At 43.7% G+C, this 132,224-nt stretch overlaps 1 protein-coding gene across 2 annotated transcripts; it reads right to left on the bottom strand.

The window, feature by feature from the left end:
• Positions 1–33,997: 33,997 nt before the first annotated feature.
• NIPAL2 (NIPA like domain containing 2) lies at positions 33,998–125,153 on the bottom strand. Of its 2 annotated transcripts, XM_002692793.7 has the most exons (11): positions 124,979–125,153; positions 97,632–97,700; positions 96,410–96,581; positions 79,873–79,932; positions 68,968–69,089; positions 53,519–53,615; positions 46,609–46,744; positions 44,596–44,684; positions 37,762–37,825; positions 36,540–36,634; positions 33,998–34,686 (listed from the first exon to the last, which is right to left on the bottom strand). In XM_002692793.7, exons 1-11 carry the CDS (start codon positions 125,111–125,113, stop codon positions 34,574–34,576), a joined length of 1,152 nt encoding a protein of 383 aa, XP_002692839.1. In that variant the 5' UTR covers positions 125,114–125,153; the 3' UTR covers positions 33,998–34,573. The 2 variants fall into 2 exon arrangements, with proteins under 2 accessions (XP_002692839.1, XP_024857646.1); XM_025001878.2 differs by lacking the exon at positions 37,762–37,825.
• Positions 125,154–132,224: the final 7,071 nt, after the last annotated feature.

Raw genomic sequence — 132,224 nt, 5'->3', positions numbered from 1 at the left:
TTAAAAAGCAGAGACATTACTTTGCCAACAAAGGTCCGTCTAGTCAAGGCTATGGTTTTTCCACTAGTCATGTATGGATGTGAGAGTTGGACTGTGAAGAAAGCTGAGCGCCGAAGAATTGATGCTTTTGAACTGTGGTGTTGGAGAAGACTCTTGAGAGTCCCTTGGACTGTAAGGAGATCCAACCAGCCATCCTAAAGGAGACCAGTCCTGGGTGTTCTTTGGAAGGACTGAATGCTGAGGCTGAAACTCCAATACTTTGGCTACCTCGTGCGAAGAGTTGACTCATTGGAAAAGACTCTGATGCTGGGAGGGATTGGGGGCAGGAGGAGAAGGGGACGACAGAGGATGAGATGGCTGGATGGCATCACCAACTCGATGGACATGAGTTTGAGTAAACTCCGGGAGTTGGTGATGGACAGGGAGGCCTGGCGTGCTGTGATTCATGGGGTCACAAAGGGTCGGACATGACTGAGCGACTGAACTGAACTGAAGGGCTGTCAAGGCTATTTGAAAAATCTTGTAGTCATGTGATAAGCGACGATGACAGTTGTTTAATGATTTGATTGTTACCAAAGAGGAAAAGAGGGCTTCCTGGGTAGGTCACATGGTAAAGAATCTGCCTGCAATGTGGGAGACCTGAGTTCAGTCCCTGGGTTGGGAAGATCCCCTGGAGGAGGGCATGGCAACCCATTCCAGCATTCTTGTCTGGAGAATCCCATGGACAGAGGAGCCTGGCGGGCTACAGTGCGTGAAGTCACAAGAGTCAGACACAACTTAGCTACTTTCACTTTCACTTTCAAAGAGGAAAAGACTAAATGTCTGGTCTCTGTACCTGACCGGTGGATCCCCCGTGGGCCACATTCACTTCTGTGCTGTAATCAGCAGTCCCGCCACTTCACACCATAAAGAAGGACATCGTGGAAAACGCATTGCTGCTTCGGCGGTTTGGTTTACGGCAAGTGCTGAGATGGAATGAGAGTGGGGTCTGTGGTTTCATGGCTCTTCATCCTCTGTGTTGTTGACCAGCACATGTTTCCAGAAGTTACTTAATATTTCTGTGCTCTTTGTTTTTGCAAAGAGTGTTTCACAGCCATTTCTCAAAACATGCTCTATGAAATATACGACCTAAGGAAAAGAGTCCAAGGACTGAGTGATTTTGAAAACTCTGGGTTAAATACAGTTCAGCACTTCTTTTTAAAGGAATTCTAGAACCTTCCATATGATAGGTACATTGTGATTCTCTAAGGAGTGGATACTGTAGCTGATGATGAAACATCTGTTGTTTCCCCTCTCACCCTGCCTCTGAATGTATTTGTGCCCCATCCAAATGAGACTGAAAAAAACAGTATTGCTTAGTGGTGGCTGTAAGCAGAATACGTTAGAATGTCACCTGATGCTCAGTTATTAGTATTTATTGAGCTAGTGCTCATTTGTTCTCTAGGCTCTAAGCCACTCCTTTTGTGGCTTCACTCGCTTGATGACAAGTCTGAGTGAGCTGTGTCACCGAGTCTCTATACAGCACGTCTCGTGGGGGCTGCTGCCCTGCCCTCATCACAAGGGAAAATTAATTGCTCTGCTTGCTGATGGCAAAGAACTATGCGTTGAGAGGACAGACTAGCATTTCCCAAAATATACTCCTGGGAGCACTGGTCCCTGGAGATGTTTCCTGGGAAAAAAGTGTTTCCTGGCTACATAAAGTTAGGGAAAGACAGGCTGTGTGGCTTTCCAGGTGACACCACTGGGAAAGAGTCTGCCTCCCAATACAGGAGGCCTAAGAGACCCTGTTCGATCCCTGGGTTGGAAAGATCCCTTGGAGGAGGGCATGGCAACCCACTCCAGTATTCTTGCCTGAAAAATCCTATGGGCAAAAGAATCTGGAGTGCTGCAGTCCATGGGGTTGCAAAGAGTTAGACATGACTGAGTGACTGAGCATGCAAGTTCACTTCTAAGCTTTGAGATGTGTGTCTGTAGTTCTCCTTTAAGGAAAGTATCGTCAGCAACATATAATACATAGAAACCCATGCAGTGTGTGTGCCCCTTAAGTGGATGTAGCAATCATTTCCTTCCCTTGTTGTGTTCGACTCTTTGAGACCCCATGGACCCCCCTGTCCTTCACCATCTCTCGGAGTTTGCTCAAACTCATGTCCATTGAGTTGGTGATGCCCTCCAACCATCTCATCCTCTGTCGCCCCCTTCTCCTCTTGCCCTTAATCTTTCCTAGCATCAGGGTCTTTTCCAATGAATGGGTTCTTCGCATCAGGTGGCCAAAGTATTGGAGCTTCAGCTTCAGCATCAGTCCTTCCAATGAATATTCAGGGTTGATCTCCTTTAGGATGGACTGGTTGGATCTCCTTGCTGTCCAAGGGATTCTCTCAAGAGGCTTCTCCAGCACCACAATTAGAAGCCATTTCCTTATGGGGCTTAATGATCGTGAACTCTGAAATTCATCCTCCTTTTACCGGAAGTTCGTAGGAGCTGGCCATCGTGGCCTCAGTGTCACGTTGCTGTCTTGGCTGCCACGTGCCCACGTTGAGTTCTTTCTTCCTGGCCAGTGGGAAGTGAGGCAGGCAGCGGATGGCCGGATGGACTCCAGGGTCGTCTTACCCCTTCTGAAGCCTGTGGTAGCCAGTCTGAGGCTGGGGGTGCGCTGCTTGGCCCCTGATAGGAGGGAACAGAGGCAGCCACTGGGGTTGTCCAGTGTAGCTCCAGCTCCCCAGTCACACAGTGAAGCTGGTGGCCCCAGGACACGGAGGCCCGGGCCCTGTCTCCCCTTTGACAACAGTGGCTTTGATTCCCGGCAGCGTGTCTGAACCGCCTGATAACCCAAACCTCGCCTGGAAAGCAGTCGTGGGTTGGGCCCGAGCCTCAGCGTTTCTCACTATTGTAGCCACGCGTTCCGGGAAACAAACTGACTCAGAAGGACGATGCAGATAGTCGAGTGCAGTTTATTACACCCGCGGGCCCAAGGCAGAGTCTCCTCTTAGCCAAGGACCCCGGCCAGTTTTTGTGAAAACCTTATATACCCTAAGTGTACATGTTCAAACCCACCTCCCCAACTTCTCTGAAACTAGTCTGAACAAAGGAAAAGAAAGATACAAAGTTAACTCGTGATTCATAAGCCTTAAGCCCATGATTCGTATGCCTTAAGCCTAGGTAGTTAACAGTGGACAATTATCAATAGGCCTGTGGTCATACCCCAAAAAGTGTAATAGAATTTATGATTCTATTTGGTTACACAGATAATCAGTGTATTCTTTTAGGCGATGGAGAGTCTAGATACGAGCCCTGGGGCTCTTTCATAGGGGGCGGGAGGGGTCTGGTTTTCCAATTGGTATGTCATTTCCATAAATACTGGGCACATAGCTCAAAGTCCACAGTCCAGCCCAACATGGAGTCCTGCTTTCAAGATGGAGCCTGTTCTGTCTGTTTCCTCCTTCATTACGAGCTCCCAGGCCATTTTGATATGTGACTTGGGTTGAGTCTTTGGCTTCAGGGAGTCTGGAGCCCCTGCTCCTTGAGAAAGCAACGGGTCTGTGGGCTGGGTAACCGGGCTATGGCAATGGGGCAACCTAAAACCCAGTTCCCTTACCAAGTGTGTGGTTAATCTCCTTTCCCTAGACTTTGTTCCGTTGCTTGTCTCTTCTGACTTCAATCTCTCTTTTTTTTGTTTTTTTGGCTACACTGGGTCTTTCATTCAGCATGGGAATGTGGGATCGTCTCAGACCAGGGACCGAACCCTTGTCCCCTGCATTGGAAGGCGGATTCTTAAACACTGGACCACCAGAGAAGTCCCCTCAATCCCCTTTCTTGACCCTTCTGACCTCAGTCCTGAACACTAAGCAACCAGTCAGATGACTGAGGTTGTTATGACTACAATTGCTGCTTCGATAACATAACGGATAACGTCATTAACATACAAACTCTTGGGTCAAGATGAGCTCACAGGCCTCCTAGCCATGGACCACCTGGTTAGAGAATGTAAACCAGAAACATCCTGAGCCCTGAGGCTGCAGTTGAGAAACACTGCAAGAAATGACTAATCCCAGCCTCTTTGTTCTTCCCCTTTGAAAACAGCCCTAACGCAGAGCCCGCGTGGGAGTGGGTCTGAGGCTGACTTCCACCCCCTTGCTTGGCTGCCCTGCAAATAAAACTCTTCAGTTCAGTTCAGTTGCTCAGTCGTGTCCGACTCTTTGTGACCCCATGAATCGCAGCATGCCAGGCCTCCCTGTCCATCACCAACTCCCGGAGTTCATTCACACTCACGTCCATCGAGTCGGTGATGCCATCCAGCCATCTCATCCTCTGTCGTCCCCTTTTCCACCTGCCCCCAATCCCTCCCAGCATCAGAGTCTTTTCCAATGAGTCAACTCTTCACGTGAGGTGGCTAAAGTACTGGAGTTTCAGCTTTAGCATCAGTCCTTCCAAAGAACACCCAGGGCTGATCTCCTTCAGAATGGACTGGTTGGATCTCCTTACAGTCCAAGGGACTCTCAAGAGTCTTCTCCAACACCACAGTTCAAAAGCATCAATTCTTCGGCGCTCAGCTTTCTTCACAGTCCAACTCTCACATCCATACATGACCACTGGAAAAACCATAGCCTTGACTAGACGGACCTTTGTTGGCAAAGTAATGTCTCTGCTTCAACTTTTACTTGGCAGCAAACTACCACCGCCCCGGATTTCAGCTTTCTGCGCCTCACACACACCAGCCTTTGCTCAGTTAACCAAACCTTACAACTCTCCTGCCTGCAACTGGCCCAGCTCATAGGTCTGCCTGCCTGTGAAACAGCCAGGTGGGAGCTGAAACTGAGCAGATTGGCGAGGGCTGGGGGCCCAGAGAGGGGGCTTCTGCCTGGGGAGGAGGCTTCCTTTCAAAGAAGAAAACAGCCTGCTTGCTTGAATCAATATAACCTTCACTACTTGGGGAGCTTCCCTGGGAGTTCTGTTGGTAAAGAATCTGCCTGCAGTGCAGGAAACCCCAGTTCAAATCCTGGCTTGGGAAGATCTCCTGGAGAAGGGATAGGCTACCTACTCCAGCATTCTTGGCTTTCCTGATGGCTCAGCTGGTAAGGAATCCACCTGCAATGCGGGAGAGCTGGGTTTGATCCCTGGGTCAGGAAGATCCCCTGGAGAAGGGAATAGCTACCCACTCCAGTATTCTGGCCTGGAGAAATCCATGGACAGAGGATCCTGGCAGGCTAAGAGTTGCAGAGTCGAACACAACTGAGTGACTTCCACTTTTACTACTTGGGAGTCATTCTTCTTTGTTTTTTTTTTTTTTCTTGGGAAGATCAGATCAGCTGTCCTCAATCTTGGCTGAGCATTGAAATCACTCAGGGGCTTTTGAAACCCCTGTGCCCACACCCACCTGCAGGCCTGCCAACTTCCCGAGTTGGGGTGCGGTCTTTGGGATTCTCAGAAGCTCCAGGTGACTTGCAGCAGAGTTGAGACCCGTGCCCTAGACTTTAATATGAGGTTCAGTGCAATTATCCCAGGACTCAGAAGCTTATCAGCTTGTCACGCAGGGTCGGAGCAGATAGACGTAGGCTGTCTTGAGCAGGGTGTGCACCTGTTCCTAATGTCCCTGGAAGCTGTCCTGCTGCACGGGAGCAAGTGGCCAAGTTCACATGGTGGCATTTCCTTTCTTCTTTTATTTTTTGGGGCTGTGCTGGGTCTCCGATGAGGCGCACAGACTTCTCTTGTTGAGGCAAGGGGGCTTAGCTGACTCGGAGCATAAATCTTAAGTCCCCGACCAGGGATCGGACCGCGATCAAACTGGACCACCAGGGAAGTCCTTCTTTTTTAAGAATTAAAATTCAACCAGGTACTGTTCTGGAAAAACCCATCCTAAGCACCTGTGTGCTTACGCGGAGGAAGCGTTTATACACGGAGACCGCTCCTGGGTCCTTTCCCAAGCCTCATCGCACCCAGCTTCGTCCTCCTCACTTCGCAGTGAAGACACTGACCTGTGGGATCCTTGAGGAGCCGGGCTTGCGATGCCACCAGGCATGCGCTGTGCTCTGTCCTTGGGATGTTCTCACCCCTCCCCCACGCTCCCTGAACCCCGAACCCGCTCGCCCCATCCCGCCAAGCTCGACGGAAGGTTTCTCAGGGAGGCCTCCTCCTGCCTGGGTGATTTTTGATCACGCAATGGATTTATTTTCCGATGACATCACAATGTACAACGATGCGTTTTGCTGTTTACTCGTTTGCTGTCTATGCCATTAGGCTGTGAGCCTCATGAAGAGGAGCCCACGTCTTCTTCGCTAACTGTTGCACCTCAGATTCTAGCACAGTCCCTCATCCACATCTTGTATTTAATATATTTTTATTGAATTGATGCCTGAATCAAAGAGGGTTCAGCTACAATACATTTTATCTCCAATGTATGTCGTAGTGGACGAATGAGCCACTAGGTGGCGCCAAGACCTCAGGAGAAAAAGGTCTGCTCTGGGAAAACACCGGAACTAAAACACAATTCAGTCGTGTGTGTGTGTGTGTTGTCGGCCTGGGGGAGTTTATGACGTGACAGATCAATTAGTATTCCCTCATTTGGGGTAGGGGTAGACCCCCTATTCCCAAGGTCATAGTTTGAAAAGGTTCCGTGCTTTTTAAAGAGGGGACTAGAGAAGAAACGGGGCTTCCCTGGTGGCTCAGGTGGTAAAGAATCCTCCTGCAATGCAGGAGACCCCTGTTCAATTCCTGGGTTGGGACGATCCCCTGGAGAAGGGATAGGCTACCCACTCCAGTATTCTTGCCCTTCCCTGGTGGCTCAGATGGTAAAGAATCCGCCCACAGTGCGGGAGACCTGGGTTCGATCCCTGGGTTGGGAAGATCCCCTGGAGGAAGGCGTGGCAACCCACTCCAGTATTCTTTCCTGGAGAATCCCCATGGACTGAAGAGCGTGGCAGGCTGTAGTCCATGGCGTCACAAAGAGTGGGACACAACTAAGCGACTAAGCACAACACAGCACAGAGAAGAAACAACTTTAAAAGCTCTCATCTAAAGAATAAGTCCCATCCATATTATCCTCCATAGGTTTGTCCTCTACCATGAACTGAATGCCTTCAATGACGGGCAGTTCATTGCTTCACCCGGAGATGCCGCTTCTCCACTGGCCACGTGCTGATGGGTGGACTGCCCCCTAAGCCCCCGTTTCAGCCTGTCTTCCCTCCTCTTTGCTTTTGTCACCTAAAACTGGGAGTATGTATGTTAGCCTCTCAGTCGTGTCCAACTCTGTGTGATCCCATGGACTGTAGCTCTCCAGGCTCCTCTGTCCATGGAATTCTTTAGGCAAGAATACTGGAGTGGGTAGCCATTTCCTTCTCCAGGGGATACTCCCCACCCAGGGATTGAACCTGGGTCTCACACACTGCAGGCAGATTCTTTACCATCTGAGCCACCAAGAAAGCCAGCCCTTAATTTTTAGGAAGTCAGCTATTTGCTTTCTCTTCTCCAGGCTAAACAAGCCTCATTTCTTTCAGCTTCTTTGCTCTTGTTCACCATATCTCACAGAGGACTTTGTTTTTTGAACAAGACATAATTTGTTCTCAGAACACCCCTGCACAGCTGCATGAGCCTCAGGCAGGGGTGCCGGCTTCAGGGAGCACCTCGAACGTTCTGGGTCACTCTGGGCCCTCTCTGAAGCCTCCAGCCTTCTACTCCCTTGTCCCACAGGATTTAGTTTATACTGCTGGAGACATGTGTGAGCGTGGTTTTCCTCAAAAGCATAGCCTGGATGGCTTCCATGCAGGTAGTTTATTTTAGGAAGTGACCTAAGGGAACAGGAACACAGAGATGGGGGACAGGGAAGGAGTGAGAGCCCATGGAAGCTTGCATTATTCAGCTGGTCACACGGTGGAGGGGGGGCAAGTGAGGGTGCCCTGTGCTGCCCACGGGAGCCCCGGGAGAGGGCAATTTCTTTACCAGCTCTCATTCCTCCTGGGCAAGGGATGCCCCAGGCCAGGGAGTCTTGATTTGCTTGCACCTCCAGGTTTGCACAAAGGCTAGAAGAGCTGAGTCTGTGGGCCCTCCAGGAAGGCCAGCGTGAAGCCTGGAGGCAGAAGAGGTGCAGAGAAGTCAGGGCTGCAACCAGCACTGAACAGAAGCTGAGCCCAGGGGTAGAGCCCTCAGGACAGGGGACTCACTTGTGCTGCCACTTTTGCGAAGCCCAGTTGTGTGTGTGTGTACACACACACACACACACTCGTATGCTTGTATGGGGGGAGGTGTGGGTGCTGGATGAGCTTTCTGGAATGAGTGAAGCTGATCTTGCCAAGGTGGGGACAGCTGCAGTCCAGCCCTGCTAGCTCTCAGCCGTCGGGAAGGGTGTCCCTGCAAAGAGCCTTTCTCCTTGAGCTCCACCTGGCGCGGTTCTGAATATTCTCCGTCGTATGCCTGCAACCATCATTAGGCAACAAGTCCCAAGAGTGTTGTCTGGTAAGAAAATCTCCCAGCAGAGGTGTTCTGCTGGCTCAAGGGCCACTCTCCCATCATTTTTGCCCAACGAGCGTCCAGCCTCCCTCTGGTTCATCCGTACCCACTTCATTTTTTCTCTCCTATCTCAGTGGTCCCCCTCTCAGCCTCCCCCTATGGCTGGAGCTCAGTTTTTCTGGGACAGAGAAAAGGGCCAAAGTAGGTGGTTAAATAGTTCATCCTGCTAGGGAATGGTAAGTAGACAGCCAAATATGGGAGACCCTGTAAGTGAATGATCACTCAAGAAAGCAGGCTTGCTTAGCAACCAAACCAAGCAGGCTTGTTTGGCAACAAAACAAGCAACAGAAGCATGAAACAGGCACCAAAGCACCAAAACAACAGTAAAGTGAGACCCACGTCCTGCCCGGCGAGACCAGTAAGCCCAGGATTCCTACGACAAGCTCCTCTGTGCACACAAAAAAAGAAAATACAAGGAAAGGTGCCTTGTACTGAAGTGAAAATCACTCAGTCGTGTCCAAATCTTTGTGACCCCACAGACTATACAGTCCATGGACTTCTCCAGGCTAGAATACTGCAGTGGGTAGCCCTTCCCTTCTCCAGGGGATCTTCCCAACCCAGGGATCGGGCCCAGGTCTCCCACATTGCAGGCAGATGCTTTACCAGCTGAGCCACAAGGGAAGCCCAAGAATACTGGAGTGGGTAGCCTATCCCTTCTCCAGCGGATCTTCCCCACCCAGGAACCGGGGTCTCCTGCATTGCAGGCGGATTCTTTACCAGCTGAGCTCTGAGGGAAGCCTGAAATGATTTGAGGTCTTCGTATATGTTACTGCCTTTCAGCTCATTTCCACTGCATCACGAGAGTCCCGTTTTGACCGTGTGGGGACAAGAAAACTCCCCCGTCCGACATGGAGGAGGAACTGATGATGGGAGTGTGGCATTTACACAGGAATGAGGCAGAAGGTGGTCTTCTTCTCACTCCCACTTTCCCTCTGATTATAAAACTGCAGCCCGGGACTTCCCTGGTGGTCCAGTGGTTAAGAATCTGCCTTCCAATGCAGGGGACGTGGGTTCCATCCAGGGACGCAGGTTCGCTCTCCCATCAAGAAATTAAGATTCCACACGCCTGGGGCGGCTAAGCCCCATGCCAAAACTACTGAGCCTGTGAGCCACAACTAGAGAAGCCCGTGTGCCACAGTGAAGAGCCAGGGCAGCCAAAAACTAAAAAGCAAAGCTGTAGCACACGACGCTCTTGGGGCGGAACTCTTGCCTGCCGGCTTGTCCTATACTAATAAACTCTTTCCTCACCTGTCACTCCGCCTCTCACTGAATTCTTTCTGTACCAAGACGGAAGAACCTGTGTTCTAGCCCCCAGATGTATTCCACCATTTCAGTAGAGGGGAGGTTGCAAAGAGACCTCTTACTACTTAGAACATGGTCATAAGACCGACGGCATCAACATTAGAAATTCAGGCCACACCCCAGACCTCCTGAAACAAGTCTGCGTGTGAACAAGGTCACTAGGGGATTCGTGTCCACAGGAAAGTTGCAAAAGCGGTAGATCAAAGTGGTTTCTAAACCTGGTTGTCATCAGAAGCATCTGGGCACTTTGATAAAAGCACACATTTCTGAGCATCAGTGATCCTAAAATGAGTCATTTTTGCTAAGCTCCCTTTGTGATTCCAACACAGGCTGTTTGTGGGATCACGTCGGGGAATCACCAGAATAGGCATCTTTTGGGTCTTTTCCACTCCAGGATTCTGTTTTTGCCACTCACTGACTTATCACAGATTTGAACGTCACTCTTTTCGGGTGTTACGAATTAATGGGGCCTAAGGTTTTTTGGTTTGTGTGTGTATGTTTTCAACAGGCCTGGTTTCTAATTTCTGAATATTCTGGTCAGGAACTTGTTTTTCTTCCAACATCTAATAGAGGTCCCTTCACGGGTACTTTGCCAGGCCCTGCAAGCTCCCACTGGGGACACTCCGGTGGTGCCTGGGATGGCATTTTGCCCTAGCTCCCCAGACGTTAAGTGCTGGATGCTGTGTCTGAGATGCCAAGTGATGAACTCCCTGGTGATGTTGAGAGATGGAGCCTGGAGCGGCTACGGAGAGAAGTCAGAGTGTCTGTTTGCATTTGGGCTCGTCTCGAATGCCCTGAGTTTGTCCTGTCCACCCACATCATGCCCTCGCAAGCCTGAGCGGCCTTGAGAGGCAGCAATCCCTCTCCCTGGGCGCCCTGGCGGGGGCATCTGAGTAGCACCGCCCATGGAGAGGGACTTGGCACTAGCTGGCTGCCCCCAGGGCACAGAGCACTGAGGCGAGAGGAGAAGGCTGAAGACCTCGGGGCACCCCAGCCAGGCTGAGATGCTACAAGGTGGCAGGAGACGCCAAACCCCAAGGAAGATTTCCTTCGAAGGTCCTCCTGGAACTCGGGCTCTCGCGCGAAGCCCGAATATCTCATCCCATTACATTTCCTTTCTGCGTCATTCATGGTTTTCTGCCTCTCTGGGGCAGGCAGAGCTAACTCTTTGGAACAGAAAGAAGGTAGAATTTTTTTTTTTCCTAAGGGCAGAGGCTGGTTCCCCCCAAAACTTGCCATTTGTTCAGCTGAGCACACTGGGGGGTGGGGTACCCTGACAGGGGAGTGGGTGGCTGTTAATGGGGAGCTGGCCTTTTAGCCTGGAGTCAGTGAGGGTTGGGGTCTCAGGTTTGCTTCTCCCGGGCCAGCATCTTCAGAGAGTGCTCTGCCCAGCCTGCCCTCCCAGAGGCTGGAGGAAAGGGTGGCAAGGGCTACATGTCTGCCAGTTCACAGCCTGAATCAGGGGACACCTCCCCAAGCGTGAGGGCGAGTGGAGAGAGGAGAGAGGAGAGGAGGGATGGCCAGGAAACACCCAACCCTAGCCTGATGCCTCCTTCATCGCCGTCACCCCTGTTTCCTCAGCCTGCGTCTCCCTGCAGAGGGAAAAAAATTAATCCCACCAGCGTGGCATGTGGGATGGATTTTCAGGTTCTGGTTACCTCCTTCAGTCGTTAGTAGCCACAAACAGGGGCACCGACAGGCTGTGCACTAGATTCTGTGTGCACTATTCCAGTCACAACTCACAAGCACACCCTTAGCGCGTGGCCGACTCTTTGTGACCCCAAGGACCGTCGCCTGCCAGGCTCCTCTGTCCGTGGGATTCTCCAGGCAAGAACACTGGAGTGGGTTTGCCATGCTCGTCTCCACATACTCTTAGTACTGTCTCCATCTTACAGATCAGGAAACTGAGGTTTAGATAAGGTCAGAATGTTGCTGGAAAGACACAGATTTGGGTTAGCTAACTCACAGCCACACTCCAGGCTGGGCAGACCCCAGTCCCACACTCATTCAGACCATCAGGGGTCTGAATTTTGTGGGAGGCACCGGAGGGGTCAAATGCAAGCGTGGATCAAAAGTGGATCAGATGAAGCCATTTGAGGTCAAAGAATTGCTCCTTTGGTGCCACGTGAGGAGTGTTCAGAATTTTGGCCCTCGGTCTGGCACAAGAATCAAGCCTTCTCCTCCTGATGTTTTCCTAGGAAGGGTGGCCCCGGAGTCCCAATAGATTTATTTCACTTGCTTTCCTCTCTTTCATTTTGCCCTGTACGCCACTATTATTTACGATTCGAGCACCACCCAGACCATTCATCTTGCCATTGATAGACATGTATGAAAGGGCTGTGATTACGTCTCCCAGTTGGCCTGCTTGTATTTGAAACATCAGCCAAAGGCAAAGCAATAAATAAAAGAAAAAACACACAGCCACCCCTCTACCCACAAAGGAGTGGGTACCTGGCATAGCATTGTCTTCTGAACCCAGGGGACGGGGGGCGGGGGTGGTTCTCCAAGTGCTGGCCTCTCCTCCCACTCGGCCCAATGTGGGTCTTCGAAGCCTCAGTGCATTTAATTCTTTTCATCTTGCCTCAGAGTCGCTGAACCCGGCTCCCCTGACCCGCCTCCCTCATAGCCTCCTGCTCCCCTGGCTGCTTGGGTGGGCCTCCTTGGGCCCAGCGCTGCGGGCCTGGTGAAGATTAATGTTAATCTCCTGTTCACGAGAGTGACTTGAGTTATTCTTTCCATCTGTCACCCCCCGAGGGCCCGAGTGCTGTGTCCTTTCTTCCTTCCACCCAAGGTCTCTGAGGGCCATTGGTGATGAGCTCCGCATCCTGGACACGTGCAGGGCCTGAGGCCTCAGGACAGGCTGGGGGCTGAGAGGCTCTGAGGGGCGTCTTGGCCGATCCCCCTGGCTCATCTTGCCCAGGAGGAGAATTCGCAACCGTGGCCCAGTCACAGCTGCTGGGTAACGGCCGAGACCAGAGCCCAGGTCTCCTGACGTGGCCAGGTGCTTCTCAGGACCGGCTTTGAAACAAAAACTTCTCCTGGCCAGACTGGCATCCAGAAGGAGATGGAGCAGGGCCACGCTCCAGTTCTGAGTATCTGCTTTCTTCCTCTCCTGCCATCTCCTGACTTGTCTTCAGCAGCTCTGCTCTACTCATCTCTTCTTTCGAGGAGCTGCCTGGGATGCTGCTGGGAGAACAAGGAGGCTTGGGTTCAAGTCCTGACTTCCCGCCCAGAAAGGCCCCAGGCAGGTCCCCTGGGCCAGCAGTCCCCAACCTTTTTTTGGCATCTGGGACCGGTTTTGTGGAAGACGATTTTTCCACCCACTGGGGTAGGGTTGGGAGTGGTTTTCAGGATGATTCACGTGTATTGCACTTATTGTGCACTTTATTTCTATTTTTATTACATCAGCTCCCCTGCAGATCATCAGGGGACTTAGATCCAGGAGCCCGGGGACCCCCAGCCTAAGTGATCGGACCCTCAGTGCTCCTGTCAACAAAAGAAAGAATACGAACGTCCACCTCACCGCCTCGAAGCGAGACTCAGGTACAGTAATAGAAATGCGGTGCTTTGTGTTAGTATTTGTCGAGCCCACGCCCATCGTAGAGCCTTAGCTTACTTTTTATGGCTTATGGTCTTCAGTCCTTGCAGCCAGCCGTTCTGTGAGCTGTATAATCTGCATTTGATAGAGAGGTAAGCTGAGGCTCGGTGAGGTGAGGCAGTGCCCAGAGTCACACAGCTAGTTGGGATTAAAACCACTTCTGCTGGCATCCTTAACAGGATTGTCATGGCCACCTCTTAGTGAACAGGGACTTTGGGTATCAAGGGTCAAAATAACCCAGGTCAACACTGCCTGTCCGTAATCAGAGACTTCATAGGGGGAAGGAAGTGGGGCGGAGGATGACCAGCTCAGAAACCCTATTTCCCTCAAAACTGGGGCGGGAGTCGAGGGGCGTGTGGGATGAAGATGACCCTACCAATAAGAGAGAGCGGGGCACCTGTGGTCCGAGACGAGGCAGTTCCCAGGCCTGGCCGCAGGGTGGCGCCATGGACCGACACAGATTCCCCCAGGTCCCCAGGAGAGGAACCTTAGCTCAGTCCTGACACCACCTCTTGAGAGTCCCTTGGACTGCAAGGAGATCCAACCAGTCCATCCTAAAGGAAATCAGTCCTGAATATTCATCGGAAGGACTGATGCTGAAGCTGAAACTCCAATACTTTGGCCACCTGATGCAAAGAACTGACTCATTGGAAAAGACCCTGATGCTGGGAAAGATTGAAGGCTGGAGGAGAAGGGGACGACGGAGGATGAGATGGTTGAATGGCATCACCGACTCAATGGACATGAGTTTGAATAAACTCCAGGAGTTGGCGATGGACAGGGAGGCCTGGCGTGCTGTGATTCATGGGGTCGCAAAGAGTCGGACACGACTGAGCAACTGAACTGAACTGAACTGACATCACTGATACCACCCTGTATGGAGATTCAGGAAAGCGGACCCTGGAGGGGCATTCCATTTTGCTGTTGAGCGCTGCGGTTCCTTTGGATTCAACAGGCCTTTGAGGAGCTCTGGCTGCAGACCAGGCCCTGGGCTTTGGGGACCCAGAAGCATGTGCGACCAGGCCTGTAGGGAGTTCATAATCTACCTGTGGAGGCAGATGCAGATGCCACGGGTCCCTTCAATACGAACACAAAGAAAACGGGACAGTTTTCACGGCCTTAAATTTTCTTTCCCACAAACGAATGGCAACTTCACGTGTCCCAGACCCCCCACCAGCCCTGCCTGCTCACTGGGAGTGACCCATCCCCATAGGAAGTGGAATCTGGGTGTCCTGGGGCTTAGATGACTCTTCTAGAGGCCCGTCAATGGCCCTCCTGTCTAAGCATGTCCTGATCAGTCCCCATCTCACCTGGGCGGGGCCTCTGTCTCCTCTCTCCTGGCGAGCTCTGGTTCTTCCTCAAATCTTTACCCATCTGTCCTTTTGGTGTAATTTTTCCTGAATCCTCCAGAATTAAGCACTGTTTCCTGGGCACTGCGTACCCTCCAATAATTGGACATTTGCCATGTGACAGCAGACAGAGGAGCCTGGCAGACTGCAATCCATGGGGTCGCACAGAGTCGGACAAGGCTGAAGTGACTGAGTCTGTCTGTTCACTTGCTGGACTAACATGTCCCTGAGAACTGGGTCCCTGGGCTTGCATTCCTTACACCCAACGCAGCGCCAGGCAGGTAGAATGTGCTCCTTAGGCACTTGCTGAATTTAATTGAGTTCCCCGAGAGAGAATGCAGGCAGGATTTTTTTAACAGCGACTACCTGTTCAGGCCTAATAACACCCTGTGAACTTGCTTTTTTCTGCATTATTTTATAAATGAGGTGATTCTACTTGCTGCAACAAGTCAGCCCTGAAATCTCAAGGCCTAACACACCAGAAGTATCACATCACAGCTATAGCCTTCTTCAACCTCAAAGCTACTTAGTCTAGACTATATCTCCCCAAGACTGCTGCTCGGGCTGCTGTAACAAAATATCATAGACTGAGTGGCTTTTACCATAAACATTTATATTTTCAGTTCTGGAGGATCTGGAGGATCAAGGTGCCAGGAGATTTGGTTCCTGGTGAGGACTCTTTCTGACTTGCAGACGGCCACCTTCTTGCTTGTGTCTTCCTATGGCAGAGAGAGATATTAATGAGAGTGCTCTGGTCTCTCTTCCTCTTCTTAGAAGAACACTAACCCCATAGTGGGGGCCCTATTCTCATGACTTCATCTAACCCTAATCACCTCCCAAAGGCCCCACCTCCAAATACCATCGCACTCGGGATTAGGGCTTCAACTAGGAGTCTGGGGAATGCAAACATTTGATTAGTAACAGCTTCCACTACATGGACACATGGCCTGCCTTGGCCGAGAAGTCACTTCTCTTCACAATTCATTGGTCAAAACTAGCATGTGGTGCCAAAATACAGCCAGGGGAGCTGAGAAATGTGAGGAGCACTTGTGTATCTGGTGAGGCTATCAAATTGCTACAAGATCACGCTGTGTAGCTGGGTATGTGCTCACAGACCGGACTACACACGTACCCACATACAGATGCGCATATAGGAGCGTACACACCTCTGAATCGTGCCGTGGCTCAAGTCCTGGCAGAGCACCTCTACAGACACAGAGAGCCTGCAGAACACCATGCATTTTCCAAAGAAAGGATTTAAAAGAATCTGCAAGCTGGAAAACCAAAAGGGCTGCATTTCTTAAAGAAGCCAGCTTTCTCACTATTATTTGTGGGCTCAGTCGCTTCCGTCGTGTCAGACTCTTTGCCACCCTCTGGAGTGTAGCCCTCCTCTGCCCATGGGATTCTCCCGGCAAGAATCCCCGAGTGGGTTGCCATGACCTTCTCCAGGGGATCTTCCCAACCCTGCGATGGAACCCGCGTCACCATTATTTAGCAAAGTGTCACATTTACAGTGCAGCAGACGAGCGGATGAAAGCAAGGAGGACACAGAGAGACGAGGTGGTCTCTGTGTTTTGAGGATGACAGAGCTCTGGAGACAAGCCTTCCTGCGTGGCTTAAGGAGGGAGCAGAAGGGCATCATCTTTGCAAGATTTAGCTTGAGCACCAGAGACAGTGGTCTTATTTTTGATAACTGTTTCATGTATATATAGAAACAGGAGAGGCAGGAAGACAGGCTAACCACATTGCCCCTCCCCGTGGCTTTGTGCTGTGCCTGTCCCGCAGGTGTTGATGGCTGACGCCAAGGTTACGAGTGACTTGGGTAGATTACCCGATGACATTTTGACATTATAGAGACTGGAGGTGACATGTCTTTGTGGGAATTAAGATTTTGGAGCCGATTATAAAAATAAACATGCCTTAAGGGGAAAATTTTAAAAAGCCAAGGTTTTAAGCCTACAGTGCTGATTTATCTCTCCTTTCCACTCTCCGGGGAGGCCTGGAGTGAGTGTTTGGGACACAGAGACCTTCCTTCGCCGGGCGTTTCTGGCCCTGCTCAGGCGATAATGAGATTCCCTGAGAGCTTTGGATTTCACTCCAACAGCTCAATCCAGTTTGATAAACATACCTGGAGCAAATGCCAGGGGAGCCTGGCACATCCCTGGATGCTCAGAATATGATGTTCTCTTGGATTCTGCCTGCAGGGTGCTTGCAATTTGGTGAGAGAAAGAACACACGTACTCTGGTGACTGGTAGACAAAGAGGAAGGTGGAGACCCCGTGGAGGAGGTGGTGGTGGATGTGTAGGGGGGAACCGGGTGATTTGGGGATCTTCACACCAGCTCTTGGAATGAGGTTCCACTTAGCTCTGACGGGAAGGAGCACAGACTCAGGCACATGGGAGCTTGCTCAGCACCACCCGAGCAGCCGACCCCTGATGGGAAGTGCATGGAAAGGGTGGGGAGGAGGCTGGAGCCACGGCCAAGGCTACTCTACATGCCAGAGCCCTGACTTCCTTGGGCGGCCTGAAGTCCCCACGTCAGCACCAGTGGAAGAAGCTTTGTCTTGCAATTGGGCTGCGACTGATGGGAGTGAGGGAAGGTGGAAGGTGACACCACAGTTTGCAGGGGTGGGCATGGCTCAGGGACAGGGGCTTGTCCCTGGGGGGTGTCCCTCAGTGCCTTTGAAACAGCAGCTGGGTGGCTGCCTGAGAAGGAAACCGTGGTCCCCAGCACTGGCGGCGCTTCACTTGGGTGTCCTGTTCTGTGTCTCTGCTTCGTGCCGGGAGTCACACCAAGGGCTCTCCACGTGGACTCCGGACGGATGGCCCAGCTCACCTCTTGGGCAAGTTTCTTGTCTTCTTTCCTTTCAATTACCTTATCCATAAATCCCGTGGACGGAGGAGCCTGGTAGGCTACAGTCCATGGGGTCTCAAAGAGTCAGACACTGAGCAACTTCACATTATCCATAAAGTAGAGCAAGTGATGGCAAAACCTGGCTGGCCTGTTCTGCATGTCAGGCAGGTAGTTTCTGAGCGGGGCTGTTAGCCAGGAAGCTGGGCTGTAAGGAGAGTCGAGGGAGGTCACGCGGGTCACGGATTAGCGCTTGGCTCTTAGGGACTCCTCAGTGTATGTTACTGCTTTGGACTGAAAGCTTTTTTCCTGCCCCCAGCTCTCTCGTTAGTATGTTGAAGCCCTAACCCCCCAAATGTGATGGTATTTGGAGATGAGGCCTTTGGGCATTAATTAGGGTTAGATGCGGTCACAAGGGTGGGGCCCTTATGATGGGATTGGTGCGCCTCCAAGGAGAGACACCAGAGAGCTTGCTTGACACTCTCTCGCCATGCTCACACAAAGAGCACCAGCAAGATGATGCTACCTACACACCAAGAGAAGCCTTAGAATACAACCCACCCCATGACATCCGGATCTCAGACTTCCCCACCTCTAGAACTACAGGAAATAAGCACTCTCTCGCCATGCTCACACAAAGAGCACCAGCAAGATGACGCTACCTACACACCAAGAGAAGCCTTAGAATACAACCCACCCCATGACATCCGGATCTCAGACTTCTCCACCTCTAGAACTACGGGAAATAAGTATTTGTTGTTTAAGTCACCCAGTCCATGGTATTTTGTGATGGCAGCCCAAGCCAACAAAGACAGTTGCCTAACCGAATCCTCGAATCCCCACAACAGCATCATTAGACCCACATTCCAGATGAAAAATGGAGGCAGAGGAAATTTAAGTAATGACCTGTGGGCTACACAGCTCCAATTCTAACTCAGTCTTGAAACCAGAGGCCCATTTACTTCAACTCAGGGAGATGACTTGATGTCACAAAAGACAGTGTGCTCACTGGCTTCCGAGAAAGCTCCCAATGACCTTCGCCTTCAGGTATCCACAACTTGTGTAGCCCCTCTACACTGGATCAGGGCTGGCCTGTGAGGACTGGTCCATGGTAGAAATGATGATGGGTGACTTTCAAGGCTATGTCAGAAAGGCATTGCAGCTTCTGCTCTGCTCCTTGGATAGCTTGCTCTGGAGCAAGCCGGTCTCTGTGCCAGGAGGAGACTCCTGTGGTCCTGTGGAGAGGCCCACACGGGCAGGAACAGAGGCCCTAGGCCAACAGCCCAGCACCAGTTTGCCATGTGTGTGAACTACTTTGGAAGTGGATCCTCCATTCCCAGCCAAGCCTGTAGGTAGCCGCCGCCTCAATGGGAACCTAACTGTAACTTCATGAGAGACTCTGAGACAGAACGGTCCAGCCAAGCTGCTCCTAGATTCCTGATGCACAGAAATGATGAGAGATAACTGATGGATATTGGTATTTTTTAAAATAAAAATTTAATTAAATTTTTGGCTACCCTATGCTAGGTCTTCATTGCTGTGCTCAGGCCTTCTCTAGTTGCAGCGAGCGGGGGCTGCTCTTGGTTGTGGCGCTGGAGCTTCTTATTGCAGGGGCTTCTCTTGTCGCAGAGCTCTAGGGTGTGTGGGTTCAGTTGTGACACAGGGGCTTAGTTGCTCAGCAGCATGCGGAATCTTCTCGGACCAGGGACTGAATGTGTTTCCCCTGCACTGGCAGGCTGATTCTTGTCCACTGCGCCACCAGGGAAGTCCTACTGGTGTTTGCCTAAGTCTTAGAGTGATTTGTTACATAGCATTAACTACCCAATACAGACAGGACTGGGCTTCCATTGTGGCTCGGCTGGTAAATAATCCGCCTGCAATGCAGGAGACCTGGGTTCAATCCCCGGGTTGGGAAGATCCCCCTGGAGTAAGGGAAAGGCAACCCACTCCAGTATTCTGGCCTGGAGAATTCCATGGATGGTATAGTTCATGGGGTCGCGAAGGGTTGGACATAACTGAGCAACTTCACTTTCACAGACAGCACTCAAAGGGTAGGATTTCAGACATGAAGACCCTTTCTAGAACTGAGCTGCCTACTCTTGGAGCGAGGCTGTTGCCACGTGGCCTGGAAGCATTTTAAAATCGCACGGTGGCCACATGTGCTCCACGTTGTCGCCCCGCCAGCCCTCCTCTTCACAGCCTCGGTGTTGCTCTGTGGTCCCCAGGCCTGGGTGTCGCCAACATTCCTCAGTGGCTGCCCCAGTGCTCAGCACCACCAGCGCGTCGGCTCTGCTTGCTGTCAGCCTTCTACCCCGGCCCCAGGCTGGCTGGTTTGGGCAAAAAACACGAGACAGCAGATGACTTTCCTCCTGAGTCCTTCAGCGTTTCCATCATGGGCCACAGCTGTTTTGGAATAAAGGGCTGAGATCAATGGGATTTTCTGCTTGGAATCTGGAGGCCAGGGCTGCAAATGCCGACACATTTTTAAACATCTTACGCCAGAAATGAGCTTATGTTGCTCTTGGAAGGTGGCTCCGGGGTCCTGCTCTCCCCTGTAGGTCCTTCTTGTTTCTCAGCTCCTACCAGCGGACTTGGTGGATCTTCAATTTAACGTTTAATTTAATGTTTAATCTCGGAGTCACATATTAGGTGCTTGGTCGCTTTTGGCATAGCCCGAGACAAATTTGTCAGATCATCATGTACACACTGGGTGTTCTCTTTGTGTGTTTGTGGTTTGCACGTTTTATCCACAGATCCCAGTGACAACCCTTTCCTGAGCAATTTTCAGGCTGAGCTGTTATCTTTGTGGCTCTGGTCTTGTTGCCATTGTTTTCTTCTTTATTCCTCGGCCCTCATCTGAGATAAATCTTCAAGCTTTCCACCCCTCCCTGAGCTGGTTTATGACTCACCAAGTCCCATCCTTGGGAACAAACAGCCTGTCCCCACTCGCCCGCCCCCGCCCTCCGTGACCCAGCAGCTCTCTCCAGCGATCATGGACCTTTACTGGAGCGATGGGTCAGGGTTTGGTCCTGGGTTGGCGACGTTATTAAAAACAGATTTAGTAATGTTCCAAGCAGTGAGTCCCCCTGTCCAGTAATGGTTCATCATAGTCATAAAGCTAAATGGGACGATTAGGGGTCAACTAATTTCTGCTTTTAAAAGGCATGACCACACCTACATCATTCCAGAGAGAAGGCATTATCTTTTATTTGTTGTTAGTTTTTAAAGACCTCCAGAGAGAGCTCAGCCTCCTTCGGAAACCACTCGGGTGATCCAATGTTCCCTAGGCCACGTGGAACCGAGTGTGTGTGCAATGTGCCCGCACTAGGGTTTTGGCGACTCCTCCTCTGCCCCCTTCTGCAGGCACAGGGTCTGAGACGAGGCGGCCATGGAGCGCAGAGGACAGAGAAGGTGTGAGCAGCTGGGTGTGTGAAAAGTCTGCAGAGTTTGGTGCCTGGATTCAATTCCACCTACCTCTGATTTGCTCTGTGACCTAAGTAAGGCGAGGCTGCTTAGAATCCCTGAGCTTCAGTCCTGCCATCTGTGATGGGAGAAGAATCACAGGTCCTTTGCAAAGCTGTGAGGCTTGGAAGTAATATATACATCAAGTACCTCATCCATAGTAGCTGCTCCATAAATGCCTGCTGGTATCAGGGATAGAGACAAACGATGCCTGGGGAAGGCAGTGGGGACATCTGGAATGTGTGGTCTGTGTGGGCACACCTTAGGCAGGGGTGAGTCCTCCCCGGAGTCTCCACTGCTCACAGCATGGGGCTCCCCTCAACCCCCCAGGGGAAATCCCGAGGCCACCTGCTGAGCAGGGTAGGGTGCTGGTCCCAGGGGCCATCCTGGGTGCCTCCAGCTGACCGGCCACAGCAGCCAAGCCCCTGGTTGTGGAGGGCATGGGCACACATCTGTGGGTTCTCTGGGGGGTGATACACGTTGCCTGACTTGATGAGAAGCAACCTGTCCCTGGGCTGTTGGTTTCCATGGCAGCACAGGGAAGAGCAGCCAAGCAACCAGGCAGTTATGCTTAAAAAAAAAAAAAAGGTAGCACGATTTGGGATCCTAGTGACTGTCATAGCTCTGTGTGTGCAAAATACAGAGATTCGTTTACAAAACAAATATTTATTCAGCATCTACCACATACCAGGCACATGGGGTGTATCGGTGAGCATAACAGAGATCCTGTTCCCGAGGCACTCACGACGTGGCAGGTGGGGTGGAGAGGCAGGCAATGAAGATGAAGTGTGATCAACACATACATTATACAGTGTTTTAGGAGGCGAGCCATGGTATGAAGAGAAAGAGGTAATGGGAACTATGAGAGCTGGGTGGAGGTGGGGTGGGTTACAACTGAAATCATGTGGTCAGAGGAGGCTTCCTTGTGGAGGGAACATTTGAGCCAGACTTAGAGAAGTTTCTGGAACTAGCCTGGCAGAGAGAGAACAGCATGTGCAAGGGCCCTGAGGCAAGAGTGTGCATGGTGTGTTCGAGGAGCAGGGAGGAGGCTGTGAGGCTGGGGAGATGAGAGAAGAAGGCAGGAGGGGCCCTCGGGACATCAGACCACATCCAGTCATCTGATGGGCTTTCCTATGGGCTTCCCTGGTAGCTCAGTTGGTAAAGAATCCACCTGCAATGTAGGAGATGAGGGTTCGATCCCTGGGTGGGGAAGATTGCCTGGAGAAGGAAATGGCAAGCCACTCCAATATCTTTGCCTGGGAAATCCCATGGACAGAGGAGCCCAGTGGGCTGCAGTCCATGGGGTCACATGATTCCCACATGACTTAGTGACTAAACCACCACCACTCCGTGACCAGTTACCAGTCTGCGGCGCTCATCCAGTGGGAGATGATGGTGGTGGCATTGGAGACGAGTCCAGGGCAAGCCACTTTCCACAAAAAGCTGACATTGCATACCAGAAGTCAGATGAGCACAAAGATGACTGTGACTCAAAGTGGAACAACCCAAGTTGCACACACACAAAAATAAAAAAAAATAATAAAATAAAATGTAGAAGGGAGGGAAGGAACACATCTGGCTGATGAAATCACGGAAGTCTTCAAGTGTTCAGGACGGGCTTTGGAGGATGGATAGATTCCAACCAGGAGTAGGGCTGGGAGGGCAGTGAGGGCAGGTGTGGCATCCAGGCAAAGCGTGAAGGTGGGAGAAGTAGGGACAGAACCAGGCCTTCTCCATCTATCCTTTGTCTCAGGCTTCCCCCAGCCCACAGTGGGCACCAAGCATGTGGGGCAGCAGAAAAAGTGGAGACAGCTGGGCCAGGCTGACTAGTGGGGAAGCTGGAGGGCTGGTACTTCAGGTGGGAGGTCAGGAGGACGTGGAACAAAGTCTGAAGCTGGGGGGCCTGGGGAGATGGGGAAGGTAGGATGCTGGCTGTTGGCCAAGGTTGGAGTTGGAGACCGCCCTGAGGCCCAGCCAGGGGTACCACTAAAATGGGTAGTTGGCAGAAAACAGGAGAGGAGAGAGGCAAAGGCTTTGCCTTTGAACACACTGAGAGCAAGATGTCAGGAGGCAGCGGTCAGGCAGGAATCGAAACACCGGTCAAGGAGTTGTGCCCACACTTGGCTCTTGGTTGCTTTGCACTAATCTGTTGGGGGCTCCCAGGGTCAGTGGAGAGCCTGCAGAGTCAGGGGATGGGAAAAAGACAGAATCCAAATGAAACCAAGTGGCCAAGGTCAGGCCTCCGGCAAATGCTGGGTAGCGTCGCTGGCACCTTCACAGCTGGACGTTGGATGCCACCCCTGCTGGTGGCAAAAAAAGACATTTTTAACGGGCCTTTGCTTTAGACTCAATGTTCTGGAGGAAGTGTCAACTGCCAGAGCTGGGGGACTGGGGGTCTTGCCTTTCGGCTTCCATGGTGGAAGGGTGGGAGGTGTCTGCTCCACAGCAAGGTTCTCTCCATGGTCAATTCCCCAGTCACAGGGCACAGGGCACGTGCTGGAAGCTGAAGGAGATGAAAGTCCCTGTGTTGGTTCACCAGGGCTGCTGTAATGAAGGACTGTGGGCCTGGGGCATACAACCAGAAATGTATCATCTCATAGTCCTGGGGTCTAGGAGTCTGAGGTCAGGGTGTGGGGAGAGTTGGCTGCTTCTGAGGGCCCCAAGGAAGGCTCTGATCTTCACATCTCTCCCAGCTTCTGGTGGCTCCAGGCTTTCACTCCTAGGCATGTAGATGGCTATCTTCTCCCATCTGTGTTTTCACAGTCTTCCTCTGTGTGTCTTCCCTCTTTGTATTTAAATTCCCTGTTTTTCTAAGGACACTGGTCATATCAGATCAGTGAAAGAAACATGAAAGTTTGGTCGCTCAGTCGTTTCCGACTCTTCGTGACCCCATGGACTGTAGCCCACCAGGCTCCTCTGTCCATGGGATTTTCCAGGCAAGAGTACTGAAGTGGGTTGCCATTTCCTTCTTCAGGGGATCTTCCCCTCGTAGGGATCAAACCTGGATCTCCCACATTGTAGGCAGACACTTTACCATCTGGGCCACCAGCGAAGTCTATATCAGATCAGGGCCCACCCTAATGACCTCATTTTTAACTTGACTGCCTCTGTCAAGACCCTAATTCTGGGACTTCCCTGCTAGTCCAGAGGTTAAGAGTCTGTGCTCCCAATGCAGGGGACCTGGTTTCAATCCCTGGTCAGGGAACTAGATCCCTTATGCTACATCTAATAAATTTGGCACCACCAAATAAATTAAAAAATAGACCCTATTTCTAAATACAGTTCCATTCTGAGACAGTGGGGTGTAAGACTTGAGTGTATTTTCCAGGGGTGACTAGTGTTAGTTACTCAGTCCTGTCCAACTCTTGGCCACCCCATGGACTGTAGCCCGCCAGGCTCCTCTGTCCATGGGGATTCTCCAGGCAAGAATACTAGAGTGGGTTTCCATGACTCCTCCAGGGCATCTTCCCAACCCAGGGATCGAACTCAGGTCTCCCGCATTGCAGGTAGATTCTTTCCCATCTGAGCCACCAGGGAATCCCTGGTGGGGCAGTAGGGGGACACAATTCAGCCCACGGCGATAGCATGTTGGTTTAGCTTTTTGTAACTTCAGTTCACTTCTCCAGAAGTGGATGATTTTCATCCTGATGGTTTTAGGAAGATAAATGTGTAATTGTCAATTTTTAAATTATGGAAATGAAATAAATCTGCTCTGCTGTTTCAATCATTCACGGAAGTCAGTTAGCCAGCTCGGGTTTGCCCGCAGCAATTTCTGTTCATAAGTTGGAGCGCCAAGGCCCTGCTTGTGGAGCGTCTCTGGCCGTGGGACAGATATTTTCCCGTGATTTTTACTGTGGTGATGCATAAATGAAGGAAGTGGAGGCGTTCCGTTGCTTTTGGACTGAGAAAACATGTTCAGCATTTGGGCTGTGTCTAGGGGCCAAACACCAGTCTGCAGCAGAGACCCATCACCCTGGCCCACCTGGGGTGGCCGCCTCGCCAGTCAGACCTTCTCCCCACACATACTTGACGTCCTGTGGTTTCCAGAAAGAACTCAAGTCGCACATGTGTTAGACCCGACGTCTGGGCGCTTCTGCTCAGTCCGTCTGGAAGAGCTTCTCCCATCTTGTCACCCGAGGCTTTGCCATTCCGCTCCACTCTCTCTCAGGAGCATTTTCCTGAAGGAAGCTATGAGGCCTTGGTGATAGCAGGCGTCAAGTCCCCTCTTTCTGCCATCCCTTTAGCGTCCCTGCTGGTTAAGACAGTAAAGAATCCACCTGCAATTCAGGAGACTCGGGTTCGATCCCTGGAGAAGGGAAGACCCCCTGGAGAAGGGAACGGAGGCCCACTCTTGCCAGGAGAATCCCATGAATAGAGGCGCCTGGTGGGCTACAGTCCATGGGGTTGCAAAGAATCAGACATGATTGAGTGACTAACATTTTCACTTTCTCTGCTATCCGTTTATGTGTCACCTGCCTTTTCTCCCACATCTTCCTTCTAGGCCCAGCAGCGAGGGAATACGAGCTCTGCTATATAAACAGGAAAATGGGGTGTCAGAGGCAGGCAAACACCCAACAGCTTGTTGTTCAGTCGCTCAGTCGTGTCCTATTCTTTGCGACCCCGTGGACTGCAGCATGCCAGGCTCCCCTGTCCTTCACCACCTCTGAGTTTGCTCAAATGCATTTCCACTGAGTCGGTGATGCCCTCCCACCGTCTCGTCCCAGCAACCGGCATGCTTCTAAACAGGGAGAGAAATGGGAGGTTTGAGACTTAAGCCAGCGGACACCACACCCCCCTCCACAAACGAACCCACCTGCCACCAGAGGAAGGCGAATAGAAATACGGGAGGAAAGTTCTCCTCTTTCCAGGGCTTCCTTGAGGGGGGCGCCGGGCCCATCGGTCCTAGCGGGCCTCCTGGCCTGGGGCCCAGAGCAGCGGTGCTGAGTAAACAGGAAACACCAGGAATCTGTTTTATTTGGGGCAGTCTTTGCTTTCCCTCCTTTCAGTGGAAAATGAGTCTGCATTCCACAGACTCCTGAGTGAACAGCAAACAGACGGGGAGGCAGCGCCAAGGCTGTGGTTCCTCCATGGTGGTTTTGGAGCCGGTTCTCCTGTGTGGGGAGACCTTGGCCGGGCGGGCGGGAAGCAGGTGGCTTGCTTTAGAGGAGACTGAGCGGGGCAGACGTTGCTGCTCTGCAGCCGCCTGCTTCCTGTCAGTCAGCCGCTGACGGGGGGTCAGCTCTGCTCCTGGTCCCACACCAGGCAACTGAGCGGGGGGCGAGGTGGGGGCCGCCGTGGGGAAAGGATGGCCGTGGCCGCCTGGTCTGTAAGGACACCCAAGCCTTCCTGGAGGCTGCGAACTTGGCCTAAGGATGCGGCCAGAGGTTGGGCTGGGGTGTGTGTGATGCATGGCCGGTTTTGCCCTAGGGCCCACCTGCTCAGATCCGCATGCCCTGGTGAAAGAGTTGAGGAATGAGATAGTTAAAGGGCTCTTTTGTGGTCAAGCTCCTCAGTTTTTATCCTGTCTATGTGACTTCTCTCTACATTGAGAAGCCTCCACCTACGTCTCCCCTCAGCACTTCTTTTCTTCTTCCCCTCTCTCACTCAGTAGATGCCTTGGCCATCCTTCAGTCACCATCTTTCAGGATTACTACACATTTGAAAAAAGAACAAGGTTATGATGGAGAAGACTCTTGAGAGTCCTTTGGACTGTAAGGAGATCCAACCAGTCCATCCTAAAGGAAATCAGTCCTGAATACTAATTGGAAGGACTGATGTTGAAGCTGAAACTCCAATACTTTGGCCACCTGATGAAGAACTGACTCATTGGAAAAGATCCTGACGCTGGGAAAGATTGAAGGCGGGAGGAGAAGGGGACGGCAGAGGATGAGATGGTTGGATGGCATCACCGATGCAATGGACATGAGTTTGAGCAAACTCCGGGAGTAGGTAATGAACGGGGAGGCCTGGCATGCTGCGGTTCATGGGGTCACAGAATCGGACATGACTGAGCAACTGAACCGAACTGAAGATGTCATCAAGCCTGGTCGTTTTCTTGGGCCCACCTTCTTCCGCCTCCTGTTTGAAGACTGTACCCTGCCTGCTATGGACTCCTGGTGAACAGGTCAGCATTATCATTTGAATACTTGAAAGAACGTCCTCTTGCTTTTAGTGAAGTGTTTCTCCAGTGGGCTCACATTTTCCCTTTCTGTGCTGCAGCCACATCCAGTGCATGTCCAGAAGGAAACCCAACGAGCCCTGGGGAAATCAGGCTCTGGGAGCGGCCGGCACACGTGTTCTCGGAGGCCAGCTGTGAAGGGCTTGGCTGGTGTTGTAAGTGTGCCCATGAGCGCAGGTGGTGAGCCTCACACACCCGGGCCTTCCTGACACAGGTCTGGGCCTTGGCTCTCTCCTGGTCAGCTTCTCAGCCTCTGAGTCTTTGCTTCTCTTGTCAGACCTGCTTGATTGCCCTTCCTCTGCTAACAGATTTGGCTCTTAGCTCTTTTACTCTCACAATCCCTTCTCTGCTATAATTTTAATTTGCTAACAAGCATGGCTTACTCATGGCCCTTTGCTGTCTTTTTACCTTTATACCTTTCGAGGAAGTCTTTCTTTTTTTTTTAAAAATGTATTTATTTTTCACTGAAGGATAATTGCTTTACAGTATTGTGTTGGTTTCTGCCATAGTCTAGGAAGCCTTCCAACTTTAGCTCCCACTCCTGACTCCTCAGCTGTCTCCAGGACTTCCAGTTCAGCTTCTGGAGTGCCTGGCTCTGGTTGGCCCAGTTCACCCTCCTCTGGGCACAGCTTTCTGTGCCCCCAGACCCTCTCAGTGGTCGCTGTCCAGCCTACAGCCCTGCTTCACTTGGTCATTTCTCATAAGACCTGAGTGAGAGACTCAGTGAAAGTTGCTCAGTTGTGTCCAACTCTTTGCAACCCCATGGACTATACAGTCCATGGAATTCTCCAGGCCAGAATACTGGAGTGGGCAGCCTTTTCCTTCTCCAGGGGATCTTCCCAACCCAGGGATTGAACCCAGGTCTCCCGTATTGCAGGCGGATTCTTTACCAGCTGAGTCACAAGGGAATAAGACCTGATGTACCGCAATTATACCATCTGATATTGCTCACAAGTGACTAAGAAAGATACAGCGAAGACGTCCTTAAATTCTGACAGGTGAGTGTTTGAAGAGACACCAATGACATCCACAGGTCCAGCCCACACCTCCAGGAATGAAGGTTAATGCCATCGGGTATCTCCCAAATCAAGTCCGGCTTCTCAAGTCTCTTGTCAGAGCTGGCCACCAAAGGCTGTCTTAGCTGCCTTTCGAGTCCTGTGGACCCATCTTCCTCTTCACATGAGCCACGTTCCAGACGTCTCCCAAGCTTGCCCTGAGTTAATCAGCTTCTTTTTTAGGGCTTCTTGTAACGTCCTCTTTCTGCCTGTGCCTCAAAAGCTAGTTCAATACCTATGTTCCCTTCCTATGGCTGCTTCAACAAACTACCATGAACTTGGTGGCTTAAAACAACTTCTCTCGCAGTTCTGGAGGCCTGAGCTGAAATCAAGGTGTCAGCAGGGCTGTGTTCCCTCCAAAGGCTTCAGGGAAGAACTCTTTCTCACCACTTCGGGTTTTTGGAGGCTCTATGCATTTCTCTGTCTCCGTCTTCATGTAGCCTTCTCTTCTGTTTGTGTCTTTTCTGTTTCTTATGAGGATCTATGTCATTAGATTTAGGGACTATCCAGGAAATCCAGAATGATAGCATCTCAAGATTAATTTAATTCCATCTGCAAAGGCCCCTTTTCCCAAATAAGGTCATATTCATAGGTTCTAGGAGTTGGGAGGTGGACATATCTCTTTAGGGTGTGGGGCATCCTTTAATCTATCACAGTCCCCCATTCCCTTGAAGACTGTCACCTGGCCATAAGGGACCCTTTTCGCTTTTGGGTTCCAAAGCCCTTTATTCGAGAATCTCAAAGGCCTTTTGACGCTCTACTATGCAATTTAGATACTCTGGTACTAGTGGTAATAGTGTGGGTTGCAGGGTTGTCCTGGGTTCAAATCCCAGCTGGGCCACCTGCCAGCTGAATGGCTCTTGGCAAGTCATTTAACTTCCTCCATCCAGGGCCAGGACAGAGAGAGGCCCCTGGGGCACACGGCTGAAGGGGGCCTTCCTCTGCAGGCCTGCGCGTGCAGAGTCGGCCCTCTCTCTATCCTGGGAGGGAGATTTCCATAAGCCTCCTTACACGTTGTCCCCCAGGTGTCTCTCTTGTCTTACCCTTGCCCCTGTCCTGCCTCTTGCCCTGGTCTTTTAATCTGTAAACTAGGGATAGCAACCTCCCTGAGAGAGAGATGAAAAGAACTGAATGAAGGGCCAAAGTCAAAGACTTACACAGTAAGGGCTCCAGAGATGAGGGCTGTTCATTCTCTGACCTAAGCTCCTGAAGTCTTTATGTCTAACTCGTTTTTATGTTTCTAATAACTTTAAACACATTACATTGAAAGGAGCATGTGATCAATTATGTGTGAGTACATTAATGCGGGCTTGCTGTCTGAGGCATGTAATTTGGGTTAGCGTCTATCACCAGGCAGACAAGTCAAGCTCCGAGGGCCTGGATCAAGACTTCTTGAACTGATTCATTTCCTTGTTCACATTCACTGTTTAGCAGATTTAGGTGAGGTGTTCTGGACAGCGGGAGTAGAGCCCAAAGCCTCAGAAAGTCGCTGAGGCTGGTTTTCAAATTAGAGCCATAAGGGAAGAGGCTCCCAGAGCGGGATGCGTGTGCCCTGGAGTATTAGCTCGTGTCTGGAGAGCAGCGGCTCAAACGTGCTAAGTGGCATGGGTCCATGCGTGCCGGTTGGTCAGGGATGGATGGGCTCCTGCCTCGTTACACACACTTGCCAGCTCCCTGGGAAGCAGATTCTTTCCTGGAACTCAGAGCCTATCTTGCATCTTGCCTGGAATCCCGTGAAACTCTTGGCAGCATCTGCCCTGGCTGCATGCCCCCCACACCCCCTAAGCATCACATTTATTTGATATTGGGATTGATATTCCTCTTTTTACATTGTGGTTGGTCCTCATTAACTCAATAAGGACCAACATGGAAGGCAGAGTTTCCTCCTCTTCTAGGGGGAAAAAAAAAAAAGTTTCTTTGGATGGGCCACAGCTCCTGTGACTGACTTGGTCTGCTGGCATGGGACAGCGTGCTGTGTGGTACCCTGAGGCTGGTGAGAAAGGGGACAGAGTCAAGAATTCCTGGGTGGAAGGCTCTACCCTGTATTTACCACAACTACTAAAACACCACATTTAATAGCTCAAGACTGGTCTGTATTTGCATGGAAACCACATATATGTGGAATTCTATTTTATTTTTTAACTTCAAAATGGCCATAATAGGAGCCAGACTGTTGATGAGTCTAACAATTAGAAGCAGCTTCTAAATTTCCCAACACAGTCATCTTGGGTTCAATTCTGAGATCTCGTTCTAAAAGTTCAAACCGTGTGGTGATTATCTAGGAACCTCACTAAAGCACTCACATTGGTTGGTGCCAGACATGTGCATTCGGTTTGCTATTGCCCAGCTCAAGGATGGCTCTATAACCAGCCCTGGAATTTAAAATCAAGCAGTCCGGAAGGCTGTTGTAAAGTTTCACTTTAATAACTGGTTGTATTCATGTCCATAATATCACTATTAAATTGGCAAGTACGAGGCAGCCTTCGGTGTGGGCGAGCCTGTATAGTCACCACCTCTGGATGATCTGTGTGCTTTGAAACAGGGAGTGTAAAGAGGGTTCTTGGCTTCAGGAATTTGGCTCAATGGTTCTATCCACCTGAGCCATGTCCACCATTGCACCAGCTTCTTCTGAAGCCAGACATACACATTATCACCATCACTCATTCAATAGTACTGAAACGACACCAATCTACGAAATCTGTCTTTGTCCTTTCTTTCTCTGTCACAGAACAGAATCTCCAGGAGCTTGTGGAGATGGGTTGAGGGATTGAAAACTACTTTCTCAAGTCACTGCTTGAGACATTTTTTTATTTTTTCAAGTGACTCTGGTGACGAAAGTAGTATAGTCACAGGGCAAGCAAACATTTAAACTGAAAACAATCAAATGGTAAGGATCTCTGCTTTAATCCACTGCATGAGAGGTGACTTCTACTTGTTTATGAAGCAATTATCCACTTGGGAGTGTGGGACTGGAGAGGTTCCTCCAGTGCAGTCAGTGGTGCTCACAAAAGAACCACTGCCTTCGAGAGAGAAGAACTCGGCACCAGTGATGAACTCATTGCTTCTGTTTGTATCTTACACGAGCAACAAGATCCTAATGTAAATATCAACACATGGCTAACACCCCCATTGTGTCCAATTTGTTTTCCAAACTCTTGAATGCTCAAGGAGTAAGAAAGAAGGGCAGAGCAGTCTAGACTGAGGGTTGGAAAACGGTAGTGCATGAACTGGCCACCTGCTTTTGTCAATAAAGTTTTACTGACACCAGCCACGCTCATTTGTTTATGTCTTGTCTATGGCCGTTTCCGTGCTACAGTGGGAGAGCTCAGTGGTTGCGAGAGACACCGTATGGCCAACAAAACTCCCAAATATTTACTCTCTGTGTTGCTACAGGAAGAGTTCACAGACCCCTGGTCTAGACAGTCAGTGGAGCCAAGTGTTGGCTAAAGGTCCCCAACTCACAATGCCAAGAGACGGACTGGATTGGCTTTGGTTGTTGTCACGCAGTGAGTAATTTAAAAAATCTTTACAAGCTGGTACAAGTAAAACTCCTATTCACCTTACTTTGGAGAAGCAATATGGAAAGTAAAATTAAGTCTGACTATATTTTATGTTACCTAACTATATTTTATATGTTGCCTAAACTTCTAAAGCATTTCTGGGTTGCCCAACTGTGCATAAGTCAATGTCATTTCTTACAACTTTTAAAAGATACAAATGTTGGCGACCACTAAGTACTGGCATTATGCTTGTCTCTGTGCAAAATTCTACAATGTGCAAACCACGTGCTGTAGCTATAAATACAGTCCCACTTCAAGTCAAACTCTTCTGTCTACTTATTTTCCAAATCTTTGAAACCAGTCGTAAGAGTCACCAGAAAGCTGTAGTTTAAGACACCAGACACATTTCTTAGCTGAGCCTTCCAATGCTGACATGCTGGACCAATTCAGTGAAGCATGCCATAAATTATATGACTATGTTATTTGAATTAATGGGACACTTTCTACAATGGCAGGAATTGTTACCAGGAGTTCAAAAGCCAGACATGGGCTCTAGGTTATTATTCATACTTCAGTGATAGATTTGAATCTCACCTTTGTGGCCAGGTTTGGTTGGTCTGGTCAGGAGTGCAGGTCATGACAAAGTACAAAGATTAAAGACCTAAAGCAGCTGAGACTACAGTTTCGATAGCCCTGAGTTAAACAATCAAACAAATGCAAGACAACTGGCTGGGACAATATTGGACTGGCGTGTGATCTGAAGGTTTTGAAATGTCATTAAGGATGGGGCTTATTATTTCATGTTGCTTACAATGAAGGCTAGCTCTTTTTGCCTCATTTCAATATTAGGAGATCATAAATAATAACAGATACAATTATGGACTCTACCTGCAAATGTGTCTTTGTAGACCTGCATCTATGGCAGCAGAAGAGCCATTCAGGGCACAGGAGAACCTGGACTAGACTCAGGCTGGACCACCTGGCTGTGTGCTATGCCTGTGGATTGAAAATGGCCGAAATCCAGTTCTCTAATCATAGCAGTTCTTTTACCTAGAAGGATTTTATTCTAAAACTTGAAGTAATGACTTGAGGAAAAGATGGAGTGTTCATGAAAATATCACTAAAAATTTAAATATGATTTTTGAGACTTAATGTGAAAGTTAAAAACATTAAAAACCCACTTGATGAATTATAAGATCTAAACAAATAAAGGCATAGGATATGAAGTTTCTCTTCAGTTTCAAGTATAACAGGATCATATGCTGAGGAAAACATCACTGCTCTACACTCTTACTTAAAAAAATTGATACTGATTCATTTTTTGGTACTAATTCTTAAGTTTTTCCTTTCTTAAGCTTAAAAAGTTCACCAGCCAAGGTCTTCTGGTTTTGGTATACCCCATCATCAAATGGGGTATAAACTGGATCTTGAATCTGTCATACAGAGTGAAGTCAGTCAAAAGAAAAAGAAGTATTGTGCATTCACGCATATATGTGGAATCCAGAAAATGGCACCGATGAACCTGTTTCCAGGATAGGAATACGGATGCAGATGCAGAGAACAGACACATGGACCTGGGGCAGGATGGAGGGGAAGAGAAAAGTGGGCTGAACTGGGAGGTTAGGATGACATATATACACTATACCGTGTGTAAAATAGACAGCTAGGGAGAACATGCTATAAAGCACAGGAGCTCAGCTTGGTGCTCCGCAATGACCCAGAGGGGTGGGATGGCAGGGTAGGAGTGAGACTCAGGAGGGAGGGGATATATGTATACATATAGTTGGCAAAGAATCTGCCTGCAATGTAGGAGACCCCGGTTCGATTCCTGGGTTGGGAAGACCCACTGGAGAAGGGACAGGCTACCCACTCCAGTATTCTTGGGCCTCCCCTGTGGCTCAGCTGGTAAGGAATCTGCCTGCAATGCGGGAGACCTGGGTTCGAGCCCTGGGTTGGGAAGATTCCCTGGAGAAGGGAACAGCTACCCACTCCAGTATTCTGGCCTGGAGAATTCCATGGACTGTATAGTCCATGGGGTCGCAGAGAGTTGGACACGATTGAGCGCCTTTCACTTTCATAGCTGCTTCACTTCATTGTACAGCGGAAACTAACACAACACTGTATAGCAATTATACTCCAATAAAAAAAAGGAAAGATGAAAACGAGTGACCTAAGTGTAGTCAAAACACAGATGCTTAATTATGAAAAAAAAAAAAAAAAAAGACACTTTTACTTTTCAAAGGATAAATACGATAGGGCTAGTTTTCAGAAAAGATGATTTACCACTCTCATCTGGGAACAGAAAGGTGAAATCTTTATGGGAAGGTTCCTAAAAGATGTCTAAGGAAAAATGAATGCTTTCAAACCTTTGGTTTAGGGAGGAGGCTGTGGGACTAAAGTGTCTTTTTAAAGTAAAGCAACTGACCTTGCAAGCTGTATGGGAAAAGCAACCTATGCGTTCTGCAGCCAAATCGTGAACGCACATTTTTGTGTGACATTCCTGCCTGGGCAGCCAGGCTCTAATTAAGATCTAGCCAGTTAGATGATCATCAGGGAGAGAGGTCCAGGGGGTGGGGAACACTTCATATTACATTCCATGAAAACCTTAAACTGTCAAAGCTTAGGAAGGCACTGATCATCCATAGACATGGAGTTGGGGTCAGGGACTGAAATGAAGGCGAGCACATGTCAGCATAAACTAGCTGCTGACATAAATTGAACATGTGCAATTTTTTAAAAGGTGGTATTGAATAACAGGCCCACAGCCATCCCTCTCGGCATCTCAGACCCCTTTCTTCTCTTCATTCGGGCTCTTTATGGAGTCACTTCCATCAGGCAGAGTTCCATAGGATAAGCCACTTGAATCTGGTTGTATTTTATCCAAAATTTGTTTCCCTGTGGAGACAATAATCACAAAGAATCTTTTGAGCTCTTGTAGAATAATAAGTCTTAATAATTTCTCCTCTATCTAGGCCAGATTTTATTCCTTTTTTAAAAAGGACAATGTGGTCGCCCTCTAAATAGAAGACATAAACGTCAGGGAAGAAAGGCCCACAGAGTTCCGTGCCCCTGATGTAAGATCGTGGCTGTCCACATGAGCAAGCCGTCTTCCCACCCGGGGAGCATGTGCTGTCCCCATGACCATGCTGGGGACAGAAATCAGGCTGGATCAGTCAGGAGACTAACATGAAGTGTGTACGCATCTCCAGACCTCTCTCTCCGCTGTTCTGTCTCCTGGTCCATGTTTAGTCTAACGCATGTAACAACAGAGGAAAATAGACTTTCGGAATGCCTTCTAAAGCTCTTACTGATTCTACATATACAACTGTGTGAAGTGAAAAAAAGTTAAAAGTAAGTAAACTTCACTTCCTACCAAAGAACCCCTAACCATAGAAGGCCTCTCTAAGGCACAGCCTTGCCATGAACGCCGATTCTTGCGCTGAGTGTTCTTAGCTGATAAGATGGTTCAAATGGGAAAGAGAACACAGAACTCATGGGGCCATATTTTCTCAGTCATAGGCACAAGGTTTTAACGGTTTTTTGCTTCAAAGGCTTGGTCCTAACTGCATGGTGGAGGAAGCTGTGAGAACATAACTACTCCTTGCCTAGAAGCCTATAGGTCACCCCAAATCCCTAGCAAAGCCAGAGATTGTTGGGGGTGGTGAGCAGGGAAGGAAGTGAGGACACAGAAACCTGTTTCCTTTGTTCTGGACATCGCTTCTGTTGGGTCTACATGAAACTGAAAGTGTTAGTCCCTTAGTTTTATCTGACTCTTTGTGACCCTACGGACTGTAGCCCACCAGGCTCCTCTGTCCATGGGAGTCTCCAGGCAAGAATACTGGAGTGGATTGCCATGCCCTCCTTCAGGGGACCTTCCCAACCCAGGGACTGAACCCAGGTCTCCTGCATTGCAGCTGGATTCTTTACCATCTGAGACACCAGGGAAGCCTAAGAATACTGGAGTAGGCAGCCTATCCCTTCTCCAGGGGATCTTCCCGACCCAGGAATCAAACCGGGGTCTCCTGCATTACAGGTGGATTCTTTACCAGATGAGCTACCAGGGAAAACCCCCCTAGAGTGGGTAGCTTTTCTCGTCTCCAGAGGATCTTCCCAACCCGGAGATCGAACCCAGGTCTCCTGCATTTCAGGCAGATTCTTAACCATCTGAGACACCAGGGAAGCCCCAAGCCTGCATCACGGAAGTGTTATTCTCAGTGGGAGTGGAGAGCTGGGATGACAATGCATGTGAAACCCCTCTGGATGGATGAGGTGAGGATCAGGGGAAGAAGCTCTTCACGTTCAGGTGACCAAGAAGAACGTCACTCTTGGACCCAGTACAAGGGCCACCTCACGCTTCCCAAGGAATGATGTTCCTAAGCGTCTGGTCTTAGATGTAGAATTCCCCTCAAAGGTTCTCCAAGCAACAAGGGTCTGTTCCTGCCATTCCCACTCTTTTCCCTACCCTTTTCCAATTTAAAGAAATCTAAAACAGAAATTCTCACTACCACCCAAATCAAGAAAACAGGGTCAGTCCTTTTCTATCCCCAGTGTTTTGTGCAAAACTGATAATCAAATAAATGATTATTAACATTTACAGTTAAACTATCACCTCTGCTTTCCTCATTAAATGTACATTTTCTGAGGGTAAGAATTACGTTTTATATTAATTCAACTCCAGAAATCATACCAGCAATAATTCATTTGTAGGATAAAATTTTCTATTATAAATTAAGGAATATACATCTTACCAGGAACATTTCCAAAATCAATGTAAGGCTGTGGCAGATGTTCCTTTTCTCTATTTCTTGTGACCAAAACCACACCAAGGAATGACAGAAAACACCTGTAAGAGTAATGTTAATAAAGAACACAAGGTCACTGTATTAAATAACTGAACGCGCGGTATTAAGTAACTGAACTCCATCTTCTACATGATGACATACATTCCATTGGTTTTGTTCTTTCTGTTTCTCATGGTAAGCTGCCTAGAAATTGTCTTAATTGCTGCAGCCAATAATATTTGTCCCCAGAACCAAGACCTGGGCAGCTTCCAGTAAGTCTCTGCCCCAGGTTTTTACCATCTGGAGGTTAATTCAGGCTCTAAACCCTTTGGGTAGACACTAAGTCTCATTTTCTATCCATGCATGCTCAGACCCATTACTGGCATGCAACACAAGCAAAAAAATAATTTATTCTTTAATTTTCTAAGAAATTTCGTTGTCCTTGGCCATAAGCATAGTCATAGTTTCCAGACCCCAGAAGTTTAGCTTCGCCCAAAAATCTCACAAAAATGAATTTTCAAGATAGATAGCTTTCTATGTTGAAAATAGTCTGGGCTCAAGTTTGCATAACAATGGTCATGCAGAATACCACATCAAGAAGCAACTAAGCATTCAGAGAGTTCCAGGTGGGAGCCAAGGGAAGAATCAGTACATCGGTGATATTCTGTCAAGGTTCTACTCTCTATCTGCCAGAACACCAGCAATGATTGTCCAGCAAATTCCGAGGCAGGGTTAAAGCTGGGCACCTAGACCCAAGAGAGGGATGGCACCAATCTGATGTTATTAGGTCTCAAGGCAGAGATCTGCCCCAGTCTTGGCCTTGGATCCTAGGTGATCCTAGAGGTATCTGTGGTTCCCTGACTGAGATCTAACCTAAAGGTTCCTAAGGCTGGGATAGGTCTGATGGAGTATAAAAAGGTGGAGTAGCTACAAGGGCCTTTGATTTACCTTGACTTTGGCTGGAACTGAAAATCTCCAGTGTTTCAGATCCCTCACAGAGATATTTAAATCACAAAGACACTGAGCTCTGGGTAGGGTGTTAAGTTGAAAAATATGCTTCTTTTAAGAGCTCGGGAAACTGATGTTTCTTATATTATTTTCCAATTTTCCATGCCTCAGGTCCAATGCCAAAAATCTCACGTAAAAGTAATAGGATTTCACATGCCTTACCTCTGAGACATTTACTCACCCAAAAAGATATATAAATATAGTGAGAAAAGCTGCACCAAGAAACTCCTGATAAAATATGATCCCTACAATAGGGACAGAAGATAAAATTAACTTTAGGGTAAGAATATTTACAATAGCTACATATTGTTTTTCAAATTCCTATATTATTTTTTCGAAGTAAATAGTTACCCTTAAAGTGCACATCCAGTTGTTGCTGTTTAGTCACTAAGTCATGTCCTACTCTTTGCGACCCCATGGACTGTAGCCCACCAGGCCCCTCTGTCCATAGAATTCTCCCAGGCAAGAATACTGGAATGGGTTGCCATTTCCTTCTCCAGGGGACTTTCGTGACCCAGGGATCAAACCCACATCTCCTGCATTGGCAGGTGGGTTTTTTACCACTGAGCTACCAGGGAAGCCCTAAAAAGGCACATTCAGTAGCTTAGTTTAAAAAATATTTGCATGTGATACTAAGTTTTCAATGATTCCAAATAACACAGATTTGTAGACTTTACATAATGCAAGTATCATTATTACAAAAGCAGCGCCAGTAACATAGCTTTCGCCAACAGAATTTTTCTGTCCAGTGCAAGATTTGTACCACTGGAACGTGCAAGAAGAGTGACATTTCCCACCTCCAGTTGTTTAAGCCGGGGGTCAGCAAGCCTGGCCTGAGCGTCTGGGTGGACGCTGGGCCTTTCACATAGCACTTGCACTTCAGGCCAGCTGCTCCCCACGCTGTTGGCCTGGGCCTCACCCTGTGGTCTGCGGGTCTGGTCACAGGCTCACGTGTGCACTGGAGGATGCTAACGTGCTGCCCGAGCTCCATTTCTCACTGCCAACCCCTCTCCCATCTAACCTCTGCTGATCTTTCCTTCTGGGTTAAGGGAAATGTGCATCTGTCCTTGATTCCAGAGAGCCCTCCTTCTCTCCTTCTTAGTATCAGTGATTCCCTTTTGGCCTATGGTCCCAAAGCCTTCACAGACTTTTTTTTTTTACTAAATAAATTACCTTTTATGTTTGTTTTACATTTTCTGTATTTACTTATGGTTGCGTGTGGGCTTTCTCTAGTTGTGGTGCATGGCTTCTCATTGCAGTGGCTTCTCTTGTCGCCAAGCACAGGCTCTAGAGCGTGTGGGCTCCAGTAGTTGGGGTGCCTGGGCTCAGCAGCTGCGGCACGTGGGCCTCGTTGCCCTGTGGAATCTTCCTGGACCAGGGATCGAACCCATGTCCTCTGCATTGGCAGGTGGATTCTTAATCACTAGATCACCAGGGGAGTCCTAAATAAGTTATCTTTTAATTATCTACTACCTGGAATCACATTGTGTGTGTGCGTGTGTGGTGTTAGCCTTGCTATCCTGTCGACAAGTATTTACTGAGAGTCGTGAGTGCCGGCTGCTGCTTAAGTATTGCCGGTGCCACAGAGACCAAGACGAGGGCTTCCTCAGTCTGAGGTCTGTCGCCTCACTTCCTGTGGGAACAAGCCATGTCGCATTCTGGTGAATATTTGTTGAGTGAATAATGTTGCTAAAACATTTTTCCCTGTGATTACACACATCCTTGGAGTCATTTGAATGTTTTCTTGTTATTCTAAGCCTGTGCCCCATAATATTCATTTCTCGAAGGACATTTTAAATTGCTTCAAACGCTTTTGCTTTTGTGATGTTAATAAACTTCTTTGCACATGTTTCTTCCTGAGGCATGGTATCAGGAAGGTTTCTTCCTGGTATTTTAGGATCTTTTTTCGTTGTCGTCGCTCAAAGAGGAATTTCTGTCTTCAAGAGTAAAAATTTTTCAAAAATTTTAGCAAAATACACATAATACACACAATAATAGCGGCTTCCCAGGTCGTGCAGTGGTAAAGAATCCACCTGCCAATGCAGGAGGTACAAAAGACGCAGGTTTGATCCCTGGGTCAGGAAGATCCCTTGGAGAAGGAAATGGCTACGCACTCCAGTATTCTTGCCTGGAAAATCCCAATGGACAGAGAAGCCTGGTGGGGTACAGTCCATGGAGTCACAAAGAGTTGGACATGACTGAGCATGCAAGCGTGCATGCATACATAGCAGAAAATTTACTGTCCTAAACATTTTAAAGCATACAGTTCAGTTGTGTTAAGTATACAGTCATCACTCAGTATACAAAGAATTTGGTTGTAGGACCCCTCAGTGGATACTAAAATCTGAGGATGCCCAAGTCCCTTATATAAAGTGGCATAATATTTACATATAACTTATACACATTCTCCAACACCACAGTTCAAAAGCATCAATGCTTCAGCGCTCAGCTTTCTTTATAGTCCAGCTCTCACACCCATACATGATCATTGGAAAAACCATAGCTTTGACTAGACAGACCTTTGTTGGCAAAGTAATATCTCTGCTTTTTAATATGCTGTCTAGGTTGGTCATAACTTTTCTTCCAAGGAGTAAGCGTCTTTTAATTTCATGGCTGCAAAAACCATCTGCAGTGATTTTGGAGCCCAGAAAAATAAAGTCAGCCACTGTTTCTACTTTTTCCCCATCTATTTCCCATGAAGTGATGGGACCGGATGCCATGATCTTCGTTTTTTGAATGTTGAGCTTTAGGCCAACTTTTTCACTCTCCTCTTTCACTTTCATCAAGGGCTCTTTAGTTCTTCTTCACTTTCTGCCATAAGGGTGGTATCATCTGCATATCTGAGATTATTGATATTTCTCCTGGCAATCTTGATTCCAGCTTGTGCTTCTTCCAGCCCAGCATTTCTTATGATGTACTCTGCATAGAAGTTAAATAAGCAGGGTGACAATATACAGCCTTGACGTGTTCCTCTCCTGATTTGGAACTAGTCTGTTGTTCCAAGCCCAGTTCTAACTGTTGCTTCCTGACCTGCATATAGGTTTCTCAAGAGGCAGGTCTGGTATTCCCATCTCTTTCAGGATTTTCCACAGTCAAAGGCTTTGGCATAGTCAATAAAGCAGAAATAGATGTTTTTCTGGAACTGTCTTGCTTTTTCCATGATCCAGCAGATGTTGGCAATTTGATCTCTGGTTCCTCTGACTTTTCTAAAACCAGCTTGAACATCAGGAAGTTCACGGTTCATGTATTGCTGAAGCCTGGCTTGGAGAATTTTGAGCATTACTTGACTAGCGTGTGAGATGAGTGCAATTGTGCGGTAGTTTGAGCATTCTCTGGCATTGCCTTTCTTTGGGATTGGAATGAAAACTGACCTTTTCCGGTCCTGTGGCCACTGCTGAGACTGCTGAGTTTTCCAAATTTGCTGGCATATTGAGTGCAGCACTTTCACAGCATCATCTTTTAGGATTTGAAATAGCTCAACTGGAATTCCATCACCTCCACTAGCTTTGTTCGTAATGATGCTTCCTAAGGCCCACTTGACTTCACATTCCAGGATGTCTGGCTCTAGGTGGGTGATCACACCATCATGATTATCTGGGTCGTGAAGATCTTTTTTGTACAGTTCTTCTGTGTATTCTTGCCACCTCTTCTTAATATCTTCTGCTTCTGTTAGGTCCATACCATTTCTGTCCTTTATTGAGCCCATTTTTGCATAAAATGTTCCCTTGGTATCTCTAATTATCTTGAAGAGGTCTCTAGTCTTTCCTATTCTATTGTTTTCCTCTATTTCTTTGCATTGATCACTGAGGAAGGCTTTCTTATCGCTCCTTGCTATTTGGAATTCTGCATTCAAATGGGTATATCTTTCCTTTTCTCCTTTGCTTTTTGCTTCCCTTCTTTTCACAGCTATTTGTAAGGCCTCCTCAGACAGCCATTTTGCTGTTTTGCATTTTTCTTGGGGATGGTCTTGATCCCTGTCTCCTGTACAATGTCATGAATCTCCATCCATAGTTCATCAGGCACTCTGTCTGTCAGATCTAGTCCCTTAAATCTATTTCTCACTTCCACTGCAAAGAATTGATGCTTTTCAACTGTGGTGTTGGAGAAGACTCTTGAGAGTTCTTGGACCGCAAGGAGGTCCAACCAGGCCCTCCCAAAGGAGATCAGTCCTGGGTGTTCATTGGTAGGACTGATTTTGAAGCTGAAACTCCAATACTTTGGCCACCTGATGAGAAGAGCTGACTCATTTGAAAAGACTCTGATGCTGGGAAAGATTGAGGGCAGGAGGAGAAGGGGATGACAGAGGATGAGATGGTTGTATGGCATCACCGACTCAATGAACATGGGTTTGGGTGAACTCCAGCAGTTGGTGATGGACAGGGAGGCTTGGTGTACTGCAATTCATGGGGTTGCAAAGAGTCAGACATAACTGACCCAATGAAGTGAACTGAACTATACACGTTCTCCACAAATATTTTAAATCATCTCTAGATTACTTATAATACCTAATACAACATAAATGCCATGTGAATGTTGCTATCACTTGGCAAATTAAATTTTTGCTTTCTGGAATATTCTGGAATTTGGGGGGGAGGGGATATAGTCTATCTACTATTGGTGGTAGCCACAGATACAGAAATGTGGATATAGAGGGCCAACTGTATTCACATTGGAGTGCAGACAATTTTCAGAACTTTTTTATCTTGTAAAACAAACTCTATACTCATTAAACAGATCCCCATTTCCACCTTCCCCCAGCCCTTGGCAATCACCACTCAACTTTCCATTTCTGTAAGTTTGACTACTCTGGATACCTCATGTAAGTGGAATCATACAGCATTTGTCATCTCATGACTGGCTTGTTTCAGTTAGATAATGTCCTTCTTAAGGTTCACCTGTGTTGTAGCATGTATCAAAAGTCCCTTCTTTTTTTATGGCTGAAAATATTCCTCTGTATATATATATACACCACATTTTCTGTATCCATTCATCAACTTAGGTTGCTTCTGCCATCTGGCTACTGTGAATAATGCTGTTATGAACCTAGGTGTACAAATATCTGTTTGAGTCCCTGCTTTCAATTCTTTGGGACATACACCCAGCAGTAGACTTGTTGGATCACATGGTAATTCCATATTTAATTTTTTGAGGAACTGCCGCAGTGTCTCTCATAGTGGCTGCACCACATTACATTCCCACTAACAGTGCACAAGGGTTCCAATTTCTTCATATGCTTGCCAACACTTGCTATTTTATGTTTTTGTTTTGTTTTTGCTAGTAGCCATCCTAATGGATGTGTGGTGATTTGTGGATTCCATTTGAATTTCCATAATGATTAGGACATGACTGAGTGACTGAACTGAACTGAACTGAACTGAATGATTAGGGATGTTGAGCATTTTTCCATGTACTTGTCAGCCAGTTGGACATCTCTGAAGAAATGTTTCAAGTCCTTTGCCCATTTTTTAATTGGGTTGTTTTTTGTTTTTGAGTTGCAGGATCAAAGAGGAGAGACATTTTTAAGGCTCTTGATAAAAACTATGAAACTCAATTCTAGGAAGGTGGTACCCTGGTACCCGACTCCACAAGACTGCCTGCAACACTTTAGCCATGTCAGCATTGCTTATTGTAATAAAAAGAACAAAACAAAAGCTTTACTAATTTAGCAGACAAAATATGGCATCTCATTTTAATTTTAAGCTATACTTTTTGATGGAGGCAAAGAGAAGAAGTAAGTCAAGAAGCTTCACCTCCATTCCATACTTGAGTAACATCAGATGAACTGTTATCACTCCTGAAAGTTCCAGCTCCCCTGACTCATCGATTGTGTGAGTGTGTGCTAAGTACTCATAGGTGTGCTAAGTATTCAGATTCTGCCCTGTTGATACTCTCGCAAAACTTTTCTTTCAGGGGAACTATATGTTTTACAGATCTTTAGCACAGTAATTTTAACTATTATGCTGTATGTCATGCTTCTAACTGTTTTTGGCCTTGCTTTTTTCCTTTATCAATAATTCTAGAGCACATAAATATACAGTCTTTTGTTACTTTCTTTTGTCAAAAATGCAAAAAAAAAGTAGATGTCTTCAGATATAACCTGTCTCTTTAAAAGTAAGGTTCAATTTTGGGAAATGAAAAGTTAATTACATTTTAAAATTTCCTATTGGCAGGAACTCTGTTTGCCATGAAATAAAAAGGACATATCCATTAGGTAAAAATAATCCCTCCAAAATACATAAGTTTTGCATGGGGAAATGAAGTCCCAATACAACCAGGTAGAAAATACAGCCAATAAGCTAAAGAACTAGGGCATACCAGTACCAAACTTAGGAGTGGCATACCTGAATCTACTGTAGTTTTGTTTGGACCAGTTTTGGACTTATGTTTTTGTAATAGTGTTGTGTCTGATATATTTAGACATTTCTATGGACATTCTTATCCATAGAAAGAAAAGAAGTGCAATAGTAGAAAAACAGAGGCCATCACCGCAAAGGCAGTAGTTCCTATTCTCATCTGTCTGGCCTTCTGTGCAACACTGGATTCCCTTTAGGACCCCACTCTCTGATTCAGGCGGTGAGGGCCAGGGAGAGGAGAGTCACGGAGATAGGACACAAGAGGACCCTTCTGCTGCTCTGATTATCAGAAGGACTGACAGAGAAGACTCTACAAAGCAGGACTAAGATGAGCATCTTGAATTCACAGGGAGGCTAATTTCAGCCCCAATACAAGGTAATACTTCTAATGATTAGAGCTCTCCAAATAATTCGAGTGATTAGAACCGGGACTGAACTGCCTCTGGGGGGCAGAGAGCTCTGGGGAACATTCACGCAAAGCAGGATAACCTCTCCTAGAGGATGCTGTGGAAGAAAGTCAGACACGGGTGGTGGCTAGGAGGATTTGGGCTATTTATCCCTTCTAACCAAAGATTCTTTGATTTCCTTATTACTCTGAGTGAGACTTCATTTACCCTTGTTGTAGGGGTAGAGTCACCTAAGCGTAGAAAGCCCAAACTCACCTGCGATAATGGCACTGATGGTGAAGAAAATATGGTTAACAGGCACCACCGTCGCTGTGTTGTAGAGTTTTGTGGCTTGATTCAGGAGCCTAGAGCAGAAGACACATACTGAAGCTCTGTCTTTACGAGACGCTCAACAATAAGTTAACAATGAGAAATGCATGTTCTTTAGCTGCGACTACAAAGGGAAAGGAAGTGCAGTGAAAAGGCATTTCCAATCAGCAGTCATAGCTCACATGCATCTGATGTATGAGATCAGATGTCAGGTTTTACGGTCTGTTTAAACCAACAACAGTAACAATGAAAAGCAATTAATCATCTTTGGAGGCCACAGAAGTTTGAGTTGGAAGCGATTCAAGCTGCTGGACCGGTATCACACTGCGGCTGATTCATTAGGATAGACCCTAGAATCTGTTAAATATCATGTCTGGGGAATGGTCTAGCTATCCCTTGACATGCCACGTGCCAAGAGAGAAGATGGAGAAGCAAAGCAATGTTTAAGGTTTCAAAAACAATGCTCAGCCCTCCAGCTGCAGAGCACATGTGGGAGCTTGGCTTCCCACTCTGGTTGCCAAAGGGTTCAGGTTCCCACAATGGCATGCTGTGGCCTTGCCAGGGACTAGACCTTTTCCAAAGCAGTGCACCAGACTGGTATCACCTGGACGCTCAAAACAGCACTAATGCTTAGGTCGTATTCTAGAGCAACTGGGAGATAAAATTTGTGGGTAGAACCCAAGTGCTCCTTTGTGCGTGTGTGTGTGTATACACGCATGCAGGAATACACACACATGCATGTATACAGGCATGTAAGTATATACATACATGTACAAACAAACCTCCTTGGTAATATAAGTGTAATGGGCAGGCAGGGCTGAGAACCACAGTTGCACAGTTCTACTGTGGTCACACAGTTCTAGTGTAAAAGTTGTGGGGACTGAAACAAGGAGGCAGGAATGTCCTTTACCTTCAATTGTGTTTGGCTTTTAAATTCATGAAGCAAGAGTTTCAAGCTAAGGATGCTAATCACTCAATTCTGAAAGCTATTATAACAGTACTGATTAATTCAGAAGAAGGGAGATGAAGCAAATAGCAAGACGCAAGTATTAGAAACACACTTGATCTTATAAACAAACGAAAGAAACAGTTTGTTTATGACATACAAAACAGTGACGTGACATTGGATTTCTCCAGTAACACATTCCTTGTAACAGGGTCCATAGTCAACCCATAACAATTAGACTTGATTTCCAGCACCTAAGGCAGGAACCACTCTCTTCAAGGTTTGGGCTCTGATTTCCCGGCTGGTGCGCTTGCATAGCACTTTAGAGTAAACAAAAAACTTAGCGGGTAGACTCAGGAGAATCGAGCAGCTGAAGGCAAAATCACAATGTGAAATGGGTGGGAAGTAATTGGAGCCGATGGAGGTGAGGGAAGAGAAGAGCAGAAATTAGAAATGTTCCATGTTGCCACTGTGAGGCCCCAAGAGAAACATAAAACAATCATTCTGCAATCCCATGGGTGCAAAGAAAATTCTGGCTAAAGATGCAAAGTTTTGGAGAAAGGATTTCCCTCCCAGCCAAACGTCTGGTTTTGTCCATCTCTGGGCAATTAATGAGCATGAGCTAAGAGATGAAGGTGAAGGGTTCATGTATTTTCCATATTTAGAATGAAATCCTTGATGTGGACCTGCCCCTTTGATTTATTGCTAATGACAACCTGTGTACGATGGATATTAATTACAAGCAGAAGAGCATCAGGAAAGTATCAAAGTGCACTTGGCTGGATTAGGGCCACACTTTAGAACTCACAAAATGTGGAGGCAATGCTTTGCAAAAACTTATTATTGGATGTGAAGGATAAAGCCAGGCACATTGGCTGAGGATAAGCTTAGACCCCTCACCCTTAGAAATCAGTTGCAGCTAATTTTAATTATCATCTGAAGCCAATATGAATTACTGCTCAGAGAAGCACAGGAATGTTGAAAGATCAGTGAGTGTGCAGGAGCTAACTTACTTGACTTGGAAAACACAAGATGCGATCATGATGATACACATGATATAGAAGATGGGATAAGTTAGTTGCATTTTATCCGTCACAGAAAAAGTGATCATGCCTGAGACGGCTTTTACGGAAATAACAGTCACCGAGGCTGCAAAAGAAAACACAAAACACAAATAAAAGTCATAGTTGAGAGAGAATTGCAAATAAGTATCTTAAATTTATATGGTAGAGTAGTAAATACTCCTGGTATGCTTTAAGAATGAAGACTGCTGTGAGAGGTGTAGGGAGGAATGAGACGCAGGCCAAGTAGTAACCTTGTTGCTCAAGCTCTGCTGGGCTTTCCATTTGCTTAAATCAACGTGCTTCTTATCTTTGGAGCAAGATGCTTATTTTCCAGCTCTCACTGTTGAAAGGATGCTGCGGAGGTTGTAATTACTAGTAGACAGAAAGGAGAAAAACAATGAAGGGAGGAGATAAGAAAAGGCAGACTGCCCATGTGATGTTAATGGGAAAATAACCACTAAACTATACTGAAAAGACTTGAAGGCAAATAGATGAGAAGACTGGAAAGTGAAAAGCAACTCACTCAGTGAGTTTATTAAGAGCTGTACTAAAGTCCAGACGTGAGCTCTTTTATTAAACTTTCTCTTTATTTTTTAACTGGAAGATAATTGCTTTACAATGTTGTATTGTATTCACTGTACAACAATGCTTGTTGAGCCCTTTTGCTAGTAAAGGCTTAGAAGTTTCACTAAAAATATTTTTTGATAGACAGACACACAGTACAGCACAGAGCTGAGTATTCATTTCTCAGCGTCAACCAGAAGTCTAAGATTTACATAAGCAGTGTCTATTTATTTTCTATGTTGAAGAGAAACCTATCTCTATGAGACCATAGGTTCCAAATATCAATAAAGAAAAAGTGACTTGCTAAGGTTCTGTCAATATGATAGCAAGGAAGCATTTTCTGGAAACACAGTTTTTCTGCAGGAAGAAGACAGTGTTCTCTTTTTGTCTTCAGTTCAGTTCAGTTCAGTCGCTCAGTCGTGTCCGACTCTTTTGTGACCCCATGAATCGCAGCACGCCAGGCCTCCCTGTCCATCGCCAACTCCCGGAGTTCACTCAAACTCATGTCCATTGATTCGGTGATGCCATCCAGCCATCTCATCCTCTGTCGTCCCCTTCGCCTCCTTCCCCCAATCCCTCCCAACATCAGAGTCTTTTCCAATCAGTCAACTCTTTGCATGAGGTGGCCAAAGTACTGGAGTTTCAGCTTCAGCATCATTCCCTCCAAAGAAATCCCAGGGCTGATCTCCTTCAGAATGGACTGGTTGGATCTCCTTGCAGTCCAAGGGACTCTCAAGAGTCTTCTCCAACACCACAGTTCAAAAGCATCAATTCTTCGGCGCTCAGCTTTCTTCACAGTACAACTCTCACATCCATACATGACCACTGGAAAAATCATAGCCTTGACTAGATGGACTTTTGTTGGCAAAGTAATGTCTCTGCTTTTGAATATGCTATCTAGGTTGGTCATAACTTTCCTTCTAAGGAGTAAGCATCTTTTAATTTCATGGCTGCAGTCACCGTCTACAGTGATTTTGGAGCCCAAAAAAATAACATCTGACACTGTTTCCACTGTTTCCCCATCTATTTGCCATGAAGTGATGGGACCAGATGCCATGATCTTAGTTTTCTGAATGTTGAGCTTTAAGCCAACTTTTTCACTCTCCTCTTTCACCTTCATCAAGAGGCTTTTGAGTTCCTCTTCACTTTCTGCCATAAGGGTGGTGTCATCTGCATATCTGAGGTTATTGATATTTCTCCAAGCTTTTGTCTTAGGTCCCTTGAAATTACTGTTGCATATAATTCTACAATTTAGCTGAAACCCACAGAAAGTTGAAAATAATTTTTATCTGATATCAAATATCTGTAAGTCAAAGGCAATGTGAAGAAGAAATACTACCTTTGATTTACTTGGTCATAATATATCTGAGCTTTGTTCCTTTTAGCTCTTGAAAAGTATGTGTGTGTGTGTGTGTGTGTGTGAGTGTGAGTGTCTGTGTGTACAGTGTTTAAAATAACAGGTGGTGGCCAACTAGAAAAAGCCTAATTTTAAAAAAACTAAAACTATACTTTGACTTGAAGGGTACCAGGGCATACTTCCAAATCAGGCATTTTCTCTCTGTTAAAAGTCATAATTAACATAAGAGACCAGGTGATAAATTCTAAAAATAAACCCTCTACCTAAACAAACAGGCCCTTACAGCTGGGCCCCTCTTCACCTTAAACATTTTCAACTGAATCATTTTACATATTTTCTATAGATTATGAAAATAGTCATACTTTAGCTAATCCAGAAATTTACAATATCTATAGACATGTATGCCACTTGACGGTTTCAGTTTATAAGGTTAGCTCTTGAGGGACTTAGATTTCCTCTTAAACACTTGGCTTGAAACTAGAGCGTGATGTGGTGAGGGGTTTGTGGTCCGAAGAGCCAGGTTTCCCAAATAGATCATTAACTGCGAAAGAGTTGAACACACTGTTCCTTCCTCTCAGAACCTTAGAATTGTAAAGGCCACCTAATTCAATCACCATCTGATGTTAAATTATACTTAAATACAAAACAAAAACAAAACTAGAATTCTTTAGCAAAACCAACTATCAGTTGCTAGAGTTAATCATTATATTTTCAAAGCATGCACCATCACCCCCTGATTAATCACTGTTTATTGTAACTCTCCAAGTTATTTCTAGGCTGGTGTTGAGTTCTAAATGAGAGAGGGGGGTGGCTGGGGAGCATGGTTAATGAGGATGGGTGGGAATACCGAATTGTAGTGCAGTATCATTCTAATGCTGTAGATATAAAAATAGGAAGTACTTACATCTGCATAGAAAAAAACCCCGAAGAAACGACATCAAGATACTATCAATGATTATCTCTAGGCACTAGGATTATGAATAAACTTTAAACTCATTTTTTCAAACTATAAAGGTATACATGCTCATTCAAAAAGAAATGGAAAATACAGAGAAGTCTAGAAAGAAAAATAAAAATCACCTGCCATCTCAGCAGTCATCCTCAAATCATTCTTAACATTTGAGACTTGTAATTATTTTTCTATTGCTAAGCACAGATATATCATAACATGTGAACCATACAATATATATTACTTAGGAACCTGTTTTCCATTGCCATTAAGTATTTTCTACGCCAGTAAGTATTCTTCTAACACACGATTTGTACAAATGTATACTATATTTTGGTAATTCCATGTGCTTGAATATTTAGATTGTATCCATTTTTTTTGGTATTAAAAATGAAGCTGTGATGAATATCCTTGAATACAAATCTTTGTATATCATTCTTCCAGTATCTGTAGGAAAACACTTAAAGGGCAACAATTACTGTTTTTCTGAAATCTATTGGCAAACTATCTTCTACAGGGGAACAGACACACTTCCATCATGTCATGCTGCAGTGCTCAACTACATGGATTTTTATGTTTTACATGAAAACATTTTATATTTTCTTGGTATCTTTCTCTGTTTTCTTAATTCTCAACAACAGATGTGTATTACTTTCATCATTATAACAGTTCCATTTTTGGCCCAACATTATACTGAGCCATGTTTGAAAGTCAGCCTTCTCAGTTTATTCCTAGTTTTTCACCAGAACTGATTCTTGGGCTTATTTACCTGTCCATTGCTTTCCTGTTTTCTATTTTGTTAATGTTTGCCTTTACTTTTATTAATTGATCTTTTCTGCTGGCCTCAGCTTTATTTTGGGGCTTTCTCCCTGACTTCTTACTAACTTATTTATTTAATTATTGGCTGCGCTGGCTCTCTGTTGCTCTTCTCAGGCTTTCTCCAGCTGTGGCCAGTAGAGGCTATTTTGTAGTTGCGTCATATTGCAGTGGCTTCTCTTGTTGCAGCGCCTGGGCTCCAGGCACGTGGGCTTCAGAAGTTGTGCACGTGGGCTCAGCAGTTGTGACTTGATGGCTTTGCTGCTGCTGCTGCTGCTAAATCGCTTCAGTCGTGTCCGACTCTGTGCGACCCCATAGACGGCAGCCCACCAGGCTCCCCCGTCCCTGGGATTCTCCAGGCAAGAACACTGGAGTGGGTTGCCATTTCCTTCTCCAATGCATGAAAGTGAAAAGTCAAAGTGAAGTCATTCAGTCGTGTCTGACTCTTAGTGACCCCATGGACTGCAGCCTTCCAGGCTCCTCCATCCATGGGATTCTCCAGGCAAGTAGTACTGGAGTGGGGTGCCAATGGGCTTAATAGTTGTGGTTCACGGGTTTAGTTGCCTCACAACATGTGGGATCTTCCCTGACCAGGGATTGAACCAGCACCCCCTGCTTTGCAAGGAGAATGCCAAACCACTGGGCCACCAGGGAAGCCCTCCCCTGATTTCTTGAGTTGAGTGCTTAACTGACTTACATTTAAAGCAATGAATCTCCTTCTGAATACAGCATTAGTCATAAACTATAGGTTTAATATTGTTTTCACAATAATTTAAGAAATAAATGTTGTAATGAAATTGAGGTTTCTGTTTCAGCCCAGCTGCAGTTTAAGTGTAGTGTTTAACATTCCCAGGCGGTATTGCTTTACTGGTTTCTATTTTTGTTATTATTTTCGGCTTTTCTTTCACTGTGATCTGAAAATGTGGTCTGTACTATTTCAACTTCCTGGAATTTATCAAAAATGTCTTTGTGGCCAATTATAAGATCAGCTTTTGTAAATGTTACACAGGCACTTGAAAGAAGGTATATTCTCTGCTTTCTGGATTTGGAGTTCAACAATAGAACTGCCAGATCAAAATTAAGCATTCAGTTTCTCTAATTTTACATATTTTTCTGTCTACTTATTTCCATGAGCTAAGAGTAATATTCTACTTATATTTCTGTTAATGTACTTTCTGAAATAGCTGCTGCCCAGTCTACTGAAGGCCTCAGTCCCCTAAGGCCTCCCCTTCTAAGTTCCAGTTCTACCCTGATTGGGCTTCCCAGGCAGCTCAGAGGGTAGAGAATCCTGCAATTTAGGAGACGTGGATTTGATCCCTGGGTCGGGAAGATCCCCACAGAGGAGGACATGGCAACCTACTCCAGTGTTCTTGCCTGGAGAATCCCATGGACAGAGGAGCCTGGTGGGCTACAGTCCACAGAGTCGCACAGCCAGACGTGACTGAGTACGCTTGCACCATGAGGGTGCCTCCAGGATCCTCCACTGCACTTAACGCTTCTGCCTTGATTTTAACTTATATGGTAATCTCACAACCTTCTGCTTTCTTTTACTTTCAATCTGAGTTACCTTGCTTTAGATGAAATTATATATGAAGTCAAAATATTTCACAACCAGCAAGGGCCAATCAGGATGCTATTTCAGTAATCCTTATGGAGCTGAACCAGAGCAAACAGGCTGAATCCAATTTGAGAATCGTTTTCAAAATCAATAGTGGAATTTTTCTGAAATCCAATTTGGAACTCTTTCTTTTTCACTTGGTAAACTTAGCCCATTTATCTTTATGATCAAAGCTGATATATATGGTCTTAATTCTGTTATCTTACTTTGTTTTTTCAAGAAGATTTAAAATTCCCTTTATTTTCAATATTTTCTGGGTAGTGTACATCTTCTCAGTTTGCTTTTGTTCTCCCTGTCTGGTAATTTGGAAGAAAACAAAGTTTCTTTTCTGTTCTTTTGATCAACTGCATACTTGAATGTGTTCTAGAGTAAATTTGTTTCTATATAGTAACTACCACAAATGCAAATCTTCCAATTCAAAGTCAGGGCAAACAACACAGGATGGATGGGTCATCTTATTGGCAAAGAAGAGGCAAAGGGAGGATTATAAATAAAAATCTTTAAAAAGGGAATTTCACAAATTATTAGTGAGATTTCCTAGTGTTGAGATATTATATATATATATAGAGAGAGAGAGAGAGAGAGAGACAGAGAGACAGAGAGAGAGACAGAGACAGAGAGACAGACAGACAGACAGAGATGGAGGAGTGGGGAAGGAAAATAGGTTTTAAAATATAGAGAGGGCTTACGTAGGCATCAGTTTTCAAATCTTATAAGATATATCTGGAAAAAAGGAAATGGGTAGGTAAATGAGTGAGAGAAATGTTGTATTTAAGAAAATCACTGACTTGCCTGGTGGTCCAGTGGTTAAGAATCTGCCTTCCGATGCAGGGGACATGGGTTTGATTCCCTGGTTAGGGAATAAGATCCCACACACCGTGGGGCAACTAAGCCCATGGGCCTCAACTGCTGAGCTTGCAGGCATCAGCAAGACAACCCACATGTTCTGAGCCTGCATACCACAATGAAAAGTCCCGCATGCCTCAACTAAGACCTGATGCAGCCAAAAATAAATAAATAAGAACAAAAAAAATCATACTGCTCACATTTGTGTTTCATATTAGCCATGTTTTAAATTTTTCTTAAAAAATGTAAACAGGATAGGCTTTGATAGTTCATTTCTGATATAAAAGTTTCAATTGGGTTGATTCAGTTGTTTCTTTAATTATTTACTGCCAAAAAAAAAAAAAAAAAAACCCTCAAATTGTCAGAGAGTAAAGAGAATTATCAAGAAGTAAAATTCCTTTGCTGCTGCTAAGTCGCTTCGGTCGTGCCCGACTCCGTGCGACCGCATAGACGGTAGCCCACCAGGCTGCCCGTCCCTGGGATTCTCCAGGCAAGAACTCCTTTAATATACTAAAAAAATAAACACATATCCATTGTAGCAATGGACATGCAAAGTATAATTGGCATAACTGGGAGTTTCTTTCTACAGATCAGAATTCAAAAGTAGAAACAATGAGAAAAAACAGAACGCTCAAATATTTCCCCTCTAAACTCCTTTATAACTTAGCATGGCTAGATTAGAGAATTAGAAAATAAGACATATCCTTACCTAGGAGTGCCACCAGGGTTAGCAGTATCACAATATGTTTCATTCCTTTTCTTTTATGGAAATACAGGAGGATGCAGAAAACTAATATTTCTAAAATCTAGAAAGGGAAATAGGAAGAGTAAAGTTTAAATTATTCTACACAAAGTCTTCAGAATGCCACTTTTTGATTTTGCAATGAGTATCATACGAGGGTTGAGGGTGACTAGAGTTCCCAAGGACAATTCTAAATACATGAGAACAACATAAGGAGCCTCAGCCATCCAAACTCAAGAGTTCTACCACCACCTACAGGGCAATGACACCCAGCTCTAGATCTCCAGTTCTCCCTGCAACTCCAGTCTCATTTACCCAGGCATCGACCAGACATTCCCACGGGCATGTTCAACAGCCATATCATATGAATATGGGCAACACTTAACACTCTTTGAGGGGGAGGGGCTGTACCATGGGGCTTGTAGGATCTTAGTTCCCTGACCAGGGATGGAACCCATATACCGTGCAGTAGAAGTGCGGAATCTTAACCACTGGACTGCCAGAGAAATCCCAACACTTAACTCTTTTTTTTTTCCCCTCTCCATCAACAAGGTTGAATTGTTATGGCTCATTCCAGTGATAACAAAAATAAAGAATCAATGGTACAACATTTAGAAGACTATTTTTTTGTGTGTGGTTTTGGAAACAATTTTTTTTTTCCTTTTAAATATATTTAATTTATTTATTTGGCTGTGTGGGGTCTTAGTTGCAGCATGCTGGATCTTTCATTGTATCAAGTGGGGTCTAGAGCCCTGACCAGGGATTGAACTCTGCCCCCTGCACTAAGCGCAGACTCTCAGCCACTGGACCACCAGGGAAGCCCCTGGAAACACAGTTTGACTCTTGTTATAAAAATAATATACCATATTATTAAGATCTGTAACCATATTATGGTATTATATACCATAATAATAATATGTGTAACACTTTACTTATGCCCAAGGTAGCTGATAGGATGGAAACCAGGACTCAATACACATTTTCTTCACTGGTTTGGGCAACACTTAATTCATGATCGCCTAGCTTCTCTGCCTGTTCCTACTGGGCCCCTACCCCCTTAGGAGGTGCCCTGTTGCACAAGCTGAAAAGTCCTCTCTTTCCCTCCCTCCCCCCACCCTCTCTGACTGTTGCAACAGCTTCTACTTTGTCTTTGACTTGACTCCTGTCTCTTAATCATCCAGCCATTGAGCAACTAGAGGAGTCATTTAAAAATGCAATTTGGATAATGAACTATTTCATTCATAGAGACTCATTACTTGTCTGATATACATATTAGGTATTTACAGTACTATGACAAGTACCACTGCGCCCTCTACCCAACCTGAGACGAGAACCCATCAATCTCCGTGAAGTCTTCCCTTCACAGCTGCTCTCCCCTTCTGTGGCCTCCCCAGGAACCACTGTATTGAATTTTGTGTTTACCATTCATTTTCTTTAATTATGTTTCTATGCATTCCCAAATGATACCATTTATTTTTACACATTTGTTCTTTATACAAGTGGAGTCATATACTTGCCTTTGCTCATTTGCTTTTTTTTTTCCCACTGTGTATTATAAGATTCATCCAGGATGATACATGTAGTAAAAATATAAATTAGACCTAGTCATTCCTTTGCTTAAGACTCCTGGGACCTCATCATCGGGTATGGCTGGCTCATGGATGGTCCACCTGCAGTAGCTACAACGGCTTCCCCACCGCCCCACTTCGGTTCTTTGTGGTTCTCAGGCTGCTCCTGCCTTTGGGCCTTTGCACTGACAGTTTGCCCTGCCTGGAATGCGCTTTCCCTGAGCTTTTATTTGCACAATGATTCCTAGTCACTCAGACCCTTGGAGAGGTCTTCCTAGATCATTCTGTTCTAACAGAGTCACCTAGTCATCCTTTCACAACCTCGACTTCAGGTGGCAACTGTAGAGTGTCTTAACCATGACCTGTCCATGTGTTTGTTTCTTGTCTGTCTCCACCAGCACATCAGCTCTGTAAGAACAGGAACCTTTTCTGCCTCCAGTGCCTGGCACTCAGTTGGTCACTCAATAAGTATTTTTGGAATTAATGAGTCAATTACACATCAAATTTATTATCAACAGTTTGCCAAAAAACAGACCAAATGTCTAATAAACTGAGTATTCAATAAGTATTGATTGACTGAATGTCTAAAATTTTCCTTCCTTTAAGAAAACGAGTATAATTTTGAACCCTCAATTTTATTTTTTAGTTTTTTTTTTCTTTTTTGAGGTCCTTAAGATAATCCAAAAGTTGTCTGAGAAAACCTTACAGACACCTGAGAAAAGAAGAGAAGTGAAAGGCAAAGAAGAGATGGAAAGATATACCCAAGTGAATGCAGAGTTCCAGAGAGTAGCAAGGAGAGAGAAGAAAGACTTCTTAAGTGAACAATGCAAAGAAATAGAGGAAAACAATAGAATGGGAAGGACTAGAGATCTCTTCAAGAAAATTAGAGATACCAAGGGAGCAATGCAAGGATGACACAATAAAGACAGAAATGGCAAAGACCTAACAGAAGAAGAGGAGATTAAGAAGAGGGGGCAAGAATACACAGAACTATACAAAAAAGATCTGAATTACCCAGATAGGCATGATGGTGTGGTCACTCACCTAGAGCCAGACATCCTGGAGTGTGAAGTCAAGTGGGCCTTAGGAAGCATTACTATGAACAAAGCTAGTGGAGGTGATAGAATTCCAGCTGAACTATTCCTTAAAGATGATGCTGTTAAAGTGCTGCACTCGATGCATCAGGAACTTTGGAAAACACAGCAGTGGCCACAAGACTGGAAAAGGTCAGTTTTCATTCTAATCCCAAAGAAGGCCAATGCCAAAGAATGTTCAAACTACCATACAATTGCACTCATTCCGCATGCTAGAAAGGTAATGGTCAAAATCCTTCAAGCTAAGTTTCAGCAATAAGTGAATCAAGAACTTCCAGATGTACAAGCTGGATTTAGAAAAGGCAGAGGAATCAGAAATTAAGTTGCCATCATCCATTGGGTCATAAAGAAAGCAAGGGAATTCTAGAAAAACATCTTCCTTCACTGACTATGCTAAAGCCTTTGACTGTGTGGATCACAACAAACTATGGAAAATTTTTTAAAGAGATGGGACTACCAGACCACCTTACCTGTCTTCTTAGAAACCTGTATATACATCAAGAAGTAACAGAACCAGACATGGAACAATGGACTGGTTCAAAATTGGGAAAGAAGTCCATCAAGGCTGGATATTGTCATCCTGCTTATTTAACTTATATGCAGAGTACATCATATGAAATGCCAGGCTGGGTGAATCACAAGCTGGAATCAAGACTGCCAGGAGAAATATCAACAACCTCAGATATGCAGATGATACCACTCTAATGGGAAAAACTTGAAGAGGAGCTACATAGCCTCTTGAGGAAGTTGAAAGAGGAGAGTGAAAAAACTGGCTTAAAACTCAACATTCAAAAAGCTAAGATCATGGCATCCTGTCCCATCATTTCATGGCAAATAGATGGGGAAAAAGTGGAAACAGTGACAGACTTTTATTTTCTCAGGCTCCAAAATCACTGCGAATGGTGACCGTTCCTTGGAAGGAAAGCTATGATAAAACTAGGCAGTATATTAAAAAGCAGAGACATCACTTTGCTGACAAAGGTGCTTACAGTCAAAGCTATGGTTTTTCCAGTAGTCATGTACAAGTATGAGAGTCAGGTCATAAAGAAGGCTGAGCACTGAAGAATTGATGCTTTTGAACTGTGGTGCTGGAGAAGACTCTTGGGAGTCCCTTGGACAACAAGGAGATCAAACCAGTCAATCCTAAAGGAAATCAATCCTGAATATTCATTGGAAGGATTGATGTTGAAGCTCCAATAGTTTGGCCACCTGATGCGAAGAGCTGACTCAGTGAAAAGACAGTGAGGCTGGGAAAGATTGAGAGCAGGAGGAGAAGGGGGTGACAGAGAATGAGATGGTTGGATGGCATCATTGACACAATTTGAGCAAACTCAGGGAGATAGTGAAGGACAGGGAAACCTGGTGTGCTGCAGTCCATGAGGTCACGAAGAGTCAGATATGACTTAGCGACTGATCAACCACAACAAGATACCTGAAGCAAAGCTCTTTTCTTTCCCCCAAAGAGACAGTATCTCTGGACTGAAATTATAAATATGAATGTTTACATTGGACACGTAAAAATATCAGCACTAGTTTTTTTTTTTCTTTCTTAAAAATGATGAGAGTTGGGTGCCAGGAGCCGGTGAGGCATTCCACTCGTGACAAAGGTCATGAGGAAGGAGGCTCGGCATACGCAAAGGTGGGATCGAGCCTTGGGAGTCCCCCTGGATATTCTTGAGCATCTTCCCCCCAAAACCAGAGTCTGCCTACTTTATTGCTTTGTGCTCTCACCTCTGACTTTACTGGGGGCTGTCCCCCACCACTATCTCGCTCTCTCTGTCAAAGAGTTAACTTACAGCTCCAATTAATAAAGTTCCTGGGCAATTAGGAGTGTTTAAATCCAGCCCCCTCAGATAGCTCTCTAACTTGCCTGTCAAGTTTACCCGGACTCCTACAGCTATGCATACGATTGTTTACAGTCTCCCAGCCTCGAGGGGCATGGGAAGCTTAAGATATTCAAATAGCTTAGAGCCTCTCAGAGAGTTAGAAACTGTCCGAATAAAACTAGTAAAAGATTTCATTGATGAACCAATGCTTGTTGCCAAGTTTTCACATCCCCTGTATTGTATCCTTGAATATGTATTAATTAATATAGTTGGTATGTAGAAAAAATAAGTAGCGGCCTTAGTGTTAGCGACTTTAGATCCTTAAGGTAATAAATTCTTTCCTTTGTTGTAAACCCATTACACATCCACCTTATAGGAATGCAATTTTATCTAACACCTTCGGAAGATGGCGCCAAACCTTAAAATAATTACTCTTAGAGAAAATAAGTCTTTGTCAAGAGTCATAAAATGTTAATAGGCCTTCTGGCCAGAAGATGATATAAATCACCTAAACCATTTGTATACGATAAATTTGCAGGAAAGAAACCCTGGTTTTTGATAAGGATCAAAGACTGCTGACTTGGCATCCCCTATTATCCTCTATGTGTAACTTAGGGTATAAAAACCCCCGTTGAAAATAAAGCTACGGGCCTTGCTCACCAAAGCTTGGTCTCCCCATGTCATTCTCCTCCTCAATTTCCAGCTGAGTCTCCATCTGGAGCGCGAAGGTCCTCTGCGACCATTTATTTGCCTGGGCTTCTAAGACCCACTAGAGAAGGTGTCTAAGGTGGGGCACCTTCCGCTATTCAAGAGGGTGCCTGCGGCCTCTGTGGTCAGAGCTAACCTGGTGTCACAGGTTATATTGATTTTCTGCGTAAACCAAGCTACTCAGCCTCTTTTCTCCACTGAATTTTCCTACTGAGCTATCCTCATTCTATTACTCTTTATATCTTTAATGAATATTTAAATAAATAGGTCGCTGAAGCTCTCTCTCCTTCTAATACCCTGGATCAGCCGGGGCTGGACCCCAGCAGTTGGGGATTTCACTACTTTCAGGATTGCATTTTACTCATGGAGTCTTTTCTAAATAAACACAAATGTCTCTTGTTCCAACTCAAGGTTTCACCCATTGCTTTGTTTCTCCCTTTAATCCTCTGTGGGTATGGAAAGCAGCAGGATCATATCTTTCTCACTTAAAACCTTTTCATCTAATACGGAAGATTAACTCATCCCTTAGTCTTGTCTTTTTCCTGGCAAATGAAACCAATTATTTTAACTTTTTCTTATAGGACTTATTTGCCAGACCTTTAATTTAATCAGGTTGTGCTACAAAATCTTTTCAACTCTTATCTCTTCACCTTCCCGAAAGCTGCCATGAAAACCGAAACATCCCTCTCAGCTTGGTCTCCCCTCAACCAGAGGAGTCCATTTCTCACGTGACGCAGTTACAGACAGCTCCCAGCAGCCTTTGGGATCATGGTATTTGTGGCTGGAGGGAAGGCAGCCACTCCTACACCAAGGCATAGAGCATGTTAGCTCAACCTGTTAGCATGCCGATTATTTTTTTGCGGGGGATTTTGGTAGCTATCAGTTTAAAAAAATCACATGTGACTTTTTTTGCAAACTTCATCTCTATGATTTCAGATCAATAAAATATGAGTTTCTGTTATTCACAGAATGACTGTTATTTGCCCCTGGGTTCTGTCCTGTGGCAAGAGATCACAGAGCTCCCAGGAGTAAGATATCCAAGCCGCATGAGTTAATGTTAATTTTTTTCTTAGTAACATTTTCCCTCCTCTCTGAACAAAAATTCAGTATTAAAGAAGCTGTGACTTCTGCAGGTTGCTGCAACCCAGAAGAAGCAGCTTTGCTCACTGCTATCTCAGAGGCCAGAAGTGATAACAGCACAGGGTGAACGCTCTCCACATGCTTTACTTGTACAAATTCATTTAATTCTCACAACCGTCTCAGAAGGTGGGTGCTACTATTATCCTCGTTTTACAGATAAGGATACCAAGGCTCAGAGGGGTTTCCACTGGTAGGTAGGGTAATGTCCCACCCCACCTCAAGATGTCCATGCCCTGGTCTCTGGAACTTGTGTGCATGTTATATTACACAGCAAAGGGGCTTCCCAGACATGATTAAGGCTATGGACCTTGAGATGCAGAGATTATCCTGGATTGTCCAAGTGGGCCCAGAGTAGTCACAAGGGTCCTTAAAAGCAGAGAACCTTCCCAGCTGCGGTCAGAGAGAGATGTAACATGAGAAAGACCCAAGTCAAGGAATGCTGGCCGCCTCTAGAAGTTGGAAAAGGCAAGGAAACAGATTCTTCCCCAGGGGCGCTAGCAAGGAATACAGCTCTGCCAATATCTTGATTTTAGTCCATGAGACCCATGTTGAATCTCTGACTTTCAAAACTGTTAAGAAAATAAAATTGCATTGTTTTAAGCCACTAAATTGTGTGACAGTTGGTTATAGGAAACATAGGAAACTAATTCAGGTTTGGGTACTTGAAGTCTTTCCAGAGTAACAAAATCTTCAGGATGAGTTTTCTGAATTGATTCTGGGTTTTTCTGGATTCATTCTCTAATTGAATTTAAAGGCACTCCTCACCCTGTTTTCGGCAGAGGATGAGGTGGTTAGCTAACATCACCAACTCAATGGACATGAATTTGAGCAAACTCTGGGAAGACAGTAAAGGACAGAGGAGTCTGGTGTGCTGCAATCCATGGGGTTACAAAGAGTAGACACAACTTAACGACTCAACAACAACAATAACAATCACTTTGTTTTCAGTGGCAAAAAGAGCACTGGCAGTCCATGGGATGGTGTGACAAGAGAGATACACAACATTTCACCACTGGAAACCCCACTCCCAGTACCAAGCCTGCAGTCATCTCATCTTCTCAAGTTCTCTCTGAAAGTGTAGCTTTTGATATAGTGTCCTTGTCCAAAAGAAATGGGCTCTGCAAAGATTCTCTCTAAAGCCCAGTCTGGACAAAGGTCTGATGCTTGGAGGTCAGCCTGTATTGATTCTGTGTGGAGGTGGGTGGGGAATGAATTGGAGCGTGTACCCCAGAAGTGGTCCACCTGGTTTTGAATTCTGGCTCTTTCACTTAGTATTTATGTGACCTCAGACAAGTTACTGAACCTCGCTACTTGGGCTTCCCCATCTGCCAATGTCTAGGGCTGCTTGCAGCCCGGGTGAAGGATGCAACATGGTCGGAGCGGGCACAGGGCTCAACCTGCTCAGTGAGGTTGGTGACCTCGGCTGCAGAAGTGGGTCTGAGTGCAGACCTGTGAGTGCTTCTTACATTCAGACAACCAAGCAGGTGAACCTCATGCACCAGACACAGAGGGCTTACACAAACAGAGTTTTCTCCTTTCAGGTTTTAACACCTGCTGGTGGGTTGAAGCCGCTTTTTCCGGAAAGGCTGACTTAATAATGGGCTTTGGGGTAGAAAATCACACCAAACGACTGGCTGGGCCCCTGCTTCTGCTTATTTTTTTTCTGGTGGAGAGAAAATGAGCACCATGCAGATTATTTTGTGAAGGAGAATAGTCTGTGGGGAAATCTGGGTATGCAAAAAAAAAAAAAAAAAAATTAGCCAGCCATAATCAAGCCTGCCAAAGAACACAGAGTAACTGAGACTCAGAGCCACGGCCCCTCATGTGGGTTCTGCCGAGGTATTCATAGTTGCTATTCAACTAAAGGCCCATTGAGAAAAGGGCCTCGTGGTCAAATAAGCCTGGGCAGGGCAGGATTAACAAGGTTAAATCTAACTCTTCCCTAAAGGACTTCTAGTTTTTAATGTGCTAATGGAAATGATGAATTTCTCAGGGGGCCACGTATGTTTCACAGCATCTCTCCAAGCTAGTTTGACCTTGAAAACCTGATTGATTTTTGCTTTTTGGCAAGCACCAGGTGGGAAAGTAAGTTTTAGTGGTTGAGCAAAGGACATTTCATTCCTCTCTGAGTAGTAGACACCAGGCTTCTCAAATTGTCTTCCTTCCCCAAAGAGTCCCAGCTCAGAGGTTGGGCCTTGTTTCTGAGGCTTCCACTTCATGTAATCCTTAAAGGGAAGATGGATATTGACCTGAGACAGCTAAACACATGATTAAAGGAGATGCCCTTAGCTGGTCTATAATATGACTTTGCTGCTGCTGCTGCTACGTCGCTTCAGTCGTGTCCGACTCTGTGAGACCCCATAGATGGCAGCCCACCAGGCTCCCCTAGTTCCTGGGATTCTCCAGGCAAGAACACTGGAGTGGGTTGCCATTTCCTTCTCCAATGCAGGACAGTGAAAAGTGAAAGTGAAGTCGCTCAGTCGTGTCCAACTCTTCACGACCCCATGGGCTGCAGCCCACCAGGCTCCTCCACCCATGGGATTTTCCAGGCAAGAGTTCTGGAGTGGGGTGCCATTGCCTTCTCCGATAATATGACTTTACAATCCCCCTTTGAGATATGTAAAATTTATTTAGATTGTAAAATATTTTCATTCATTTTACTGCTTATTTGATCAGTCTCAAAAGGCAGTTCAGGTGTTGTATTTATACTTGGTGTAATATACAAATACAAGATATAATACAACCACCATATAAATAATATGCAATATAAAAACAGTTAGATGAACGTTTCTTCAAAGAATTGCCTTAATTACTATCATTATGATCTCTGCAATCATGGTTTGCAGAAAAAGTACAGAACCTGGCACGATGAAGGATTAAATATTAATCATGTACATGTTAACAGACTTAAAACCAAACTTCAAGTCAAGATCTTAGTATATAATTGATAACTTCTAGAGTCTTTAGAGATGTAACATATAATGGATTAAATTCCAAACTGAGATAAACTAAGATAATATCGATCTATTCCCCTAAGAGTCTAATGCCAATATTGTTATTCAAAGGTGACTCTATTAAAGGTTCATTTTATGCTGTCTTACAAATATCTGTAATTATTTGCATTTTTGGTGACATTTATTTTCAAATATACTTTCATTGTTTTACAGAAATATGAGTCTCTCCCAGGACTGTAAAATTCCTGCTTCAGGAATTCTCCTCTATATTCTAGGTGACTAAATTAGTTGGATGAATTTGTGAATAAATTAACTTAAGATTTACCTTTGGAAAACAGAAAAATGCAATTACTTCAGCGTACATTTTTGTGGAACTATAAGGCTTAAAAAAGTAGTTTTGTTCTTTTAAAATGTTTTCTCTGGTATTAAAACAATATAAAATACATCATCATCAAACAATGCTGTTTATTCCAGGAAATAAGTCTTGAGGCATCTTTAATCTCCAAAGGATTCAGTGCAGGCTTTTAATTTTCTGGTTACAGACTCTGTGACCCTTTTCTTACCGGATGAAGAATTTGTTTTGCCTGTAGGCAAAGAATAATAATGTGTTGGTAGGACTTCAAGTCTAGACTATCACGAAATACTCAGAGTCCTTCTAGTGCTTAGATATGATTGATGAAAGCTTTAATAGTTAAAGGACTGGGTACAGTGGAAAGTAGGAAGATAAAAGACGGAAGGGGGGACAAAGTACGACAGACCTGAGGAAGCCTACTCTGAATTGGAAAGCCCACTCCTAAAGTTTGCTGGAGGATGAGGGTAAGGGGAACCTTCCAATTTAAGAGAGGAGGGAGTTTAGGGGAGAAGATATTGAGTTCAGTTTTTGAGATGTTAGTCCTGCAGACTCTATGGGATATCCAAAAAGGAATAAGGAATACGTTGCTGTTGTTCATCCCCTCAGTCGTGTCTGACTCTTTGAGACCCCTTGGAATGTAACATGCCAGGCTTCACTGTCCTTCACTCTCTCCCGGAGTTTGCTCAAACTCATTGAATCGGTGGTAATAAGCGGACAGATGAAAACATAGCTTTGGGGTCAAGAGAGATCTGAGAAGGAGATGCAAGTCTGGATTTGAAAGTCTTTCTAAAGAATGATGGTGGTGGAGTAGGCAATGAGATCACTCCAGAAAACCCTGGAAGGGTTGTGCAGCATGGAAAGATAAGAGGATGTTGAAGGGGAGGAGGTGCCCACCAAGAGCCTGGGATGGACTGCTCAGACAAGAGGAAGAGAAACAGGGAAAACAAACTGAAGAAGCCCGGGACAAGAGCGACGCCAGGAGAAGAGAGTGGGCTGTCAGAAAACGCCGCACAAAAGGCAAGAAGGATCAGGACCAATGCAGCACCTCCATCCAGCAATTCTTGGGGAGGGATCTACCACATTATGATGAGTGAGGAGTGACTGGGAGCTGAGAGGGTAGAGGGGAATACATTTTTGGTGGTGTTTAGAGGGGAAATCAGTTAGTTTATTAAAGGGTGTGTAGTGTATGAGGCGGGCAGCTGCAACCAGAGCACTAAGTGTGGCTGACAGGAGCTACCCCACATCCGAGGTCAGGGGCAGAAGCCAGGAGGACCCCATGCCCGAAGGGCGGTGGCCAAGAGGAGTTACCCCACATCCGAGGTCGAGGCAGCGGCCGAGAGTGCCAGGCTGCAACGGTGCAGGAACGGCTGAGAAGAGCTACACAAGTCCAAGGTCAGGGGCGGCGGCCCGGAGGAGCTACCCCACGTCCGAGGTCAGGGGCGTTGGCCAGGAGGACCAACCCCATGCCCGAGGCCAGGGGCGGCGGTAGGGAGGGCCAACCCCATGTCCAAGGAGCGGTGGCTGCGTGGGTGCAGGAGGGCCTAGAGGAGCTATCCCACATTGAAGGTCAGGAAGGGTGGCGGTGAGGAGATACCCCTCGTCCAAGGTAAGGAGCAGCAGCTGCGCCTTGCTGGAGCAGCCGTGAATAGATACCCCACGCCCAAGGTAAGAGAAACCCAAGTAAGATGGTAGGTGTTGCAAGAGGGCAGCAGAGGGCAGACACACTGAAACCATACTCACAGAAAACTAGTCAATCTAATCACACTAGGACCACAGACTTGTCTAACTCAATGAAACTAAACCATGCCAGTGGGGCAACCCAAGACAGGCAGGTCATGGTGGCGAGATCTGATAGAATGTGGTCCACTGGAGAAGGGAATGGCAAACCACTTCAGTATTCTTGCCTTGAGAACCCCATGAACAGTATGAAAAGGCAAAATGATAGGATACTGAAAGAGGGACTCCCCAGGTCAGTAGGTGCCCAATATGCTACTGGAGATCAGTGGAGAAATAACTCCAGAAAGAATGAAGGGATGGAGCCAAAGCAAAAACAATACCCAGTTGTGGATGTGACTGGTGATAGAAGCAAGGTCCAATGCTGTAAAGAGCAATATTGCATAGGAACCTGGAATGTCAGGTCCATGAATCAAGGCAAATTAGAAGTGGTCAAACAAGAGACGGCAAGAGTGAATGTTGACATTCTAGTTATCAGTGAACTCAAATGGACTGGAATGGGTGAATTTAACTCAGATGACCATTATATCTACTACTGCGGGCAGGAATCCCTCAGAAGAAATGGAGTAGCCATCATGGTCAACAAAAGAGTTTGAAATGCAGTACTTGGATGCAATCTCAAAAACAACAGAATGATCTCTGTTCGTTTCCAAGGCAAACCATTCAATATCACAGTAATCCAAGTCTATGCCCCAACCAGTAATGCTGAAGAAGCTGAAGTTGAATGGTTCTATGAAGACCTACAAGACCTTTTAGAACTAACACCCAAAAAAGATGTCCTTTTCATTATAGGGGACTGGAATGCAAAAGTAGGAAGGCAAGAAACACCTGGAAGTAACAGGCAAATTTGGCCTTGGAATACGGAATGAAGCAGGGCAAAGACTAATAGAGTTTTGCCAAGAAAATGCACTGGTCATAGCAAACACCCTCTTCCAACAACACAAGAGAAGACTCTACACATGGACATCACCAGATGGTCAACACCGAAATCAGATTGATTATATTCTTTGCAGCCAAAGATGGAGAAGCTCTATACAGTCAGCAAAAACAAGACCAGGAGCTGACTGTGGCTCAGATCATGAACTCCTTATTACCAAATTCAGACTTAAATTGAAGAAAGTAGGGAAAAGCACTAGACCATTCAGGTATGACCTAAATCAAATCCCTTATGATTATACAGTGGAAATGAGAAATAGATTTAAGGGCCTAGATCTGATAGATAGAGTGCCTGATGAACTATGGAATGAGGTCCGTGACATTGTACAGGAGACAGGGCTCAAGACCATCCCCATGGAAAAGAAATGCAAAAAAGCAAAATGGCTGTCTGGGGAGGCCTTACAAATAGCTGTGAAAAGAAGAGAAGGGAAAAGCAAAGGAGAAAAGGAAAGATATAAACATCTGAATGCAGAGTTCCAAAGAATAACAAGAAGAGATAAGAAAGCCTTCCTCAGCGATCAATGCAAAGAAATAGAGGAAAACAACAGCATGGGAAAGACTAGAGATCTCTTCAAGAAAATCAGAGATACCAAGGGGACATTTCATGCAAAGATGGGCTCGATAAAGGACAGCAATGGTATGGGCCTAACAGAAGCAGAAGATATTAAGAAGAGGTGGCAAGAATACACAGAAGAACTGTACAAAAAAGATCTTCACAACCCAGATAATCACGATGGTGTGATCACTGACCTAGAGCCAGACATCCTGGAATGTGAAGTCAAGTGGGCCTTAGGAAGCATCACTATGAACAAAGCTAGTGGAGGTGATGCAATTCCAGTTGAGCTATTTCAAATCCTAAAAGATGATGCTGTGAAAGTGCTGCACTCAATATGCCAGCAAATTTGGAAAACTCAGCAGTGGCCACAGGACTGGAAAAGGTCGGTTTTCATTCCAATCCTAAAGAAAGGCAATGCCAAAGAATGCTCAAACTATCGCACAAATGCACTCATCTCACATGCTAGTAAAGTAATGCTCAAAATTTTCCAAGCTAGGCTTCAGCAATACATGAACCGTGAACTTCCTAATGTTCAAGCTGGTTTTCAAAAAGGCAGAGGAACCAGAGATCAAATTGCCAACATCTGCTGGATCATGGAAAAAGCAAGAGAGTTCCAGAAAAACATCTATTTCTGCTTTATTGACTATGCCAAAGCCTTTGACTGTGTGGATCACAATAAACTGTGGAAAATCCTGAAAGAGATGGGAATACCAGACCACCTGACCTGCCTCTTGAGAAATCTGTATGCAGGTCAGGAAGCAACAGTTAGAACTGGGCTTGGAACAACAGACTGGTTCCAAATCAGGAGAGGAACACGTCAAGGCTGTATATTGTCACCCTGCTTATTTAATTTATATGCACAGTACATCATGAGAAATGCTGGGCTAGAAGAAGCACAAGCTGGAATCAAGATTCCTGGGAGAAATATCAATAACCTCAGATATGCAGATGACACCACCCTTATGGCAGAAAGTGAAGAAGAACTAAAGAGCCCCTTGATGAAAGTGAAAGAGGAGAGTGAAAAAGTTGGCCTAAAGCTCAACATTCAGAAAACGAAGATCATGGCATCTGGTCCCATCACTTCATGGCAAATAGATGGGGAAACAGTGGAAACAGTGTTAGACTTTATTTTTTTAGGCTCCAAAAGCATTGCAGATGGTTTTTGCAGCCATGAAATTAAAAGACGCTTACTCCTTGGAAGGAAAGTTATGACCAACCTAGACAGCATATTGAAAAGCAGAGACATTACTTTGCCGACAAAGGTCCTTCTAGTCAAGGCTATGGTTTTTTCCTGTGGTCATGTATGGATGTGAGAGTTGGCCTATAAAGAAAGCTGAGCACCAAAGAATTGATGCTTTTGAACTGTGTGTGGTGTTGAAGAAGACTCTTTAGAGTCCCTTGGACTGCAAGGAGATCCAACTAGGCCATCCTAAAGGAGATCAGTCCTGAGTGTTCATTGGCAGGACTAATGTTGAAGCTGAAACTTCAATACTTCGGCCACCTTATGTGAAGAGCTGACTCATTTGAAAAGACCCTGATGCTGGGAAAGATTGAAGGTGGGAGGAGAAGGGGACAACAGAGGATGAGATGGTTGGATGGCATCACTGACTCAAGGGACATGAGTTTGAGTAAAGTCATCATCTGGTAGTTGATGATGGACAGGGAGGCCTGGTGTGCTGCAGTCCATGGGGTTGCAGAGTCAGACACGACTGAGTGACTGAACTGAACTGAACTGAACTGAACCTGTTTTAAAGGCAGAGCACTGGGCCCGATAGCTTTTTGAGGTCACTTCTAACCCTAAAAATGTATGATTCTGTGTGCCTTGATTCTTTTTATTGAATTCACAACTATTTTACCAATTCAGTTCTTGGTTAAATGCTGATCTAGACAACCCAATTTTTCTTCTTCCTGCCTGCCTTTCCTAGAATATTCTTATTTTCCAATCTAAACTGACTTCCATAACAAGTTATAGGCCAAGTATTTCAATCACATTCTTTCTTAATACCCACCAGACATAGTCATTGCATCAAATTTTTAAAAAATCGCAATTAGTGGCTTCCAATTTCTACATCAGCTCATTCTGTTTTTTCTTTTCCCCACCTCTCAGTATTGTCTAATTTCTCTTCAGACAGCCTATTGCATGGGTCTCTATGAGTGCTTTTTTGAAGAGAATACCTACCTTAAATAAAATTCAGTGAAGTAAAGTATATCTTAAGGTACTTTCCTTTGACTTGGGAAGAGAGGTTTTTTTTTTGTTTGTTTGTTTTTTTGAGTTGTCCTAAAATATGTGACTCTGGACTTTGCTGGATTAAATTCCATAAATTGTGGAAACTGTTCCAGTGATAAGTTATCCCCAAGGACAGAATACCCAGGGAACAGGGGTACTTCTATTTTTGATTTAGTGTTTCAAATATTGGTCAGGTATATTTACATTTTAATGAGTTATTAACACTGAGAAGAAAAGATTATAGTAGCTCTCCAACATCTCCATGTACCAGTGGTCTAGACAATATCGCTTCTGGGATAGTAAAATTTTTAGAATTCTTACCATGTAGATCATGAACTGCCAGCCAACAAAGTAATACTGTACTGTTCTTGCGGAGATAGCCTGAGTTATATTTGGAGCAAAGTTCACCAATAGATATGTTCCTGCCAATGCCAACGTCATACCTTTTAAATTGAAAAGACAAACCATGTTGAAAAGGGCCATTCAAGTCTTTTTGTTTATGTAAACATTTCCTATACACTGAGCATTACTTGTAAAAGTCATGAAAGTGAAAGTTGCTCAGTCATGTCCAACTCTTTACGACCCCATGGGCTATATAGTCCATGGAATTCTCCAGGCCAGAATACTGGAGTGAGTAGCCTTTCCCTTCTCCAAGGGATGCCTATGAAAATACAATCTATCAAACCATCCCAAGAACTTCACGCATTTACCCAACAACATTACCTTTAGAAGGGGATAATATAAGGGCCACAGGATGGATGGGGTAGCATATAACTTCTGATTTTTCTCTGTCGTTTCAAGATGAATCTTGACCTCTACAGAGAAGCTTTCCTCAGAGATGGGGATGATCAGAACACATGCATATGAAGACATGGAAACACATCCAACCTGGCTGCTTGTTTCCATGTGGATCAGGAAGTGCATGATGACTCTGGATCCACCTAGATCTAGATGGCAGGGCCCAGAGAGTGGGGAAATCCATCACCTGATGGTCCACTCTGCACTTACTCACCTTGGATCCTTTACACACACGTACTTGGGTATTTTACACTTTGAAACTCTTGTAAATGAATACCATAATCATTGTCATTTTTTGGAGTCTTTTTAGGAGAAATAACAAAGTGAATGCTGACTCTGAGTCAGATTGACTTGATCTAATTTAAAATCTAGAATTCCAGGGATAGCTTGGTAAAATATCACATTATAAACCTATGTAGGAATGTGTTACTGTCATCACTTTAACATTACTTATAATAATGGAGGGACGGAAAATGTGGGGGAGAAGTGGCCACAGAGAAGCGGATTTGGCTTTCCAAATAACACTGGAAACTGCTTATTTATTAATAATTAGCAGCCTGAGAAAAACTGATTTATGTAGCATTTTTTGGGTAGCACAACTTAAAAACATAATTCAACCTGTTTCACCACTGAGGTCATCATTGTTGTGTATATAATTTACAACCAGCATACACTCCAACCTGAAACAATTTGGTTTGTCTAAACAATCTCATAATTTGAAGACATCAATTTCCTATTGTTCTCAACCTAATGATTTAGAGTTTTGAACTCTAGTTTCTGAGAATCCATTTGACTTTTTATACAAGCTAGATAATAGCTATTCATGGTATAGTACGAGCTATAAAATAAGCTTACTCTAATGTAACAATTTATTCAGTACTACTTTGTGAAGACAGAAATTATACACACAATTTTAAAAGCTATTTTCTAATGAGAATTTTTAAAAAGAAAACAATATACATTATTAAGCATTGTAATAAAAGGAAACAATAAAAACCATATATAAGAACTTGGGAAAAATTATTGGTCAGGTCTGTCCTTTCTTTGACCAAAATAAAAAAAAAAGAAGAAACCAAAGATCTTATAAGATAATTGTCCAATATTACATTCCTAGGAAGAAGCAATATTTTAAAAACCCAGCTTTCTAAACTTAGTAAAGCAGAATAAATGCATTGAATACAATTTCACAATCTCAGAGACTTCCAACCTATTCTTGTGAAATCTAAATTTCTTATTTATATTGAGTTCCTCTGCCAGTTATTTCTTTATCTCATCTAGCTGTATCTAGTGTCAAATTTAATTTTTCAAGAATTTGGTTTTCATTTATTTATCTTTGGCTGTGCTGGTCTTCATAGCTGCGTGGGCTTTTCTTCAGTTGAGGCAAGTGAGGGCTACTCTTTAGTTGCAGTGCATGGGTTTCTCATTGTGGTGACTTCTCTTGCTGCAAGAGGAGGGGCCCTAGGGCACGTGGGCTTCAACAGTTGTGGCCAGTGGCTCAGTAGCTGTGGCTCCCAGGCTCTAGAGCACAGGCTCAATAGTTGTGGCACGGCATGTGGGATCTTCCCAGATGAGGGATCGAACCCATGTCTCCTGCATTGGCAGGTGGATTCTTTACCGCTGAGCCAGCAGGGAAAACCCTGAAATTTTAGTTTTGAATATATAGCACATGCGTACAGTAAAAAACTCAAAAGCCATACAAGAGGGATCAGTGAAAGGAAACTCTTTCTCACGTCCTTGTGGCCCACGAGGTCCCCTCCTCAAAGTGAGCTACTGCTGCTGGTGCTTGAGATTTTCTTTCCAGAGATGCTTTAGGCAGGCGTGGGTGAGAGTGCATGCGTTTTGATTTCTTTACACAGAATGATGTTAGCATATCATACACACTTTTCTGTATCTTGCTTTTTTCCTACTTAACAGAACATCTTTTTCTACTCCAAGAACATCTCGGAAAACGTTTCATGTTATATGTCGGGCAGCCTCGTTCTTTCAGAGTCTGCAGAGTGTTCCATTTATGGAGGCGGCGTTATTTCCAGCATGGTCCCTGTTTCACACCCTGACACACCCCTCCCTGTCCCACCTCTGCTCTCTCACGTGCGGCCTGTGCCCATTTCCACCAGTGCAGATCTTCTCTGCCTTCCAAAGTTTGTTAAAAACAAATGTAATGACTGATGGTTTTGCGAGGTCCCTTTCAAAGTAATTTTTCACACGTATTCTCTCACGTGAACCTCACATCACTGCAAGTCTAGTGAGTAACTCTATGGCAGCTCAGGAGGTCACATGTTCTTTCTTGCTAATAATTTTAATCTCAGCAACGTCCTACGTCTAGGAAGGCAGTTCTGGATAACTGCTCTTATTTGCTTATTTCTTTGGCATCATTTTATTTTCCTATGTGACTTACTGTCTCCTTCATGAGTCATGTGCACATTTTTCATAAGTGTTTAAAAGTGCTGCAGACAGCCACTAGCAGTTGCTTCAATAAATTTCTGCAAAATATTTTTATATTCCACCGTTTCCTAAAAGTGGCATGAAATATCACGTTGCTGTTGCTGTTTAGTTGCTAAATCGTGTCTGACTCTTTGTGACCCCCATAGACTGTAGCCCGCTAGGCTCCTCTGTCCATGGGATTTCCCAGGCAAGAATACTGGAGTGGGTTGCCATTTCCTTCTCCAGGGGATCTTCCCAACCTAGGGATGGAACCTGTGTCTTCAGCTTGGTAGGCAGATTCTTTACCACTGAGCCACCTGGAAAGCTAATATGAAACATCACAGTTCCTACTATTTTTATTTCAGTAAAGCCACCAATCTTTGGAAAGGTACACATTTTTGACTTAGAAAACTTGCTAGTTTACCTTCTGTTGGCCCATTTGCCCAAAGGAGTGCTCTGGAAGTGTAAGATACCAAAAGAAGGAAAGCAGCACTTGACATGCCCTTGGCCCACGGACATGGTTGAATTTCAAGTCCAGACTTGGACAGTGGGAGTCTAATCTGAACTGAGACTGGCTCCCCAGAATTAAAATCTCACTGCTACTGCTAGTTGCACAGGCCAGGTGAGTTGTTTATCCCTCTGTGACACAGTCTCCTCATTTCTAGGCACAAATTAACTTTTCATACCTGCTAGACTCCAGGAAGTTGGCTCTGGAAGAGGCCATCCTGGGAAGCAGAATATGTTTGAAAGCTCATCTGGAGGCCTGTGACAAAGGACCCTGGGACAAATGCAACTTAGGATGCTGACTGCCAAGGGTCAAAGGCCATCTGAGTCAAACTTCGAAATTAATCCAAACTTGTATCTCTAATATTGGTCTAGAGATGACTAGAGGGAGTGTCCCTGGGGCTGTCTGTACAGGGTTAACAACTCAATTTGAAAATGAAAGGACAGGGCAGGAAGGACTCAGCACTTTCTGATTATCTAGTGAAGACCTCTCTCCGTTGGTCTTAAAAAAACAGAGAAGAAAGGAAATGATGTAACTGACAGAATACAGACAGGAAGAAACACCAGCATATGTTTGCTACCCACTGCCGACCTCAGGGAGTGAAGTCGCTCAGTCGGGTCAGACTCTTAGTGACCCCATGGACTGAAGCCTACCAGGCTCCTCCATCCATGGGATTTTCCAGGCAAGAGTACTGGAGTGGGTAGCCATTCAGGTCTCCCACATTGCAGGTATACGCTTTACCGTCTGAGCCACCAGGGAAGCCCTAACCGTCTGTTCAGTACACAAAGCACTGAGAGCTGACTATTGGTAGGGTCCAGAGGTGGAGCAGTCAGGCAGCAGTGAGTAAGCTGCAGGCGGTCGTCAACCACGGGATGCTGGATACAATCCATGATATAGGGATGTGGGCTCATCCGCCAGCCTTATGCCCAGACCTGCACCAAATACATTTTCTCATCAAATATAACTGAAGTCACATAAAAATCTACAATGATCTGGTGGGCGTTTCAGATTCAGCTTGATACAAGTATTAATAAAATCTCTTCCTATAAACTTGTCATATACAAAACAGGGAAACAGGCTCATCCCTGCTCTTTGGAGTAGATAGACTAGGTGTACTGGGAGGGCATATGCCAAGGGAAGGTAATCATTCTTTTTAAGCAACGTGTCCAAAGCTATAGATTTCATAGACAATTGTGGCTGACATGAGAGTTACATTATGATCACCATCACACAGAAATGTGATGATAATAAGAACTATAATAGTAATAGCTAATACTTAACATACTCTAAATGCTTTATACAAACATAACTAATATTTCTTACAAAAAGCCTACAAAAATAACTATACTGCATGTTACTATACCAACATATAGTATGTGTATACTGTATAATATGTAACATTGGATACTATTAAACTATTGCTAGCCGTATTTGATATATGAGAAAATTGAATCACAGAGGGAATAACTATCTTGTCTGGGCTAAGTGAAGAGCTTGAACTGGAACCTAGGTAACGTACTCTCTTTTTATATATGTGTGTGTGTATGTGTGTATATATATATATATTTTTTTTTAATCTACTTGGTTGTGCTGGGTCTTAATTGTGCCATGTGGGATCTAGTTCCCTGACCAGGGATCAAACCCGGGCCCCCTGCATTGGGAGTGTGGAGTCTTAACCACTGGACCACCAGAGAAGTCCCTAGGTAACCTGTTCTTAATGATTATCCTCTTCTGCCTCTTGTATGCATAACAGAACGGGGCTGATAAATGGACTACACAAGCCTGTCATTCACCTTGTAGTCTCAATGAGTGGCACCCCAGGAGTTGTACTGAACACAACGTGAGGCTGGATGAAGCGTCTCCACAGGGGACAGAAGGAATGGACTCCTTCTGGCAGCTGTTCCTGAAGGCCCCGAATGGCCCTGAAGTTCCTTGAGAAAAGCGTCTCCAAACTGGTGTTCCCTAGAACCCAGTGTCATAAGAGGGACACACCACCACAAAAAGTTTCAACTCAAATCTATTTGGAGAGAGGTGAGTTAAACAAATTTAAATAGCTATTTTACTGGAAGACCCCTGAGAGCCTGAATGTGTTAGTGTTCATTGTGAATCTCCTTGGGGAGGATATGGTTGTAATATTTTCTAAACATATTTGACCATTTATATCATCCTGAAGTAGTGTTTGGAGGAATATTTTATACTCTGAGAAATGCCTGACATTTAACTGGATCCAGCTGTGAGAATACAGCCTCTGTTTCAAGAGGCTACTGAAGCTCTGTTGCAAAGTCTCCTATAGATGCTTGTGGATGGAGGCTGACATATAAAGATGGAGGAAGGGAAAACAGCGTATAGTCAGGCTCCTTCTGATGCGTCTGTTCACCGGCATCTACAGCCTGCTGAGTTCCTCACCTGCGCAACCCTTGGATTCTAGAATCCTTGCAGAGTTCTTCCTCAAAAGACATCCAGTTTCCCAGCCCACCCTTCTCCTTAAGTAAAACCTGAAATTGCTTTTAATTGTGTCCCCACTCTCCAGCTCAATGCCAGCTAGTGTTAACTGCCATTTAGCTAGCTTCTGGAATCTGGCTTGATCGGACTTCTGATAGCCTCAAGAGTTGAAAAATTCAGCTAACCTGACCTTACCCTACATCACTGTCTGGTTTTCTTAGAGACTGCAATATGCCGCCTGATCAATGGCGGTCCAGCTATTGCTTTAGTGGTGGTATACCACTAAACACCACAGCATAAACTGGATTCCTTCACACCAAAGGGTGCCTTCTCCTCAGTATAGTCTCTCCAGATTCCTCAGGCTTAAGGCAGCCAAGTCCTGAAGAAGCCCTGGATTGGCAAGTCTCAAAAGTATTGTTGTTCAGTCGATCAGTCATGTCTGACTCTTTGTGATCCCCGTGGACTGCAGCATGCCAGGCTTCCCTGTCCTTCACCATTTCTTGGAGTTTGCTCAAACTCATGTCCATTGAGTTGGTGATGCCATCCAGCCATCTCATCCTCTGTCATCCCCTTCTCCTTTTGCCTTCAATCTTTCCCAGCATCAGGGTCTTTTCCAATGAGTCAGCTCTTCACATCAGGTGGCCAAAGTATTGGAGCTTCAGCTTCAGTGTCAGTCCTTTCAATAAGTTAACTAAGTAGGGTGTATATTGTCATCCTGCTTATTTAACTTATCTAAATAATATAGTGAATTTAAATAGTTCTGAATCTACCATCATAAAGTCTCCCATTCTTGAGGCAGTTTTAAAACAAAATAGCCAATCTGTCCTCTCAACCAGAAATGATTTTTGTTTGGCTAGATTAGTATTCTAGGTCCTGGCTTCAAACCAAGCTGACCTCTGGTGTGGGAGAAGGAAGGAAGGAAGTGGTCTTTGTCTCACTATTAATCTCGTGACATTCTATCAATGGGGAAACCATGTATAGGTGACTTGAAATAATCAAGTTACTGGTCTCTGGAGAGTGCTGATGTAATTTTTATTTTTATGATGACAATATCTGGACTTAAGTCAACTAGGATCTCACAGACTATTAGATTCAGTATTTTTGATGACTAAGGGAAGAGAGGGGGAAATACTATAGTTTTGGCTGATTGAAGGGGAGAGAATTTTGGTGCATTTTAGAGGAAAAATAATCATTACAATAATTTAAAGTTATTAATCCACTAAGAATCAGAGCACAGTCCAAAGCCTGTCATTGAATTAATAATAGTTGGCGATTTCTTTCAGACATAGCGTTTGTGAGGTCATTTTTTTGAGGTTAGTGGTGAAAAGCTTCATAGCCACAGATCAACATTTGGCAATAAATTAGTTCAGCTTGTTTCCACATGGTCCAAAAAAATCTTCATTTGTTCCATCATGAAAAACAAACTTTCATTTGCTTGAAGCAGGGAAAAATAAATGATTTTCTTTTACACATTTTGACAATTTAATTTTTAGCATGCTTATATGTTAATTTTGTACAAAATGCCACTAACTACTCTTTTCCCTGTTTGGTTTTAGTCCCTGTAAAGGAAAAACAATGCATTTTTAGCTTTTAACAGAAAAAGCCAAGTTTTCTCAAGGCAACAACAATATAGGTCCCAAGAAAATGTATGTGACCTAAGACACTACTGAGGATGGTTGGGGTAGAGTCCTTCCCTAAGCCTGAAAAGGGTTATTACACCTCAAATCATGATAATCATATGGTATTGCTGTCGGAGGCATGGGTATGGAATCAGTGACTATATCCTTTCTTATTCCTGTGATGTTAATCAAAAATTGATCACTTTTAACTACAGTATGATACAAATATGATAACAGATAAATCCCTGCTCAAAAAGCATTCAGTTCAGTTCAGTCGCTCAGTCGTGTCCGACTCTTTGCGACCCCATGAACCGCAGCACATTAGGCTTCCCTGTCCATCACCAACTCCAGGAGTCCACCCAAACCCATGTCCATTGAGTCAGTGATGCCATCCAACCATCTCATCCTCTGTCGTCCCCTTCTCCTCCTGCTCTCAATATTTCCCAAGCATTCAGGTAAAAGGCAAAAAAACTCAGAGTTGAAGGAAATGTTAACTTTAATGTTATTAAAAGTTCACTAAAATATCCTAATCAAGGTTTTCTCTCATAAAGAAATAGCACAAAGTGGTGGGTGGTGGTATTAATAGCTATGATAATAATAGTGGCCATTATTGAGGACATATTACATGACAAACCCTCTTCCAAGAGTCTTACATGCACAAGTTTTATATACTTGTTTAATCCTATGACATAGGTAATACTATCTTCATTTTAAGGATGAGGAAATTTGGGGCTTAAAAGGATTAAGTAATTTAGCAAAAAAGACATAACTCTTTGAGTGGGAAATGGCAACCCACTCCAGTATTTTCGCCTGGGAAATCCCATGGACAGAGGAGCCTAGTGGGCTACAGTCCAGGGGGTTGCAAAAGAGTTGGACATGACTTAGCGACTAACCAACAACAACAAAGCCAATCTATAAATGAATGTTCCTACATTTAAATGAGACGGTTCATGCAAAACACTTATAGCACCTGAGAGAAGTAGATATTTAATAAATCTTGGCTATTTTTAAAGTAAGAAAAATTAGCAAAGAATCAAAGAATTAATAGAGGTGTTTTTTTTAATTACATGTGTATGTGAGTGTATTTCCTATTTCTTACATTTTTAGTATTACCTCTTAGGAATGAAGTTAATCATAGAAATAATAATTTTATTATTAATAACAGGGCTTTCCATGTCTCAAAGTGCTTGTATCAATTATCCAATTTGACCCTTAAAATAGTCTTCTGTATTTGTCAGCACACTGGCTTAGAGAAGTTAAGTAATACGTTGGCCACACAGTTGATAGCAGAAGTTGAATCCAGCTTTGAATCCTTGAGAGTGAGTTTATTTTATATCCTTTGATGTTGAACTAGTTTACTGCTTTTAGTAATGTTCAGTTGATCTTGGGTTTTCTAAGAATATAATCAAATCACTGGCACATATTGCTATTTCTATTTCTTTCCTTCCTATAGCTATGACTTTCACTGATTTTTCTCCTAATCCTCATTGGCAGTGCTTGTAGCACAGTACTACATAGAAACTCGTCTTGACTTTCGTACGTTTGTCAACAGTGCTCACGTTATTCCCTCTGTTTGCCATCCTCCAAATGCTGGGAGGTGGTCCATGCCTGTCCTATTCAGCTGTGAATAGGTATCTGTGCTACAGAAAATCCTCTCTAAGCTTTCTAGCTAGAGTAATCTCTCTTTATTTTAAACCAGTGGTTCTCAACCGGAGGCAATTTTGCCTGCCCTCCGCCCACCAAGGGGGATTTGACAATGTCTGAAGTTATTTCTGGTTGTCATAACTGGGGCAGAGTGTGCTACTGGCAGCTAATGGGTAAAGGCCAAAAGAGATGCTGCTAAACACACTACAATGTGCAGGACGTCCCCCCACGATGAATTAGCCAACCTAAAATGTTAGTAGCGCTGAGGTTGAGAAACTCTGTTCTAAATAACGGTTCAGGCATTATAATACATATTATTCTCTGCTTTAAAAAATGTATTTTTGTATACATTTGATCATTGACCATATTACTTGAAGGCAGGGATTCTGTCTTAATCATCGTTTTATCACAAGGGTTCATAATAATTGGCAAGACTTCCTCTATATCCATCTGTATTACTTCATTAAATACCTTACATTTATTTAAACATTAATCAGCCATTAATTACAAAAGATGACATACGTAAGATTAAACGACTTAAAGTTTCCATAAGACTTTTGATAAATGAGAAACATAACGTAGGACCTAATTGCTTTAATCTATAAAACTCAGGCATTGCTCATTCTTATTTCTGATTCCATACAACGTCCCCAAATGAGGCCATAACCATAGTACAAAAAAAGAGTATAGGAAAATAATGTATTTGAAAAGCCACAATCCACATATGAATGCATTTGGAAAAACATTTTAACCATGAAAATTTGACAGTGTTGACTAAAAAACTCTACTAGCAGAATCAAATCAAGGAGGAAAAAGAAAAAGTGAAAACTTCAAGACACTAGGCTCAAGGGAAACAGGATCAGGGAAACAAATGTTCAACATACGAACACTGGTGTCACATTTAAACTCAAACAGTTTTTTCTTTAATATGATCTCCTTGGAACTGAGTAGATGTGGCTTTATTTAAAGTGCCTAAACTCTCATACTCATTATCATATGTCGGCAGTAATTCAGACAGGATTTTGTCAAGGAAGAAAATATGAATTTTTATAATTCTTCTCATCAGTGATATTTCCAACAAGAGGTAGAAGATACAATCAATATGTGATGGCTTTGCCGTGCAGCAGAAATATTTTTTACAGCCAGTAAGGCTACTGTGATTTTTCATTAATAGCTGTATTTCTAAATTAAAAAAAAAAATTTTTTTTTTGGCTATACTGCACGGCTTATGAGATCTTAAATTTCCTGCCTGGGGATTGAACCCATATTCTTAGCAGTGAGTACGTGGGGTCCTCACCACTGGATTGCCAGGGAATTCCCTCTAAATAAAATTTTGAAGATCAATATTCTATGTTACTTTTGGAAAAGGCTAACAAAAAATTAGGTAGTTAATTGGTACATCTACTTTTTGGATGTGGTTTTCATTTTCATGCAGTCCCTTCATGCAACAATCTATCAAGTATGTCGTTTGAAGTGGAATACTCTATTAGGTAACACAGATGTTTTCTTGGATTTTATTACATTCATAAACTTTTCATAACATTCACAATAGTAATAATACTGTAATGATGATCTGCTGTGGTCAATAGCTTGGGCAGCGGCCTCAATGAAGACGCACGTATTTCATGTCAAAGAGCAGACGGCAACTCCGAGGCAGAATAACGTTCGCCTCTAGATGACACTATATCCATTGCAGTAATTTGTTCCTTGCTTTTAAAGCACACATTTTTAATGGATAGGATTAGTTATTTCCTCATCAAATCGAGCTTTAATTATCTGAATTAAATAATTACTTACCTATTAAATCCGAGGCTCTCAAATTTTCTCTCAGAAACATAACAGAAGTAATAGCACTACCTAGAAAGAAAATGGCCATTAGAGGTGTTTCCAAATATAAAAGCACGTATTATGCAACACCATTTGAAAGGAGTTAAGTAGTCTCCGGTCTGACTAGCTGTGTCCTGGTCAGAGACACCTGGTGACTGTGGCCGTGGAAACGGCCTCTGTCCCCCTCATGGCTGAGGATTCACAGAAATGGGCCTGCTTTATAATGAACCTACAGCAGTGACCGGGATGGCACATGGTATACAGTGAGGGCTTAATAAAGGCTGACTGAATGACTAAATGCCTGAGTGAAAAGAAAAGAAAGAAAGAAAAGAGGGAGGGAGGGAGGGAATAAGGAAGGAAGGAGGAAGGTAGAGACAGAAGAGAAGGATGGAAAGGCAGAAAGAGACAGAAGGGAAGGGAAAAAGAAAGGACAAAAAACCCCCCTTAACTTCATATCTCAAACTGATACATACTTCCCCTTACCTCCTCCCAAAATCCCTCTTCCAAGGATACCTCCATTGAGCACCAGGACCCGAGGGCTCCTCCCGGTCTCCCCTCTCCTTCACGAGACTCCCCCAACAGCCTACTGGGCCGGTTAGGTTGGGATTTCACTGTCTCTCAAGTCCACACCTGCCTCTTCATTCCCTCTGTCACGATTCCGGCCAGCTTCACCTCAGGCTCAGATGGTGGTAGCAGCTCCCCTCTGGAGCCTCTCATTTCACTACCCCTTCCCCACAGCACTAGAGGCATCTTTCTAAGAGGCAAATCAAGAGTAAATCCACAGCTTAAAACCTCTTAATGGCTTCCTGTCATACAGAGGACAAAGGCCAAACTACTAAGCATAACATTCAAAGACAGCCACGATTTTACTCCTGACAATTTCCTTACCATGTTTGCTCTTCATCTCTTCTATATTCAGTGTCCACTGTCACTAAATTAATCATAATCCCCAGAAGCACCACTGAGTTTCATGCTAAAGGATTTTCTATAAGCGGTTCCCTATGCATCTCTGCCTCCATCTTTTAACCCAACTCTAGACTCAAGCATCACCTCTGGATTCTCCCAGACTGAGTTGACCACTCCACGTATGTGTCATTACCCCTCATACAGCTTTCTCATTACATAAGACTTTTATTTTTGCCTCTTTTCTGCAAAAGACATTTAGGCTCTTTTATTCTAAGATATGTCTTTTTAAAAACTATTTATTCGGCTGTGTTGGGTCTTAGTTGTGGCATGCCCTGTAGTGAGTGCAGTCTTAGTTCCCTGACCAGGGATTGAACTCACAACCCCTGCATTGGAAGGCAGATTCTTAACTACTGGACCTGAGATATGTCTTATGAGATAAGACCTGGAAGTCCTGAGATATGTCTTATTTTTTGAAGATCTCTTGTATGTAGTTAGTGTGTGTGTGTTAGTTGCTCAGTCATGTTCAATTCTTTGGGACCCCATGGACTGTAGCCCACCAGGCTCCTCCATCCATGGAATTCTCCAGGCATGAATATTGGAGTGGGTAGCCATTCCCTTCTCCAGGGTATCTTCCTGACCCAGGGATTGAACCCACGGCTCCTGAATTAAAGACGGATTCTTAACCATCTGAGCCACCAGGGAAGCCCAAGGAGTTAGTACCCAACACATAAATAAAAGGGTTGGTGGGATCTCCTGCATTTGTTGACCCTTGTGATATTTAGGACCCTCTTTCCCATTACTGATGCTAATTAACCCTCAACCTTACAACCGAACCATGACCTACTAAGATGTGTGGGGTAAGCTGAATCTGAGTTGTTCCTCCTCCGGAATCATGAGACAATGGGAACATCCGAATTTGCAATAATACAAACACAAAAACCAAAACTTCACAACATAACTTGCATTTAAAATTTTTTAAAAACCATTGGCTGAACTTTTTGTTTTCTTAAAGCAAAAATACAGAAAGAAAAATCACCATAAAATAATATTATAATCTAAAAAAAACCCCACAGTTAATATACTTGTGTGTTTACTTCCCTTTTGTTGAGATCAAATCATAATGCAAATTTTCTTTTTTTAGTTACTGTACTAAAAACAATTTGCCATATCATTAAAAATTCTTCATAGATATAATTTTAATGAGTCTGAATTATAATCCACCAAATCAGTTACATTTGAATGTAACTCTATCTGGTATTGGGGTTTCCCTAGTGGCTCAGATGGTAAAGAATCTGCTTGCAATACAGGAGACCTGGGTTCAATCCCTGGGTCAGGATGATCCTCTGGAGAAGTGAATGGCAACCCACTCCAGTATTCTTGCCTAGAGAATTCTATGGGCAAAGGAGCCTGGCGGGCTACAGTCCATGGGATCACAAAGAGTCGGAAATGACTGAGCAACTAACACACACACATATCTGGTATTTTGGCAACTGATTTAAAATAAAAGCACAAAATAAAATAAAAACACCAGAAACCTCCATTCAAGATAAGCTGGAATCTCCGCTTCCTCCATCTTTTTCTCAACCTAGCTCTCTCTCATTCAAGGGAGACACGTTCTTGCAGAGCTTTCCTGGGCAGGTATTTATAGAAACAGAGGTTTCACACAAAATAAACAGAGCATGGGAAACGTCCACCAAGCATGAGTTTGATTGTGTGGCATGGCCACTCTTCGTAAGAAAAGTTATGACAAACCTAGACAGCATATTAAAAAGCAGAGACATCACTTTGCCGTCAAAGGTCTGTATAGTCAAAGCTGTGGTTTTTCCAGTAGTCATGTATGGATGTGAGAGCTGGACCATAAAGAAGGCTGAGTGCTGAAGAATCAATGCTTTTGAGCTGTGGTGCTGGAGAAGACTCTTGAGAGTCCCTTGGACAGCAAGGAAATCAAACCAGTCCATCCAAAAGGAAATCAACCCTGAATATTCATTGGAAGACCTGATGCTGAAGCTGAAGCTCCACTACTTTAGTCACATGATGCAAAGAGCCGACTTATTGGAAAAGACCCTGAAATTGGGAAAGATTGAGGGTAGGAGGAGAAGTGGGTAACAGAGAATGAAGTGGTTGGATGGCATCACTGACTCAATGGACATGAGTTTGAGCAAACACCGGGAGATAGTGAAGGACAGGGAAGCCTGGTGTGCTGCCGTCCATGGGGTCGCAAAGAGTTGGACACAACTTAGCAACTGAACAACAACAGCAGTGGCTTTAGAACATGAAAGCAATATTTTCTACAGATAAATTAATGTATAGATACATAGCTCATTGCATTAAGAACTGAGTTTGGGACTAGCATAAAAATGTATGAAAATTTTCTATTTCAGATTTGGACCAAATAATTCAGGGAAACTAATTTCACATTTTAGAGCATTAGAAAAGGTATAAAAAAAATCAAGATCTCACTCCCAACTCCCATTACTAACATCCTGTGTATATGTAAGGAATCTTTCCAAGCAGCCCTTCTCCAGGGGATCTTAACCCAGGAATCAAACCAGGGTCTTCTGCATTGCAGGTGGATTCTTTACCAGCTAACCTACCAGGAAAGCCCTTCCAAGCAGAGGGAGATGGATTAACAATAGGTAACAATAAAAAAATAGGTTAAGTATCATTATACTAACACATACTAAATGCATTCCATTATAACAATCCTTGAGATGTCTATTTCACAGTGAAGGATTCCATCAAGAAGGGAGACACTGCTTACATGGAATAAGGAGATTTTAGAGTTAGCAGGAGAAACAGAGATAATCTACTCTAGGTTCTAACCTTTACAGTTGGGAAACTGAGGTCCAAAGTCTCATATTTATTGATCCGTTCATTTAACAAACATTTATATTACAGCACAGCTGGAACCAGCACCCACATTTCCTTGTCCCACTTCACAGCACTTTCTAGCATACTACACTCCATTTCCTTCCTTAGAGTAAGAAAGGCATCATTTTCCTTCTCATTGCTAAGCCACAGTTTCAGAAATAATGTCACTTTCAGAAGGAAGACAGAAGAACGCTATGTAGTAGACAATTTCATTGCTAAAAGCAAAAAGGACATGATTGGTAACGATAAACTTGAAATGTACTATATACATCAAATTATATCAATTGCCATAAAATAGTTATCAGAGTCTTATGAAACACAAATATACTACTTTTACTTTCTGAAATAATTTATGTGCCTGGTGTATTTTCCATAAGTTTTGAGAGAACATGTAATTTGCTACAAAATTTTAGCTAAGATAAGGGAATGAGATTTTTTAAAATTTATCTAGCAAAGAAAGTAATGAAAAGAACATTCTCTTAAGATACATCTACTTATAACTAATTTATCTTGCAAAACATGATTAAAATGAGATCTGTATTGAGCAAAAAGACAGTTTCTGAGCAACAGCTAATAACATGATTTCTAAGAACAGCAGTAAATTTTAATTTTATTTATTTTTTAATTGGAGGATTATTGCTTTACAATGTTGTGTTGGTTTCTGCCATACAACAAGAATCAGTCATAATTATATATACACACCCTTCCTCTTGAGCCACCCTCCCCACTCCCATCCCACCCTTTCAGGCTGTCAAGAACAGTAGTAAATTTTTTTAATGATAAAAAAATAAGCAAACTGCACTGTTCCCATATACATCTGCAATCAGAAATCTGTCAAACTCAGCCCTGTCTAGTTGTTGCTATAACAACAACCTTGCCTTCTAAACATGTACAAGGAAGGGAAAACTATTACGCTTTTATTTCTATAGTAAAAATTAATATTTAAAAATAGAGCATCTAAAGAGCAATAGTTTAAAAAGCATTGAAACAGATAATGCTGGTAACTGAACAGATTTTCACTAAGTATATTAAACTGAAGTTACTACGGAGCCCTAACTGCAGCACTCACAGTTTATGGACATTTTTGACTAAAGGCATCGTTGAGCAGAGGCTCATAAATCCTCTTCCATGCTGGCTTTCACAGGTCATGCTTCTACACAGAGAATGCTCCCAGACACAGGCCTACACACAGTGCTCCTGGCACAGGAGTTAATTCATTGCATGGTGAACACAGTGACTCCAGAGGCACTGTGGGCCACAATGATTAAATGCATTAAAAAAAAAGGTAGCCTATGGAAGAAAACATGCCCAAGTTCAAACAGTGGTTATGTAGGAATCACGGGAAAAAATACAGCGGGAATACTACGTAAGAGAGAAGGACAAAAAAGTGTCTTCTTGTATTTCCTTTGGTGCAAAAGCGTGCTCTCATGGCGCCGTTTATTAATGTATTCACACAGCCTCGATCATAATACTTCATGGTCAGGAGAATCAACCACAGTTACAACGGGCTGACTCCTATTGGGAAGTCATCTATACTCTTTTTGGTGATGAAGCGTCACCTGGCTTGCAGGCAGAATGGAAACGATTTCCTGTCATGGCTGTGTACAAGGGTGAGATACACGGACATTCTGCCTTGGATTTCCAGATGAAAACAGAGGCCAAGCCAAGATCCCCGTGTTTCAGCTGCACCAGGTATAAGTATGAGGAGCTGTCAGTCCCAAGTGTACACATGTTTCAGTTTGCAGCATGATGATATATCTGCACATTTTACTTAAATTCTCCCCTCCAACACAAACAATATATTTTTTTTTTATTAAGGGTTTAAGAACACAAAAGAGGCTTCAGTAACTATTCAAATGTGTTATGGTATGGCTATTTTTTCATTCACATTTATTTACTTTTCTCCACTGTTTTACCCTTTTATGACCACTGCTATAAAGACAGATTTAACCCAAAGTTTTAAAAAATCAATTATACTTTATTTAAATGTGAGTATGTATATGACATTCTTATCTGATTCAGCTGGAAAGGAAAAACCTTTGGTTCCAGGATCACAAACCCAAATGCCTACAGGGGCCAGTTGGGTAATTCTCTAAAGAAGAAGGAATAATAAGGGTGGTGGGCTGTGCTGATCAGGGGCTGTGGGCCTGTGGTGACCTGGCGTACACAAGATCAATGAAAGGCGGTAGCCAGAACTCAGTCCTAGCCAACTTTAAGTCCAATGTTACCGGATCTGATTCTTTAAGACAAAAATCCAGTTTTTGTGCATCACTGTCCAATTTTTAAACACGGGAAATCAATTTGTATTCTTAAAAAGCATTCTTTGAGCCAAACAAACACAGCAGAGGCCAGATCTGGTCTACAGGCCACCCCTTTGTAAACTCTGATCTAGTCCGCAAATGAAAATTCCATCAGCTCGCCTGCCTAGATATTCAATTTATTGTTTAACCTCTATAATCCGAAGAGAAACCAGGGTATATGTTTATAATACAGGGAAGCAGAACACAAAGTACTAAAGAAAACACTCTTTTATAAAAAAAAAGATCCCATGACATGAAAAGAACATATTTATACAATAATGCTACAAGCAGTTCCTCACATGTAAATATCTGGCTTGTGGTTTCTGACCGCTTAAAATGGCAACTTTATTGTGCTGCTAAAAAGCAAACCACAAAAGCACTTTCATGTCAGTCACAATCAAACTTCAAATACGTGGGCAATGTTGAGTGCACTCACAGGCTCAAGCAACTCTAGCCATTTTGAGGTACTGACTTCTCCAAAAGGATCACTCCTCTTTAGTTGCAGAATTGGAGGAGAGAAGTATGTCAATTACAATGAATTCCAAGGAATTAGGATTCGAAAATCTGAGGATGTAACACTCTGAAAAATGTTTCTTGACCGAGAAAAAGTTGTCCCACCACCTATATTGGCAGGAAAGTATCCAGTAATTCACGTTAGTAAAAATTGCTAACGGGTGTGGAGAAAAAGGAACCTTCCTACACCATTGGTGGGAAGGTAAATTGGTACAGCCGCTATGGAGAACAGTATGGAAGCTCCCTAAAAAACTAAAAATAGAGTTACCATGTGATCTGGAACTCCACTCCTGAGCATACATCCAGACAAAACTATAATTCAAAGAGATACATGCACCCCTATATTCATAGCAGCACTACTTACAACAGGCAAGACATGCAGGCAACCTACATGTCCACTGACAGATGAGTTGGCAGGTGAGCGGATAAAGAAGGTGCGGTACACATATACAATGGAATATTACTCAGCCACGAGAAGAATGACATAATGCCATTTGCAGCAACGTAGATGGCCCTAGAGATTTTCATATTAAGTAGAGCAAGGCAGACAGAGAAAGACAAATATTGTGTTATCACTTATTTGTGGAATCTAAGAAAATGATACAAATGAATTTATTCACAACACAGAAAGAAACTCACAGACACAGAAAATAAACTATGGTTACACTCTAGATGTAAATATAAGACAGGAAAACAACAAGGACTTAACAGTATAGCACAGGGAGATACACTCAATATTTTTATAACACTCTATCACAGAAAAGAGTCTGAAAAACACGCACACATATATAACTAAATCACTTTGCTGTATACATGAAACTGACACAATATTGTAAGTTAACTACACCTCAGTTTTTTTAAAAAGAGAAAAAATTGCTATTGTCATTTATTGAAGATAATGAAATTATAGGTAACATGCATAATTTCACATGAGGAAAGTTACCTGGATTAAGAACAAACATCTTTTCTACATTTTTCTTGATATACATTAGTGATTAAATTGAATGAAAGGACTCCAAAAATGTAAAAATACGATCTCTGACAGGATTAACTGTGTATTATACATGTAATAGTGCAATATATCATCATCAGCAATTTCTTTAGCAATACTGTGGTGTCCTCAAAAAGTAAGGATGGGTGGAAAAAGATGTTTCAAATAAAGGTTTTTGGGTTTTAGGAATGCTTTCAGCTGAGAGTGCATGAGCAGACATAAAATAAGGACTTCAGGGATTTATTCCACACATTTTATTTAGGCAGGTTTTTGGGACAAATGTGCGACGGCAGACAACCCAGCAAGCCACCGAGAAAAGGGATATTTTCCGCATATTTCCAGAGTAAAAACAAGCGTCCGTGTGAAGTGCCACCATCACAGGCAGCCCATGAGCCCTGACAACCTCATTCAGGCTGGCGCCGAGCACAGGGCATTAAAGGACAGAGAATCTGCCACACTGAGGCTTGTGGGACGCTACAGGTCACTCGCTTATGGGCCTGTTTGTGTTTTCCTTCATTTGTTTCTAATAAAAATCTTGGAGACCAAAGTTACTGCTTGAGATGACTTCTCTGGAATTCCAAAAGGCCTCACCAGGGTTTTCTGGCTGCGCTATGACCATTGTTTAATGGAATACAGACACATTGCAGCTTACAGCTTCATGACGGCACACAGAAATACATGAAACAACATATATTTCCACATCATGAATTTCAATTTGAACAAAAGCCAGCATGTTAGGGAAAATGCACGATGGAAAAGACTTACCAGTCATCTGCTTCATTCTCGCCTCATTTTCTCAGTGCAGTTCAGATCTCCAGCCTTAATTCAAATTAGCCGAGTCACAGGGTGACTACTTCTCTTAGGAAATTATCCCAGGGCCAAGGAGACCTCACTGCTATCAATTTTATCATTCCATATAAAATTTCAAGTGTTTGATCTCATATAATTCATCGTGATTTTAATCTACTTATTACTCGCTTCTATTCACCTGGGCAGTAATTAAGTAAAATAACAAGGTTGTATGTCTCATACAGTTCCCGGCACGGTGGATGTTCATTCAGCATTAGTTTCCTACCTTTAACTATTTCTAAACTGTTACCTGAATTTAATTTGGAAAAAGTGGATCTATTCTCTGAACTCTAATTACTTTCAATCAATACACTCAGAGGTATAGAACTGAAAAATGTCCATCATGTTTTATTTCTCCCACCCTTCCTGCCCCCGCAACAACATCCCTTCATATCCCACTCCCTAGCTACCCCTAGACAAGTCAATTTTATACTGAGAGAAGTCTACCATGAACCTCCTTCATTTTCTGTGGCTTCAACTCTTCAGTTTATTGATAACTTTATTATTTTCACTCATCTCTCAATGGTTATGCATAGCATACATCACCATCAGGGGATAAACAGAAAAAAGCAAACATAAAATGTAAGGGCACACTTTGTATTAATAGATGCACAAATAATCTAACTCAACCCCCCAAGGACAGGCTTATAAACCTGTAAGTCTTTACAGAAGTGAATATTCACAAGTTCTTTGCAATAAATGTTTAACCATTGCACTTCATCAGGAATTGAAATCTTTTAAGTAACACCTTGGAGAAGGAAATGGCAACCCACTCCAGTATTCTTGCCTGGAGAATCCCATGGACAGAGGAGCCTGGCAGGCTACAGTTTATGGGATTGCAGAGAGTCGGACACAACTGAAGTAAGAGAACAAACAAGCAACACCCTAGAACAGAACACTTCTCTTCCTATATCCTAGAACAGGATGTCCTAGAATACTCAATCATCACTTTATCAAAATTCAAATTCAAACCAATTCTGTGAGGCTGTATGATTTCTTGTATCATGCTGTCCTGAAAAAATCAGACAGCCAGCAACATGACACATAGTCCCAATCTCCGGGTCTCAGCTGAATGGCCAAGATGAACATTAAGCAGCTCATGCATTGCATGAGCATCGCCAAAGGGGAAGTAAGGGTCAAAGCTTCTACATGCAGTTGAACAGGTTGTGCACTGCACAAAGACACTACATGTGAGGGGGCACCACCCACAGCTCAGGTCTTGGTGCTTCGTATATTTCTCAGGACGATTTTCCGACAGATGGCACTAGTGTGTCCTGCTCCAATGACATTATTGTCTTAACATAATCTGCAGACCAAAATAAAGTATGAGAAAGGCTGCCTTTTTCTAATTCACAAAAGGGCACCAATAGATGAGAGGAGGGCCCATGCAGGGTGCTAAGGGAGCAGAGAAGAAGCCGGTTTAATTTAACACAGAAGCCAAAAAAAAAAAAAAAAAGGCCTCCTGGGGAAGAGGGACAGGAAAGATTAGCAGCAGTTTAAAATTTGATTACAAACTGCACAGAATAGCCAAGTTATTTCTCTTTATTGGACTTCTGGTGTAATAAATAGTTTCTCAGAAAAACACTTTCTCAAATTGCAGTTAGATCTGAATGTCTCTCTGAAGTTAATTAGGAAGTGAACAAAAGTGCTCTGAAGCCAGAGCAAGAAGACAGAAAGTTGCACGCACATTTTAGACTGTTTTCCCTCGGACAAAATTCTGTGTTTGTTTTTTATATGTATTTTGTTTTGCTAGGTTATTTGGAAATTCTGGTAGTTTCCAACACATTTTGGTGGGGAATATGTGGAGGAGTCAAAAGATAATTGCTGCTTAGTGGCTGAACAAATGAGCTGTGAGGAGCCTACCCTTCTTCTCCCTGAGAATTAATTACTGGAGGACCAATGCTGAAGCTGAAGCTCCAATACTTCGGTCTCCTGATGGGAACAACCAACTCATTGGAAAAGACTCTGATGCTGGGAAAGATTGAGGGGAGGAGATGTAGGGAGCAACGGAGGATGAGATGGTTGGATGGCATCACTGACTCAGTGAACATGAGTTTGAGCAGACTCTGGGAGACAGTGAAGGACAGGGAAGCCTGGTGTGCTTCAGCCCATGGGGTTGCAAAGAGTCGGACACGACTTTAGTGACTGAACAATGAACAACGACAATGGTAAGGACAATAAAAGGCATTTCTTGAGTGGTTCATTCATTTTTGAGAATTTAACAACCAGCCGTCTTCATAAGCACGGAAGTAAAGTCCCTTATAAAGAATAATGTACTCTGCTTCTAGTTAATTAAAAATATAAATCACAGTGACGATGGCCAGACTTGTCACTGCGTCAAACACTGCACTGTGTATCCAACACTGTTCTTCAGTGTTTGTTTGCTCAGTTCTTTCCCATGACAACTTCTGAGGGAAGAACTGATTCTATTCCCATTTTATAGATGATGGAACTGAGGCATAAACCCATCTAAGCCACTTGCCTGAGGTCACAGAGCTTTCCAGGCGTAGCTCCTAGGGCTGGTACTCGTCACCATTCTACTGCCCTGTCTTATTGGGAAGAGTATCCAGCCAAGGCTTTAGACAAAATTGAAACACCAACTCTTAAGATTTCTTAATTAATGGAAAAACAAACTCCTAGAATTAACCATGAAAAAAAGTGAAACTGGTAGTCACTCAGTCATGTCTGACTCTTTGCGGCCCCATGGATTGTAGCCCACCAGACTCCTCTGTCCATGGGATTCTCCATGGATTACTGGAGTTGGTTGCCATTCCCTTCTCCAGGGAATGGAGGTAGCCATTTCTTTCTCCCAACCCAGGGATTGAACCCAGGTCTCCTGCATTGTGGGCAGATTCTTGACTGTCTGGGCCACCAGGGAGGCCTGCCAGCATATAATCAGCATTTTGGCCAGAACAAGCTTTTGTACTTATTATTCACTGAGAAAGCTCTCCAGTGAGAAAAGGAAGGTAAAAGTAGAAGGTGATACAAGAATATGAGGGCTCTGAGCCTCTTTATCCAATAGAGGACCAAGGCCTGGGCATTCAGAGCTGCCTGTGTATCAGGATTACTCCCATTATCCACCTCCCCACCCTGCTGTAGGTACTGGCCAGGTATCTATCCTGTCTGAGTCTCTTGAACGCTCTGACTGCTTGTGAGCGTTGCCGTAAGGACTCTCTAGAGGGTTTTCTGCAGAACTGTTGTCCCTTAAGATGCTTCTTATAAAGGCATCTTGTGGACAATAGATTCGGAAAGCTGGCTTACTGCATTTGCTTCTGAAAAATTGACAGCATGCCTGGGCCTATCCCAGAGCCTCAAGAAATCCTCTACTCAGGAAACCTGTGTACTGTTTTAAATCCAATATTGCAGAAACCTGCTTGATTACAGAATTCTTTGTTTCTTAGAAAGCCTATGAAACCATCAGTAAAACTCGTGCCTGAGAAGATGCCACCTCCAGGTAAGCATGTCCGTGTAGAGCAGCAGGACACACAGAGAGAAGGAAAGAAAGACTAGAAGGGAAGATGGTTCAAGGCGAGAACGTGGGTGGAGTACAAACTGAAATGTCCCTGGTGGTTACTGTAGTGCTTCTTACGTGCTAGTCCTAAAAAAAAATCTGTTGCACTGAAGTGTACAAAGGGAGGAGGAATTTGATTATGTAAGACAAAGCAGTGGGACTGACATATTAGCAGCCTGGGCTTAGTGACCCACACAGTATCGCCTTACTTCTGGAGAGGAGGAAAAGGAACACAGTGTGTTGGTATGAACCAGGCTACCCAAGGTAAATGAAGAAGATGGAAGAAAGTTCCTTCACTTGGATTTAAGAGCTAAAACTTAAAAAAAAAAAAAAATGTTTGGACTTCAGTTTTCTTTTTTTTTTTTCTTTTCAAACTTTGAAAGCCACAAAAGACAGCAGAAAAGCCAGAAAAGAATATGCAGTCTCTCATGCAACATTGCAACAAATATTACCTTTGTTTAAAAAAAAAATCATAGGAAGGTTTGATTTCCTTCTTGAAGCTCCCAAGAAATAATAGGGAAAATGAAATTAGTGAAGTGTAGACCCTTTTCTGCCTCAGCTGTAGATACAGCCTTAGGATAATGTATTTATTAAAAAATACTGTCCCCTTCGCTTCACGTTTTCTAGAGTTTCTAGAACCTTTATAAAGAATTATAAAAGTGGTAGGGGGTTGTCCTGGGGAAAATCCTGCATCTCCAGCATCCCTTACCCAGCCATAGCGCTGCACAGTGACCTGAATTCAAAGCAAGAGTGCTGTGGGAATATTATTTGTGAGCACATATTACCGTGTGCAAAGACTGCAAAGCAAGAAACAATTTGTTTGAGGCTATAGCTTTACTTCTTGGAATCATTTTAAATGGGTAGAGAGGGAGGTTGCTAAAAATGCTCTAAAGTTGAAGCATTAATCCAGGCTAGGGGTAGACGAAGACAAACGAAGGAGAGCCTGGAGAAGAGCCCACCTCCAAGTCCGAAGGTGGGTGGACTGCCCCACCCCTCCAGGAAAGCTGGCAGGACACTGTCCGAGGGGTAGGCAGTTAAACTTAAAACCTCCCATTATTAATGAGAGCTTCGAGCAAGTCAGGCCGAGACAAGCAGCTTCACAGGCGGCTTCACTGAAGGTCTGTGAGGAGTTTATCAGGGCTGGCCCTTCATCTCTGATAATTTCCGAATTCTCACTTCGGGTCTCAAGCGGCCTGGCTTATCTTCATTTCTGTGAGATCTCTGGTGTTTATAATAAATCCGGCACACCCGCCTTCCTTTGTGCTAGTTGGAATGGCTCTTTTCTTGTTCCCAGAAAAAAGCTTCCCAGGACCAGGGGATTTGAGATAAACGGAGAATTTCAGTACAATGTGGTGCACTCAGCCCTCCCCCGGGCCTCTGTGTGATCTGCCTGGATACTTCTGTTCTAGGCTATTGCACTGAAACAGCACGAAGCAGAAGAACCGAAACTAGAGATGAGCTCTGAACAGACAGTCGCTATGAAAAATAATACAACATTTTCAGAACAACCGGGGCCTACAGAAGTCTCAAGGTGACAATATAACTATGCGTGCGTGCCAATCACTTCAGTCATGTGCAACTCTTTGCGACCCTACAGACCACAGTCCTCCAGGCTCCTACATCCATGGGAGTCTCCAAAAGAGAATACTGGAGTGGGCTGCCATGCCTTCCTCCAGGAAATCTTCCTGACCCAGGGATAGAACCTGCATCTCTTATGTCTCCTGCATTGGCAGGCAGGTTCTTTACCATTAGTGCCAGTGGGGAAGCACAATATAGCTATACCTTTTTATCTATTATTTCTTAGATTTTGAGAAGGAAAAAATATAAAGAATGTCCCTGTACATAGTATATGCAATAGTAAATAGAAGATAAGATACCTTTTTTTTTTTTTAATATCTAAGAACTGTACAAAAAAGAGCTTCATGACCCAGATAATCACGATGGTGTGATCACTGACCTAGAGCCAGACATCCTGGAATGTGAAGTCAAGTGGGCCTTAGGAAGCATCACTACGAACAAAGCTAGTGGAGGTGATGGAATTCCAGTTGAGCTATTCCAAATCCTGAAACATGATGCTGTGAAAGTGCTGCACTCAATATGCCAGCAAATTTGGAAAACTCAGCAGTGGCCACAGGACTGGAAAAGGTCCGTTTTCATTCCAATCCCAAAGAAAGGCAATGCCAAAGAATGCCCAAACTACCGCACAATTGCACTCATCTCACACGCTAGTAAAGTAATGCTCAAAATTCTCCAAGCCAGGCTTCAGCAATATGTGAACCGTGAACTTCCTGATGCGCAAGCTGGTTTTCGAAAAGGCAGAGGAACCAGAGATCAAATTGCCAACATCTGCTGGATCATGGAAAAAGCAAGAGAGTTCCAGAAAAACATCTATTTCTGCTTTATTGACTATGCCAAGGCCTTTGACTGTGTGGCTCACAATAAACTGTGGAAAATTCTGAAAGAGATGGGAATACCAGACCACCTGATCTGCCTCTTAAGAAATCTGTATGCAGGTCAGGAAGCAACAGTTAGAACTGGACATGGAACAACAGACTGGTTCCAAACAGGAAAAGGAGTACGTCAAGGCTGTATATTGTCACCCTGCTTATTTAACCTATATGCAGAGTACATAATGAGAAACGCTGGACTGGAAGAAACACAAGCTGGAATCAAGATTGCCAGGAGAAATATCAATGACCTCAGATATGCAGATGACACCACCCTTATGGCAGGAAGTGAAGAGGAACTCAAAAGCCTCTTGATAAAAGTGAAAGTGGAGAGTGAAAAAGTTGGCTTAAAGCTCAACATTCAGAAAACGAAGATCATGGCATCAGGTCCCACCACTTCATGGGAAATAGATGGGGAAACAGTGGAAACAATGTCAGACTTTATTTTTTTGGGCTCCAAAATCACTGCAGATGGTGACTGCAGCCATGAAATTAAAAGACGCTTATTCCTTGGAAGGAAAGTTATGACCAACCTAGATAGCATATTCAAAAGCAGACACTACTTTGCCAACAAAGGTTCGTCAGTCAAGGCTATGGTTTTTCCTGTGGTCATGTATGGATGTGAGAGTTGGACTGTGAAGAAGGCTGAGCGCTGAAGAATTGATGCTTTTGTACTGTGGTGTTGGAGAAGACTCTTAAAAGTCCCTTGGACTGCAAGGAGATCCAACCAGTCCATTCTGAAGGAGATCAGCCCTGGGATTTCTTTGGAAGGAATGATGCTAAAGCTGAAACTCCAATACTTTGGTCACCTCATGCGAAGAGTTGACTCATTGGAAAAGACTCTGATGCTGGGAGGGATTGGGGGCAAGAGGAGAAAGGGATGACAGAGGATGAGATGGCTGGATGGCATCACCGACTCCATGGACGTGAGTGTGAGTGAACTCCGGGAGTTGATGATGGACAGGGAGGCCTGGCGTGCTGCGATTCATGGGGTTGCAAAGAGTCGGACATGACTGAGTGACTGATCTGATCTGAAGCAGCTTTTGTTTTATTTTTTTTAATTTTGATAAGATACTTTCAAATTGCTGATTTTATCTGAATGTTAAAAATGTCAAATGATTATATAAATTGTGTGCCTATTCAGAGTAGGGTGATTTTAACTGAACAATTTCTAGAAAGCCAAAAAAGCATTCTTTGCTAACCATTCTATTATTGTACATTATGAAATTATTTTAAATAAGATACTTTAAATGATTAAGAAGGGGAGACTGCTTTCAAAATGAAACAAACTTCCCTTTGAGTATACATTATTTCAGTTTAAATTATGTTTTTAAAAAGAATATCATACAATTTTTTGGAAAATATTACACTTGGGATAATATGCCTGATCTAGTTGCTACCAGACAATAACCATCAACTTGTTTCTATTTCAATGAAGATTCCAAGTTCACAGAAACTTAGAAACATGCTGTTTCCATAGCAGCAGATAAAGGGTGAAACTCAAAAGATTTTATTGATTTTAACAGAGCTTAGAGAATTTGCTCTCTTTTTTAGCAGTAATTTTTGCTTTTTCTTTAGTCTTTAGCAACATCCCATATTCTCTTGTCTAAATGTATCTAGCAAGTCATAAAAAATTTTGAAAGTAGGTTAATTATGACATTACTGTAAAATTACACATTCTTAGAGATAGTAATATATCTAACTCTTAATGTAAAAGAGATGCTAAACTATGGATCAGGCATCAAGGACTCTACATGTCATGTCAGTTTAACATATGAATAAAATATGTCCTTCTATCACAAATGTTTTAAGATAATTCATTAATGATTAAAAAGCATGTATAACATTTGCTGTGGCTGTTGATTTATTGACTCAGACACCAGGAATCAGGCTTTTAAACATAAACGTTACAGCTACAAAATGCCAGTTTCTTCATGGTTAATGGGGCACCATGACAATGAATAACTGAAATTAGGAGTATAATTGTTCCAAGTGAGCATGCTAAGAAAAAAGGAAACAGACTTTTTTCTTCTGGGCCTGTGTTCAGTTGGATGTTTTTTCACCGATTATTCTGATCTCTTAGAATTTCTATTTGTCAAAACACAGAGAAATGGCCCACCTGTAACAGACATACAGCCTAAGGGAGCGATGAGAGTAATGGGGGCGACTCCATAGGCCACGAAGTTTCCCATCTCTCCCAGGGCCATCAGTATGACTCCGCCCCACCACAACACGCTCCTGAAGTACGGCCTTGGGTGTTCCTGCTGTGCCAACCGGAGATGTGAATACTTCTAGAAGTCAAACAGAATGTAAATAAGAAAACATTTCCACGTAACTAAAACTTGCCTTGAAAATTTTGGTCCTATAAAATTGCTTCATGGCTCTTAAATTTATTTGCCGATTATAATAGAGCAATTATTATGATTTTCTGTTTTGTTCCAAACATACTAAAAGTGACTCATACTGACACAGTATTTTATAGTTTAAAGGGCCTTCTTCAATATTAATTAATTCTCATAGCTCTGTGAATAAATATCATTATTACTATCTAAAGGTGGGATGTATGTTAAGGAGTTAAGTGACTTTTTATTCTACCACACCAAAATACTTCTTTTATTAGATTGTCAAAAAAAAAAATCAGGTTCCCAAAATAAACATCATTGAAATAAATATGCTAAATTATTAAAGAAACACCTTTGGAAAAGGGATTTAAAGAAAGCATATCTTAGGATGAGTCAAAGTAGCTACCACAATAAATGTTACAGGGCAGAAAGCTCTGGTAGCAGAGGGTTGGGATGGAGGAACTCATTTCTATCTGCTTTGAATATATTCTTTTATTGCAAACATGTGAATTCCTGAAAAACTGGCCATTAAATAAAGCCCTATTTCCCTCTTGATTTTTATGATAACTTAACTCACTTCTTTAAGAAGTATGTACAATTCTAGATGACTTTAAAATTTTTTCTTTAAATTTTTTTTAAAAGCTTCAGAAGTTATTCAGAAAATAATAAAAGTACTATAAGAAAATGTAGAACATTAAATAAATCTTGGTTTATGCCAACATTATGAACATCTTTTCTCAGTGTGATACAAATTCACATGAAGTTTGACTGGGGTATACAATATTAATAAGAGGTTCACAAAAACTTTTAACTTCTTTTAAAATCAGAAGAAAAAACATGAATACAATCCAATCAGTACTACATCTGTCTTTGTATCAATAAGGACATAAGATACACTTTCTTTAATGGAGGAAGAAGGCAAGAGTGTCTGAGGCTTATTAAAGTCATAATGTGTTCCTGGATCAAACAACAGAGTTAGAAAAATAAGCTTCTTCTTACCTGAATATTTAGGGAAATGCTGATTACCAGGTTTCCTAAAATGGCCAGCAAAACTCCAAAAAGGTGAATCTATAAAAGAAAATGCTTTCTTTAAATAGCACTTGTAAGATATTTACCAGAAAAAAAAAAAAAAAACCTACAAAAATTTAAGTTGATACATTCATTCCTTTGTTCATTCATTCTGCAAATATTTCCGTAGCACCCATTTGCCAGGGTCATTTGGAATACGGACAACGGTTTTATTAGGATTAATTTCTCACTTTAGTCAAATATTATTTTTTAGAACTAGTTCAATCTGTATTTAATTCTCTAGGTACTTGCTCCATTTACTAAAATAAATCGTCATCAGGTTCTCACTTTTTCCCATTAAGATGCTTCTGCTGCTGCTGCTGCTAAGTCGCTTCAGTCGTGTCCGACTCTGTGCGACCCCAGAGACAGCAGCCCACCAGGCTCCCCCATCCCTGGGATTCTCCAGACAAGAACACTGGAGTGGGTTGCCATTTCCTTCTCCAATGCCTGAAAGTGAAAAGTGAAAGGGAAGTCACTCAGTTGTGTCCGACTCTTTGCGACCCCATGGACTGCAGCCTACCAGGCTCCTCCATCCATGGGATTTTCCAGGCAAGAGTACTGGAGTAAGATGCTTCTTATCCTGTTTTCAATTTTCCTCAGCAACTCCTCTGATTGGGGTGTTCATTGCCTCAAGTATGTGAATGCTTTTCTCCCTCTTTTTTTTTTTCTTTTCTTTTCTTTTTCTTAAGACATTCTGGTAGACGGGAAGGTATTTTGGGAAACTGTGGTATGAAAGAAAGATCATTGGCTTTGGAATTAAAGGATAAATCTGAAGTTCAGATCTGCTATTTTCTGATGGGCAACTTTGAGCAAGCTATTTCAGATCCCTGGATCCAGTAGACAGGGGTTGTTGGATAAGATGTTTCCAAAATCCTTTTACCTCTAAAGTGTTATGAACTCTACCGGAGACAGACTAAATTTTCCACTGCTCCCCTGGTCAAGAACCCACAATCCCTCTCTACAGTCAACTACATCGAATATAAAACTACTATTCCAGCTCCCCATAATCCATCCTCATCCTGAACGCCTGCTGTCCACAGCACACTCAAGGTGCTCTCTCTGCCTTGGGTAACCTGGTTCTCGTCTTCTCCGGTCAGATGTCATACCCTGCTCAGGTCATTCCTCTCACCCAGGCAGCATCTCCTTCCCCGAAGGAGATGTCATTCCAAACAGACCTCACCCTCCTGGCCTTACAACCGTCTCAGACACCACAGCCCATCTTTACTGTCTCAGAATCTAAACGGTGCACGTCCCTATTTCTTCTTTTATACTGTCCTGTGTATCATCAGGCTCTATCAAGAGATGGCAAATTCTCCAAGGGAAGAGGATCGTGTCTTAGGCTTCCACCAAGTCTTCTACATCATCTACTATACACAATGAGCGGCTTAAAAAAACACTTGCTTGAAAAAGCATATAGTGGTTTAAAACAAGAACTACAGAGGTTAAAAAAATAAGTTTTGACACATTGTCCAAGATGTTTACTATAGATAGCATATGTATTATTTGATAACTTCAAAAGATGTATTTACTGCTACTATCTAGGTACACGGAGAAGGCAATGGCACCCCACTCCAGTATTCTTGCCTGGAAAATCCCATGGATGGAGGAGCCTGGTAGGCTGCAGTCCATGGGGTCGCTAAGAGTCAGATACGACTGAGTGACTTCACTTTCACTTTTCACTTTCATTCATTGGAGAAGGAAATGGCAACCCACTCCAGTGTTCTTGCCTGGAGAATCCCAGGGACAGGGGAGCCTGGTGGGCTGCCATCTATGGGGTCACACAGAGTCGGACACGACTGAAGTGACTTAGCATCTAGGTACAAAGATGTAATATCTGCTAGTAGTAAGAATTAGTAATGATAGAAGGGCTCTTCCCCCTTCTTCTTCTTTAGTACAGAACTTTTAACTAGCTTCAAATTCCAAAGCATTATTTGAATTTCAAATGAACATTACAAGCACAAGGAACCCTTTTCAGTATGCAAAATGCCTTTGAAGTTTTAGAACTTTATTATGCGTGCTGAAGTGAAATTCAGTATTTTTTAAAAAATGAAGCAGAAAAGCTGAAAACCCATTTAATAGCTGACATATAATATCCATAGTCTTTAATCAGTTAAGAATTTTCTTTTCCTAATAAAGGCAGTTGGCAACAATTTTGATCACTGTTCCTCATGGGGAACAATTGTATCATAATCTAATGTGCTATTTCCATGCTTTCGATTTACAATTGAGTACATTTGGCAGTAATCAGGAAAATAAAAATTCAGAAGAAGTTTGGGATTGAATGAGTAATTATGAAAATCTTCTGTAATTATAAAAGTAAATTGGTGAATAGAAATAACTTACTTCAAAATTCTTTAAATGATTCACTGAGTAGTTTAAACACCACCAGGCCCAGTGTTTAGAAATTGGTTAGCAGGATTTGGCAATGATTTCTTGGATATGACATGAAAAGCACAGGCAACAGAAGAAAAAATAGATAAGTTGGACTTTATCAACAGTGAAGTATTTTGTGCATCAAAGGACACTATTAGCACAGTGAAAGGCAACCCACACAACGGGAGGAAATATTTGCCAATCATGTATCTGATAAAGATTGGTATCTAAAATAGATAAAGAACCCCCACAACTGAACAGCAACAAAAAAATTAACAATGCAGCTGAAAAATGGTCAAAGAACTTGAATAGACTTTCCTCCAAAGAAGATCCATAAATGGCCAATAGGCACATGAAAACATGCTCAATAGCACTAATCATTAGCAAAAGGCAAATCAAAACAATTAAAAAATAATAGTAAGCTTTGGTAAGGATGTGGAGAAACTGAAATTCTTGTTCACTGCTAGTGGAGATGTAAAATGGGATGGCTGCTGATCTCATGCCATATACAAAAAAATCAGCTCAAAATCAACCAAAGACCTAAATGTAACAGCCAATACGATAAAATTCTCAGAATAAAACACAAGGGTAAATCTTTGTGACCTTAGATTTGGCCATGGATTCCCATAGATAAGACATCAAAAGCATAAACAACAAAGAAAAAAATAATTGGACTCATTAACATTAAAAAATTGTGTATTTCAAAGGACACGATCAAGAAAGTGAAAAGATCATCTACAAAATGGGAGACAATATTTGGAAATCATACATCTGATCATATATCTGATAAGGCACTTATACCTAGAATCTATAAAGAACTCATATAATGCAGTAATAATGACAAATGACCCAATTAAAAATGGGCAAAGGATCTGAATGGACATTTCTCTGAAAAAGACAAATGGCTAATAAGCACATTGAAAAGATGTTCAACATCACTAGTCATTAGGGATTGCAAATCAAAACCATGGTGATAAACCACTTCATACCAAATGAGATAGCTATAATAAAAAGTCAGATAATAACAAGCATTAGTAAGGAGGTAGATAAATCAGAACTCTCACACACTGCTCATGGAAATATAAAATGGTGCAACCACTTTGGAAAACAGTCTGGCAGTTCTTCAAAAAGTTAAGCACAGAATTTACATTTGACTCAGCAATTCCATTCCTAGGTATAAATCCAATAGAAATGAAAATGTGTCCATACAAAAACTTGTACACAGATCTCCATACCAGTATTGCTCAGATTAGTCAAAAGTGGAAGTAGTGAACAGACAACCAAAATGTGGGATATTCATACAATGGGATACTGTTCATCCATAAAAATGAATGAAGTAATGAAATATGTTACAACCTAAGTGAACCTTGAAAAGTTTATGCTGGGTGAAAGAATTAAGTCACAGAAGAGCACATATTTTAAGATTCTATTTACATGATAGGTCCAGATTAGGCAAAACTATAGAGACAGAAAGCAGATTTGTGGTTGTTTAGGGATGGGAAGGAGGAGGGCCTTGGGCATGACAGCTAAAGGCTGGGGCTTTCTTTTTGAGGTGATAAAAATGTTCTAAAGTTGATTGTGGTGATGTTTGTACCACTCAGTGAACTGTACACTTTAAATGAGTAGATTATATGCTATGTGAATTATATTTCAATAAAGTTGTTACCAAAAAAAAAATGATTTTAAAAACACAGGCATTTACTTTTTTTGTCCAAAGAAATAAAATGCTACAAATGTAACAAGCTCTACTTCAGTCTCTTCTCCCTCCCAGAGATAAATGACTGTTTTTATGAAGTTAACATAAATATATTTCTTTCCTTCCTTGATTTATTTTTAATATCTTCATTTTGTTTACTCCATTTTTCCTTTTTTGTCTTCTTCATTTGAACTCTTAACTCATCAGCTTTTTCTGCTTCTATCCAGTGATATATGCAAATAGGGATACTCATTTCTAAGTATATCTTCTGTTTTAGCTGCCTGCATACTTTTGGCATCCACAGTTTTCACTGGCATTTAGTTCTAAATATTTTATGATCATCTTATTTTAATCTGAGCCTATATTATTAAAAGGTGTATTTTTCAATATTTCTAAATGAATGGGGTGTTGATGTTCACTTTCTTGCTAATTTCTAATTTTACTGAGTTGTGGGCAGAAAACATGCTGTGTATAAATTAACATTTGCCTTTCACCTATTATACTGTGTAAATTAAAATTTGTGACTGGCTGGTGTAAGGTCAAACAAGTGATCCATGTATGTTTGAAAAAAAATTACTTAATAGTTGAGTTAATATATTTTATATATTCTATCTATTCATCTATCTCCATTAATTCATTGCTCAAATCTTTGCTATTCTTACTAAATTTTGGATTGTTTGTTTATTAATTACCTAGGGAGGTATGTTAAAAATACATTCAAATGTGTCAGTTCAGTTCAGTTCAGTCACTCAGTTGTGTCCGACTCTTTGCGACCCCATGAATCGCAGCACGCCAGGCCTCCCTGTCCATTACCAACTCGCAGAGTTCACTCAAACCCAGGTCCATTGAGTCAGTGATGCCATCTAGCCATCTCATCCTCTGTCGTCCCCTTCTCCTCCTGCCCCCAATCCCTCCCAGCATCAGAGTCTTTTCCAATGAGTCAACTCTTCGCATGAGGTGGCCAAAGTATTGGAGTTTCAGCTTTAGCATCCTTCCTTCCAAAGAACACCCAGGGCTGATGTCCTTTAGAATGGACTGGTTGGATCTCCTTGCAGTCCAAGGGACTCTCAAGAGTCTTCTCCAACACCACAGTTCAAAAGCATCAATTCTTCGGTGCTCAGCTTTCTTCACAGTCCAACTCTCACATCCATACATGACTAGTGGAAAAACCATAGCCTTGACCAGACAGACCTTTGTTGGCAAAGTAATGTCTCTGCTTTTCAATATGCTGTCTAGGTTGGTCATAATTTCCTTTCAAGGAGTAAGCGTCTTTATGTTAAAAATACACTCAAATGTGTACCTACCCATTTTTCCTTTTAAATCTATTGAGCTTTGCTTTATGTTTTTAAGACCATAGTGCCAGGTGTATACAGGTTCAGGATTGTTTTATCGTCCCAGCTAATTGTTCCTTTTATCATTAAGTACTAATCTCAATGTTTTTTCTTTAAAATCTATTTTAGCTGATATTAATATACTTTCTTTTGATATTTGCCATTTTCCACATCACTTTAACATTTGTGTGTCATATTTTAGTCATCTCTAATACCCAGAAAATAACTGGATTAAAAAAACCCTGACACTTTGTGAAATGGGGAGGTGAGTCCATTTTGTTTATTGTGACTATAAACATATTTTCATTTATTTCAACGTCATTTTTGTTTTTGCATTTATCTTACTTTTTTTATTTTGCTTTCTAATTTCTCTTTTCCTGAATCCTGTTGAAATGACTGAGTTTTCTTTATTCTTTTCTTTCCCCTGTTCTTCTGGCCAGGGAAGTTACATATCTTATTTATATTCTGTTAGTAACTACTGTTAAATGGTTTTTAACTTTCAATTTTGAAATAGTTATGGATTCACGGTAGGCTACAAAGAAACGTCGAGGTAGGTCTACGCACCCTTCCTCCAGCCTTCCCCTCGATGTTGACATTTTACACGATTACAGTCCAGTATCTATGGTTCCCTCTATCCTTTCCATGTGGAACTCCTCTTACAAGTATGTTAGACTTTTTATTTCTTTTTTCCCTAAAATAGCTCTCATATTTTCCAACTCTTATCTCTTTGTACTGAATTATGGAGAAGTTCCTCAGATCTATCCTCAAGTTCAGCATTTCTGACATCCCTTTGAGGTCAGAATATACATGCCCATCAGTACATATATTAAACTGTACTATAATCATTATCTTTAAAAAATATTTATTTGGTTGTATTTTTGGACTATTAAGAAAGCTGAGTGCCAAAGAATTGATGCTTTTGAACTGTAGTGTTAGAGAAGACTCTTGAGAGTCCCTTGGACTGAAAGAAGATCCAACCAGTCCATCCTAAAGGAAATCAGTCCTGGGTGTTCATTGGAAGGACTGATGCTGAAGCTGAAACTCCAATACTTTGGCCACCTGATGCGAAGAATTGACTCATTTGAATAGACCCTGATGCTGGGAAAGACTGAAGGTGGGAGGAGAAGGGGATGACTGAGGATGACATGGTTGGATGCCATCACCAACTCAATGGACATGAGTTTGGGTAAACTCTGGGAGTTGGTGATGAACATGGAGGCCTGGCGTGCTGCAGTCCATGGGGTCGCAAAGAGTACGGACAAGACTGAGCAACTGAGCTGGACTGAACTGACTGGTATTAGTTGCGTCATGTGGGATCTTCTGTTGCAGCACACAGGCTCTTTAGCTGTGGCGTGGACTTAGTTGCTCCACAGCAGGTGGGATCTTAGTTCCTGACCAAGGATTGAAGCCCACTCCCCTGCACTGCAAGGCTGATTCTTAACCACTGGACCAGCAGGGAAGTCCCTATAATTATTCTTTACAGGTGTATTTTCCCTGGAGACTATAAGCTCCTTGAAGGCAGAGCTGTGACTTACCAACTCATCTTTGTAACCCTAATGACTAGCACAGGTCTCTGGCACAGAGAAGTTGTTTATTAAAGGCTATTTGAACTTAACTACTCTCAGATTGATTAAAAACTGTCTAGAAATAGTAAATTTTGACCTTTGGCCTTAGGAAGATCTCAAACGGAGTACTTTATAATCAACTGGGGTTGGAATTCAGTAAACACTCAGTTTCATGAGAAAACAAGCTTGTCCCAGAATTCAGATTTCAACAATTAAGGGTCCACTTGTGTGTAATAGAAAGCTGCCTGCTATCCTCTAAAGTCTAGTTATTTCATATCTACTGAAATATTTAGGTATAAAGCAGGTGTCAGAAGCAGTTTCCTGCTAATAGACACATACTTCATTTATTGTGCCTCACAGATAAGCACAAGTTGAAGGTTTGTGGCAACCCTGCATTGAGGTCTTTCAGCACCTCTTTTCCAACAGTATTTGCTTACTTCATGTCTGTATATCACATTTTGGTAATTCTTGCAATATTTCAAACTTTTTCATTATCATAGTATTTGTTATGATTATCTGTGATCAGTGATATTTGATGCTACTATTGCAAAAAGATTATGATTCACTGAAGGCTCAGACGATGGCTAGCGGCTGCACGGGCGCAGGAGGGCCTAGTGGAGCTATCCCACGTTGAAGGTCAGGAAGGGCAGTGAGGAGATACCCCTTGTCCAAGGCAAGGAGCAATGGCTGTACTTTGCTGGAGTAGCCGTGAAGAGATACCCCACGCCCAAGGTAAGAGAAACCCAAGTAAGACGGCAGGTGTTGCAAGAGGGCAGCAGAAGGCAGACACACTGAAACTATACTCACAGAAAACTAGTCAATCTAATCACACTAGGACCACAGCCTTGTCTAACTCAATGAAACTAAGCCATGCCTGTGGGGCAACCCAAGACAGGCAGGTCATGGTGGAGAGATTTGACAGAATGTGGTCCATTAGAGAAGGGAATGGCAAACCACTTCAGTATTCTTGCCTTGAGAACCCCATGAACAGTATGAAAAGGCAAAACGATAGGATACTGAAAGAGAAACTCCCCAGGTCAATAGGTGCCCAGTATGCTACTGGAGATCAGTGGAGAAATAACTCCAGAAAGAATGAAGGGATGGAGCCAAAGAAAAAGAATACCCAGCTGTGGATGTGACTGGTGATAGAAGCAAGGTCCGATGCTGTAAAGAGCAATATTGCATAGGAACCTGGAATGTCAGGTCCATGAATCAAGGCAAATTGGAAGTGGTCAAACAAGAGATGGCAAGAGTGAATGTCGACATTCTAGGAATCAGCAAACTCAAATGGACTGGAATGGGTGAATTTAACTCAGATGACCATTATATCTACTACTGCGGGCAGGAATCCCTCAGAAGAAATGGAGTAGCCATCATAGTCAACAAAAGAGTCTGAAATGCAGTACTTGGATGCAATCTCAAAAACGACAGAATGATCTCTGTTCGTTTCCAAGGCAAACCATTCAATATCACAGTAATCCAAGTCTATGCCCTAACCAGTGACACTGAAGAAGCTGAAGTTGAATGGTTCTATGAAGACCTACAAGACCTTTCAGAACTAACACCCAAAAAAGATGTCCTTTTCATTATAAGGGACTGGAATGCAAAAGTAGGAAGTCAAGAAACACCTGGAGTAACAGGCAAATTTGGCCTTGGAATACAGAACGAAGCAGGGCAAGGACTAATAGAGTTTTGCCAAGAAAATGCACTGGTCATAGCAAACACCCTCTTTCAACAACACAAGAGAAGACTCTACACATGGACATCACCAGATGGTCAACACCGAAATCAGATTGATTATATTCTTTGCAGCCAAAGATGGAGAAGCTCTATATAGTCAGCAAAAACAAGACCAGAAGCTGACTGTGGCTCAGATCATGAACTCCTTATACCAAATTCAGACTTAAATTGAAGAAAGTAGGGAAAAGCACTAGACCATTCAGGTATGACCTAAATCAAATCCCTTATGATTATACAGTGGAAGTGAGAAATAGATTTAAGGGTCTAGATCTGATAGATAGATTGCCTGATGAACTATGGAATGAGGTTTGTGACACTGTACAGGAGATAGGGATCAAGACCATCCCCATGGAAAAGAAATGCAAAAAAGCAAAATGGCTGTCTGGGGAGGCCTTACAAATAGCTGTGAAAAGAAGAGAAGTGAAAAGCAAAGGAGAAAAGGAAAGATATAAACATCTGAATGCAGAGTTCCAAGGAATAGCAAGAAGAAATAAGAAAGCCTTCCTCAGCGATCAATGCAAAGAAATAGAGGAAAACAACAGCATGGGAAAGACCAGGGATCTCTTCAAGAAAATCAGAGATACCAAAGGAATATTGCATGCAAAGATGAGCTCGATAAAGGACAGAAACAGTATGGACCTAACAGAAGCAGAAGATATTAAGAAGAGATGGCAAGAATACACAGAAGAACTGTACAAAAAAGATCTTCATGACCCAGATAATCATGATGGTGTAATCACTGACCTAGAGCCAGACATCCTGGAATGTGAAGTCAAGTGGGCCTTAGAAAGCATCACTATGAACAAAGCTAGTGGAGGTGATGCAATTCCAGTTGAGCTATTCCAAATCCTGAAAGATGATGCTGTGAAGTGCTACACTCAATATGCCAGCAAATTTGGAAAACTCAGCAGCGGCCACAGGACTGGAAAAGGTCCGTTTTCATTCCAATCCCAAAGAAAGGCAATGCCAAAGAATGCTCAAACTACCGCACAATTGCACTCATCTCACACGCTAGTAAAGTAATGCTCAAAATTCTCCAAGCCAGGCTTCAGCAATATGTGAACCGTGAACTTCCTGATGCGCAAGCTGGTTTTCGAAAAGGCAGAGGAACCAGAGATCAAATTGCCAACATCTGCTGGATCATGGAAAAAGCAAGAGAGTTCCAGAAAAACATCTATTTCTGCTTTTTGACTATGCCAAAGCCTTTGACTGTGTGGCTCACAACAAACTGTGGAAAATTCTTCAAGAGATGGGAATACCAGACCACCTGATCTGCCTCTTGAGAAATCTGTATGCAGGTCAGGAAGCAACAGTTAGAACTGGACATGGAACAACAGACTGGTTCCAAATAGGAAAAGGAGTACGTCAAGGCTGTATATTGTCACCCTGCATATTTAACCTATATGCAGAGTACATCATGAGAAACGCTGGACTGGAAGAAACACAAGCTAGAATCAAGATTGCCAGGAGAAATATCAATAACCTCAGATATGCAGATGACACCACCCTTATGGCAGAAAGTGAAGAGGAACTCAAAAGCCTCTTGATGAAAGTGAAAGTGGAGAGTGAAAAAGTTGGCTTAAAGCTCAACATTCAGAAAATGAAGATCATGGCATCCGGTCCCATCACTTCATGGGAAATAGATGGGGAAACAGTGGAAACAGTGTCAGACTTTATTTTTCTGGGCTCCAAAATCACTGCAGATGGTGACTGCAGCCATGAAATTAAAAGACGCTTACTCCTTGGAAGGAAAGTTGACCAACCTAGATAGCATATTCAAAAGCAGAGACATTACTTTGCCAACAAAGGTCCATCTAGTCAAGGCTATGGTTTTTCCTGTGGTCATGTATGGATGTGAGAGTTGGACTGTGAAGAAGGCTGAGCGCTGAAGAACTGATGCTTTTGTACTGTGGTGTTGGAGAAGACTCTTGAGAGTCCCTTGGACTGCAAGGAGATCCAACCAGGCCATTCTGAAGGAGATCAGCCCTGGGATTTCTTTGGAAAGAATGATGCTAAAGCTGAAACTCCAGTACTTTGGCCACCTCATGCGAAGAGGTGACTCATTGGAAAAGACTCTGATGCTGGGAGGGATTGGGGGCAGGAGGAGAAGGGGACAACAGAGGATGAGATGGCTGGATGGCATCACTGACTCAATGGATGTGAGTCTCAGTGAACTTCCGGAGTTGGTGATGGACAGGGAGGCCTGGCGTGCTGCGATTCATGGGGTTGCAAAGAGTCGGACACAACTGAGCGACTGATCTGATCTGATACATATATATAAATTTAGTTTTCTGTGCCAGGTCTTAGTTATAACATGCAGGATCTAGTTCCTTGACCAGGGATCAAACCCAGGCCCTCTGCATTGGAAGCATGGCATCTTAACTAATGGAACACCAGGGAAGTCCTAGCAATGAATTATTAAGGTATGTACACTGTTTTTTTTTTTTTAAGACACAATGCAAAATGTAACATAATTGCACATTTGATAGACAATGCAAGTGTAAACATTACTTTTACATGCTAGGAAACCAAAATTTCATGTGACTTACTTTGTTGCAATACTTGCTCTATTACAGTGGCCTAGAACTGAAACTGCAATATCTCAGAAGTATGCCTGTGCACTGTATAAACTGGTATATATTATTCTTTGTTTTTCTGAAATTTTACCTAGTTATTCAAGGTTAATTGAATACTCATTAAATTCATTTGACACATACCTGTAAATAGTAGTAATTCAGTAAATCCTCATTAATGTCCCTAATTGGTTGCGATGGGGAGGTTCAAATTTGCAATGTTTTCCCAGAAAAGGTGGTTTAATTACCTTCAAGGACTTAGAATAACTTGAGGTAAGAGTCCCTTGGACTGCAAGGGGATCCAACCAGTCCATCCTAAAGGAGATCAGTCCTGGGTGTTCATTGGAAGGGCTCATGTTGAAGCTGAAACTACAATACTTTGGCCACCTGATGTGAAGAGCTGACTCATTTGAAAAGACCCTGATGCTAGGAAAGATTGAGGGCAGGAAGAAAAGGGGACAACAGAGGATGAGATGGTTGGATGGCATCACCGACTCAATGGACATGGGTTTGGGTGGACAGGGAGGCCTGGTGTGCTACGGTTCATGGGGTCGCAGAGAGTCGGACACAACTGAGCTACTGAACTGAAGCGAACTGAACTGAAGCACTACTAAACCCTGTTTCCAATTACAGCCTCTGGTAAATGTGCTTTAATGATAACAGAATCCTCATCAGAAATCAGTGGTGTCATTTGCATACAGCGAGCAGCCCTTATAAACTTGCCACTTAATAAATTAAGAGACATCTAGTTTACTTCATTACTTTATTCAGAGTGCTCTCTGCCTTCCAGCATACTAGAATTAATGGAAGCTCAGGTTCCTCTCCTCCCCCTACCCCCTTTTCTCCCCTCCCTATTGATCTGGAGACTGGTGGTCAGGAAGGAGAACAGAGAGCTGGAGAAGGAAAGTGACTTGCACAAAGTCACACAGCTAGATAGATACCAGACCAATTTTGCCCCCAGGCACCCAGCTCACGTCTGAATCACTGTTTCCTCATAGACTGCAATAGGTAACTGTCTGGCTAGTCAATGTTCGTTTTCCACAATTTTAAACTTAGCAGAATCTGTTTCTTTTTCCTAGTGCACATAAACTAAAGCAAAGATAAAAGAAGCAAAGGGGCTCGACATCTTAACAATGTGATTACAAGTGCAGACCAGAAACACAGAAAGGTGCCCTTTATTTTTGTAGGGTTCACTCCTGTCACTACTGCAGCTTAAGGTCTGGCTTTTCCAGGATGTTTTGGCAAAAAGATGGTGGGAGCCACAGCAAAAATTTCTGGAGAATGAGCTTGAAAATATCAGCACTAATAAGTACTCAGGATATTTTTGTTTTACTTGGAACAACAATCTTCTATCCTACTTTTTGGTGCCAGAATGGTCTTTAGATATTTCACATAAAGTTACTGACCTATAACCATGGGTGGAGGAGTTTGGCCAGATGGTGATGGGATATGATAATAGGGATGTGTGGAATTGGTCATAGTCTGTTCCAGTCTCTGGCTCTGCCTTCAAAACATAAATTTGGAATCAGACCCTGGTGGAGCCAGTAGATGGTTCAAAAGAACCATAGAGTGAGAGCTAGTTTTGAACACTATAATAGTCATATTCAACTCACAGCTAGAAGAATGCTATCTCCTGTTCCAGGCAGTAAAATATCCCTGAACATGGAAATGAGAGGTCCAGTTTTTAGTATGGGAAACATCACAGGTTAAGGGATTTAGGTCAACTCATCAGTGAAGGAGTGATCTTACAGAACCTGAACCTAAAGGGGATGATATGCCTGAGAAATGAGTATTCAGTTCATCTCATCTCACAGGAAACTCTCAGGAGTGAGCTGGGGTGGTTTTGTATTTGCACCTAGTCAACAGGTGCAATCTCACTTTCAGAACGTTGGGAGGGGATAGGAGACATCCAAAGTCTTCGCAATACACCCTTAAATTTGTAGGAGTAAAGATTCATAATGTGTGCAATTTACTTTCAAGTGATACGTGACAATATAAATAAAAAACAGGAAGAGAGAGGGAGAGACAAAGAGAATGAGCAAGAACAAACAAATGTGGTATAGTGTTAACAAGTGAATCTCCAGATGAGGACATGTGGTGTTTACTGTATTATTCTTCTGAGTTTTCTATAGGTTGGAAAAATTCCAAACTAAGAAGTTAAGAAATCTGCTTTAGAGGCTCAATGAATTTTTTAAAGAGAATATGGGTTCATTTTAAAAGAGTTCAAAGAGGAGATGATAACAAGGAAAGAAAAAAAAAGCGAGAAATAAATAGGAAGCTGGCTGAACTAAGGAAAGAGATTAATGAGAAAAATAAGACCACTGCACAACTTAAAACCACATGTAGACACTGGTTGTGAAAAATATGAAGGTGGAGGAAAAGGACATGAAATGCAAGTGACCACAGAGAAGATGGTGGATATGGGAGACAGACAAAGTCCACATCAGAGGCTATTTGCTCAGTCATGAACCCATTTGGTATTTATTTAGCAACTAATAAATATTAGGTCCTATTTCAGAACCAAAGGATGCAAAGAATCCTCGAGAAGCTCAGAAGAGGTAGAAAAAGTGACCAATAACAGACAGCTGCTGCTCCTAAGTCACTCAGTCATGTCCGACTCTTTGCGACCTTGTGGACTGTAGCCCACCAGGCTCCTCTGTCCATGGGATTCTCCAGGCAAGAAGACTGGAGTAGAGTGCCATGCCCTCCTCCAGGGGGATCTTCCTGACCCAGGGATCGAACCCGCATCTCACGTCTCCTGCATTGGCAGGCTCGTTCTTTACCACCAGCGCCACCTGGGAAGCCCAGTAACAGCCTGGTGGTGGTTTGGTCACTCAGTCGTGTCCGACTCTTGGACTCCATGACTGTAGCCCACTGGGCCCCTCTGTCCATGGGATTCTCCAGGCAAGAACACTGGAGTGGGTTGTCATTTCCTTCTCCAGGGGATCTTCCTCACACAAGAACTGAACCGAGGTCTCCCGCATTGCAGGCAGATTCTTTACTGACTGAGCTATGAGGGAAGCCCCCCGCCTACCACCTGTGAAATCTCTAATAGAGGTACACTCTATAGAACCCATGCGAACAGAAGGGACAAAGCACAAGTCTGCCTAGATTGGAGAGTATATTAGCTTCCTGAAGCTGCTGTAACAAATCAGCATAAACCTGGTGGCTTAAAACAACAGAAATTTACTCTCTCACGGTTCTGGAGCCTGGAAGCTCCAAATCAATTTCTTTGGGCTGAAATCAAGATGGCAGGGCCACACTCCCTCTAGAGTTTCTAGCAGAGAATCTGTTCCGTGCCTCCCCCAGTTTCTGGTGGCTGCTGGCACATCCTTGGTTTATGGTTGCATCACTCTAACCTCTGTCTCTGTGGCCGCATTGCCTTCCTCTTCCATGTGAAATCTCCCTGTGTCTCCCTCTCATAAAAAAAGAAAAAAGATAACATGTGATGGCATTTAGGGTCCATCCAGATAATCCAGGTTAATCTTCTTGTCTCAAGATCTTTATCGTAATTACACTGGCATGACTCCAGTACAGCTGGACTGGAGGGGCAGGCAGCAGCCTTTTTACGCCATGGGTCTGCAGGTGGTGCTGCAACACGAAGGATGCTAAAGCAGAGAAGGATAGGTTCAAAGGAGACATTTAGACATCCTGGCGCAGTGTGGAGGATGGACTGGGAGGGAGCAAGGCCAGGGAACAGCAAAACCAGTTAGGAGACTCTTTGGGATCTCAGAAGAAGGAGGGTAAATGTGGAGAGTTAACTACAACAGGGCCATGAAGAAACAATATTCACATTCATTGCAGCAAACGCTGGAAAAATGTAATGCTTTTTAGAATGCTGAATGGGTTGGACTATTCTTACCCCTAATCTCCTTTGCCCTTGTAGATAATTGCATTGTCTGCAGTACTAACCCAAACTAAGTTAAAGCTATAATCCCATATGTAAAAATGAAGAAAGAAAAAATTTCATTCCAGAAGAGATTTTTAATTTGTTATCTTGGTTTTTGTACGCCATAAGGTTATTGCCTTTCTATCCTGAGAAAGTCTCATAGCATTGGGTCCAAATCTGGTGATTTAAAGCCAACAGAAAAGGTCAGGGTTACAAAACACAGCGTATCGTTGCTATTCTACAAGCTAGTCTATGCCAATTTTTAATCAACCTCAAAAACCCAGGCAGAAAAGCCCAACATACTGCCTTCCCATACAACTAAGCACTGCTACATTTTGTCTTTTACTTGGGAACACGTTTACTTACATGATTATACATTTGTTATCTTAAAAAACTGAACCCCATTAACGATAAGCCTTACTTAGCTTACTAAGCCACCATGTTTGTTGTTTTTGAGAAATTTAAGTTGTAGCAGAACAAATTTATGGGAAAAATTTAATAAGACATCCTTTGGGGGCTTTTAACACTTCATTAAAAGGAGAACAACAATAGTCAAGAAAGGTGAGATATCACTTAAGGAAATCTTAAACTTGGGTCTATTAGAAAACAAATCAATCCTGTTTAACGTTGGAAAGGGGATCTTTGAAACAAGGACTGACATGCTGAACACAAAGAATGCTATTGTTTGCATCCAGATATGAGGTCCCATACCTTTCAAAATTTGCAAGAACATACTCTTTTTTTTTTTTTTTAGCTTTTTAAGAACATACTCTTAATAATAATTTAACTAAATTGGTCATTCTTTGTTTTCAAAGAAGCAGGATTGCCGGCTGCTTTTTGCAGGGAAATCCCAGGATGCGCGAGAGGCTTCCTCCCTTGAGGTGGAAAACCTGGGAGCTCGCTGAATTACAGCTCTTTCCCCCGCACCTGATTGGGTTTCAAGAGTGCATGACTCTTTTGAGAGCAATGCCAGCCTTGAACTTGGGCTGTATTCTGCCAGCTCCATCCTCCTGGAGACTAAACTCCACTGTGTATGTCAGGCCCCAGCCCCTGGGTGAGTTTTTGCCTCGATATGGGGGAGAGATAGTGACACTGCCTCTTACTGACACGCATCTGCCCGAGACTCCTGCGGCCCTCTCCACCCACCAGACCAGATCTTTCTGACATCAAGGCAGGAATCAAGTGCAGATTTTCTCCTCTGGGACACTGTGACCTGGACACTCCATTGCCTCTAAAGGGCCAGTACTCGTAACCAAATAAATCCCCCTAACCCCAAGCTCCCCCTTTCCTGGCAAAATTCTCACATCCCACTGGTCCAGCAACCAGGTCCCAACCCACCTTATGGTCAGCCCACCTCTGATACCCAAAGAACTCATAGATGGTGACTGTGATTTGGGTCTGAGAGAACAGTTCAGAAGTCTAATAAAATGCTGAGCATGGAACTCAGGACTATTCTCGACTTCGTGGCTGTGGCCGCCGCTTGTGACAGGGGGTCCACTTGTACCTTGTTCGCAAAGAACCACTCGTTTCTCCACTGTCGCGGCTCAGGCAGTCACATCCAAAGGCACTTCACACTGTCTCCTCTTCTGCTCTGGCTCTCTTCACGTACAATTATGTAACTGTACTATGCTAGTCCTGGAAGCACAATGGAAGCAGTCCATCAGATTGTATAAGCAAGGGCAGCTTCACACCAGTCCTTCAACTGTGGTTTTTCAAGTATTTCTAAGGCATTCTCATTCTCTGTCTACATCTTTCACACACACACATTGTACACTGTATAATGTATGCCTGTGTGTGTGCACTCTTTGTGACCCTATGGACTGTAACTCTCCAGGCTCCTCTGTCCATGGATTCTCCTGGCAAGAATACTGGAGTGGGTTGCCACGCCCTTCTCCAGGGGACCTTTCTGCCCATGGCTCAAACCTGTGCCTCTGTTTCCTGCACTGGCAGGTGGGTTCTTTACCACTAATACCACCTGGGAAGCCCCGTATAAAGTATGTGCTGTGTTGCGCTTCGTTGCCCAGTCACGTCCAACTCTTTGTGACCCCACAGACTGCAGCCCACCAGGCTCCTCTGTCCATGGATTCTCCTGGCAAGAATACTGGAGTGGGGTGCCATGCCCTCCTCCAAGGGATCTTTCTGACCCAGGAATCGAACTGGGGTCTCCCACATTACAGGCGGATTCTTTACCAGCTGAACTACCAGGGAAGCCCTGGATAATGGATATGTGATCTAATTTACATATATCACACCCCATATATGGCTACAGTTTGAGGACAGAGTCCATGTTTCCGATTTCTCTGGTATCACTGCCCAACGCTCTTGAGAAGGGCTCTCTACTTGTGATTTTTACTGAGTGGAATGTTGGCTGCATTGGGCCGTCACTGTTGACTGGCTGATCAAACTCAGTGTGGGCTGTAATGAGGGAACAGAGTATCTCTGTCTCCCAAATAGCCCTGGAACAATCAGAGCCCTGCAAGTCCAGAGGCTGAAGAGGAAATAAAGACCTCCCAGAATTCACAGGACTGACCTCAACCTTGAATGACATTATCAGCAATGCTGACGTGGCTTCTAGGACTCCATACAGCGTTGCACTCACATACCACACCTATTTCACCTAAATCCACTAAACTTTTAGGAGGCTCCTGCCTTCTGAAGAGGTGGTTGTTGATGGTAAAGACATCACTAAGCAGGTAGAGGCAAGACCGAGATACTCCTTTTGCCAGCAGATACCCTCTGACTTTTCTGTCTGCAGAAAGACAAGAGGCTTTTCTAGAAGCCCCTCTTGGGGGAGAAAGCATGAGTGAGGGTGGTAAGTCTAGAATTTAGAGATAAGTCACAGCTTAGAGTTGACGCTAAGGAAAATATTTCAGAAACTGATCCTATAACTAAGCTTTTAAGGAGATTACTCTCTGGTTCACCCACAATGACAAGGTGGGCCACACTGGGGTGACTTTTCTGGGGCTGCTCCTCTGAGGCAGGATGTAGAAAGTGAAGGTCTCTGATGAGCTGGGGGGAGAGGTGGCTGCCCAAGAAGACAGTGAACCAGAGGAGGAGGACTCCAGCCTACCCAGTGGTCACTGCTGTTAGGGCCACGTAGTACCTCTCATCCTAGCTACAGGACCTCTTTTTCATCCAGCCCTTCCCAAGGGCTCATGTTCTTTGGGCCTTGGCAACTGGTTTAGGAAAGGATATGGACCTAACCTTGTCCAGTCAGACTAAAGGCAATGGATTTTCATTGGTGGAGAAAGTCAAGCTTTCCTTCCTGAAAATGAAAAGGCAGGATGAAGGCTACAGGGGTGAGCCTGCAAAAAGTGGGATCAACAGCCCCGAGGAACAGAAGTGGAAGAGGAGAGGGAGACCCTGTGTTTGCCATGCGACTGCAGCCTGTGGATCAAGGCTGGTGTGGAACCGGAGTTCTTCCGGCCTTCCATGTCATCCAGACTGATTAATTTCCTCTATTATTTAAGCCAGTTAAAGTTAGATTTCCAGGGACTCGCCAACCAAAGCCTCTTAGTTTACAAAGCGTTCTTCATCGGGAAGCCAAGTGTCAAAGCCAGAAGAGAGATGGACCCCTGTTGCAAGCCACAGAGGTCAGGCCCAGGTCACTGAAACGGGGAAACCATTTGAGAGGTGCTGAGAAGGTGAGGGGGTGGCTTAGGGAGCCACAGAGTTGAGGCTGCTGGCAGACCTCGGAACAACCCGCCAAGACCAGGGTGGGTCTCTGAAGGAGCCACGCCAGGACAAACACAATATTTGGTGAGGTGTGGAGCTCATGACTAAATATAAGCTTGCCTGTGTTTACACAAGCCTGTGTTTACTCTGCATCTCCTGGCATGTGCTAAAGACGACAGGAGAACACGCTGGGAGTGGCCATCAGGCCAAGTGACAAGATGAAATAAACGCACAGGTGTGCACGTGCTGAGAACTAGGTGGAGGGGAAAGTGGAGTGGTACCTGCTAGCCTCTGGGCTGTGGACCAGGACAGAGTGCTGAAGAGCTCTGACTTTATGTAAAGTGCAATATAAAAGGCGTGAACTGAGTGGAGGAATACTGGACCTTGAGAAAAAAACAAGCCAAAACAAACAAACCAAAACACCCAAGCTAAAATAAACAGCATTTAAGTCTTAACGCTGACACACCATGAGCTTTCCCAAGCTGGGGTGCTGGTCCTTAGTCGGTTAAACTACCGTCAGCATCTGAAGATGTCATCACACTTCTGACACCAAATCCTGTCAGCTGTTCCCAGGGCCACACTTCTATCCTTCCCCAATCCAGAAGTCTGGAAAGAGGCAGAAGACATGGGGGGAATCCTTGCCTTAGTACACTTGCCTTAGATGACAAGTGTTCCAACTAGGAAATTACTGCAATCAAGAAGTGCTCTGTAATGTGACTATGTCTGGAGAGTGAAGGGGAGCCAAACACCAAATGGAGTGAGGAAGGCAGTGGAGGTAGAGAAACAGTTGGTTCTGGATTAAAGAAAAGAGAGTTGCATCAAATAATTGACAAAATTTCTCTTATTTCCATTTGCAATGAGTTAAATGCTCAAAATTCTCCAAGCCAGGCTTCAACAGTACATGAACTGTGAACTTCCAGATGTTCAAGCTGGATTTAGAAAAGGTGGAGGAAGCAGAGATCAAATTGCCAACATCCACTGGATCACTGAAAAAGCAAGAGAGTTCCAGAAAAACACCTACTTCTGCTCTATTGACTACTCCAAAGCCTGTGACTGTGTATCACAACAAACTGTGGAAAATTCTTCAAGAGATGGGAATACCAGACCACCTGACCTGCCTCCTGAGAAACCTGTATGCAGGTCAGGAAGCAACAGTTAGAACCAGACATAGAACCACAGACTGGTTCCAAATCGGGAAAGGAGTCCGTCAAGGCTGTATATTGTCACCCTGCTTATATATCTTGCATGCAGAGTACATCATGTGAAACGCTGGGCTGGATGAAGCACAAGCTGGAATTAAGACTGCTAGGAGAAATATCAATAACCTCAAATATGCAAGTGACACCACCCTTATGGCAGAAAATGAAAAGGAACTAAAGAGCCTCTTGATGAAAGTGAAAGAGGGGAAAAAAAAAAAAGAAGAAGAAAGTGAAAGTGAAAGAGGAGAGTGAAAAAGTTGGCTTAAGACTCAACATTCAAAAAATGAAGATGATGGCATCCAGTCCCACCACTTCATGACAAATAAATGGAGAAACAATGGAAACAGTGTGAGACTTTATTTTCGGGGGCTCCAAAATCACTGCAGATGGTGACTGCAGTCATGAAATTAAAAGACGCTTGCTACTTGGAAGAAAAGCTATGACCAACCTAGACAGCATATTAAAAAGCAGAGACATTACTTTGCCAACAAAGGTCCATCTAGTCAAAGCTATGGTTTTTCCAGTAGTCATGTATGGATGTGAAAGTTGGACTATAAAGAAAGCTGAGCGCCGAAGAATTAATGCTTTTGAACTGTGGTGTTGGAGAAGACTCTTCAGAGTCCCTTGGACTGCAAGGAGATCCAACCAGTCCATCCTAAAGGAATCAGTCCTGAATATTCATTGGAAGGACTGATGCTGAAGCTGAAACTCCAGTACTTTGGCCACCTAATGCAAAGAACTGACTCTTTCCCTGATGCTGGGAAAGATTGAAGGCAGGAGGAGAAGGGGATGACAGAGGATGAGAAGGTTGGATGGCATCACCAACTCGATGGACATGAGTTTGAGTGAGCTCCATGAGTTGGTGATGGACAGGGAAGCCTGGTGTGCTGGAGTCCATGGGGCTGCCAAGAGTTGGACACGACTGAGCAACTGAACTGACTGAAATTCAGTAATGACTAATCATTAGAAATATATATTTTATGATACTTCCTGTAGCATAGGTTGACTGTAATACTTCTAATAATGGCTAGTTTTGAAAAACAGTTTTGCAGATTACCTTTAATTGGTTGGGCCAGGTCTTAGTTGTCTTTGAGCTGTGGCATGTGAGATCTAGTTCCCTGACCAGGGATTGAACTTGGGCCTTGGGAGCAAGGAGTTTTAGCCACTGGACTACCAGGGAAGTCCCTAGCTAGTGTTTATTCTGTGCTTTCTATGTGTCTGGCACTGCTAACTATTTGATATACATTATCTTATTTTATTCCTACATCAACCCTATAAGGTATATAGTGTTATTAGTGTTATTGCTATTACCATTTTGATAGAGAAAGTCAAGATTTGGAGAAATTAAGAAAATTGCCAACACATCTAGTAAAGAGGCCAAGCTTTTTAAAACACCCTATCCTAGAACAAAATGGATAGCTTAGGGGAAAGTCATCTTTTCCACAGTAAACTCTCAAATGCCAATTTGAACAATCACCAACACTTTAAAAAGAAATTGTTTAAATAATTCTCCTAAGCAAACAAAATGAATACAGCGTACCATTTCCCACACTATCTGGGTAAAACAAGCAAGTTGAACAGTCATAGCATTGATAATATTTTTAAACATTTTTAAACTATAGAATATAATAGATACATGCAACTGCAAACAAAATGATATAGACAAACAAATTACTAAAATGAATTATTATAAGGCAAACACTCTCATAACAGCATCCAGATCACGAAACAGAAACTGGGTGCCCACCCAAAGCCCTCCCTTTGCTTCATCCCATCACAGCCTCTCCCGTTGCCCAAGAAAACCCTAGTCTGACTTCGTGGCAATCACTTCCTTCCTTTCCCTTACGGTTTCACCACAGAAGTGTGCATCCCTGAACACTGTGAAGGGAGACTGTCTGTTTTGTCTAATATGTCTTCTAGTTGTATTTTAATCTGCAAGGAGAATCTCTATCCTTGCTCTCCCCCTTTTATCTTCCCGTAAAAGTGATTTGCGAAGAAGCTGAGCCACATAAACCTGTAAACTGGAGAAGTTTCCCACAGCCTGAACTTAGCTGACTGCATGAATGCAACTTTATAACTAGTTAGTAGGAATCGGCTTCCCTGGTGGCTCAGTGGTAGAGAATTCGCCTGCAATGCAGGAGAAGCAGGAGATACGGGTTCAGTCCCTGGGCTGGGAAAATCCTCTGGAGGAGGAAATGGCAACCCACTTCAGCATTCTTGCCTAGAGAATCCTGTGGGCAGAGGAACCTGGTGGGCTACAGCCTGTGGGGTCACAAGAGTGAGAGTGACAGGTAGATTTAAATGCAAACATGTGGTGTGACAAATTCACGACAGCATTAAGAATCTGTTCCTCAACTGAGGACCATGGGGTGACTACAATGATGATAATGGTTAGAAAAGCTTTGATACAATTGCTTGGAGGTAATTGATTTCTTCCTTCCTCCTTTTTGCTGCCTTATATTGTACCTCTTGAAGAAAACCTGGTAAAGGGGAAATGCCACATTGGCTATATAAGGAAGGCTTAAAAAAAAAAAGGTCAATAAGTATAAACAAAATTTAAAAAGAGGCTTTTCTTGGGAATGAAATGGAAAGGACCAGTAACCTCCACCTCGCCCTTTGGTATTTCTAAGTTTTGACACTTTTCTGTCTGTAAGAGGCAATCAGATGCAGTGACCAGCAGAAAAGAGATAAATGGTAGCAAAGCAAAATCAATAAAAGGGCACTATAAAACGCAGTGTGATTTTTCTTTAGTCCAGTGAGACAAGCCATATTCATTTTCCCTTACCACATTCTTTTCAAGCTTTAGTTTCTAAGCAATGGCCTTCAGGCATGGAATAAAAATAGCTCTGCAGTTAGGTTTAGACCTTACTTGCTGTAAGATCTGGGGGCAAGTGATTTAACACAAATTTCCTTACATGAACAGTGAGGATAATACATATCTTACAAGGTTGTTGGGGGGCTCGAATGAGATAATAGCTATAAAGTGTCACATAGCAAATGCATAACAAATGTCAGTCTCTTCCATTCCCCTCTTCCCTGCCAAGATGTATCAATTTTCCTTTAAATATGTTGACTTTAAAAATTCAAGCCATTGAAAATCAAAAGTTCAAACAAAGGACATTAAATCTGAATTCTTCATCCACCCTATGCAGAAGAAACCTTTCTGACAGTATCTTTTCGAATTTAGACATTTAGCAACGTGCATAAACTTAAAGAAACAGCCACGAAACCCCTCCTTTACAATATTTCCCACGTTCATTCTTTCCTGGCCATTCCCTCTACAGCCTTGCTGGATTAGCACTTATTTATTCAACCAGATAACATGAAAAAGACTGTGGGTCTTTCATTCTAAGCATGAGTTTACCAGCAAGGAAAACTGAAGCCCAGTGTGACTTGCCTACATGCACTGAGCTAGTTGACAGCAGAAACTAGACAACAGCCTCTGACGCTTGTTGCAAATTAAATACCTACAGGGGTCAGTAGGTAAAAGAGAAGACAGCAGGGGGGCAGCCCAAGTGGGGAGCACAGATGTTCTGCGCTGTGAACTCCCCCTCACAGTTATCATGTGGGGAAGAGGGCCAAGTTGCTAGCACTTCTGATGTTTAAAAAGATCATGGAAATTTGAAACCTTACATACTCATTTTTTAAATGTTGGCAATGTATTAAACATTTTTAAACCTCTGTGCAGTTTGACACAAGACACATCTACAGGCTGGATTCAGTCCACAGTTGGCCTGTTTGAGGCTCCTTCACACTGCCAACTCTAATTCAAATGTCTTTCATTTGCTTTGGGAGAAGGAAATGGCAACCCACTCCAGTATTCTTGCCTGGAGAATCCCAGGGACAGAGGAGCCTGATGGGGCTGCCATCTATGGGATCACACAGAGTCAGACACGTCTGAAGTGACTTAGCAGCAGCAGCAGCAGAATTTGCTTTGATTGCTTCACTCTCTGTTCACAAAAAAAAACCTTCACTGGCTCCCCACTGTCTACCAGTCAGAGTCCAGACATCTTAACCTGTTGTCCTTCAAGGCAAGTCATGTTGACGTCTAAGACCTGAAACTGTACTTCCACTTTCCGGTCACTGTCAGTTTTCCACTGCAACCAGAACGGCCACTGACTTCTACTCTACGTACAAAAACGTTCAGAAGGGCACCTGTCCAGACCATGTGGGCTGCTCCTTCGTCTGCAGACTTTCTCCTTTCTTGCAATGCCTTCCATCTGTGAACTCTCATTAATGAAACTCTGTCTTTAAGTGTCCAGTTCAAATAGCACCTCTCTGGAAAACATCCCTGATGGCCCCTGCTAAAACCCACCTTGTTCTGAATTCCCAAAGGACTTTATATCCCTCACATGACACTTAAAACATACTGCCTTGCTTTAGAGTTACCTACATAGCTCGTTTCCCCAAGCATCTAATAACAAGAAGGAAGGAAGAGTTTGTGTCTAAAGACTGTGTTGAATATTCCACAGTGCTTTATACAAAGTGGGGAGTTCAATAATAATCTTAGAAGCATTATCTTTTTCTACTGAAAACTTGTGGATCAAACATAAAGAAAATACCTTGGCAGAACTTAATTGCATTTATACTTGTATAGGCAGATGCCTAAATGATGCAGATTGGGCAAAAGCCTTGCTTCCCTGATTCCCTAGAACACTTTCCCCTCTGAACTCCCACTTATTACTTGTTTGGAGATTTCTTCCTCTAAAACCACTCACATCTTTGCTTTAGATGTCACTGATTCTAAGAAGGCACTGTTAAATATTCATCTGTCACCTGAAATGTGTTTCAGGGAAGTTGCTCTTTTTCTGTGAGTAAGGTTAATTTATCAGATCTGATGGTTATCTCTTAAAAAACCACAGAGAGCTGAGCTATCACTGAACAGACACCGTCCGAGTATTTCAGTAGTAATAAAATTTAAACTCTGGCTATCCAGTAATCAGGGCTTCCCTGGTGGCTCACTCAGTAAAGAATCTGCATGCAGGAGTACTGTTTGCAATGCAGAAGACCGGAGTTTGATCCCTGGGTCGGGAAGATCCCCCGGAGAAGGAAATGGCAACCCACTCCAGTATTTTTGCCTGGGAAATCTCATGGAGGGAGGAGCTTGGTGGGCTATAGCGCACGGGGTCACCAGAGTTGGACATGACTTAGTGACTAAACCACCATCCAATAACCATGGTTAACTTTGAGTGTGGAAGTCCTAAACTTATATCCCTTATTTCGTTTTCTTGAAGCCACTCCCATTTGCAGCTATCTATAATCAGTTAGGGCTTCCCTCCTGGCTCAGATAGTAAAGAATCCACCTGCAATATGGGAGACCTGGGTTCAATCCCTGGGTTGGGAAGATCCTCTGGAGGAGGGCATGACAACCCACTCCAATATTCTTGCCTGGAGAATCCCCATGGCTACAGTCTATGGGGTCACAAAGAGTTGGACACAACTGAGCGACTTAAGCACAGTACATAATCAGTTAATGTTCAAAAAGAAAAGAAAAATTAGATTCCATTTTATTTCTACTGGCCTGCTCAGCACAAGAGGCACTCAATAAAATTTTTGCTGAATGAATTTTTAAAAATCAAGTTTTACTTTTGCTTAAAAACAAATGCAATCAATGAAAAGTTAAAATCCCAAAATCTTATAAGATAGTCTAAATCTGCATAATAATGGGAAAAGTTGATACAGTCTTACCTCAAACTAGCTATGGTTCACCTGTCAACTGAGTAGTTTCAATTAGCATATTCCTGATACACTCTTTCTAACCTGTACAAACCTATACTGTCAAAGGCAAGTTAAGCCTTGCAAACATAAAGTTAAGTTTTCACATTTACGTCACATGATAAGCTATGTTCGGTGTCAGAGAGCCAAGACAATCTTGAATTCCAGGAACCATTAAAGAAAACTAATGTCTACAGAGATTTCCGCTCTGCAAACAATGTTTTCTCCTGTTTTGGATGATGCCATCTCAGGTCACATTTACTAACTCTTTAATTCCTTTACCAAAAAGACCAAAAAAATCAGTTGACTTTTCTTGGGACTGTTTCTAGCATTAGCATATTATAATATGCTTTATAACATAAGCTAGCATAAGCATAGTATAACAGATATGCTCAAAGAACTCCCCATGAAAAGCAGTCTTTGTAACTCTTCTTGGTAGAAGGAAGGAGAAATGGAATCTAATAGGCTCAGTGCCCTCTCACTTTTCCTGTTTTAGTATGTTTTGTGGTAAAGCACACTCAAAGTGACATTCTCTCCTCTGCTGAAAACTAATAAGGTGGACACGTTTATTTTGTCCTTATATAAGTAAGTTATCTTCTGAGCTAAATTTTTGAAAACAAAATTCTAACATTTCAGAAACTAACATTCAAAACACTTGGCAAGCATAAAGGCTTCCAGGTGTTTGATTACGGTTAAAGCCCCTGATTTAGACCAACAACAGATATTTTATAATTACACTGTTGTAAAATAAAAAGACCTATTGATTTGTTAAAGAACAAGAACAAAGTAACACATTATGAAAACAGAAGGGAGCCTGGAATCCACCATATCAAGACCACTTGCTCGTTCTTGAAAGAATATAAATGTGGCTAGAGGAAGGGCTTTTTTTCCCCCTCCTGCTCTTAAACCAAGCCTGAAATAAATGGGCAGCTCCAATCCCCTTTGATCTTGTTAAATGTGTGTTTCCAGCGTACATGGGCGTTGTTGAGGCTGACGACGTTTTCCCACAGGGCCGGTGAGCAAGGAGAGAGTCTGGCAACTGCAACCTGAGAATGTCAGTGTTCTTGTGCGGAAATGGAAGGAGCTGAGCTGACACGCTGGGGACACACACACACAGTCACGCTCAGAGCATCTGCACAGAGGTGCTATCTGGTGGCCTTGAACCAGTTCTCTGATTCTGAGAAACAGTGTCACTCATGTTTTTAACTGTAAAATGATCCTGGGGGCGAATACGGGTGGAGGAGGGTTGCCCCCACACGCCTTAGAGTCCATCTGGGAGAAGAGGCTGGAGAGGAGGGATGTGTGGGGACACAGAGGCCCAGAACCGCCGGCCTGTGTGACCCACTCCCGGGGGCTGCTGCCCAGGGCTTCCCCGCTCTCCCGAACGCCGGGCAGTGAGGTCCACGTGTGGAAACTGCGTGTCAGCTCTGCCCACGTGGGCAGCCCGGTGTCCTCGGGACCGTCGGCCGGAGGGCGGCCCCAACCCGGTCCCCCCCCGGGCGGCGGGGCGGCCGGACCTTACCTGGTTCCGGCGGTACCACGCGCCCGACAGGGAGCCATTGCCGGCGCCCTGCGCCCCATACGTGAAGTTCCGAGCCAGCTCGTCCAGGACGGCCGAGGCGGCGGCCCCGGGCTCCCCCGGCGCCGGCGCCGCCATGAGCACTCGCTGCCCGCTCGCCGGGGCTCTGGCTCCGGCCGCCTCCCGGCCCAGCCGCACCCGCCAGGCGCCGCGGAGGAGGCGCGCCCTGCGGAGGCCGCGCCCGGGCCGCGCCGGAGCCACTTCCTGCTCGGTGTCCGGGCAAAGCGGGCGCGCCCGGGCCACCTGGTTCCCGCCCCCGCGCGGTGCCAGGTGCCCCAGGGGCCTTCCCGCGCTGCGGCCTCCCGGGCCGGGCCCCTCTGCGCGCGGGGTCGGGATGCGCTCAAGGCCAAAACGCTTCCAAGCCCAGGAGCGCCGAGTCAACACTTAAAACTAAAGTGAACAGGAGTGAAAGGAGACATTCAATTCGGTACAGTCACTCAGTCGTGTCCGACTCTTTGCGACCCCATGGACCGCAGCAGCCAGGCCTCCCTGTCCATCACCAACTCCCAGAGTTTATTCAGACTCATGTCCATTGAGTCGGTGATGCCATCCAGCCATCTCATCCTCTGTCGTCCCCTTCTCTTCCTGCCTTCCTGCCTTCCTGCCTCTTTCCTAGCATCTGGGTCTTTTCCAGTGAGTCAGTTCTTCGCATCAGGTGGTCAAAGTATTGGAGTTTCAGCTTCAGCATCAATCCTTCCAGTGAATATTCAGGACTGATTTCCGTTAGGATTGACTGGTTGATCTCCTTGCTGTCCAAGGGACTCTCAAGAATCTTCTCCAACACCACAGTTCAAAAACATCAATTCTTTGGCGCTCAGCTTTCTTTATAGTCCAACTTTCACATCCATTCATGACTACTGGAAAAACCATAGCTTTGACTAGACAGACCTTTGTTGGTGAACCCAAAGCAGCCACCTTCTTCAGTAGCTGGCAATCCAGCTGTCTATCTCAGATGCAGTGTTTCTCACTTATGTTTTTAAAACTGTTTACATATGGAAAATTCAGGAGTTCCCAGCAAATGTTGTAAGCAACAGGAGAATAAAGATTGGAGAGATTACATCTCAGGGCCAACACTTGACTGAACCTTATCAAACTTCCTAGAAGGAAAGAAGGATTCTGCAGTGGTAGCTGGAAGACTCTGGTACATATCTGGGACTGGATGGGCTTCCCTCCGATGGAACCAGAAGAACTTGCTGGAAAGTTGCCAACCATTGCGTGTAACAGTTTAGGTTGGGAGATAATTCGTAATGGGCTTAAGGAACTCTAACCAGATGTTCTGGTTTTATCTGTATTCAAATAATACTGAGTTACTACATGTGATGTTAGGTCCCTCTGGCCTTGGGAACTCTATGATTCTCTATTGTTGCCCTGGAACTTGCGACTCTTTCATTGGCACAATGCTGAGTCTTCTTATATAAGGTGCTTTGACTGCCCTGACTTCATCAAAGATAGACCTATAAGAAGAGAGAATCGCTGCTTAGCAGGGAACTAGGAGAAGGTTTTCAGTGTTCCTTAGGGAAATGTGCAAATGAGAGAATAAAATGAGAAAAAAAATAATTTCAGATAGAAGAAGAACGGGACATCTCTGAAGTTGTCGTTTCCTGCTTCAGCGCTCAAAATATTCAGTGAACAGTTAATATGGTAGCTAACTATTTCCAATTTCGAGGCTCATTTATTTCCATTAAGTATCTGAAGAGAACAGTGTCTATTTTTAATATTTCCTATAACGTTATATTACTTTGTGCCGGGACTTTATTAATGTTCCTTTCGGTTGAGATGGTTTGGGGTACGAGTAACAGAATATCCAAGTAAAAGTGGCTTAAGCAATGACCATCTGTTATCTCCAGCGGGAGGGTGGCTCTGTGCGGTTCTATCACGTTGTCACCTCCATCTTTCTGCTCTGCCATCCCTGAGGTCTTGGCCTTGTGCTATTCGTGGTGGCAGCTCCAGACACTGCATGCAAACATGATCACATTTAGAAAAGAAGTGGGGCTTTTCTCCTTAGGCATCTTTTCGATAGACAGGAAAGCTTTTCCAGAATCCCCCCAGCTGCCTCCCCCTCTCCGATTCCATTAGCTAGGACTGGATCACATGGCAGGGAGGCTGGGAAAGTGACTGGTAGGCATTTCCAGCCTTGGGAGTGGAGGTGAGCCCTGCTGGTGAGGAAGGAGTGGGATGGGGTGGGAGGGCATCACTGGCAGAGCTTGGCACAACCATTCTATAGTGTATTCTATCAGCCAGATTGCAACAACTCATAGGGTCTGTAATGCGCAAACTAATAAATGGATCGTGTTACTTTCCTAACCTGCCCACTGCTACAATAAAGTTCACACTTCTTCAGTCTATCAGTAGGAGACCCTTTATGATCTGGCCCCCATTCTCTGCTACATTCAGCTCATTTTATTTTTGAAATAAAAAAATCATTTTCAGTTTCTTGGCATTTTTTTTTAAACCTTTACTTTTGGAGGATGATGGCACTTGGTGCAGAATAGGTATGATGTATATAGCCCGTGATGTGCTCTGCTCTAGAAGCCAAGATGTCCCTGCAGTTGCTGTGACTGTCCTAGCGTGTGGGGGTGGTTGAAACAAAGGATTCGTGACCAGCGCTCCTTCCCACACAGTTCACAAGGAGGCAGCAGGAATGCCGTGCGAGCTATTTTGGTCCCAGGAGTGTAGGCAGCGCCGGAGGCTGTTCCGGGCATTGTGATGGCCTGTGCCTCCTGCAGGGTTTCTTCGGGGGCTGTTCTGTTCACTTTACAAGATGCCAAAAGCCTTTGATCAACCTCCTGTCCTCAGCGCTGGAACAGTGGAGGTCTGCCTTCCTCAGTTAATTCAAAGGATTCCACTCTGGAGCCACATCATTTGAAGCTGGACTTCACTGTGAACTTAGCGAGCAGGGTTGCATTTTGCCCACCTTGCCTAGGATCACTTGCTTATAGCCTCTACAAAATAGTTCTGTTTTTTTAATTCCCCTTTAGCATGAGTCAGTCAATGATAGTTTCACTAATGATGAATGTCTAAGGGGATGAGGTAGATATTAGGGTAAAGATTAATTCAGGTATCTTACATCATATACAAATGCCAGCCTCAGAGTAAATAATGAGAAAGGTAAATCTCTTAATTCTTTTGGACTCACCAGATGATCTCTACAGCTGACAGTATGAACAGTTTTTAAAATGCAAATGCTACAGGCAGATGGTCAGGTTCACATTCTTATTCCACCGCTGTGTTTACTGTGTGACAGTGATCACGTTGCTTAATTTCTCTGTGTCTTACATTCATCATCCATGAAAGGGAGTTAAGAGTACTGAAACATAGTAGTCAGTATGGAACTTCCCTGCTGGTCCAATGGTTAAGCCCTCAAGGCAAGGGGCCAGGTTCAACCCCTGGTCAGGCAACTAGGTCCTGCATGCCACAACTAAGACCCAACAGAGCCAAATAAATAAATATATGCCACTCTTGAGCATCTATCCAGTGAAAAGCATGGGCTGAAGGGACACGTGCACCCCAGTGTTCATTGCAGCGCTGTTTACAATAGCCAAGACAAGGAAGCAACCTAAATGTCCATTGACAGAAGAATGGATAAGACTTAGAGAACTAACTTATGGTTACTGAGGGAAGGCGGAGGGAAGGGATGGTTAGGGAGTTTGGGATGGACATGTACACACTACTATGTTTAAAATAGCCAACAAGGACCTACTGTATAGCATATAGACTTCTGCTCGATGTTATGTGGCAGCCTGGATGGGAGGGGAGTTTGGGGGAGAAGGGATACATGTGTATGTATGACTGTGTGGCTTTTCTGTGCACTTGAAACTATCACAACATTGTTAACCAGCTATACTCCAATATAAAATAAAAAGTCTAAATGAAAAACAAACACAGTAAAATCAAACCCCCAAGAAATCTTATAAAAAAGAAAGAAAGGACTCAGTAAGTGCTGGTGTTTACTATTACCTTGATGGTGGTTTGATCACTAAGTCGTGTCTGACTCTTGGTGAGTCCATGGACTGTAACCTACAGGGCTCCTCTGTCCATGGGAGTCTCCAGGCAAGAATACTGGAGTGGGTTGCCATTTCCTTCTTCAGGGATCTTCCCGACCCAGGAATCGAACCGAGGTCTCCTGCATTGCAGGTAGATTCTTTACTGACTGAGCTACAAGGGAAGCCCTACTATTACCTTGGGTACTACTATTACCTTAGGATGGCGAAGTATTCCTTAAACAAAGAGAAAAAAATGCAAACGACAGAGGAAAAAATTGATGCATACCATTAAGATAAAATTAAGAACTTTTATACATCAATAGACCATAAAGTATAAAAAGATAAGTCACAAACTAAGAACGTTTACTTGTTGCACATGTGATTGACAGATGATTCATATCCAGAAAATATAAATAACAGGTAAATAACAAAAAAACGTCAGGCAGCCTCATGGAAAAACAGGCAAAAAATATAAATAGGCATTTTTCGTGAGAAAATACAAATGACTCATAAACATATAAAATGCTTCCATCTCATCAATAATCAGGAAAGGGCAAGTTAAAATCCCAATAAGAACCATTTTATACCTGCTGGTTTGGCAAAAGAAAAAAAAATTTTTTTAATTTACAAATTGTCTTGGTACATTTGGGAACACTACTGATTGTGTAGCTTATAAACAACAGAAATTTATTGCTCTTAGTTTTGGAGACTGGAAGTCCAAGGTCAAGTAGCCAGCAAGGTCATATTCAGGGAAGCCCTCTTGCTGGTTCATGGCCAGCACCTTTTTGCTGTGACCTCATATGGTGAATTGAAAGAGGCTAGGGATCCCTCTGGAGCCTTTTTATCAGGCATTAATCCCATTCATGAGGGTTCCTCTCCTAAAGCCTCACCTACTAATACTAGCCCCTTTTGAGGGGGTTGGATTTTAAATAAGAATTCTGGAAGGACACAAGCATTTAGACCAAATACTGGTGAAGATACGGAGCATCAGAAACTGCTATTCATTGCTGATGCTATAGATACTGGAAATTGGACATTGTTTGGTAAAGACGAAGGTGCACGTATAAATTTCACTCTTATAAATATACCCCCGAGAAACTTCTGTGTGTGGACAGCAGAAATGTACAAGGATAACAGGACACTTTGTAATAACAAACCAGCAAACAAACCTGGAAGCAGCTCAAGTGTCTATCAACAGAATTAGTGGGCAAATGAACTTTGATACATTTATATGATGAAATACAATACATTGAGTACATCCATATGTGGGAAAATTTGAAGAAAAGCAAGGGAATGAAAAAATTTGGATAGTGGTTCAAAGGTATTGGCAATGTTCTATTTCTTAAACTGGGCACGGGCATTCATTTTATTATTAAAGATATACATTTATGTGTAATATGACACAACTTTCTATGTATGTTTTTATGTTTCTATGTATATTTTATAAATAATTCAGGAAAGCACACAGTTTTGTGGTCAAAGTTTCCAAAAGTTCAGGGTCCTTAGACCTGGATTTAAGTTCAGTCTTCTGCTCTTCATCAGTTACACGGTTTTGGACAAATTCTCTGGGATTCAGTTTCTTCATTCATAAAGCAAAAATAATAACATTTCTCTCAAAGACTGTTGCAAAAATTCAGTGGTAGGTAATGCTGGTGAAAAACATCTTTTAGTTCAGTTCAGTTCGCCAAACACTTTGTGCAGGAGCCAAGGACACAAGGATGAATGAAGCGTGGGCCCTGTCCCTGGGGCTTGCACTGTAGTGAGCAGATAGGCAGGGAAGCTGGTAAACTTGAATTAACCTCTGCCTGGAGCTAGGAAAGAGCAAAGAAGATGCACTCAGTTCAGCTCGGAAAGGCAGGTGCAAGCCTGAGATGGCTTCCTAGAGGGGGATGATGTCTGTTGGAATCCCGAAGGACGAGTTAGCCAAATGAATGAGAGAGGTGGGGGTGAGCAGGGCAGGAACAGCATAAGCAAAGGCCAGAAGCAAGAAACAGCATAGTTTGTACGTTTTCACGTTAGTCTCAGGTTGGGTGAGATGTACCCTAAAGTAAGGATAGAGAGACTGGCAGGGCCAGGAGATTCAGAATTTCACACGTTGGTTTATTAAAGTTGGACTTGATTCTTAATGGAAGCCATGGAGTAACTTTAGATAAGAAGCTGCAGGACAAGATTGGTGCTGTAAAAGATCCTCTGCTGGAAGGACAGGTGGAAAACGCCAGAGATAAAGAGATAAGTGAGAAGACTGCAATGGCTCAAGTGAGGATATATAGAAAGACTGGAGAGAAGCAGAGAGTTTAAGAAAAGTTTAGACATAAAAACCAGAGCAAACTGTTTATGGGGCAGAGGAGGAAGGCAGAGAGAAGAGCCTAGCTTGGGTGCTGGGTTCCAAGCCAGCACCATTGCTGATGCAAATTGGAAGGAAGAGCTGATTTAGGGGGAAAAGGGATGAGTTTGGTTTAAGTCAGAAACTTACTGAATTTGAGGTGCTTTGTGGGGCATCTGTGCAGAAAAGGGTGTACAGAGTTATCCCAAGATGCAAGGTGAGGTCAGGGCCAGGGAGATAGATTTGGGACTCACCAGCTTGCAGGTGAATGAGACTGACCAGGCGAGCACATGGCCTCCCCTTTTTAGGGTAGGGCTCAGCGCTGTTTGTCTGTAAAGGGCCAGGTAGTAACTGTTTCAGGTTTTGTGGACTCTGTGGCCACTATCATAACTATTTACTTCTGATATTATAGTGTGAAAGCAGCCACAGACAATACATAAGTGAGGGCATGGGGATGTGTTGCAATAAAGCTATTCACAAAAACAGTTGGCTGGCCAGATTTGGCCCATGAACAGTAGTTTGCTGATCCTTATTCTAGAGACAGAAGAGCTGAGTACAGAACACAAGGCCCAGAAGGACCACTTGAGAGGGAAGGGACTATATTTTCCAGGCCTCTTGGCATGTGAATGATAGAATACCAATTCAAATGGAAATTCAATAGCTCATAACTAATATCTGGGAAGCGGGGGATGGAGTCACACCACTGGGTCGAGGAACTTGATTTTTTGGGTGTATATTTCATCCTCAAATCTGCTTCACATGAGGGGGGCAGGGCCACAGCAGCTCCCAGTGTCCATCTTTAGAGCCTGGGCTCAGAAAGGTAAAGGGAATGCCGCAGACTGACTATTGTTCCCAGTTCTTCATGCCCCTACACGCAGGGATA

Source organism: Bos taurus, chromosome 14, assembly GCF_002263795.3.
Source record: "Bos taurus isolate L1 Dominette 01449 registration number 42190680 breed Hereford chromosome 14, ARS-UCD2.0, whole genome shotgun sequence".
Classification (NCBI taxonomy): domain Eukaryota; kingdom Metazoa; phylum Chordata; class Mammalia; order Artiodactyla; family Bovidae; genus Bos; species Bos taurus.
The sequence above is the reverse complement of the archived record's forward strand: the minus strand, read 5'-3'. Positions and strand labels throughout refer to the sequence as shown.

Coding starts and splice junctions, on each gene's coding strand:
- NIPAL2 (XM_002692793.7), bottom strand. CDS start 125,113: ATGGCGGCGCCGGCGCCGGGGGAGCCCGGGGCCGCCGCCTCGGCCGTC. Junction 46,745..53,518: donor AACCCTGGTGGCACTCCTAG/GTAAGGATATGT, acceptor TTTCTTTTGCAG/CCTCGGTGACTGTTATTTCC. Junction 34,687..36,539: donor TGATTTTGGAAATGTTCCTG/GTAAGATGTATA, acceptor TTGTCTCCACAG/GGAAACAAATTTTGGATAAA.